This window comes from Solea solea, chromosome 1 (genome assembly GCF_958295425.1).
Source record: "Solea solea chromosome 1, fSolSol10.1, whole genome shotgun sequence".
NCBI lineage: Eukaryota > Metazoa > Chordata > Actinopteri > Pleuronectiformes > Soleidae > Solea > Solea solea.
Window position 1 is genome coordinate 10,068,775 of NC_081134.1, and position 142,286 is coordinate 10,211,060.

Sequence of the window (142,286 nt, forward strand, 5' to 3'; positions counted from 1 at the left end):
TCTAATGTTCTGTTTGCACCTAGTGGAGTCAGCCCATAGTGGCTGTTTAAAGTCATTCCTGGTTGGCTTCAGGAAGAAACATCAATGTTTTATTTATTTTATTTCATGATGAGATCAAATGTATGTACTTGTCAATGGTTCATTTGTAAGACACTCAGAGGTGGAAAGTAATGAATTACAGTTACTCGCGTTACTGTAATTGAGTAGATTTGTTTCTGTGCACTTGTACTTTTTAAAGTCATTTTTAGTAAAGTAAACTTTAAGCTACATTTTTACTTTTTTAGTATATGAGTATATTTTTAGACCAGTACTTGTACTGAAGTCAAATGTTGTTATCAAAATAGTGGTACTGTTACTTGAGTAGAATATTTCATTACTCTTTCTTTCCACCCCTGAAAACACTGCAAACAAAACCACGAAATCTAATAACAACAAACAACAAAATAGTGAATTAAATAAAATACTTTCTTGCCTTTGTTATTTGTTTATTTATTTGATTATTTTGTGGCGTAAAAAGAAAACAAAGGAGACCCTCTGGTCCAGTCAATCATTTGCTCAGCCACCTTAAGCTCGCTCCCGACGGCGCGCGCCCGCGAGTGATGTGAGAGGAGCTGTCGGCGGTGAGATCATGTGAGAGTCCACGCTTGGAGAAAGTAGGTTAGCAGGGTAGACTGAGAGGAAAGCAGGCGGAGAATCACAACGTCCACCGTGGGACTATTCTGTCAAACCAACAAAAAAAAGAAAAAGTTCAACCAAATCGACTCTGCGCCGATCGAGACACTGACGATGCGAGCCAAAGCGGGTTTCTACGTTCTTCATTTTTGCTCGGACTTGACCGAGCGATAAAGCAGAGCAGTTTTCCTTCTTTCTTTTTTCCTTTTTGCTCGCGCTTTAGGAGAAGTGTGTGTGTGTGTGTGTGTGGGTGTGTGTGTGTCTGCAGCCGGGACCAAGTTCATGTTGACAGATCCAGCGTGAGTGTGTGTGTGTGTGTGTGCGCGCGCGCTTCCCTCAGTCTCCGCGCTGTCACACACAGTCACAGCCACATGTAGTCGAGTCCTCATCGTCCCCAACCATCCAAGAAGACAACACCAAACATGAGAGGTAAGTGGACTTCGTGTGTTTGTTTATACTTGTTTGCAGCAGTGTGTGTGTTTTAATATATATATATATTGTGTTGTTGATTTTGAACGTCTTAAGCGGCCACATGTGCGCGCACACGGAGTTGAGTGCGCCTGTTTTCCTCCCAGTGCGCATTAATCCCTTCATGACTGGATTATCTGTGCACAGAGCCCGAGGCTGCAGCTGCAGCAGCAAAAGAAGCAGAAGCATGCTCGGCCACACTCTCCAGTTCAGCATGCACTGTTATGCAACTCCCCCCACCGCACACACACACACACTCTAAGCACTTTTTAGCTACATTTTCTTATTGAATTCACGTGCCACATCAATGAAAAGAATAATTAGTCTGATTAATTATAAGAGCTTGTTTAAGGAATGTTGTTTTAGTGGACCAAATGGGCTGTTTTTGCAGAAATATAAATGGATTTCCCACCTGAGAGAGAGTCCCTCTGTATATTTGAGCAGGAGATCCATGTTATGCAATAAGGAGAAGGAGGGGCATGAGTGGAGGTTGTTGTTTGCCAAAACTTGAATTATGTAATCGAGATGTTAGTCCAGTTTATCGAGTTTCTTGTTAAGTGGATTAAAAAAAAAAAGCAAATAGTTTAAATTAGGCACATTTCACTTTAGGGAATAATAAATAATCCGTCTTATTGGTGCATGATGATTTCACTGTATTGATTCTTCAGGTGAATCACTCCTGACGATGTGAATTAACTTTTTATTTGCAGTGATTGAAAAACAAGAATAAATAAATAAATAATAATGATAATTTAAAAAATATTAATAATAATAAGGGGGATGACTGTGCCAGCATGGTCAGCTGTGTAAGTGTACAGAGGGAGAGGGACTTGGCTGTTCCACTGACCTAGTAATGTCACCCGGCATTTACACAGCCCTGGCAGCAGAGGGAGGGGGAGCGGCTCTGGGAAGCGCCGTTGCCGCCAGACGTATACAGCGCCTTGTGTGGTTACAGGCTGAACTTGAACTTGGGTAGTTAACTTAGCAGCATGGCTAGGTGGCTTTCCATCAACTTGAGGTTTGAATGTGCATTAGAAAAGAAGGGGGTGAATGGAAAATGTTGAAATAACGACAGAGTCTAAGAATTGGTGACACCTAATGGCGAGACTGCAGAGGACTGCTGTAAAAACAAGGCGGTACAAGATGGCTGCCTTTGTGAAGCAAGGCCCTTGCCTAAAGTACATAAAGAAGGCTTCTTCTAAAGTGATTATACATGTATTCAAACTTCAAATACTTTAGGGCTATTATTATTAATAATAATAACAGTAATAACAATAATAACAATTTATTAACAATGTACAGCGCTGTGCAAATGTCTTGAATATTCTGAGATCACTGGCATTTGGATTTGTATGATGTGACTTCTTATATATTAGCAAGCTGTCAATAAGGCCGAACTGTATATCAGTTAAAAACACTTAAAAATCCTAAAAACATTAATTAATTAATCTCCAATGTTTAGCAAGGAAATGTCTAAAATCGCAATATTTAACAGAGGAATCTGGTGTATTTAGCGACAGCACTGCTGAAAGCCTGCAATCGTGAATCACTTCAATTTTAATGAAATTATTGTAATGATTCAGTTACACTGAAAACAACTGCTTTGCTTGTCACAGCATTTATTTTGTACCCAGACTGTGTAGAATCGAGCCGTGCCGAGCCAAGTAGTGCTAGAACTGTAAAGTGGAAAAGTGAGTGACAGGCTCATCTCACTGAGCACCTGTGTAGGGAATTTTCCACTCAGCTTCAACAGGTGTCAAATTCAACACCAGCCAACGAACTCCCCCCACCCCCACCACCACCACTCTCACTCACTTAGCTCTCAGCCCACTTCTTGGCATTTTTCAAAACAGACATTGTGTGTTAGCCTCAGAAGAAAGAGGCTTAGTTACCCTTTAAAACTGCATATATTGTCCCCGTATTTTCGCGTGTTCCAAAAAAGTGATGGAGAAATGATTATTCTGTATTATAGAATTTCTAAAATAACAAATCTAACGGTGTTTACCATGATATCATTTTCTTCAATATCATTGCAACTATGGTTCAATATATAGGGAAGTGTTTATACACTGTGCAAACACACAACACATTATTGCTATGAACTGTTTTGGCTTCTCTGTTTAACGTGTTGTTTGAATGTTCACAAAGAAGTTTAAAACCATAATGAACTGGTTTCCAGCTTTTACTCAGGGACAAAATGTTCAAAATCTTCAGTTATCTGACATTATATATTGACAATTATAATTACTATCTTTAGGCCATATACAGCAGTATATTGCATTTCTGCCAGTAAACCCACCTAAACTTTACTCACTTGAGCTTTAATAAAACAGCCACAAAACGTGACTTTGTACCCACGTTTTAATCAGTTTACACCTTCTTATCCTTCTTCTGTGGTGAAACACACTTTACATTATGCACCGCCTACTGCTCATTTAGGTATACTGCCTCAAAATTATCACACAACAGCAGTGGATGAAAACATAAAATTTGCATTTAGTTTTTACTTGTGCATTTGAATGAAAATCAGGCGACGGGCAAAGCAGGTTTGTTTACAGCCCGTGAAACCCAACACTCTTCTAACTCGTCATAAACAGGAATTAGATAGGATTGACCAGTCGGTAATGTGACCATCAGAATAGTTCAAATGTAGCCACACACAAAACTTATTTATTTGGTTAGTTTCAGAAAAGGAGATGAAGTTTTTTGGTGTGCGTGTGTGTGTTAATCTTTGCACTAAAAAGGCAAAGGAAGGAGTAAAGGGAAGGAGGGGGAAGCAGAGGGGCCTCTGGTGGCCTCTGTCAGGATGTCCAGAGGTAAACAAACTCCAGCCATTTCTTATTTCTTACTACTTAGCGCTGAAAATATACGTTATTTACAGAACATGCTTATGTTTATGTACATTTAAGATCTTCCTCCAAATTGTGTTGTTGCGTTGTTTTGACGTGTTGACAGACGTCTGTCTTGAGCTCCAGAGCATCCTCTGATCTTCTGCATAGAAGATTTCACTTTGTTTACTGTGCGTAAACATGGCAGAGGATCATGAGACTCATACATACATGGGCACACATGACAGGAGGCCTATGGAAATTCTTAGCTCTGTTCAGAACCCCCGTTGTGGGCCTCGCCTCGGCGTCCACTGCTATTTGCATATTTTAAAATAGAGCCAATAGATTTGAATACACTGGGATTAAAAGTGCCCGACTGTATATATGCACTTAGTGTCGAGTCTCAACACTGTTTCAAGTATGATCATCGTCAGAGAGTAACGTGAAAATAGTTGTGGTGCAAGGAGGTTTAAAATGTAATCAACATGGCCGGTTGCTGTTTAAAAAAATGTAAAAACTCAAATCATATGCAGGAAAAAAACATTCCTGTACTGAGAATAAGGTTGTTAACACTGTGGATTGTCTTGAAACAGCTCTGTGCTGTGCCGTATGCTCACACCTGTGAGGTGTGACACAACAGGTGCTTCAGCATTGCTAATATGTACAGAGATCGAGCACACAACGTCTCAAAACAACGTGTTTAAAGATGCTACCGAGCCCTCAGTCACGTACACGTCTTCGTGAATTGAGCAAAGACAAACAACCTGTAGTTGGTTAAAACTGTGTGTAAAATTGAAATGGGAGAAGTGATGTGTGCAGGATTTTTTGCACAAGTGTCTGCCAACAATTATTTTTCCCTCGTTGTCACACTACGGACACACTGACTGATGAACATACATAGAATTGAAGTGTTGATTTTTCCTCCTCCTCTCCCTGGCCTAGCCCTTCTGAATTAGGCTTTCAGAGATAAGATGGTTACACATTTAGCTGATAAACACACTGGGGCCCAGTATGTTTGTAGCTGAGCTCGTAAAACGTCGGTTCCTGGTTTACATATTAAAAAACTGTAGGCTTGGGTGTGCCACACGCTGCTGCTGTTGTTGTCCTCCTGCCACAACACCTTCCTTTGTTTGTTGTTTGTGTATTTACACTTCACAAACTGTATTTCCTGCTGACACGGCGAGTTAATGTGCCAGTGGCTGAGGAATGTTGAGTGCTGCCTGTAGTCTTTGTGTAAAAATATCGCAGAAATGTTTTGATTTTTGTCGAGTAACAGCTCTCTCTCTCTCTCTCTCTCTCTCTCTCTCTCTCTCTCTCTCTCTCTCTCTCTCTCTCTCTCGGGAGTTAAAGGTCACATGCCTCAGACTGGAGCCTAAGCACAGGCCAACAATGATATTTAGGGTTAAAAGTAAATGTTGCTTTAACATTTGTGTGGCTCCTGCTGTTGTTGAATTTCCTACACTTGGGTAATAAACGTTTTTGTAGATGAATCAACCTATGAATCAATTCAAATCAAAACCTTTTCTTTTTTTGAAAATACAAATACAGGAACTATGCTGGTTTCAGCTTCTCAGCTGTGCATACTTTTTTATAGTCCGGTTAATATTTAACTGAATATATAAGACAGTAATTATGTTCCCATACACCTCAATTTGATAGTTATATTGACTGTTTTCATTATTTGGAAAAAAAATGGATAAGATTGTTCAGTAACTGAAATCTTTTTTAATTGTGGCCTAATTTTCATCAATTGGGCTGCAATTATTTTCAGAAGCAATGAATCTGCTGATTCATTGTTTTATCTTTAAAATGTTAAAATGTTGATCTGTGTTTCCCAAACCTCAAATGTCTTCTTGTGTCCACAATCCTTTATCCAAAGATTATTCCATTTAAATGATCTTTTTGTTATATAGAGCAAAGAAACAAGCGATCTTGTTAGAAAACACTCAAACCAGTTAACAGATTATCAAAATAGTTGCCGATTCATTTAGTAATCACTTAATAATCGTTTAATTGTGGCTGTTCTACATTCAGTGTAATGTTCTGTGCTTATTAATTGTCTGTATGTGGATAATTGGCTCAAGGGCGTGATCATTTTTTCACTTATCTGGTTATCAACACTCTAATGACATTAATGGAACATTAGGGAGATGGATCTGGGTGCACGGTGTCTGGCTTGTGTATGGGATGTCTGCGGAGACTCAGCGAAGAGGAGTGAGGAAGCATGTTTATGTGGTTGTAGCAACTGGGGTGGGTGGCTGGGCATCTGTATAAATCTGGCTCGCAGCACCGGACAAGAATAGAAGGAGTTGAAGCAGAAGCTCAATGTCAAAGAGAGGAGTGGGGGTTGAATAGTTGAAAATGAAGTGTGCCGTTTGTCTTCTTTGAGTGGACTGTAGCCAGGTGAAGTCAGGGCTGTTACAGTCGACATGAAATATGGTTTTCCAACTATGAGATGGTTGAAACAATGATTGATCATCACACATCATCAGTTTATGCAGAAACTGATTAATGGAAAGTCTGCCTCTTGTAATGACTCAACTGGCAAGTGCAGTTTTTCCCGCTGTCATTATCCTGGCCGCTCTTTGTTAACTTTGACATTATGTAACATAGCCAATTTTCATACACCGGTTATGAGCCTTCAGGGAAATGTTTTTTAGGGGAAGTCTGAGTGAGCATTGTTCAGTTCCACCTTAAACTGGTCTGCGGAGAGCCGGGATTGCGCCTTCCTCCCTCCTCCCTCTCCCCCTGCAGTGGGAAAGTGTGTCAGTAGGACAGAATGTCCACATGAGCTGACAGGCTACAGCGCCCGAGTGACGAGCGACTCGGCCAATAACAAAGAGGCTAGAAGAGCGTTAACCAGTGGGAAAGAGCGAGTCTGAGCAGGGCGGGGTCTCGGTGTTGCTAGAGTGAGCTCTGAATGAGTGTTGTGAAGAATGCTCACAGACGAGAGTTATATAATCCAGTGATGTGGGAGGGAGGGGTGAAGGGGAACCTGAGAGGAAGGGGGGGGGGATATTTTTCCATTGCATGTCTGCAGCTGCCCAGATCAGTTGGAGTATTTAAGTAACAGTTTTAGGGAAGAGACAGTCGACCGTGCCATTAAAGGGGAAAAAGGAGGTGGAAAGTTGTGTTTTCCAAGTGTCTCGATCTGTAAGTGGTTTTCCGCACGCCATTCCAGCGGCACAGAGGAGCTGCAAATACAGATTTGAGAAATTAGCATAAAGATTACACAAACAGGCGAGAGGCATGTGTCTTACGATATCCCTGCTGCTGCTGCTGTTGTGTGTTTTTTCTTGGAGCAAGAAAGAAGGAGCCTTTTGTGTGTTTGTCATATGTGCAAACATCATGTGATTCTCTATCTGTTGTGTACTCTGTTCCCTGATGGGGCCCACTCGCAGGGTGCAGACAAACAGTCCAGAACAAGTTGACTTCTCCACGTCTTATTGTGACGCTGTTTGTCTGCCTCAATAGAAAAACAATTCAGGCATGTGGTGATCCGATAAGTTTCATAGTGTCAGTACACAAAAGTCAATACACACATCTAACAATCTGATGATGGAGGGTCTAATGATGATTATTAGACCCTTTAGTCTCAAACTATTTCGCCTTGAATGATTATGTGTAATCAAAACAGTGTGTTGTGCCAGAAAACACGGAACGGTTCAGAGATTATAACGCACTCTGAAAAATGAGGAAGGACAAAACAATTACTGGTAGATGGGAGCAAAAATATTAAAGAAGAAGAACAGGATTTTGTGAAAGATGTGAGCACTCCAGGAAATGAAGCGTGTTTGCAACAATAAAGACTGAACTGATGCTATAGATGCCTGTAACACTCAATACAATGCGAATTCAGATTTGAAATTCAAAGGCTCAGAGAGACAAAACTCTTATTGTCAACACATATTGTATCAGTTGATGACAGAAAATAGCCTCTTTTCGGCCTTTAGTGTACATGGAGATAGGGTTGTCTGACTGTGACGAGATAAAGGAACCTTTCAAGAACTGCAGGAGATACAAAGGACCAACTGTAAGGTTCACCAAGTGTAAAACTGGAGTATTATGCAGCATCAATGGCCAACAACAGAGAGATTGACAAAAACTGTGCCTGAACTGATTCACTGGAGGGGGGGAGCAAAATTAAGAAAATAAAAGGACGGTTATGATAAAGGGCTTGGGTGTGCCACATATATAAAGAAGGTTATAAATAACTTCTTTTACAACTCACACTGAATATCAAACAATATTTAACAGTATAGCTGACATTGCTGTGCATTGAAATAGATATGTTTGTTTACTTGTTACATGCATGTAACAGCATGTCAAATATGAATACATCACCAGAAAGAGGCCCCTGTAAATACCACAGACAAAAAAGTTCCCTACTTTAAACTCTTCTCTCAACCAGACTTATAAATATAACTCAATCAATCAGGGCTTTGTTTGTATTTGTTTGTTTTGCTGCTATGTTAAAACAATTTCCCCTTGGGGATGAATAAAGTATTTCTATTCTATCTATTCTATTCTATTCTATTCTATTTGATCAAGTTGTACAGAACAGTACATTTTAAATCTTGGATCTAATCAGTAAAATCCAACTAAATGTCATATAAGGGCTTATGTGAAAGTGTGAGATGTCTGAATGACCATGTCATGTTCGAATGACTGTGTGTAGTTGTATATTAATATGTTTTGGCAGCATTCCACGGAGTGACTTAGTTTTGTCAAGCAAGCCATATGTTGCCACTGCTTTACTTCACAAGGCAGATGCTGACTTGAATTTGAGAGGCACAAGCCAACAGTTTTCTGACCTCTTTCATCATCGCTCTTGTTTTTTTTGTTTTTTGTTTGTTTCTGCAGCTCAGATCGAGGTCATCCCCTGTAAGATCTGTGGGGACAAGTCCTCAGGAATCCACTATGGCGTCATCACCTGTGAAGGTTGCAAGGTGAGGAGGACGAAATGCAGACATTTAGGCTACATCCATATTGCTCCATTTTCAGTTAAAAATGCATAAAGTCTGTTCTGGCATTTAGAGGCCCAAAAACCAAAGTTAGGAAGCGGTGCCAGCTCTGTTGTAGTTATCAATGTCACACAGTTACTCACATTCACTTCCTGATTGTTCTTATCAATCACAAATCGATTATCAGCTGTGAATGAAAAGCTCTTTGAGCACACACTTTCAGTTTCATAGCACCTTGTTGGGCAAACAAAATAAACCCTTGCTTTAAAGCAATACTTCACCGATTTAGCTTTACCCCTATTACTAAAATAGGGGTAGTATTTTGGAAAAATTGTGCTTCCAAACCTCAGTTTCCCCTCATTCTTTTCTTTGTTACGTGCTCACCAGTGACACTTGGTCCTGTTAGCGTAGCTGTTAGCAAAGATGGCGGACACTGTTTACATTCTGGGAATGAGGACCTGTCCTCTTACGAGTGGGTCTAAAAAGTGCGGATTTAGTGTTGCAGTTTCACGCCACTGGTGGGCACGTAGCAAAAAGAAGAATGAAGATATTTCTCCACTCAGGGGAAACTGAGTTTGAGAAGCACAGTTTTTCAAAACTACTACTCCTATTCTAGTAATACAAAGCTAAATGCAAATCGGTGAAGTATTCCTTTAACTTTTTACCATTTTTGTTTCTGGTTGCAGATTGTTTTTTATCTGAAAACACATGTGAAAATATCATAGTATGGATGTAGCCTTAATCAACCTATTTCATTATAGATGTGCATTTACAATATTTGTGTGTGTGTGTGCTTTTGTATCCCAGGGTTTCTTTCGCCGCAGCCAGCAGAATAACGCCATGTACTCTTGTTCCCGCCAGAGGAACTGTCTAATCGACCGAACTAACCGCAACCGCTGCCAACACTGTCGTCTACAGAAGTGTCTGGCTTTGGGCATGAGCAGAGATGGTAAACGCACTAAGAACGCACTGAAATCACTTTACACTTCTCCTTTAACCGTGTCATTTACTTGTGTGACTTTAACTTAGATGAAATTCTTCAGAGAAACTCTGTGTGTGTACGTGATATTCCTTATGTCAATGTAATGTCCTCTGAAGTCATGGAAACCAGTGTGTGTGTGTGTGTGCAGGGATGTTCCACTTTAGCCGGTGCAATTGGGGACACCAAAACAAATTGTACATATATGTAGACTGAAGGGGTGAAGAGCTGTCATCATGCCAGGCCTGGAACATACAGTACAGAGACAAGAATATCTTAGAGTTCACTTCAGGGAAGAGCTATAGATATTAAGGTTTTTTTTAAGGTATGGCAACAGACAAATGCAATCCCCTAGAATGTTTAATTAAAACGTGTAAATAAAAACAAATGTCCGTTTTTTCACAGCTTCAGAATTTAATTCTATTGTTCTGATCATTTAGTGGTTTAATGGTTTAATGGATTAACGGGATAAAGGTTTCTTGTGTTGCCGAACTGCATTGTGGGTGCATTGCTTCGCTTTGCTTGTGTGGTGGGCAGTAGACGTTTAAAGCATTTAAAGCAGCAGCAGCACAAGTGTAGACCAGTCAAATCAAATTATGCATATATTCCACACAAGTGCAAGCCAACTACATACCACGCTACTACTCCACAGCTCAAACGGGGCTCTTGGACAAGGTCGTTCTCCCAGTTGCGGATGGTTTTTTTTTTTGTCAGTCAAAGTGCGCACCCAATAACAATGGACATAGCAGACTTACTGTAATCAAATGTATTTCCTCTGTACAGCTGTAAAGTTTGGTCGTATGTCCAAGAAGCAGCGTGACAGCCTCTATGCTGAAGTACAGAAGCACCAGAAGTCCCAGGAGTGTGTGGGCTCAGGAGGAGAAGGCTCTACAGCTCTGTCCTTACCCAGGGAGGATAGAGACAGTGCCGGTCGTGGGGAGGATGGTGAGGAGGGTCTGAGCAGGTCCTACAGCAGCGGGCGCTCCAGCTCGGCCCTCAGTGACCTCGATGACATTGCAGCACTACCTGACCTATTTGACCTGCCACTGACCCCCGAGGAGGCCAGCGAGTACTGCAGCCTGGAGCTGCTCGGCGGAGGAGCCAGCACTGGAAACACCTCCAACTCATCGTCCTCTTCTACCTCCTCGTCCTTGTCCAATCAGAATTCCCCGCAGCAGACTCTAATGGATGGGACGGACAGCAAAGGGATACAGCTCCTGCATACACACTCTCACACACACCCTCTGCTGGGACACACACATGTGCTGCTGGACCATCTGCCTGATGACTGCTCAATAACAGACCTTGGTGAGTGCTAACAAGGCATCATCATATCATTCTCTCTTAATCACCCCTTACGTAAACAGTGTCACAGACAATATTATAATGCCCTTAAGCAACTTAATCAGGCCACAATATGAGTATGGTCTCCTTTTTCACGTCCTACATTTAATGCAAACTTCACTCATCTTTAAAAATGATTCACATTAAAACTGACTTCAGAGACAATAAATCCTTTCATCATAAACTATTTCCTATGAGTGTTTAGTTTATTATAACAGCAATTTGCATGTATATATATATATATATATAGCCAATAGTGTAGGCTGGGCATTATGGATATGAATGCACTGGTGGTGCAACACTGAGATACTTTTTTACTTTAAATTTGGGGGGCAGATGAAGGAAGCGATGATGATGAAGTGGTATTTAAAGAGATAACAAAGCTAAGGCATTTTCAAAGATGGCATCTCTCGGGACCTCAAATGCATTGTATTTTATTTTACATATTAATCGATGCTGGCAACAACTGCCAAAAGGCTTTGGGGACTTTTTAGAGATGCAGTCAGTAAATATTTTGGCTGCTTGATATAATGCATCAAGGTAGTGGAGAAGATACTAAATCTAAAAAATAAGATGTCACAGCCATGTGGATGTTCAACTGTACAACAGCACTCCCACTCTTGTCAAATTGCTTTAATGTGTGTGTGTGTGTGTTCATTTCGTTCCAGAGCGCATCACTCAGAGTATTGTGAAGTCTCACCTGGAGACGTGTCAGCACAGTGCCGAAGACATGAAGAGATTCACCTGGGTACAATACACACCTGAGGAAATCCGTGCTTTTCAGAACAAGGTACATACAGTAACACACAGACTCTACCTGAAACCTAAAACAGAAGAACACATTAACTCAGTATCAACCTAAACTCGGCTGTCAGCATTGGCATTTCCAGGTCTTTTACTCTTGAAACTTGACAGAAACACAGTAAACAGTGTAGGGCGTTCATTTTCTTTGAAGGAAGTGACTTTGACATCAACTTTCTGTCCATTTTATTCTTTTTTTTTTTTTTTTTACAGCCTCAACTTCCTCTGTTGTTGGGGAAATGCGACGTACATTTTAGATCCACTGTCTGATGATCAGATAACACATTTATCTCTGCAAATTAGTAAAAAAAAAACAGTGGCCCTTTAAATAGAATATGTGTTTTCCAATTTTCCAACAGTAGTTTTATTTTTGTAACTGGAATAACAAATGTTATTGTTTTCTACTTAGTCAGTGAACTGATTATGTCCTCTTTTTTTTTTGGCTTATGTCACCGGTTCAGTCAGCTGAGTGGATGTGGCAGGACTGTGCCCACCACATCACCAACGCCATCCAGTATGTGGTGGAGTTTGCCAAACGCATTGCAGGCTTCATGGACCTGTGCCAGAATGATCAGATTATATTGCTGAAAGCAGGTCAGTGCACAGTCTAAAATACTCCAAACAATACTTGTTCCTTAATTAACACAGTTGTGTCCAACCTTCCAACTCACACATGGAATCAAAATTAGCCAGAATTGTCTACCTCTCTACATTTGTTTACTCTGTAACTTGTAACCTTTTTAAGTCCTGAATTTATTTTTAAATGGTTCAAAAATATATATATGCTGTGTGCCAATTTGGGTCAAAATGATTTATATTTTGTTGTGTGGAGTGTCTTGTCTCTGTCCCTGCTCATCTATACATCTCTCCATATCTTAACCTCTGTCTGTGGCTGACCTCTCAGGCTGCCTGGAAGTCCTGCTGATTCGTATGTGCCGAGCATTCAACGTCAACAACAGCACCATTTTCTTCAACGGGAAGTTCGCTGCACCTCAGCTCTTCAAAGCGCTCGGTGAGTATCAGGTGGTAATGTGACGATGTGATCTGTAAAGGATTTGGATAACTTTAAAATATCTATGTTTATTACACTTTATGTAAGATGGAAAATCATGCTCCCTGTAGGTCGCTGTAGATTGACCGTTAATCAAAATGTCATCTCTATTTGTGTAGGTTGTGATGACCTGGTCAGCGCAGTGTTTGACCTTGGAAAAGGACTCTGCCATCTACAGCTGTCTGATGAAGAGATGGCTTTGTTAAGCGCTGCTGTACTTCTATCACCTGGTGATTATTCTTCCATTTCCCTTTGTCACTCACAAACACTTTCATAAAACAGAAAGAGAGAACTAATTATCTCGCAGAATGATAGCAGAGCTGCTCTGTCCATGCCCACGACAGTCGCACTGACATTCAAGAGCAACTAGCTTGTCTATTTTTAACATAATTATTGAAAGGTAGGTGTCACATGTTTTCAGGTTATTATTGCATATTATTTAACTGATGGTTCTCTGTTACAAGGTTTAGAGTCGTACATTTAAAATCCTAAAGGTACTTAAGGAGAAAAAGATTTTGAAGGATTCATGATTTCTCTCCTGTAGAACGACACTGGCTGACAGAAGGGCAAAAGGTTCAGAAACTTCAGGAGAAAGTCTACCTGGCTCTGCAGCATAGTCTGCAAAAGAGTGGCGCTTCTGACGAGAAACTGGACAAGGTACAGAAAATCAATCACTAGGGCTTCATATCTTCATGTTCTAAACCTTTCATTAGAAAATAGGTCATTAAAGGATCAATGTGTAGAATTTTGGGGGCAGAAATGTGATAAGAACCCTTTCTCTTCAATGGAGGATTCATTTGGCTGCAAGATGCAAACTTCACCCCTAGATGCTGCTAAATTCAATACACTGATCCTTTAATTTGTTTAAGGGTAATTTAATTTTAAATTCATTTTCCAATGAATATTTGACAAAAGCTCCCTTTTACAAAAGTATACCACAAATCAAACCACAATACCTGTCAGGAAAAAGCACAATTAGGTATTCCCTCCATATTATTCAGCCCTAGCAGTCATAATTCTTCTTTAACACCATATAGTTTTGTAATAAACATGGAAATGTACCTTTTTATAATTGAATTGCCTCTTTCCCCACAGATGATGTCCAAGCTGCCAATGATGAGGTCAATCTGTAACCTCCACGTCGACAAACTGGAGTTTTTCCGTTTGGTCCACCCAGAGACCGCCTACAGTTTCCCGCCACTGTACCGGGAAGTTTTTGGCAGTGACATGTCTCTGCCGGACTCCACCAACAGTTAGACAGATAAACAAGACAAGAGAGATGGAGTTTATTAAGAGGTAGGGAAGCAAAAGGAGAGACAAAAAGAAGGATAGAGATGTTCAAGCTCAACAACCAGCACAGTTAAGAGACAATCCAGGACTTGTAACACTCCAATGATCCCAAAGTAGTCCTCCACGTTCCCAGCAGGCAAAGCACCTTACACTGCACATGCTCATAGTCCTCGCCATATTGTAGCATTAACAGCGCGCGGATGGGCACTGTAATAATAACACACGGCCCACTTTGCATGTAACAGCTCCCAAGCTCTTGCACTTGTTAAAGATCGGATCCACTGTGGATCACCCAAACAGTTATGAATGTACTTTATTAATAAGCACCAATGCACAAGCCAGAGCGCAACAAGAGTGAATGTATGTCCCTGCCACTCTGAGACACGCAGTGTAAGAACAAAGTCATATTCATGGCCAGGTCTCACTGTTAACACAGCTTTCAGTCCATACTTCACTCTATTAAAATATGTGAGTATGGTTCACATTTGTATCCACACACAATATCTGACCATCACTTAGGGACCAAGACCATGAGTCATAACAAGACACACGCGGACATACTATGACTCGTGGCTTAGGCTGAACTCCATCAGCTGCAAACCACTTTCACACACAGATAGACGGTGTTCGGTGCTGCCTTTTTGTAGGCTCTTGTATCGCAATGAGAAACCTCAGTCCCACACACCCCTTTCCTTGTAAATGCCACTTAGAGACAGGACAAGATTAAAATCTATCTTTAATTTATATACACATTTATAAACAACTATTTTAAATAAGAATGTAAATAGACGATTATATAAGTATATGGAGGTAGAACATGAGTTCAGTTCAATCAAGAGAGTGAAAGGTAGAGAGAGAAGAGTGGATAGTATGATGTAGAGGAGGAGAAAAAGACAGGGGTGGAAGGATAGCCAACTATAGCCAATCTTTTTCTTGACTATTTTTCCCTCTCATGACAAATACTCTCAGGTTTCTGTGGCAATGACTCTTGCCCCGACGACAGTTAGGTTGCAGTCATCACACGAGTGATGATGGGTGGACACTTGTTGCAGATGCGACACAGCAGGGGATGCAGGGTGCCCGGACAAGGGGGCAAAAAACAAAAAACATTGCCGATGTCTTGCATTTAAAGTGAGAGCTTTCAGTTTGCACTTTGGCTGCTTCCCCTGGACAAACGGGACACTAAGGAAAGACGAAAACAGTGCAAAAGATGACTTCATGAACTCTAGAATAAAAGAGGACACACAGAGTCTGCCCTTTCTAACCAGCAGTCAGAAGAACAGGTGTGATACCATTATCTTTCACTCATGATGTTGGTTGGTTTAAAGCCGGAACAACAATGGTCCATTATATGTATAATAAGCCCACCTTGCTGGTTGGAGCAACTGTATTATTTTGTACATTTGCTGTTCCTTTCTCCTTTAGTCCAAAACCCAGCACTTGACTGAATACCATGCACTTAAACTTTCCTCTTCTCACTGGACACGAGTCTATGGTCAGACAGAGCTACCAGCTGCCCCCTGAGTTGGGCCTCAATGCCAGTAAGACTCAACAGTTTTCAGTCTGTTTTTATTATTTTTGTTTTTGTTTTGATTCCTCATCTCTCACAAGGTGTCACCCAAAACATTTTTTTTTTTTATCATGTACATAAATGACACACTTTTTGTTATGCTTTGAGATAATGATATGGTTTGACTTGGGTAACTGTGAAGTTCTTGAGCAGAGTCTGAGGACATGCTGTTTGCCACTCAGGGAGCCAGCTGTAATCTCTTGACCCTTTTATTACCAGTGTCGTCTTTTAACCTTGTACTCCTCACACCTTTGCACCTAAGATGAGACCCGTAACCATGATCACTGTGGATGTAAGTTCTATTTTTGTGAATGTTACAAAGTGTCAAAGCCCTTTCGGTTTGTCCCGATATTGTAACATTACAGTTAAGAAACAAGAATTTATTAAAAAAAATTTAAAATGAATCAGTTAGAGTTCAAAAAGGATTTCATTATTGGGGCTAATGTTTATTTTGCTGTGATTTGAATTGATTTGTCTGCCGTTTATCCACCTCTTTCTTTACGTGTCTCCACCTTTGTCTTGTAAAGTCTGTGATCTATTTTCTTTTATTCAAGAAAGATTGGGAAATGTACAAACAAAAAATTAATAGTTTGTCTTCCTTCTCTCTGTTTGACAAAATGTGCAAGAGGTATATTACTAGTCCAAAAGTAACTTGAGTCACACAGCTCGATATACTATATTGTCCAATGGGATACCTTGTATGGTATGTGTGGTTTTAAGAATGTAATAAATTGTTTCTTTTTCTTTTGAAATGTTTGAGTCTTATTTACAGAAAACCTGTTGATGAATCCATATGTATTTATGAACTAATTAGCTCTCCAAAATCTTCTGATCATACTATATACCGTATTCCTTTACTGTCTACAGAAGTCTATTAATGTCAAAATTGATTGGCACTTTTTAATTATCAGATGATTTGGCAACACATGGCCAAGTGGAAGTGAATGTGGCTTGTAACTAAAGGGTTGCTGGTTCACATACCCAGAGAGGTCAAGGGATGGGGTGTCCCTGAGCAAGGAATCCAGCCACCATTGCTCCCCATTCGCAGATAATGTAAGTGCTGCTCACTCAATGTGTGGACATTGTAGCAGTTCTACAAAGTCACTTTGATAAATCAAAGTCTTTATCAAAGACTTTGATTTGATAAAGGTTAGGGTAAGGGGCTAAAGCAGTGGTTCTCACACCTTTTATATCAAGTACCACCTGAAAAAATATTGAACTCTTAAACTAACACCCTGATCACTAACGTTAAAATACTGTGGTGTAAATAGGCCAAGTAAAGTCAGCTACAGGAAGCAGATTTATTCCCAATAAGATCATTTTCTCTCTCATCATCATCCTCTTCCTCACATACTTCACACACTGGTGTAGAGTAAGATGGAGCAAGAGAAAAGGTGACACTAATTATTATTATTTCATTTATTGTTATTATTTGTTATTTGTTTCATTTTCTAAACACCCCAAACAGTATTTCTACAATCAGTACTTTTCCTCCAAGTACAATTAAAGAAAGCTTATGTACCACTGGTGGTACACAGTACCACAGTTTGAGAACCGATACCTTTTCTGACTTAAACATTGACTTTGACAGGAACAGTAGCCCTCATGGGGACCAAAACCTGGTCCCCAAGGCAGAACTTCATTTCTGAAGGACTGGTAAACTAAGATTGCATTCGTGGTTAGGTTAAGATAAGGGTTATTGTTAAGTTATGGTTAAGGTTAAGCATGTGTTTATGCTGCTGAATGAATCAATGCGGGGTCCTAAGAAGAATAGCTGTGCAAACCTGGGCGTGTTGACCCATTTTATTATTTACCAGGATGGAGCCTCCCACTTTGAGCTGGGGCCAGGAAATTGTGGTTGCCTAGCAAGTTTCATATTCACGGTGCAAAGTTTTCAGACGTGTTGCTGCTGTTTCCCCCCCGTAAACTACAAACTCTCTGCAGCTGTTTTAAACACGCACATCTCCACGTCGACGTACAGGAGGCAACTTTGACGGGGCAAGATGTCCGTCGCGGGGTTTAAGAAGCAGTTTTACAAAGCGAGCCAGGTAAACGCGCTACTTTTCTGACGTTAGCTAGACGGGATAGCCTAGAAGCTAGCTGTAGTTACATTGACTGCGCTAGCTTCGAGATAGCTGGAAGACGTTATGAACTTGGCTAACACTTGTTTTCTTGGTTAAACACTGCAATGTGCAAGTGTGTTCGTGAGAACACAAATAGTTATGGTGGTTATTATATCTAATAATTGTCAACAGCTTAGTTTACTGTTAACCCCTGACAAGTATACAGAGGACTGGTACAGTAGTACTTTCAGTTGTTAATAACTATGTATTCCGCTATAATTGATTGGATTTTGACGCATGTTGGGTACGTGTCGTTAGCTTTGTTGTCAGACTTGTCGAAGCCAATTTACAAGATTGACGTTTAAATCGGCTAATGTTACTAATGCTGCAGAAGTGTGTGTGTGTGTGGCTGGCGTTTGTTTTCGACTTGCTATGTTGTGAAGTCGGCGTTGATTTCATGCCCTCTTTCCAAAGTGGTGTCCTTGTGTGTTATCTATAGAGTTTTCAAAACACTAAAAACACAGTTGCTCGTGTGTTCTGGTGACATTACTGCTCCAACCTGGCAACTCTAATCTCTTAGTAACAACTGTGATTTCAAGTGTTTAACTCAGGTGACGTGATCACCACCTCGTCTAGTTGCTATTTAAACATCTCTTTTTCAATGGTCTGACCCACAAAAAACTATATATCTACAATGTCAATAAGACGCAGATAGTATCTCTTTTTGTAAAACTCTAGTAAAGATTTAATCTTATTTTCAATTTTGAAATAAGATTATATTTCCCTAAAAATGTTGTGTTGAAGTGAGTTTTCGCTCAGTGGGTGTGTGCCTGATTGTGGGTAATGGAATCCTGTCTATGTGAGTACTCTGCCCAAACCAGCTTCCAGTTCCCATGTAAACCTCAAGAAGGATATAGTGATACATTGACTGTAAAGCAGAAATAACAAATTTTTGTGTGAGTGCACTGATATCTGGCATTTAGTAGGATCTTAAATCTTAATTCCTTATCAGAAAACTGATTATGGATGTAATACTGGGCAAATCCCACCATGAATACTTAACTCTAGTACAATAAATGTATGATTCATATGCTAAACACTTTGCCTTTCTTTAGCCAACCTCTGACCTACAAGTGTTGCACACTCTCATTGATGCCATGAAATAAATAAGGCAAGGTGGAGGGTGGATAATAAGTTGTCTAAGTTCAGTTACTTAACAGGGTTCTTGTCATACAAAAATACTGAAATGTATTAAATTTTGAATGGTCATAAAAAAAGTAATTTATTATCCACACAGTGTACCTTTTTTTAAAACCAATTATGTCTTTAAAGACATATGTCTTGGTTTGACAAGGCAAGCACCTCAGGTCCCAGCAATGTTTTTACCAAATCCAATGCTTGTTTCAAATCTGCTTATGAATCTGTATCCATTTAACACACTGCGTGCATAGTTATGGCTTTCAAAAAAGTTTCCATATACATTATGCAACCTAGTCTCTCTGAGACAGGCAAGTCTGGTAGGTGTGCTGAACAAAAACATTTGTTTCCAGTTATGAAACCAGATGTGGTGAAAAGGGTGTTTTTGTTTCCCAAATCTACACAACATCATATTGTTGAGAGAGATTTGTTCATTCTAATTAAAATGCGGTTGGACTGAATTCTATTCAAATAAATCAGTGTTTCAATTTTGTTCTACAAACCAGATACTATATTGATCAACCCATCTTGTCTGAGTTTTATTTGTTATGTATTTCTGACAGCTGCACCAAGTTTAACCAAAAGAGAAAGCATGTATAGGAAGTACTTACAGAACTAGTCTCTGTATAGCCTGCCAGCCACATGCACAGGACTTTAGTCTGTTAAAGTACAGTATATATGTGCCATGTGTTAGTAACAATAAGAATTTGTGAGTGAGAGTAAGATTAGTAAAAGTATCCATGAATGTGGGTGTAGTGATGGAAACTGCTGTGTGTGCGCTGGTCTGATGGAAAAGGGAAAGCCGTAGGCTCTATTTACAGCCTTAATTCCATGGACATGAATACATGGGACATTTCTTGGGCTTATGTTCCTTATTCCTTGACAAATAAAATTATGGAAAATGTTTCAACCAGCTGGGAATTTCTAATGACAATGATCAGATTGATTTGCCAGTAAAACACTGCACTGCAAAAGTGTCCTTGTGCGAGCCTCTGTTCCAGAAATTCATCTCCGTAGATGACCTTATTCTGTGGAGACCAGAAATGATAGAGAACATAATGCATAATCTGGCAGGATTTAAATTGACCCTGTACTCTGTTTGCTTTGTCATCACAGTTGATGAGTGAGAAGGTCGGTGGTGCAGAGGGAACCAAACTGGATGAAGACTTCAAGGACCTCGAAAGGGTGAATTATTTGCAAATGATTTATACGTTGACTAGCAATATCTTGTGTTAATATCACTTGAAGAAACACAAATGAATAGCTCAACACATTTTAATAGTGTCAATAGCATACAACTAGGTGTACACACTTGGGAATCATTGTCTCTCCTCTACCTGTATCACCAGAAAGCTGATACCACCAGCAAAGCAATGGTGGAAGTCATGAATAAAACATCAGAGTACATCCAGCCCAACCCTGCAATGAGAGCTAAGCTTACCATGCTCACCGGTATGTCCAAAATGCGTGGCCAGGAGAATAATCTGGGCTACCCCCAGCCTGAGGGCCTCCTTGGAGATTGCATGATTAAATATGGACAGGATTTGGGCGGTAACACCAATTTTGGTAAGTGTGTGTGTCAATAACAAAAAGGGACACACTGTGGTATAAATTAATGTAATGGTGTATGTTTTTAAAGTATGGGCCAGTTAAAACATAATATGATGGGGCGATGGGTTTTTGTTTGGTACAAAAAGAGTACATATACTCATTGTTTTTCATGTTTTCTTTTTCTTTACATAAATAATAATTACTGTTAACATGCCTCACAATGCCCTACCATCTCTGAAGTCAGTGATATTGTGTGTGCGTACTGTAGGTGGTGCTCTAATAGAGGTAGGGGAGGGCATGAGGAGGATGTCTGAGGTCAAGAACTCTCTGGATATTGACGTGAAGCAGAACTTTATTGACCCACTGCAGTCTGTCGCTGAGAGGGACATCAAAGACATTCAGGTAAAATCAAAGATGTGGTATATGTGTGTTTTACAAACACTAGAAGTGAAAACTCTTTAATACTGTACACTTAAGTAAAGCTCATCCACCTCTCATTCTTTACTCTTCGGTTCCCCTCAGCATCACCTGAAGAAGCTTGAGAGCCGCCGTCTGGACTATGACTATAAAAAGAAGCGTCAAGGTAAAATCCCAGAGGAAGAGATCCGAGTGGCCCTGGAGAAATTCCATGAGTCTAAAGAAATGGCTGAGGGCTCCATGCATAACCTGCTGGAAACAGATGTGAGTAGCCTGTAGTCAAAACCCAATTAACCTCGCTTTGCAGATGTCCCACACTTTTATGATGCACTACAGTCTTAAAAAACCTTCTATGAGTTAGGTTTAAGAACTTATACAAACTTAAAGATTAACTAAAACATTCAAATGGTGATTTAACAATTGCATATAAGCTGACTTTGTAATAATACAAGGTAGAAAATACACTTACAACAGTATTATTCATGCATGTTGAACCTTGTACACCAGTGTTTGTAATAACTGTGATATTTAGTAAGAGTAAAGGAGTAATAAAACACACTCAGAAATGTTGATATTTACGACTGAACAGTGATTGTGGCGTGAGCAGAACCCCACAATAATCAATGAGGGTGAGCTGACCAGGAAACAGATGTTGCGTATTTGTTTTCGAACCATCACTTGTACAAGCCAAGTTGATTCTCAGTCATGACTTCAGCCACAGTTTTTTGCGTTTCTCAGCACAAAACATCGCGAGCACACAACAGCTATTAACTGACGACTCAGAGAGTCCGCCTCCATGTCTACTCTGTTTATATTCTGAAGTCACGTTAAATCACGTGAGTTTCTGTGGGGTCCTAAATCCTTGGAATCTCCTCTCTGAAAGTGTTTGATTAACCGCCAAGTTTGTGGTTCTGCGTGTTGACTGGATCGTGTAGTCTGTGCTTTCTCAGGATTAAAACATTGAAAACAAAGTTTGTTGTGTCTGTGGTCTCCCACATATTTTTTTTAAATCAAGTGAGATTTTAAAATCCTCCAGTGTGGGGCAGGCATTATGTTGCAAAGTTACTTGTGCAATAATAATATAATTGTGAATAATTTTATTTATAATATAAGTACCAAAGATGTCTTAACAACTCAGGAGTGGTAACACTTTTCATCCCTTCTTATTCCTTCTCCGACTCATTTCTTGGACCATTGTCTCGGGCCTCAGCTGCGCCACTATCTCGCTCACTGATATCACTTACGACAGAGGAGAATAGTTTGAGGACGTACACTGTGTCGGGTGACAAACCTTGTTTTTTCCACAGTGACTTGCAGTCTTGTGAGCCAGCTAAACCCGTTCTGTGAGGTGTTTGCATGTCTTAATGAGGTGTTTCAGAGCATCCCGCGTGATGTTATTTTTTTAAACAATAATGACACTGTAAGTAGGAAGTAGGAATGGCAAGTGGCAGAAATAGAAGTGGAATGTACTCAACCAGGTGATGTGAATTTACTAGTGATGTGAATCAAGACCTGTTCTGGGGTTTGGTCTCATGCTAAAATCATTTTTATGTCCATGTAGGTGGAGCAGGTGAGTCAGCTGTCCTCCTTTGTGGAGTCTCTGCTGCAGTACCACAGAGAAGCTGTGCAGGTCCTTGATGATCTTTCTGATGGACTGAAAAAAAGGTCAGCACAATGTCTATTTTTAAAAATGACATACCTTTTGATATGTTGAGGCTGTGTCCTTTGGCTCGTGACGTGGTATGATTCAGCCATTTAGTCATACATACCTATCTGATTACCAGCAGCAGTGACGGATGCTCAGCTTAAATCACTTATTTTTCTTTAAACATTGTGATTGTTTTATTGGGGGGAAATGTATATATATTGTAATATTTTTTTGGACTACTATTTAAGAAAAAAAAAATGTTTCTCTTAGCTTGATAAACGATAACAGACAAAAGTAGAAGTTGCCAGTTAGCTTCAAAAATATAGGAAGTTGTGTTAATCTGCAATCCAGGGCTTTAAAAATAAATGATTCAGTTTCATTTTTTAGTTGTAGATGTTATTTACCACTGTCCAATTCATGTTCCTCCAGTAAAGACAGTAAATATCAATTTCTAATTTTGAAATGACAAAATATTTAATGTTAACTTTGGTATTTCCCACAGGAAGCTGGATTGATATATCTTTGTTTGACCTTATAGGATCTATATTGCTGCATCTCTTTATTGAGAGCTCACAGAGGTAATGGTTTCTTTCTTTCTTTCTTTCTTTCTTTCTTTCGTATTCAGGGTGACTGAGGCTCAAAACTGTCCAAGACAAGAATACACACCCAAACCTAGACCACAATTTGACTTTGCGGAGTTGGATCAGTCCAATGGAGGATACTCACCTTCTGCAACCAGTCCTCCAGCTTATTCACCCGGTAAATTTACCTCTGAATATTTTGTCAGTGCAGTGTGCTTGTGTGTTTATGGCCTATACCCAAGTAGGAATATTGGCAAAGTCAATATGCTCAAGACTGATGTGTGTTTCCTTTGTGACGTTAACCAGCCCCTGCACATTATCAAGGTCCTTCTTTCCAAAGGAACTCCGTCAAGAGCAGGCCACGTGAGTGGATAGATGAAGCTGTCACTTACACAAAGAACCTACTCCGTTTCTCTGCTGTCACTCACTCTTGTTGTACATCTTTGCGGCAGAGAGCTGCATTTATGTCTGTGTCAACTTTTCACTAACATTGTTGAGAGGTGTTTGTTGAGTCCAGTGTGTCCTGTCTGTCAGGATCCCAGAGCGAGGTGGGGCTTGTCAGTGTGAGGAGTACTGTCATATCAAGGCTGCAGACACATACAAACCTTAAACCGGGCACCCTGGTGCTGAATTGTATGTATCTGACAACCTGACAACCTTTTCCTTGAAACTTCTGAACCTTGAGAAAAATCGCCACATGGCTTATTTTATTTTGTCAGCATATCCAGTTGATAAGATAAAATGCAAATTTGATCTTGAGCTTCAGAAGGATTCTCTTTACCTCTCTTAATGACTAACTTGTTTTATTAACTTACATTTTATGGTCTATTCCAGAGTCTTACTGGGAAACGCATTGGAAAATCACTGGTGTTCATGATCTCGTCTTTGAAGGAAAACTGCTCATTTCAAAGAATTTATTTTTTTGCTTTCTCCTTACACGTCTACACTGTTTTTCTTTTTGTAGCTGAGCCATGCTGTAAAGCCCTTTATGACTTTGAGCCGGAGAACGAGAGCGAGCTGGGCTTCCGCGAGGGTGACATCATCACACTAATCAGCAAAATCGATGAGAACTGGTTTGAGGGAACCATTCGTGGAAAATCAGGATTCTTCCCCAACAACTATGTGGAAGTAGTGGTGCCTCTACCCTACTGAATGCAGCAAGGCAAGAGGGAGACAACCGATCATGGAAAGGGGGGAATTATAGATTGTTGACTTTATTGAACCAAAAACATGTTTATTGAAATTTAAGGGCAAACATCTCAAGACAGGGGCCTAATATTTGTATCCAGGTTATTTGCCTTTTGTCCATTCTCATAAGTAAAATGGATTTGTAAGAATGGAAGTAGGTTCAACAAGAAAAATGAGAAGTGTCTAATGTCAGAGTGCATTTACCACATCCTGAGACTTTATATCCATTCTTTATGCACCTGTGCACTTTTTGTACATTACAATCCCATCACCAGGACTGAGGATGAAAGATTATGATAAAATGACATCTGCGATATTGTGTCCATTAGTATCCACAAACACTAAGAAGTGCAACTACTTTATTGCGATATTCCTGTTTTATTTTTACAATGTGATTATTTTTTTTTTCTATGTATTTCTCATATTGGTACTACACACATGCAGGTATATGCATGCCTTTTGTTTTTTTTACGCACTGTTGTCTACACTCCCATTTGTCACCTCAGTGCCTTGAGACTACAGTACTTTTGTTATGGGCTCAACATGGAGGATAGGCTGCTTTCTGTTGATGTCTGAAACTATCCTCCACTGCCATCTGGTGGTCACTTTGATTGGGAGGTCTGTGAGCATCAAAAAGTAAAGTATAGATTTTGATGGCAGTGAATGGAGATGAAAGTGATGGCCAAATGAAGAAATGATTTGTTTTTGGTGATTAACTGGACACTGATGGGGGAAACTGAGTGTCCATTATATGAAGGGAAAGAAAAAGCATGTCTAGATAAAACTGATAGACTGCTGTTTGTCACACAGTGGTTTTGAGTAGATTTTTCTTCTAAAGGACTGTAGGGGGCCCATGAATACACACATTTTTTTAAGTACATTCTAATCATTGCTGACTTAGTGAGTCAATGTGCCTCAGGTCTTTTTCAGTTTACACCACCTTCTTTTCTCCGCAAACCAAAGAGAAGTTGCACACAGTTTGCAGCTATTTTTTGACAGCAAGAGTACACGTTTATACACAATTAATGGTTCAGTGCATTATTTTCCCCTTTTATCTAATACGCAGAAACAGACATTTGTTTTCATCACAGGGGCAGCTTAGTAATGCTACGTGATTTTTTTTTTTTTTCCCCCACACCCTAAGTGATTTACATTACGCTGAAGCCATTGTTGTACATTCCTTAAGTCCCTCTGTTTTCTCAGGCTCTAGAGATGCTGCTGGCAGTGTCACTTGACAGTGTTTTGTGGACTCTCGATTCAACCGTTTGTCAATGAATTTGCAATCTGTGATGTACGTTCTCCCTCTGTGCTGGGGTAAGCTTGGCTTTGGTATTCTGATGTATACTTTAGTTTGTAGCATAGGAATTATGTATTGGATGTTTTTGTACCTGCCTCATTCCTCGGCTGCAACTGACAGATGCTCACTCCTAACTATTGTGTTGAGGTTTTACTAATAATTCGTTTGGTCTTGGTACAATGGCTGGTTTTCAGTCTCACTTAAGCCCATTACAAGCATGAATATGAACTGTGAGGGTTTGTGCTTTTCACTAAATTGCCAACTTTCTCCTCTTGTCATGATCCCCTTGTTAGACCACCCCCACCCCACTCATTTCTCCCATTTCTATTTAAACTGCTAGTGGAACAGACAGGCCTTTTTCACAAGGGAAGGGCACACAGTGCTGGATTATGCCCTTCCTCCCCCACTCCTCTTTATTCACCACCTGCCCTCATACCCCTGCCCCCTTTCTCATTATCTGCCCCATCCTAGTCCCATGGTGCCTCCGGACCTCAGTCTCCAGGTCCATCCCCGGTATAATCTCTTTATCATAGTTTGTGCCTCCTAATGTTATATTAGCATGTCTTCTGTGTTATTCATGTTTCATGTCGGGCCATAGTGTTTGGCTGTGCCTGTGGTTCAGGTGTGGGTTCTCATTTCTCATTATTCGTAATTAAAAGCCTGGAGTTGGAGAGGGGAAAGGAGGGTCAGGGGCTCAGGTTGAGCTATTATGCAGCTTGTGATGATTAATGTTGTGGACAAAAAAGAGCTAAGATCAATTTTTATGTCCTCTGACTTCCACAGTTTAAATAGTCGTCTGACGACTGCAGCTGACATTTATCACAGCCCTACTATCTGAGATGGTTCGATTCACAGCCGTACCCAGATGTGGCCCAACATTGAACCAATATATAATAAATTAAGTATTATTGGCCTTTATATGTGTTATGCACAATCTTAGTGGTATTGTCCGTTTAAAAAAATGTATCCACTTTGCATGTGTCTTCATTTACAGCTTCTGTGTGTCGGGCAGTGGATGCCTTTCGTAACTGTGACCATGGGGAGAATTAAAGTCAGATTATCCTGGATTATCTATAGGATGTATGTTCTACCTTTATATTAAATGTAATCTTACTTGTTTGTTTTACAAAGGGGAATGGATGCTGGTAAAAAAAAATAAAAAATGCATGTACAGTCATTTGGTTCTGTTGTCTGTACAAAAAAAACTACAGCCACTGAATTGGCCTTTTTTAATTTCAAATAATTAAATTATATTATTGATTGAAAATATCTAAGGCGTGTGACTGTAATTTGTTTTTACTTGCTTGCTGCCAACCTGCTTTTTCTTTAAATTCATCTGCCTGCACAGTATTGCTAATTTTTGTCCAATGAACACCCACAGTCTGAACATATATCGCCGAACCAGAACCACTCAATTGTTAATCTGCACCACCACCCGCCTGCATGACCCCCCCACCCCACACACACACACACACACACACACAGCAGGCTACACCACCAGCCAGCTGTTGAAATAGTGGCACAGCGCTGTATCTCATCGAGGAAGGCGTGTCACTCCCAGAATTACTCGGATCCCCTTTGTCCTCGGTGTCCAGCCAGCGACACTCATGGCGGCTGCACCCGTCAGACAGCGGTCCGGGCCGGGGGGACCCCGGGCGCAGCTTCCTCCCTGCTACTACGAGGGGTTCCTGGAGAAGAGAGGACCGAAAGAAAAGGTGTGTTGTGCCGGTGCAGATCCAGTGCCATGTTGTCTCAGTGCATGCTGTCTGTGTATATGGGTGTCTATGCGTTGGACACCGGCTGGTTCCCCCCTCATCCCCACTGAGCTGTCAACTTCCTTATTGTGACAGAATGGGCGAGGCTGCTGCTGCTGGGGATATTTTTCCACATAGCGGATCTCATGTTTGATTTTTGTGCTTTCAGTTCAGTTTCCTGTGGCTTAGAATCGAGCAGTTTCTGAACAAATCACGACGCGTGCGTCTAGGAAACCGGGTGTTGCTGTCAAAACGTTGCTTCAACTTGCATTTTGAATAATATCGCATGAATAATCAAAACAGCCTTTTTCTTAAAGGAGATATTTTTTATGGTTGCAGACACTGTGCCCACCCCATCTCCACTTACAAAAAAGAGGAAATAATCTTCTGCATTATGAATGTGTTCCATATTTGATTGTACTCCTTGCCCCCCAAAACGCATGGAAAACTGCCCAATTAGCCATAGTAAATATTAACTCTTCATAACTGCAGGAAGTCTAAGTTACCATTAACCATTTTTGTATGCAAGTACTGGGTGAGTGTTCCTATATTTGTCTATATATATTAGGGGTTGGAATCACAGGGTGCCTCATGGTAAGATATGCGATGCACGGTCCACAGTACCAATAATATCACGATACAACGATTCCGTGATAATCAATATATTGCAAGACAAGCATATAACCATATACTGTTTGTTGAGCACTTTTGAAGCGGGAGCTTACTACACCATACACAAATAAGGAAGAAGAAAAATTACATACAGTACATGCTAGGGAAGCAGAGGGGTGAGCTGAGGATCTGCAGTCTCATCATTCGATGTCACTAGTTCTTATACACTACAACACCTTAATGAGTCCAAATAGCCAGGCCTTGAATGAGAACTTCACCATCAGTTTTTTTGTTTTTGTTTTGTTTTTTACTTTGTGCTACTGTGATAAATGAGGTCATTCAGCTTGCTTAACTCTGCAAATACATTTTTATAGTGTTTTTAATGACTAAACCTTCAATGTTACTCTTAATTTCTTTTTCCTCTGACTCAACTGTATTTTACATATAGAAATGATATTATCAAAAGGGCTATGGTGGCCCCCACTGGGGCCCGGGGCCCCCCTGTTTGGGACCTGCTGAATTAGAAGCTGTGTCCTTTTGTTTAATTAACACAGTATGTTACACACAGTAGGACTGCTACAACATCATCAGTCGCAGTTCAATTCTGACCTCGTGAATTGTCCACATGTTATTCTCCAAATTGCCGGTCCAATGTAGCAAACGCACAGTGGCAATATTATTTGTTATAAAAAAGGGTGTGATTTCTCTTCCATGTAACATAATAATGTATGGGACACATGGGTAAGCCCCCTTCCCAATTAGGCTCATTGAAATGTAATATGAGCTTGCATGGCTCAGGTGCAGGATGTGTCGCTGATCCATGGTCGCAGATTGACCACAGCTGAGGCCCTCTCTATCTTTCTCATGGGACAGGAAATGGGAGAGCAATAAAAATGGAAATATCCATTACACAGATGTGGGAGAGAGCAATGGATTTATTGTCACTGCTTTCTTTCCCTTTTTTTCCCTCCCTATTTCCCTGTGTCAGGCGTCCCGGCGACTCTGGACCTGCCTGTGTGGGAATTCCTTGTATTTCTTCAATACTGCAAAGGACAGTCATGTAAGTGTGGACAAGTCGTATACATTTAGTTTACTGTGCATCACACTGTTCTGACACTAACATGTATGTGTGCGCATTATACAGTATGCGGAGAAGTTGGACCTCAGTGGATTTGTCTCCCTGAAGGACGATTGCAGCCGAGACAGAAACCTGGAGGCAGCCAGACTCATTCTGCGCATGAAGGATGGGGAAACTAAACTTACAGTAATTCTGTTTTATTATTTAGCTACAGATAATCTACCATACCCTTTGAAATCAGAGTTCATCTAACATTTACAAAGGGCCATTCTGACAGGTCACAGTAGGGAAATCACAGCTGTAAGTAATCAAATGAATGATGGCTGAGTTCCATTTAGCTTCCTCAGTTTCCGAATGCATGCTGATCCACTGTCATACTTTCCCGACTTGCATAAGCTGAACAAAGCCATTGTTAATGTGATCAGTAACCCCTGTGCTTTTTCTGCTAAAACTGTGAAAACGGCTGCTGTGAAAACGGCCCATTGTCCTTCAATGCTAAAATAAAATAGATTAAAATCACAATGAATAAAGAAAAAGAAGAAAAAATGCAGCAGCAGGTCCTTTTAGCCTCATATTAAGTGACCAATTTCAAATATGTTGTCAGTTTTTTTATTTATCTGTCTATTCATTTAGTCATTTTTTCTGCAATAATCAATAAAACAAACATTGTGCTATACCTTCCAACATGTGAGTGGATATAGAGACAATCCCAAAAAGATGGGTATGACCACCATTCATACTACATAGAATAGAATAGAATAGATTTATTGTCAGAAAAATTGCATAAAGAATGACCCTCCATTAAACCAGACACAGTATAAGGTGGTCAAAAATATAAAATCTTTCTAAACGGAACTAGTTTTAATCCTACAACTACTTAAAGGAGTGGTGTGTATAATGTGGCGACATCTATTGGTGAAGCTGCATGTTGCAGTTGAATATTCCAACATCACCTTTTCCCTCCAAGTGTGTTGGAGAACTTATGTAGCCTTCAGTGATTATGAAAACTCCAAAGATGTTTGGTTTTGTCCATTGTGGGTACATGGTGGTCTAAACAGGGGGCCTCCGAAGAGCTGACCCAGCTCCTGATATAAATATAAAAGGCTCATTCTACGGTAATGAAAAATCAAACTTCATACAATACTCTTCCAGAAAAGTATTATTTTAATTTCAATATCTGCCAAATGAAAATAATTCCACCTACATTTTACACACTGGACCTTTTAAAAGACTTTCTTCTCATCGTCTCATTAGCTTCGTGATCTGAAAAATTGTCATTGTGTTTTTTTTCCAGGCACCTAACTTAGAATCAAGGGAGCTGTGGAAAGGTTTCCTTTACTCTGTCATTGATGTAAGTATTCCTCTTTCATGCAACGTTTCACAGCATCTTTGTCTTGGTGTAGTTTAATAAGAAACTCCACCTCTTCCACCCCAATCCCAGCTCAACGTGCCGTCCTGTCTCACGTTGCTGCCGGGACAACTGCAGATGCTGAAGGAGGTGGTGGACAAAGAAAGATCCAGGCGGAGAATTCGCACTCCCACGCGCGCTCCTCCTTCACCGCTCTCCGTGCCTTTAGTAGGAGAGATCCCACCGTGAGTTCTCCTCAGTGTTCATAACAGGGAGTGTGGCTGTGTTACTGTGTGTGCAGACCTTTTCCTCTGTGTGTGTGTGTGTGTGTGTGTGTGTGCACGTGTGCAGGTGCTTTCGACCTGTGTCCCGAACAGAAGCTGAAGTTCTCCTTGAGAGACATCCAGACTGTGGCAACATGTTGCTCCGTCCAGGCAGAGATGGATGTTCACTAGCTGTTACCACACGCCAAGACCTGAATGGGTAAAACAGCTGCCCAACATCTGGACACCACAGCTGCAAATACACTACACCGTCTTCACTTTCTGTGTCTTTTTTTTTTTTTATTTATAGGTCAGTGTTCAGACATTACCGCGTGACGCAGAGGGACCAAGGCGGTTATGTCATTGATGTAGAAAATCCTGTAAGTCTGTTATAACTGATATTTTTTTACTTACTCATTGATTTATGTTACATCCAAGTGGCAGGTGTGATATGATTGAAGAAACAGTTTTTAATGTGGATTGTTACATGCAGAAAGGCCTTTAGTTTTTATTTCATTTTGACTTTTTGTTTTTAAAATGATTTCCTTTTACTTGGCTTTTAGAGCAGGTTTGCTAGTTTTTTTATTAGTTTTAGTTTTTTGTAATATGGAATATTTGCCAGGTGCAAGATTCAAAAAGGTCATAATAAGTATTGTGTCATAACTCCTTATATTATAAAAAAATAAATATACTTCATATGAACGCAAAAGGCGTATGTATGAAATTAATTTACAAAGATGAAAACTAAGCACATTTTCGTTTTAGTTGGCATATAACACAACAGGTTTCATCTTCCAGATTCCCTGTGCTACACTTCATGAAGTCATTGATGCCCTGGTAGAGAAGACAGCAGGGACTTTACAACCTTTCCTACTGGAGGAGCCGTATGAGGAGAACATCAGTAAGACACACATTTCATCGTCTAACCTTTTCACATTTAATCTAAGAGTCCAACCATACTTTGTTTTTTTTTATAATGCCATCAGCATACGTTTCTGCCAATGATGAAAATGGAGAAAGGATTCTCCACACTGCCCCGCTAAGCCCCCTCCCAAAGGCTCCTGCCCTGCCACCAAAACAAGGTTAGTCTCTTTGACATCAAACGCAAACAAACAGTCACAGACAGATAACTACAATAATCACTGCTTTTCATTCTGCTGCAGATCGTTGGTCCAGTAGTCCCCTGTCCAGGTCCCCCGCCCCGGACCGCCGTATTTTGACCTCACCAGTGCCAGCCTCACCCACAAACCCAATGAGACGGCTCATTCTCTCCCCTTCACCTCTTGCACACAGTGAGTAGATAATAGGAATGGGACTTTTTAGTGCACATTTTACATAAAGTGAAAAAAACAAGAACCCTTTATGAGATCATAATAACCCACTGGATCCTGGAATGACTGCAAAGACGCAGGCTCTTCCTTGTAGCGCGTAATAATAAGTCACCAGGTCTCATGTTAGCAAACTAGGCAGCATTTTCAGGTCGCTCCTGCATAATAATAAAATTTTCCCCATTCACAATTGTTAATTCACCACAAACACATTAAAGCGAGTGCTGTTTATCACACTGTGCTGAGCCCTAGTCGATGACATCTGCTGTTGCTTCAACTCATAGTGTATCTTGTGTCTGCCCACAGCGCTTAATGAGGAACTAAAAATGAAGCTGGAGAAGAGACGAGCCAGTCAGGAGTGACTTAAAAGCCACAACTTCTCTGCACGGCGTACTCAATCTTCAGTGCCAAACCCGTTCTCACCGCAGCTATGTACTCATCCTGTGCCTTCTAGGTGGAAGACGAGGGACTACAAATGCCACCACTTCCGGTTAGCGCTTTCTCCACGTGCGTACAACTGTTTACAAAACTGCCACCGAGCAAATAGTCGCACAACACAAGAACTCTGAGTCAACATGGCTGGCAGCTAAAACCTATCTGAGAAAAAAACACTGACACACACTGGACCTGAGCCTGTGTCTGTGTCTAAAGCTGAGGAAGTTACTGCTGCAGCCCAGACTATTTAATCCTCTGTGAAAAGTAAAATGAACCAGGCACAATCGGGTTTCAGCACAGAGATTCTCCTCCTTCACCTCATCACGTTAAGAAAAAAAACAAAACCGAACAAAAAAAAAACATCTCAAAACAGTTGAGCCTGCCAGCAAAATGAAACTTGCACAATCTGCCTGCTGCTCTGAGCATTCTGTGTGATAATGTTGTTGATTCACCAGTGAGACTTTAACTGTACTTTAAGTGTTTTCTTATTCTCTGCTACTGTGTACGTGCTACTGTATGGTGCTACGACTCAATGGTGCTCACACCTGTTTGGAGACTCTCCATTGTTCCCCTTCAAGAAAATCAATCGACTGTATGTGAGGGTGCCCTCTAGTGGAATGGAGCCTCACTATCAGCACACCAAACCAGACAAAGGCTTTTGGTTTTCTCACAGTATTAAACCCTACCTCTAAACATGCAGCTTCACTCACAATATGATTATTTATTATAAATCTGAGGGTCATTCAACAGCTCGTATTTCTATATGGGAAACATTTTTTTTCCCCCTCACATTTCTGTACTAAACAGATCAAGTGACTCACGTCTCCTTACAGTGAACTTGTACATGTATGTTTGTACAGTATGTGATGATGTGTCTTCTTTTCCACTATTCAAGAGTAGTGTTTGTTAGATTTTGAGGGCATTAAATTGTTTTTGCATGGAATTGCTCTTCCTCGTCGTAAATGTGTAAATGTGCCTTTTTCCTTGATTGAAAGAATGGCAAAAAGTACAACTTTCTTTTTCTCTGACAAGTGGTCGGAGAAAAGGCTGGACACTGAACAACTTTTAAGACAATCCCTACATGAAGACATGTGACTATTATGAAGTAAAAGGGTTATTTTCAGTTTACTATAAGACTGTATTTCCATACAGACCAGTTCTTAGGATTTATACTGAAATCATATGTATGCTGATCAAGTAAAAATGTTTGATTACCTTTAGTGGCATGGTTCTCAAAGTGTGGTACGTGCAATCACCAGTGGTACGCGAGCTTCCTTCTACTGTACATACACCAGTGAATCATCAGGGTATGTGATTGCAGTGGAGCTGAGGACTTTTGACCAGAATGTGGAGAAAATTAAAAAAATAACAAAAAAATTATAATAAATTGAATAATAATAGGGCTACACAGTGGTGGAGTGGTTAGCACTCTTGCCTTGCAGCGAGAAGACCCGGGTTCGACCCCCGGTTTGAACAAGGGCCTTTCTGCATGGAGTTTGCATGTTCTCCCCGTGTGTGTGCGTGGGTTCTCTCCGGGTTCTCCGGCTTCCTCCCACAGTCCAAAAACATGCACCAGTGTATAACTTTACTTTTTACTTCAAGAGCTCATTATTTTCTCAGGTGGTACTTGGTATAAAAAGTTTGAGAACATCGATGAAGTCCCCTGCTGTAGTAGCAAACTTTTTTTCGTGCAAAAAACATCAAAGATCCATGGTGCACTTTATCGAATAACATCAAAGGTCCACAATACCATTTATTTCCCTAAGGCCATCAGTTGACTCCTTTAATTGTTCCCATATTATACTGTAACATATAATTTTGCATAATCAATTAAACTAAATCGAAACTTAATTAACACAACACTGGCTCCTACACCTGCTATAATGATGTCAATACTGTACACTAGTATAACATGATGTCCACATATCAGATTTGGGATGATTATTGAAATATAAAACTTAAAACTTTTTTCGATTTTATCCGAGAGTGATTTTGACAGAATGAACTTTTTGTTTTGGTTGTATTGGCTGAGTTGCATCATGATCCTGCCCTAAGGACAAAACAGATGCAACGCTGGACTTATTGCATGAGGATGTTGCATAACCAAATATATCTGTTGGAGCTCCACCATATGAGAAATTAGTAGTAGTAGTAGTTTGTATTGTATTTTTTGTTGTTTTCTGTGAAGTGTGGGGTTTATTGTTCCCAAATAGCATTTATAGTACATTTGTATGGAACTTAAATGTTTTACATTTTACTAGAATGGTGTGATTTTTTGTTTATAACACTGTACATTTGATTGAGAACTCCAGTTCAATATATTTGACTATATTGTGCTTTCACTGTAGCTGTCATGAACGGGGAGTGTGAGTGGTCAGAATTAGATATCTGCAGCTAGTGTTGTCTACAGTTCACAGGAACAGCAAACAGACCAGTGATAAAACCAACGCCTTCCGCCGCCTCAGCGTCAGACTGAAGAAATTTAAAAAAAAAGGGTGAACCTGCGGGGGGAAACTAACCGACCAACCGGAGCAGCAGCAGCAGCTGCCATTCAGCTCCTTTCACCGCGGGCTCCGTACGCCTCAGTAATAGATCACTGCTGAGTCTTTGAGAGGACACAGAGACACAGAGGACAGACTGAGGAGGCGGTGGCGCTTTTCTCCCCCCTGTGCTGCACTTGCACACAACCTGACTCGCGGTGTTCCTGCGCACATCCGACCTGAAGGAAGTTAGTACCTAGTTTGCGCGACAGCCAGGCTTCACTTTTGCGCGTGTGTTGTGTTTTTCTCACACCACTCGAGAGATTTATTGTCACTACCAGGACTTTTGGACAAGTCTCAGTCAGACCTGTTTGTTAGTGTGTTTTGAAATTTCCTTTCAAACAGGTATTGGGACTTTCTTTTTTTTTAAATGGAGTTGCTCACAGTCTTGGGGCGTGTCAGTGCGCAGGTAAGTCAGTGATTAACCGTCGATTATTGACCTGCTGTTCGAGTTTACGCTCGAATTTACTACAACCACGAGAGACAATGGGGGGCATTTAGGCTTCAAATGATAAATGAACCACAACGCTCTTAACTTGTTAACCACAGCTTCACCAACGTGACTTTTCACGTACATGTTTTAAGACGGACTTTGTTGTTTGTGCGTGAAATTTGGCGCAGTAACGTAAAAGCCTGCGTACACTGTGTGTGTGTGTGTGTGTGTGTGCTTGTATTTGCTACCTCTTTAGGGCATTTTCGGTCATAAATATTGACCTTGCCAGGACCAGTAGTCCTCATAGAGACTAAAACCTGGTCCCCAAATGAAGCAGCACCAAAGTCCCGAGGAACTGGTTTAGCTGAATGGTTAATTGGTTAGGATAGAGTTAGGTATAAACTGGTTGTGGTTAAGGTCATGGTGGGATAATGCTTTGTTTAGGTTGTCCAGATAAAATGAGTTCAAGTCAATGCAGCCGTCTTAAAAAGAAACGCTGTGCAAACATGTGTGTGTTTGTTGAGTAAGTCTCGTCTTGGCCCCAGGGCCAAATATGTGGAACATGTTATCAAGACTACATTCTCTGACAAGCTGCAGCTCATCGGCGTTACACACCACACACCTTTGTTAGGAAAGAGGCACCCACAGTACACACCCACTGTGTAGGCTGTGGTGGAAGGAACTGCTGTTACTGCAAAGTTAAAAAAAATAAATAAATAAATAAAATGAACCTGCTTAAGAGAATAGTCTGATGTAAAAAGTGTTCTCTGATGACCTCAACCTGAATCAGATCATACAATATCAATAATCACGTTAACATTTTGAGATGAATTATGTACACTTCTGTTAATAAGATTGTAACATCCTGTGTCATAGTAGGACTATGCTCTGTGTTTGTGACATCAACTCCTGTAAACATGCTCTAAATCAGAGGTGACAAACTTAGTAAAACGTGGCCTTTGACCTTGTCTTCCTTTAAACACAGCAACACAGCGTGGTGACAGAATATAATACTATAGTAGGCTATGTTTGCCAGCAATATTTTTATAATAGTAATAATAAGACATTACAACAAAAATGTGTTACAAGTATATATTCTATATACTGAATAAATATAAAAAAGCCACTTCTTCCTTTTAATTACCAGGAAATCTCATCATGAATGTCCTTATTGTGACATCATGCTGTGATACCACTGTTTTCGCCCCTCTTGACCAGACTAGATGCTCATTGGCCCCCGGGTCATTTGAGTTTGACACCGCTGCTCTAAATAATGTCTTCAGAATGAGACTAATAGTTGGATTTATAAGTGTGGGTGTAATCAGTGGAAAGATGCAGTAAGTCTAGATGCTTCTGTCACAGTAGAAGGCGAGCGATACCTCAAACCACGTTGTGCAAAGCTGCTCTTGCAAAAAAACCCACATGGTGCTCAGTGCTCATCTGCTCTAGTTTTTTGGCAGTCTCTGTGCATCTCTTTGTGTGCTTATGTTTGGTGCTGCAGGAGAGCTAAGGTCGACATCCCTGCACCCTGCTGAATGCCTTTCATGGCCCTGCATTAAAGGGGACATATTATACCCTATTTCCCCCATTAAAATAGTTCCCTGGTGTCCTAATGAACATGTCAGTGACATGCTTTGGTAAAAATACCATAAGGATGAAGAATCATAGTAGTTCAATAACCCTGCTAAACCCGCCCCTTTCAGAACGCTCGGTTTTCGTGCAAGGTCCCTTTATATGCAAATGAGACACAGGCAAACACACACCCACTTCTTCCAGGGGGTTTCTGATTTGTCCTCTTTACAGCTCTATTCGTCTCCCCCTCCCTCCACTAGTTCTCTGACAATATCAACATGTCAGCGAGAGTGCCGTCACAGGAAGAGACGTCCTACATAAGGATCGAGCCGAACACTGTCCAACTGTAAATCAGTTAAAAACACTTAGGAACAGAAGATCAGCGGTGACACAGAGAGTGCAGCACCGCTGCACAGAGAGTGCAGCACCGCTGATCGCCAGCGGCGCGCTGAATAAACTGTATGTTGCTGTATCAGACCGGAGACTGTGCTCCGGAGACCTCACCACCGCTGACCAGCTCCGGTGCTCCGGCGAGCTGGCGATCAGCGGTGGCGATCACCGTGTAACGCGCCACCGCTGATCGCCAGCGGCGCGCTGAATAAACTGTATGTTGCTGTATCAGATCGTGTGTTCGTGTGTTCGCACCACTTCACATCAGACTGCAAACAGCGGTCGCCGCATTTAGTCAGGGGACGTATTTCACCGACGTACAAACACACACATTGTTAAGAAAAGATCACATAGAGCTCATAACTGACCATTCTGACACGTCCTAATTAAACATATTTGTTCAGTACGTCCTCCATGACCGGAGCACAGACTCAGTCTGATACAATCACATAAAGCAGCTGTTTATGCAGCTCGCCGCTGACGATCAGCGGTGCTGCACTCTCTGTGCAGCGGTGCTACACTCTCTGTTTCACCGATAGCCTAAACTGCCGCTGGCGATCGCTGATCGCCACCGCTGATCGCCAGCGGCGCGCTGAATAAACTGTATGTTGCTGTATCAGACCGGAGACCTCACCACCGCTGACCAGCTCCGGTGCTCCGGCGAGCTGGCGATCAGCGGTGGCGATCACCGTGTAACGCGCCACCGCTGATCGCCAGCGGCGCGCTGAATAAACTGTATGTTGCTGTATCAGACCGGAGACTGTGCTCCGGAGACCTCACCACCGCTGACCACCTCCGGTGCTCCGGCGAGCTGGCGATCACCGTGTAACGCGCCACCGCTGTATCAGACAGTCTCCGGTCTGATACAGCAACATACAGTTTATTCAGCGCGCCGCTGCCGATCAGCGATCGCCAGCGGCAGTTTAGGCTATCGGTGACACAGAGAGTGTAGCACCGCTGCACAGAGAGTGCAGCACCGCTGATCGTCAGCGGCGAGCTGCATAAACAGCTGCTTTATGTGATTGTATCAGACTGAGTCTGTGCTCCGGTCATGGAGGACGTACTGAACAAATATGTTTAATTAGGACGTGTCAGAATGGTCAGTTATGAGCTCTATGTGATCTTTTCTTAACAATTTGTGTGTTTGTACGTCGGTGAAATACGTCCCCTGACTAAATACGGCAACCGCTGGCCACAGTCTGATGTGAAGTGGTGCGAACACACGAACACACGATTGCTGACTTTATCCGGCACATTAGCTTCATATATAAAATCCTCTGTAAAACACTGTGCTCCACTGTGCAGCCACCAACAGCACACTTGTCCCGCCACGTTGACATAATACCGCTCTTCCTCCCTCGCCTGCACTCTGGCAGGGACAAGGTGGAGCTAAGGTGGAGCTTGCGAAGTAAACGTACTGGTGGGGCGGTAACATTCGCGGTGAAATGCGCATGCTGACGTCATAAGCGCAGGGAATTCAACATCGAGCGTTTTATCGCCTATACTTACACTAAGCGGAACCACGAAAACATGACTGAGTATTGTTTTTCCACACTTTGGCGACTGGTAGGGCCCCCAGAGTCCCAAATATCAGTATTAAAATGGTTAAAAAGTTGATTTTGCATAATATGTCCCCTTTAACATCACTATGGCACTGACAGAATTACTGCCTTGCTGACTTTGGCTCACTCTGCCCTTTCTGGCTGTTCCTTTTACTTTTTAAAAAAATATATTTTTTCTTGCTTTGTTTCTTTCACTTGTTTTTGGCATAACTTTAATTGTTCACCTTGGTTCTTGTGTGTTTTATCCTAACATTTGTGTTGCACATTTTTTTTAATTGACCGTGATAGCCGTCCAACCATGTCTCACTTACAGCTCTTCCCAGCTTTGTTCCTTTGGTGTATGCCATCCATCTCACCATGGACAGCCTGCTGAGCGGGGCCAATAAAGGAGCTGGGGCTCTTGAGCCCGACACAGACCTCACCACGTCATAGATGCCACTTGCTGTCTTTACCCCCGTTTGACTGACTGTTGGGGAAACAACAAAGTGTAAATTCCTCTTAGCTTGCACAAAGGAGCCATGCACCCACTGCTGCTCTCCCTCAGTGTCCTTTGGCTGCTACCTCTGGCCTTGACACTGGAAGAAGACTCGCCGCTGGACTGCGTCCCCCGCAAATTTATCCTCTATCATGGTGAGCACTTCTGTCTTGTGTAACCTCGATGTGTTGGCCCATATTGGCACATACACACACAGACAGTGGTTTGTATTTAAACAGACTCCTTGAGAAACAGGGTTGCATTATTGGTGGTTGCTAAGTAATGAATCAGTCATATTTTCTGTCTCTGCAGGGGTCAACGCTCACCTGTTTCATGAGGACGGAGTGTTCAACTACTCCACCATGTTGTTGAGAGAAGATCTGGATCTGCTAGTGCTGGGTGCCAGAGAGGCTGTGTATGCTCTTGACCTCAACGACATCTCCAAGAAACGTGCCTCAGTAAGAACAGCACTGTTGACATTTGAAGGCCAGCATTTGTCAACTTAAGAAATATCTTATCAGAGATTTCTTGGACAAGAGCTTCAGTTTTGTGCAAGACTCTCTGCCCTGAATGGAGTTTCCCAGGCAGTAGTTGCTCTCAGGTTTTAATGTGGTTCAAATTCTGTAAAAGAAACCTGGGGAACTTAGTTCAGGGCAACAAAGACCCTTAGCATCCCTAAATGACTCAAACCAACCTTGTGTTGAGCTCTAAAAAAGCAGCTCAATCAAAAAAAATGGAGACATTTGTACCTGCTTCTTTAACTGCTAGTGTTGCATCCACAACCTTCTACGATGGAAAGAAAGTGAAAATGTGGACGAGTGTGTAACCGCGATTGTTTTCCCGGTTTTAGGTGAAATGGAGAGTGACGGCAAAGCAGAAATCGGAGTGTCAAAACAAAGGGAAAGATCCTGAGGTGGGTCCCGTCAGCTGAGAGCAGCATTACACCTCTGGAAATGATTAGAAGAATAAGAAGGTGTGATTCTGTTTGAGCAGATGTAGTTCATTGTGTTTTTAAATGCATTTACAGCTGGAGTGCAAGAACTATATAAGGATATTGCATACGATGGAGGACAAGAGGATGTTTGTTTGCGGGACCAATGCTTTCGATCCAGAGTGTGATTACATGGTAAGACAAATCGAGAGCTCTAGTTTGTACTTAAAAAACGGGAGTGAATACCAATGATTCGAGGATTTAACAGTGTTTGTGTGTTAAGTCCTATTCAGACGGAAAGCTGATTCTGGAGGATAAAAGAGAGGATGGCAAAGGGAAGTGTCCGTTTGATCCTGTACAGAGATACGCCTCCGTCATGGATGGTGAGAAGTTGTTAAACATTTCTTTTTAAGATAACAATGTTGCTTTAATGGTCCAGTGTGTAACACAGAAGAGGTTTTATTGTCAGAAACAAATGTATTTTGAAGTAGAAGCTTACTTCTCAAACGAGGATCAACAACTCGGCCGCCATAGTTCACTGACATGTTTGGGAAAGGGAGGGTTGAGCAGTTTTTGGCGTCACGCTTACAGACGGGACATTTAATGTCGCAAAATATTGTTTTAATATCCATTTTCTGTCTCGTTTGACCAGATGATAACCTGTACTCGGCCACTTCCATGAACTTCCTGGGATCCGAACCTGTCCTGATGCGCAGCTCTCCCATCTCCATACGCACCGAGTTCAAGAGTTCCTGGCTTAATGGTAAAATGTGACAATATCTTTTTGTTTCTTTATTATCTCTGTACTGGGCTATTTCAGGAGTTAAAGTTGATGGGTTTGTCTTCTTTCGTCTTCTTTTTACACCAGAGCCCAGCTTCGTTTCCATGGCTCAGATGCCAGAGAGTGAGAACAATGAGGAGGGAGACGATGACAAGGTTTACCTGTTCTTCAGTGAGAAGGCTGTCGAGTGCGATTGCTACAACAAACTGGTGGTCTCCCGTGTGGCCCGTGTCTGCAAGGTTATAAAGAGCTTACCGTGCTTGGACTTTTTCACCACTTTCATGATACAACAGTAGCACAATAATAGTGCTTCCCACACACACGTATGGCACTTTTCCATGATACAGTTTTAGCACAGGTATGTTTGACTTTAGTAATTGTTCCCTGGTGCCATCAACCACTGCTATCACTAGTGTGTGACATCGACAACCTTGAGCCATGAGCGTGACGTCCGACACAGGAATCAAACCGAACAATGCCCAACTGTAAATCACTTAAAAAGACTTAAAACATCCTGAAACATGCGTTAATCTCCAACATTTAGCAAGGACATTTCTAAAATCTCAATATTTAACAGAGGAGTCGCTCCACAACCCCTTACGCCTGATGCACAAGCCAAGTAGAGTCGAGCCGTGCTGAGCCAAGTAGTGCTAGAACTGTATAGTGGCCATTAAGCGCCATTATTCTGTCCCCATCCTGTTTGTGTAATATTATGGTGTGTGTCTGCGCCCACAGGGGGATCTTGGAGGTCAGAGAACTTTGCAGAAGAAGTGGACATCCTTCCTGAAGGCTAGAATGGACTGTCCGGTGCTGGAGTCTCAGCTGCCATACATTATTCAGGACACTTACCTTTGGTGTGATCCCCAGCACTGGAGGAACTGTTTGTTCTACGCCATCTTTACGCCACAGTCGTACGTTTGAAGCAAACATGTTAATGTGTCTGTCTCACAGGGAGGAGGGTCGCCCCTTCCTCAAATGGTGTTTGGCACAAAACTTGGCCCACATTTTCTGAGTTATTGTGTGTGTGTGTTTCAGGGACACATCAGACCTGTCTGCTGTGTGTGTGTTCCGGGTGTCGGACATTAGCAGAGTGTTTGCAGAGGGGAAATACAAGACTCCAGTCCCTGTAGAAACCTCTTTTGTTAAGTGGGTGATGTATAGTGGAGACATCCCTGTCCCTCGGCCTGGAGCTGTGAGTCTGCACATGTTTGTTTGTGTGTGTGTGTTGGAAACAAATCAAAATCTCAAAAGGCAACTTTTTTTTACTAGTGGCCCAGCTGGAAGCTGATTCCTTTTGTACTTTGACACCATTGTCCCTCCTTTTTCTCTTTCCTTGACCTCTTCACTTGTCAGTGTATAAACAATGAGGCTCGTAAAGCGGGTATAACTCAGACTCTGGACCTCCCAGACCGGACTCTTCAATTTGTAAAAGATAGGCCCCTCATGGACCAGGTTATCCAGCCAATAGGAGAGAAGCCCCTGCTGGTGCGAAGGGGAGCTACGTTCACACGCATCATCGTGAACCAAATGCAGGCTGCAGATGGCGAGAAGTACCACGTGATGTTTATCGGCACAGGTGTGTTTTCAGAGTCACTTCCTGCTTTGTTGCTCTAGATAGTTTGACACGATGAGTGTTTAAAAATGCAGTAGTATTTAAATATGGCATGTTTCCTTGTTTTTACATGAAAAGAGAAAGGCACCTTGCTGAAAGCAGTGAACTATGATGGAGAGATGTTCATCATTGAGGAAATTGAACTTTTCCCGTCCCAAGAGCCAATCAAAATCCTCAAGTTTTCTAATGTCACGGTAAGTTGAAATCTTACCATAGTCAAATTAGTGGCCTGAAATATAATATTTATATCATACATCAGTAGACAAGTTAGTAACCGTGTCATCGCTCTGTGACTGTGTGTGGGATGGATCAAACATGCACAGCGTCAGCTGTATGCAGGGTCAGACTCTGGAGCAGCACAGATACCACTGGCCAGTTGTGAGAGGTCCTCTTCCTGTATGGACTGTGTTCTAGCAAGGGACCCATACTGTGGCTGGGATAAAAGTCTTGGGAAATGTGTTGCTCTTTCTGAGTCACAAAGGTATGCCGCTGTCCTCCCTGATTGCAACTCTGGCATCAGCTCTAGTCAAACTATATTTAATTTATTGCCTCTTCTGCTTTAGAGAGCTAATCCAAAGTGTGAAAGAAGGAAATGGCTCTCTTTGCTCAAATGCACGTGAGTTCAACACACTAATTTAAAGCCCTCTGGGTGATATTGGGCTATGCTGATACATTTTATTTGATGTTGTTTTTGTTTTCAGGTCCAATCAAACCAACAAATCAGTCCATCTGGCCAGGTGGGAACGTGAAGCTCAGCTGCCCTAAGCCTTCTAACTTGGCGAAAACCAGCTGGAAGCGGGACAACCTCCCTCTGACTCCTTCAGAGCGGCTTCAGCTGCTGGAGGATGGACTGCTCATCCTCAACGCTTCACTCAGCGATGCTGGTCGATACCGCTGTCTATCTGTGGAGCACTCGAAAACCGACAAGTACACAACTACTGTGGCCGAGTACCAGCTCACATTAGATCCAGCAGGCTCAGGCAATGGTGGTCACAGAGTGTTTCCTCAGGCTCAGAGGGACGGCCCCTCTGTGGCCGGACTGCAGGTCGTAGTCGCACTCCTTGTAATTTCTCTTCTTGTCCTTTTGGCTTGGAACTTTTACAAAGGGCACCTGCCTCTTCCGTGGAAATGTGGGAAGAAAAATAAACAATCCCAGGGGTCCTGTGAGGAGGAGGGTGTAAACTCTGCTGCACACTACCAAGGAGCACAGAAGCCTGCACTGGCAGAGGACAAGCTCCTGGTGTCTGGAACAGGCAGCAGCAGCAGAAACAATAACCACACCAGAGAGGGGGCAGCGTTTAGCGCTGCAGGAGACGAGAATGACCTGCCAGATGTTAACCAATCACTGAATTACATAGACGATGAGTCTGAAATTTGAAAATGACTGAGCAGTTCTATCAAATTAATTAATGACAGTGCAACAAAACAAGTGTTTCTGGCTTTGCCAGAAGGTTGGAGTGAACAACCTTTCCGTGTTGAAGTCTCGTTTTCAGTGGACACAAACTGAGACACCAAAAGATTCTTAAGGTTTTTGTACATGCTTTCATTTCTTTTATTTTAATAATGCATGTACATTTTCTGTTTTAGCTAATTATTCTCTAACTATCCTAAAGATTCCAATGTTTTGTGAAGATTGGTTTGCTTTCATAGGGAATGTACAATACCTTAAAATGAGCCAATTTGTTTTAACCACGAGTTGTAGAGGTTTTGTTTTATTGTATTAAACCTTTTTCTACCTGACCTTTTTGATTTTTACAGTGTTTCCAAAAACAGTCAGCTGCTTTTACCACAAGACATGACTTGCCAAGAATGTGGAGAACCGCTGTGGAAGTACTTCGCAGTCATGAATCATCTTTGTACTTCTGTGTGTTACTGCTTAGTTTTGTACATACAGTTTTGCTAATCACTTAAGTTTGCAGCAAAAAACAACAGTTAGAGTAAAAAGGAGGAAATCTTTAATAAGTAATTTTTAAGCCACATAACAATTATCTTTTTCAAATGGAACAAAATGATTTGTAACTTTAACAAATGACATGATACAACAATGCAGACTGACTGTACAGCCTACATAAAAACTGTATGGTTAAAACCCAGAGACTGGCCTTTTGGTCCCTTCTGGTAAGCTGCCCCTATCTCCTGTAACGGTATCTCTTGAAGTGGAACCACAGCTGGAAGATTCCATTGGCGAATTGACAGCGGAAGCCGTGTCTGTGTGAATACTCCCATTCCCTATTCACTATCTTAAAGGCGATGTCCTCATAAGGAGGGCCTGCATGGAACCTTAAGATTCCAAAGTCTTTGTTGTCGGGACTGGGCTCGAGGAAGTACTGTGGGGTGGAGCGTTTGTCAATTAGATCTGGGTAGAAGATATTGAACTTGTATCCTTGGACGATCTTGGGCGGAGGATTGTCGAAGTCATAATGCGTCTGGTTGTATTTGTTCCACTCAAAGCCTGTGTGCACCCGATTGAAGAAGCGGGGCTTCCTGGGGCGATATTTGTCCGCCCACAAGTACATCTTTCCTGTGACGGGGAACTCCACGCTGAACTGGGCCTCATCGTTGCCCATGCCCTCTTTGGCACGACGCACAAAGAAGTCCTCTGCGCTCTCGCTGGTGTCACCTAATAGAGAAGTAGAAGAAGCAACGAGTGAAACAATCGCACATTTCTGAATCACACGTTAAGTGCATTATACGCACATGTTTTTGCATGTGTGTTCATGGTCTCGTACCTGTAACCTGTAGTTGTTGGCGTGCCAGCTGCAGCCTGTGTGTGTCCTCCTCTGGTGTGATGGTGTGCGTGTCTAGCGGCAGCTCAGAAGACGTGAGCAGCGCAGGACTGTAGCGCCCCGAGTCATACTCGGCCTGACTCTGCTGGATCAGGTCCTCCTCAGTCAACACAGCCTCCACCACCTCGCCACTCTCCTCTCCATCCTTCCTGTCACCCTCGCCTTGGTTAGAGGATGTGGATGGGCCTGCCTCTTCTTCGGTTTCTCTGTTCTTACTTTTGGTGGAGGATGACTGCCCAGGTTCTGCTGCTCTCTCCCTGGTTCTCTCACTGTCATTACAAAAACATTAGTTTATTTCTAGTGTGAAGTCTATACAACCAGATCCATGTTCTCAAAACTGGATGTTTCAGTGACAGCTCATTTAGCTGAGTATTAAGTGAATACTCAGGTCAGAGTAACTGACCAAGCCAGAGATTTTCAACAGTTTGTGGATATATGCAGTGTATGTTTCTAGGTAACTTACTCCTCTTCCTTAATCTGCTGCTCCTCTTTGATGATGGGGAATAAAGGTTCACTTTCCACTCCTTGTTCCTGTTTTAGCTTGAATAGCTTCTGCCGCAGCACATCCTGGTGTCGCTCTCTCAACCTGAGACATAACATTGTTTCCAATTAGTCACAGTTTTCCCTCTACTGTGATACATGGGTAGATCAAAGTATGTATGCAAGACCTTTGGCAAATGTGTGGCTTGGTCAGTAGTCTTGTATCGTGTATACAAAAAGGAGCATTCCATTATGGTTATGGTATGCTCGGTAATAAAACCTGCTTAACCTCTTCCTACATTTCTTAGCAAAAAAATGACCATGTTTGGCATTAATGGGTTGAGCAGCTGTTGAGACATTTGAGTGACTCAAAAGACAAACAATTCTGAAGCAATAGTAGATGTTTCTGTATATGTACCTGGCTCTGGCCATGTAGACTTTGACTTGCTGCAGCAGACTCTCCCAGTAACCGATATCAAGATTGGATCCTCCAGCCTGAATAGTTGACTCAATTTTCAGGTGCAGCGCCTGCAACTGGCTGTACGTCTTACCTTTGAAGACTGTCTGAACATCAATGCTCACAGCTGTGTTAATGCCCTCACGGCGGTCACCTGAGATTTCAAAAAGATTGCATTGAACAAGAAAAGTGTGGTTGAGAACAGCTTCCTGTTGCATTCACTACCACTTTGGGAATAGATGCAGATGCAACTTCACACATAACAGCAAACAGGAACAAATAACATCTCAGTGTAATAAAAAAAAAACATTGTTTCATAATGATTCATACCTGGCCCTTTCCCTGAGGCCTCCAGTTTTCTCAGTTTGCCGATTTCATCTTCAGTGATGGTTGTCATGTCTCTCCAGAAATCCACGTTCTTGCCTTGCTCCAACTCCATATACACCTATCAGTATAAACGACAGTTACAGTGAACCATGTACTGAGTGACTTCCTTTTGTCATTAATAGAAGTAAATCAACAAAAAAATGCTTCCTGTTTTGGGGTCAGAACTTCTCTCAGCAGTTTACACTCAAAGCTATGTCGTCATTCAAGGTTGACATTAGGTTTGGACAGAGTATATTGTGACATATTTTACAACACAGTACCACAGAATTCACTCCCCATCTCTCAAAGCATGAAATAGATAGTTTGTTACATCCTATACTTTTTAGTGTGTTGGCCTCTCAGTGGTAGTGAGAAGAAAGAGACTATGTGACATGATTTTGATGACAGAAACATAGATTCTTTGTTGGCAATATTGTCTCACTTTTCCTAAAAGGGATAAAGTAAAGTACAAGACGCATGGAAATCATCTAAGACCATGGTCTTGAATAACGCACGGAAACAAACTCCATGAAACAGACTTATTCAAACAAGTAACTGATTACCAAACACAATATCAGTGTGATCACATTAACAAGGTGACATGAAACATTTTATGCTTATGCGAGTTAACATTTGCTTGGTAATGTATGACAGTTAAGAGACTGCGACATTACCACATCTTCCACATAACATTGCTTATGTACCACAATTTATACCAAGTTTACCCTTGAATGTAACATATGAACACACCTTAATGTCCTCCAGCAGGTCATCCATATCAGTGACTGTGAGCCCGTTGAGGAAGGTATAAGGTTCATGCATTTCTACAGCAAGATCGTCATCCTCTGCACTGATGTACTTTGCCAAAAGATCAATGGGCTTGGCACGACCATCACGTATACGAATTTTAGATCTAAACACGTGGCGAGAAAATGCATATCAATATTTACAAACTGTTGTTCCGGCCTGGAAACCAACTGAAATTGTGCAAACAAATCACATTGCTGTAAACAAACCGTAGTTTGGCCTGATGTAAATGGAAGTTGTCTTCCTGTTCAGCCCAGGTCTTGAAATGCTCTGCCTCCTTCTCTCTCTGCAGCATCTCCAGCTCTGTCTCTCTCATGGCTTTTTCTCTCTCCCGCTCCAAGCGAAGCTGTTTCACCTACATACAAAGTTATAATGATTAACCAATGAACAGATCCTCAAAACTCAAGAACATTATACTACTACAAGAAACTATCCTGCTCATACCTTCTGCAGCTCCCTGCGGTTTTCCTCCTGAATACATTTGTTCCTATCCTTAAGCTCTTTTTCTCCAAGATGGCCGATGCCCTTCTTATCCAATGCCTGAAAAAAATATATACACACATTTAGGCAATATTTGAGACAAGGTGTGACAAAAAAAAAAAGGCAATAACTGTTCTGTGACCGAAATAATCAGCTGCCCCAACTCACCTTTTGCCATTTAAATGTGCCTAATAAGTTGTTGTCACCAAAGGGATTGTCAGCATTAGTGTAGCCCATGTATTCCTCACTCCAGCCCATCTTTTCTCTCCTCTTCTTCTCCTTTGCCTCCTTCTTTGACAGTCGTCTAGCCCTCTTTTCCTCTGGTGTCTCCAGAGCTTTCAGCATTTCTTTTTGATTTTTCTTTTCCTCCTTTTCCTTGACTACGTGCCTCTCATGGTCAGACCCCGAACTATCAGATGACTCAGGGGAACTGGAGCGCTGCCTCCCTCGACTTCTTTCCCTCATCCTTTGTTCCCTATCTTCACTCCTCTTGCTTCGCTCTTTGCTTTTTTCGCTCTCTCTCCTTTCTCCTTCTCTGCTGCTGCATTCCTGTCTCTCTCTATCTTGGTCCCTCCTCTGTCTGTCTCTGGCTGGACTCCTTCTGGCTGGACTCCTTCTGGCTGGACTTCTTCGTCTTCTTCTTTCTCTGTCACTGCTTCCATCATGGGAGTGTGAGCTGGACTGGGACCTTCTTCTTGTCCTCTCTCCAGATGTTCTTCTCCGAGCCTCCAATTCCTTTCTCCCTCTCATCATTTTGGGATCATCTGAATCAGAACTAAGACAGAAAAGATGATTCCGTATGTTTGTTTGTTGATGAATAACCATGTTTTTTTTCTATTCACCAAAGGAACAATGGGCTACAAAAGAGAACATATAAGGTGCTGTTTGTTTATTACATTGAAAATAGCCGTCCGTAAACCTTTGAAAATATAAAACCAATACTCCGAAGACTTTGAAAGAGGTTAATCTCTATCTACTCAAGGATCGTCTTGTCTGTCTGCCCGTCTTTGTCCAGTGTCAAGTTCAGAGTCATCAAAGTCAAGAGTCAGCGTCATCAAAGGCACATTTTTGGTCGTTTATATCTGTCCCCCTGGAAACCATATAAAAAACACCCATAATTACCTGGATGATCGGCCCCGGTGTGTTCCCGGCCTCGTATCGCTCTCAGAGCCACTTCTGGAACCAAGACGGTCCCTGTGCTGATGTCGATGTCTGGCAGGAGAGCCATTGCTGGAGTCCCTGCTAGCGGAGCGTCCCCGACCACGGGCGGTTATTTTGTTGTCCACGGACCGACTGCGCCCTCTCCTTTTCTCCGGAGACCGAGACTTGCTCACTCTGGACATGTTTCGCCGGTCTCGGCTGCGGCTTCTGGGCCTGGAGCGGGACCGACGTCGTGATTTCGAATCCATCACGGAGAAGTTGGTCAGCGCGGGGTCTGAACTGTACTGTGTCGCGTAAATAAGACGTAGCAAAGGGAAGCTCTATGCAGTTTTCATTTAATCTCAATACAGCAGCGATTAAATAAAATACATATAATAAAATACATACGTAGAAGTAAAAATCTGCATTTACGTGTAACTCGATAAATTGCCTGTTTTCCACAATAACCACTCAGGCACTACAAAGACAACTACACAGGGGCTTTCTACGATGAAGCGCATATTCATGACACTAAAAAACATTCAAAAACACAAATAAATAGCTGTCAAGTTTAACTGTTATTCTGACAGCACTTAAACATTAAGAATTCATTTTATTTGAACGTAGCTGTCACGCACTATTAAAATAAATTAAGGTTTAAAATAGGTCAAAGCAGGTTTTCTGAAACACAAACAACATCGCGTTTTCGTGACGTCATGCAATTGGCTAATAGAGTTCTCTGAATTCGCGTTTAAACCAATATTTTAATGAAACATATGACCAACTTAACGAATGTGTCATTTTATAAATGAATTGTCTGCAGTCAACTCATTTCGTATGACCTGGTGTGGCTCATTGGTTGCCTTTGCAGAATAAATAATTGTTACAGTTTAAATTGGACTACAAATACCATACGACACAAGGCGTCATTGCCTCTTATGATGGAAGAGTGGACTCCTTTCAACAACAGTATTCTTTACTCAGTCATGTGAAAGGACGTTCTCAACTACATTTTCCACCAGACCAAACCGATAGTGTTTTTCTTTTCTACTCTGGCTCTAGTGGGGAGTTATAAACTGCGGTGAAGTGGGCTCCAGCTGATCGGTAAGGTGGAGCTTGTCAGCTAGCTCAAATTAGCCTACAGTTACCAGTAGATTTACGGCTTATGTCCGAGGTTGCCCTGCCAGGTAGATCAACTAAAGCTGGAGGCGCCGGTCAGCCACAATGATTTGGCAAGTGCACCCATTACTGAGCATTGACGTTGGTAAATAATTTATCCGGTTTGGGAACAAATCAACTCCTTTCAACGTCTTTGTTTGCGTGCGCGCAGCCTGGCTGGTTTGGCCTGTTTCATTGTCTGCGAAGATCGTAAACACACCAGTTGTTTTTCCCTGTCGGCACAGGTTGTTTTTGGCTAGTTAGGCTAACTTAGCCCTGTTCGTGTAAACACAACCCGTTAGCTGTCTACTTCAGATTATCCCCAAACAAAACTATCAAAAACGAGTATGGCGCAACACGACTCAACTCATGTAGCCAGTTCTCAAAAGGCACTTATGTTGGAGATGAAGAGCCTCCAAGAGGAGCCTGTCGAGGGTTTCAAAATAACACTGGTGGATGAGGCTGATTTGTACAACTGGGAAGTGGCCATTTTCGGACCCCCGAACACCCATTATGAAGGAGGGTATTTCAAGGTAAGAACCTTTTATTGCAGCTTGTCTTTGGTACAGCTGCCACTCCAACCAGACCACGTCACAACAGCTACATGATCTACAAGTAATAACACAATAAAAATACAAGAAAACGCCATTGGATCACAGAGGTTCAAACATGTTGTTAAATATGTATAATATACTGGTTGATTCTTCCAAAAAAAACACCGTTACCAGCTTAAGCATTTCCCCTTGTCCACGTCTACCTCAAGACATCGTATATGGGATCATATACGATAATACAGCACACTGTCATAAAAGGCACCCACAATAAATTAAATGTGGTGAATTTCCATTAACCAGATAATAGATCACGGAGAAAGATGTTAATATTCCACTTTAATTTACTTTAAAATCCTGTGAGTGATTGATTTTGATGTTCCACAAGTGAAGCCTGAATCAACTGTTTAAATTGCCTTGAAATGTCATCAGAAACGAAGGAAACATGACCACTAAAAACAGTGGTAGCACGTAGTGGTGCATAGTATGCTCCTCATAGATTAGTCATTTGATTCACGCATATTTGGATCCTACCCGGCAACCCCGGGAACAACACTCCAATATGTTTTATTTAGATTACAGTACCTGTTTTAAACTCTAGTTGCATATCTTACATATAGCCTAAGATTTTTGATATTCTCTACAAATGTTCACTACAAATAAGTGTCCTAATAAACATGTTTTGTAACTTTGCTCTCATTAGTTAATATGTTACAGAAAGCTTATGAATGCAAACCAAATTTTGGTAGACCATGAACAGAAAGCTCAGCTGAATTGTGGTTATTTTGGTTAGGAAAATTGACAGAGAAATGTCATAACATCTCATGCTTACATTGCACATAGTGATATGAAAGAGTTATGTCCCTTTTGTAAAATATTCAGGCTAGCTCCATAGCTATTCTGTAATTTAAGTACAGTGCTAAAAGTGCCACTAATACGAGACAATGTCGCCCATAAGATTCAAGTCTGTCATAAAAATACCAAAATTATAGACACACAGTGTACAGCCAAATTAAAAGGGATCTTTATGTTCTAGGCTCGGATTAAGTTCCCCATAGACTACCCATATTCTCCACCCACCTTCCGGTTCCTCACCAAGATGTGGCACCCCAACATCTATGAGGTAAAGTATCATAGCCTTGTTCAATTTTATATTGCATCTTACGTCCATTTCATACTTTCATGCTTTATTAATTAAATAGCTGCCCTACAGTTGGCGGATAATAAAAGAGAGTTTATTTATTCTGTTTTAGAATGGAGATGTGTGTATTTCTATACTGCACCCCCCAGTGGATGACCCACAGAGTGGAGAGCTGCCTTCAGAGAGATGGAATCCCACCCAGAATGTCCGGTTAGCACAACTACTCATTATCTCTCCCCTTATGTGTCTTTTTATCTGTGTTCCTTCCTGCTCTGAACTCTTCAGCCACGTGACTTGTTCCCTTATCACATGACATTTGTCTTCCCCGGAGACTCTTCAGAAATTCCCATAAACCCAACATTGAATCTATTTGTGGGAATTCAACACCACATGTGTAATGAGATCTTTCTTGGCAAGAGGCATTGTCCTTTTGTTGGCCCATTGTTCATTATTTCTAGGACTCTACAATCTACAGACATCACAGCTCAGTTTAAAGTATTAAATATTTAAATTCTTACCTTTTTAAAAATGATAACTGCAACTCCTACCTCATATATAAAAGCTTACCATGGCCTCAAAATTGCTTGATTTCCTCCTTTCACAAGGGTTAAATTTGATCTTTTAAGCCTGCCCCCATCCATGTTACCGTCCATGTTGTTTACCTGTAAATAATATGACGTTTTCAATTGCCAAAAAGTGATTACAAGTGTTGTTTCTGCCTCAAAAATGAGTTCACTCATGAAGGTTTATGTTGATAGATTATATATCACCCATGCCCTTTTACCAGCAATGCACTAAACAATTGATGTTATTAAAATGCATTTTTCGCTGGGAAAAATGTGAAGTCTCCCAAATTTGTGCCAGTTTTCCTGGCCCTTTTAAGATTGTAAATTTAATGCCTTTATGGACTCTTCATAATACTAAATAAAACATTTAAAATTGTGTCAGCTCAAAAATAATTCTGATGGTTATCTTTGTCTATTTTGAATAGTTACCTCATAACAATTCCATCCATCTTCTACCGCTTTATTCTCAACATGAGGGTCGCGGGGGGGCACTGGTGCCAATCCCAGCTGACATGGGTCCTAATAACAATTCATGTGCATTAAACATTTCCATCTTTAATACAAGGACATTTAAAATGGCCACATCTCTTATTTCTGAAAGATATTTTGTGACTGTATTTTAGGTCACCAAATTGTCACATGCCACTCATTTTTATTCTTTCCTCCAGGACCATTTTACTGAGTGTGATCTCGCTGCTAAATGAACCCAACACCTTCTCTCCTGCAAATGTGGACGCTTCTGTCATGTACCGTAAATGGAGGGACAGCAAGGGCAAGGACCGTGAATATGTGGAAATCATTAGGTAAAATGTCAAACAATATTATCTCAGTGCACCAGATCTAAAGAAGATTGTTCTTATTACTGTGTGTGTTCTTTATCCCTCCCTCAGGAAACAGGTTTTGGCCACCAAAGCAGAAGCAGAGCGCGATGGCGTGAAAGTTCCCACCACACTGGCTGAGTACTGTGTCCGCACACGTGTCCCAGCCCCTGACGAAGGCTCTGACCTCTTCTATGACTATTACTATGATGATGATGATGTGGAGGGTGGAGATGGCGACTGCTGCTACGATGAAGATGACTCAGGGAATGAGGAGTCGTGACATGCTTATTTTTGACAGTAATGCTGTCTAGCTGGCATATGCCATCCCCTTTTTTTCTGCCTGGGTTGCCAGATATTCAAGGTCTACAACCTTGAAAGATTTGAAGCTTCTCACTACAATGAAAATAGCTGTTTTTACCTAAACCTCTTAATTATTCTTGAGGTTTAAATCAATGCGTCATTGTGGAAGGGTCATACCTAGTAAGATTTGCACCAGCACAAAAGTTTATCCAGTTTTTATCACCACATAAAACCTTACTTTGAGAGAATTTAATTCCCCTGTATGGTACAAGATATTGTCGGTTTAATATCATTGTCCACAACAGCATCATTTACACTGGTGCAAACACTTCCAAACTTTTCTCAATCTCTCTCTTTGCATATGTTTATTTCCCTAATTGTAATTGGGTCTCACCAACCAGTACTTGGTCTAAGTGAATGACTAAGGAGGAGGACTAAATGCAGCCTGGTTGTGTTGAGCAATGTGCTGCAAAAACATGGAGTCTGACGTTTCAGTTTTCACAGTCTGTCTTGATTCAACAGGACGGGACATGAATTGACACAAGACTGTGTTTTCAAAGTTCCTGTGCATGCCAGAACATCTTTGAAAGCTTTGTGTCTCTTATTGATGGACAATTTGCCTACTTCATGATCTTATTTCAGCTTGATGACAAAAAGGCACCTGTGATGATGAAGAAAGTGTGTCCTCCAGACCATCTGACGAGCTGAATCAGTGGGTCTAAATCTTTGTGAACATTTTTGCTAACATACTGATATTTGCTGTGTTTCCTCTTGTTATTGTTGGATGTATTTCTTTATTATTTTGAGTGTGGGGTCATGTTATTTTAAGTAGCTCAGATGTAAGTCGTGTAGGGTGACCAAGTTTCTCAGCATCGGCTGGTGAGTGGGCAGAACTAATTACTGATCCAAGCTATATTCCTCCTCGTGTTTGCTCTCTGAGCAATCCAAAGGAGCCAAAGACCTAAACCAGTGTAAAAGAACACCCAAAGCATTTTATGGCTGTTTGTTGTACTCGTCTTTTTTTTTTGCTCTCTTGCAGGCTTTGTTATTTATTTAATTTTTTCTTTGGTTAGATCATATGCCTGCAGTCTCTGATTGAGAATTAGATTTGATTGTCAAAACAAAAAAGCCATCGTAGGGGAACGTGTTGGTCTAAAGGTGTTTAGGATTATTAGAGTGAAGAAGGCCACCATGTTTTATTTTCATTTCAGTTCTTTGTGTTAGTTGACCGTGAATAGGTTTAAGAGTGTTTGGGTGTCTGTGTGTATTCTCGCATAAGCAATTTTGATCATTTAGTTTACTTAAATTGGTACTTCATAATAAATTTCTCAGGACAATGAATTACTTATGGCAAAATTCAAACAGGTAAATACTTCCCTCTTCAGTGGTCTTCACTCTTGGTTTACAGTTTCAACAGGAACCATAACTGACATGCACATGTTGCTGTATTGGTGGTCACCATGTTGTTTTACTCACCTGCATTTATTTTTTATTTTCTGCTATTTAAAAAAAATAAATAAAAAAAGTGTATCGGAAAAAGGAAGGTCTAAGTTTAAGCTTTTAACTATTTGGAGAAACTACTGGGTATTTTCACTCTTGTGAATGTGAACAGATGAGCCACAAAAACTTGGCAACATGGATGTTATGTTTTTATATATTTTATATAGACTTCCCAAAGTTCAAATTACACATTTGAGCTTTGTTCTTTGGAACTGTGTATTCCATTTCATACTCCACTGAGATTTAGGATAGAAGAGATAATAGTCAAGGAATAAGCTCAGGCAGTGTGAAATAGCTCTGAGACATAAACTGCCCCAGAGACATGATGACGGTTTTTAATAGACTTTAATCTCTTTGTTGAACTTCAAACTGTGAAGGGCAGCATTGCACTCTTGGTGTACAGGCTGTTGGAAATTCTTGGAAGAAGAAGAATCAGTTGTCAAGTGGAAACACTAAAATACTGAAGAAAGTTCACTGTCAGTGTACGAAAGTTAAAATACCACCAGCTGAAAGAGTTAGGCAGCTCTGTATTTCCAAGGGCCTGTATAATAAGATTTAACATACTAAGTAGGTTTTAGACCATTAAATATTTGGATTCCTACATTTTAAGTGGCCTCACATTCACACTCGGTCACAGACAACATGAGAGTTATAAAAAGTGGGATAGTGTTTCATATGTAGAGCAATTTGTTAAGTGTTAGAATTAGTTTTTAACCACAAATGTATGGACTTTGTTGTCACTATTCGCTCATTCATTTCTGTAAATGAATTAAATAGAAGGCCCCACAAAACTTAAAAGCTTATTTTGATCTCAAAATGACTTCATTCACGAAGGCTACATTTTACCTGTTGAAATATCTGTGCTAAAGCTAAATGACAAAATTACATGTAATCTGTAGAATACAGCAATTGTACAAGAGGTTGTTCTATCCTAAAATTAGTTAGTCACACTCATTCTCACACTCAATTTGACAGATTAGCATTCCCATAAACATATTGAGATGCATGTAAAGGGTCAGTACATATTAAAATACTTATTATCTTTCATGGCAAAAAAGCGATTACACACATTTATTGAAAGTAACTTGATTTTAAATTGAAAAGGAGCTGTTGTATAGCTGATTTTTACTTTGTGATGGGCTCAAACATTCAACTATTTAGTTATTCATTCATTTATTTATTCATTATTTATTAAACTTCTCATTTACAACACTGTAAAGCATTTCAACATTTTGAGATAAACAAAGAATAACACAACAAAATAAATCAACAATAAAAAACTCATGACTCAAGACCTTAAGTCCTCTGTTTGTGAGGTCATTCTTTAAGCAAAACATCGTTAGGTCCAATTTCATGTTCTCTATTATTACACCATAAATAATGCCATTATATTTTATAGTAGTAAGAACCCTGTATTTCATTTTGAACCAATCCATAAAGTATTTCCAGAACAATTGTCTATGAGAGCATGAAACTAAGAGATTGTTTTTGTAATGTTGCAAATTACCTTGAAGCCAAATCTTTATCTTATAAATATGGTGGATCATTCATGATTTTAAAGTGGATTTCTTTAGTCTTGGGTGGAACTGGGTATTTATGGAATTTGGTTCTCAGTTTGGATATTTTGTTGTGGGTCAAGTAAGTCCATAATGTTTTTCTTATAAGATTGAGCAGGGTATAACTCATTTTGCTAGAGTGGATCTCATTAATTTATTTAAGCATTTTTTAATAATTAAAATTAATTCCATTTATACAAAGTGTGGGGATTGATAGTACAAAGAAGATTCCATGTTTGGTATGGCACCAATAAGATATTAAAATCTTTTGAGGTCGCACTCAAAGTTATATTTACGACCAAAAAAACATTGTAAGGTAATACATCCCCATTTGTATCTGACAAGTCCATACACCATGCAAGCAGCTCTATAGCATTTTCTTGAATGAATTGAGTCAAGGCGTCGCATGGTGATGACGTCAGTCAACACCCCGCTCATCTTAAATCATATGGTAACAGCTTTCTGAACAAAACAGGAACAATAAAAGCACCAACAGTAGTCATGTCTGTAAATTATGCCGCCGGGCTTTCGCCGTATGCAGACAAAGGCGTCTGCGGACTTCCTGAGGTAAGTAAAATACAGCTACCTACCGACTTAGCTCTAATTAGCTAACGTAGCTAGCAGGCTAGCCGAGAATGTCTTGTTTCCGTGCAGTGCACAGGATATAAAGTAAATATGGAGAACATATATCCATTCTGGAAACGATGTAAAGATACTCATCTACCCTATATATGTATGATTATACTCACAAGTCCGGGGAATGTTCACACATCGACGGTTTTCTTAAATATATACCATGTACGTTGTATGTTATTTATCCTATATACATAAATCACAAGCTTTGTGGATGATGCTCAAAGACCAGAAAAAGGCTGAAAAAGGAGAATGAAGTTGTAGAAGTGGTGAAATTTAGTAGTTAGTAGTTTAGTAGTAGTGGAACACTGAGTTATTTCCAGTCTAGCATCATGCTTTTGTCTCAGTGCCCCCTTAAAATATTTTCTTCTACTCCTGAATAAAAACATTCCTTCCTACCTGAATTGTATTATATTTGTATAGATTGTCTATTTGATACATTAAATAAATATAATGATTTAAGTTGCAGTGTATTTTATTTATTGTAATTGTTTGCAAAGATTATTTAAAAAAATTATCCACCATAATGTTAAATTCTTGACTAAACAAAACTAGCACAAGGAACAATCTACATGTATCATAGTTAAAGCTGTCAATATTTATTTATCTTTTGGAATATATATGTTGATACTGTATGGTGACAACAATACATTTTTGATGCATTGTGCAGTCCTTATAAGTTGTACATTTCTTTTGTGTAATTAGTTTTTGGGTTCTCCATGTTCTCCGTGTTCATGACCTGAAACACAATTATTATTGATGAATTCATTTATTCATTCATTCATTCATTCATTCATTCAATAAATAAATAACAGCAATAATAATAGCAGTACATACATACATACAAAACTAGTGACATGAGACATCACACAGAAACAATTTTACAATGTTTGGAATTGTTTTGTTATTTCCAGTCTTTATATCATTAAAAAAATAATGCTCTGATCTTAAGTTCAAGTGCAAGCTATGTGTGATCAAGTCACTGTCTCTACTTATTTGGGAATATCATTTTCATTCTTGCTGTATTTTGTGTGTGTGGCAGACATTTGATAATCCAGAGGAGCGAAAGCTGAAGGTGGAGACTCTCGCCCAGTTGATTAAAGAGTCTCAATACTTAGTTGTCCACTCTGGAGCAGGAATCAGCACCTCAGCAGGAATCCCTGACTTCAGGTGAGACATAATCAAATGCAAGTCACTGAGGGTTTGTTTTTCCCTCCCAAACAGCGACAGCTGATGTTTAAATCAGCTGGGTAGAAAACACTCAAACCTTCAATCAAATCAGAGGCTCGATTTTTAGGCTTCTTCGTTCATCCATTCATTCTTCTTTCAGCTTCTTCTGATTAGGGGTCTCCACAGTGAATGTACTCAAATTATTGGATTATTGGTTGTTGTTTCTTTCTTAGCAGGATGATAATCACGTCTCCTGGGGTGACTGCTAAACCAGTGCCTCAGAGTGCAGGCAGTCAACACAGAAATCTCATTTCCCCCCAAATGTGTTGCTGATTGTCAGAAAATGTACCAAAATGTATTCGCTTTTACAACCACTACTGTGACACCGATATTAGAACTTTAAGATAAGCAATAAATTGTGCTAATCCCCCAATCAGGTGCCATTATACACCACTCCATAAGAAGAGTGTACAATGAAATGACTTCATTAAAAGAGGTTGACGACAGAGAGGTTAGATGACCATTTAAATCATATGGCTCCTGTCCAACATTATTTACGATCTCAATCTATTTCCACTGCACCGTGGAAATACAAGTGTATAACAAAAGTGTACTGACCTTGTGCTGATACACTGTATGTTTCTTACTGCACCTCTGCCATATGTTAAAAAAAAGTTATTTGTGAAGTTTTAAGATTTTTTAAATAGCTGGATCAAAATGCACCCGTTGTTTTGTTCAAATTGAAAGTCTTATCTCGATTTTTGATTTTTGTGACAAACAAATTGGAAGAACTCCTCACTATTCTGTTACTCTAGTATTTCTAATGGTGTCAAAAACAAATGTATATCCTTTTGTTCAAGTCTGTAATTCACATTTCCCTAACTTTAAGAACATGTCCGGATAAACAGTATATCGGCATGACTCTTGCAGCAGATGTCCATGTCCCAAATAATGCAACATAAATATCTAGTTTCGTATGAATGTGAAATCTGACTACCTTTTGAGCAGAACAGATACCATGAAAAGGACAATTGTGTCTCTGACAGGTCAGAAGCAGGGACATTGAGATTATTGCAGTTATTCTGGAGACTGTTGTAAATGCTGAACCGGACAAAGTGTTTCTCCTGCTCAGCCCAGTAAGAGAGGAGGAAATTACACTAACTACATGGTACCATTTTATGTTTTTGTCAGCCTTAAAAATATGGATTACTACCATGTAAATAGCATCTATCTATAGTGGAAATATATGGAGATTTTCCTGTTTTGAAATTCAAATAGTTACTGTTTGCCTGGTGGTTAAATGAATAGTCAACTGGTTTATACTCTGACTATCTGAAAAATCATAGTTATCCAGTTTCTTCTTAGGATTTTTCTATTGGCGATCTAATTATAAAACACACTGTTACATGTAGGACTGTGACAACTCATTTTTCAATCCTTTAAATGGAACAAAATGGTAAAGTTAATATTGCATTAAGATCAAGCCGACACGGTTTTACCAAAACAGTATGCATAATGCATTGCAAACTGAACTACATAGCTCTGGGATTTTTATTTATGCTGCAGATTTTTACTTTGTAGCTCAGTTGGCTGCTAAATCAGTAACATGCGAGTTCACTGATTTCACTTGCAACCAGGCACCTATTGGACAATGAAAGCTGCTGGGATTGTCTTTTTTCGTCTAAACTGGAACACCATTTACAATCTGACATCATGTTCTATTGAAGTTATCGATTTTCACTAGGGGTCAAAATATGGATTTGGTGATATATCCTGGTCCGTCCTCATGCTACCTATTTACCTATATACCTATTTACAATATTTTATTTATATAAGTACACAGTCCTTGCCAGTTTCACTTGCCGGGTTACTGATACATTCATTAGTTTTTTAAACCACTTCACAGTTTATTTTATAAACATGGATGTAAACTGCACTTTGACTGTGTGGTGAATGCACTCTAATCTAGTCTTCCACTATTGCTTAGACATAATGACATGTTAGTTTTGTCTTAGTTTTCTTGTAGTACCACTGCTTGCCCAGATGGGGGTGCTACCTGTCTGTTATTTGCCAGGAACATCCCTCTTTAAACAATAAGTGAATTCGCAATGTGTATCTTTATGGAAAACAAAATTTGCTACTGACATCAGAGATTTGACATGAAAAATAGAAAACCTAAACTTAGCCTTGTGAATGACAGGAGTTTTCCTATGTGAATTCACATTTGCATGCCTGGAAATGTTGTACCTGACTAATATTTGATAGCTTTGCCTGTGAGGCAGGTAAAAGCGACCTTGGATGACAATATAATTAAAGCTAAGGATTTTCATCAAGCAACAAGTGCAATTTATATTCCCACTACTGCTACATACACACATACACACACACACACCGATACACATGATCCAGCTATGTCTAAGAAATTCAGCGGCTTGCCCCATTTACCAGCCTTACAGATCATCTGTGGCTTTCATGTCCTGCAGCATCTCTCATGGTGATAAGCATGTAATAAATGATGTAGGTGCCTCTCCATTAATGCTGGAATGTCTTTGAACTGGTATTGGCTCAGCAGGCGGTGAAATATACTGGCAATGAGACATGGGGCTATTTGAGTTCACACAGAAAGCAAGAGATGAGACTGTTGTGGCTGCATTTGGAGATACGGAAGATTATTTCCCTTGTTTGATGTGTAAAGATAAGTTGTGTGTCCTTGAAGTAATTTGCAAGTGTCAACACCAGTGGTGACAGGAGCACCGTGTTCATTTTTAATTCAGACACTTAACACTGATGGTTAATTAAAGAACCATTAGCAGACTGATGGTGCATGCAACAAAAGATTTAATTTCTATGTATAATTATTTTGTTTGATATAGTTTGTTGTATTTTCTTTGTAGATTTAAAAGCATGATAATCTTTGCAGTGTTCTGCTGCCCCAGTTATTGTTAGTAGGCTCAGACCTGCAGCATGTTGTCAATTTGGTTTACAAAGTTTGTAGAACTCCTCTTACTCAGCCATGAATACAAAATCACACATCCGGTCTTGAGTATTCACCAATATTTTCTGTTTCAGGGGTCCAAAGGGGGTGTGGACATTAGAAGAAAAGGGTGAGTCACCTCACTTCAACACCACATTTGAAGAGGCCCAGCCCAGCTTAACTCACTTGGCCCTCCTGGGCCTGCAGAGGGCCGGATACCTCAAGTATCTCATCAGCCAGAATGTGGATGGCCTGCATGTCCGATCAGGATTCCCCAGGTAATAGATTCAAATCAGGTTTGAAACTGATGAACTGAGTAGTAGGTGTCGCACCTGAATTTACAAATTGATGCGCTGATGATTACATTTTAATGAAACTTGCAGTTGAACAACATAAGTCAATTTATTTCATTCACAGAGCTTATTAGAGTCCATTTGCTCGCCATAAATTCCACAACGTCCAAATCTGTAACTTTCCTGCCGCATCAGCAGTCAAACATTCACATGTAGATGTGCCAAGTTGTAGCCACTGGCTGTTTTCTGTCTGTAGGCCCTAGGCAGGTTGATGTCATGTGAGTAACACATTAGTACACAACACGTTACACATAGTAATGTAAACCGTGATCTACAGCAAACCTTTAGTATGTACAGCCACAAATGGACACAAATTATATAACAATGTACATATAAACAATAATTAGGTAATCGCTCAGCTCAACGTGTTCAGAAGATGCGGTGAATTCCTCCTTAAAGAAAACAAAGTTTATTTGTTGTGTTTTATGAACACAAATAATAATTTGTATACTCTAACATAATAAATGATTTGTGTATTTTATTTAGATCCAGACTTTTTTTTGCTGGAGACCACTTCATAGCTTTTTATTCTCCACCACTGTCTAGGCAGCCCATTGGCAGCTCTCTGAAGAAAATCATTGAGACAGCAAACAAACTTATGAAGTAAACTGGTATATGCGCAAGTTCTGGGTGGAGCTATAGAGCACATAAATAAGAGTAGTTCAGAAAATTTATCAGAGCAGAAGTTTGAGAGAAGTACTGAGAAAAACTTGTGTTGATGAATCCTGACATTAACATTAACTTGAACAATGATCTAAGAGAATATTGTGTTTGTGATCTTTTTTCCCTTTGTGGACTTTTCCCCCTTCTTTCTCTATTAGGGATATGTTATCAGAGCTTCATGGGAACATGTTTGTGGAGGAGTGTGAGAAATGTGGCCGGTATGTTTGCACCCATATATGCATTAAACATCACCCACATTATTATTATTATTATTTTTTTTATTTCTCCCATAACTCTAATCTTTACAAGCTGCTGTTTTTAAACAGATTTTTATTTGGAGTAATTTAATGAGGTATAACACCATGAGGTTCAGTTACTTTTCAGTATATGCCAGCCTGTACTCCATCTTAGCTTTATTGCATCTGGTGGGAGTTTTGGTGCACAACGTTGGCATACCAACATCTTAGACCTTGTTCAGACCTGGTGTTGACATCCATCCTGAGGAATCTGTATCAATCATATTCAGATTGGTCTGATCTGTGAACACTAGCATTCTGAGTGCGCCCTTAAATCTAATCACAGAAACCACATTCAGAGGTGGTTTGGGGATTCAGGTGACTACATTCCTGAGAATGTATGAACGAAGTCCCTCCTCAGGACAGATTAGAGACCGCCTCATCAGCTGACATCATCTGATCCACAGCCGTTACACTTATGTCTGTATGTCAGTCTGTCTCACTTGCTCGCTCTCTCTGTCACTCACATTTAAACACAAACACACTGACATCAGACACATATGTACTGCCAGACTCCTTAAAGCACCATTTTGTTCTTTTAAACAGTCATGACATCAGTGTATATTTGCTGACACCATGTTGCATGGGGGTGGTAGTTGCTGGTGAATGTTTTCTATTTTTGAAATAAAGTTCATAAATCTATTGCAGAGGGCAGTGGAGTACTTACTGTATGAGGGGGGAGGTGTCTGGGGGCTGCAGGATATTGTTGAGTGTAGAGAACAGAGTCTGTGTGTTTCCTTCAGCAATGAGTTACTTATTAATTCAGATACTAAAAACACAGATGTTGATTTATGAAGCTGAACATCTGCAGCCAAGTATGGAATTAGATGTGTGTATTAGCAACTTTTTAAGAAGCAAACAACACTTTTTAAGAAGCAAATTAAATATCTATTTAATCATTCAATAATATTGTATTGTTTCAAAATACACTTGTTCTATGCACTGTGTTTGATTTGTTTGTGAGCGGGCCTTAGGAAGCCGACTGCCAATTAAATCAATATTTTATTGGCTTCTTAAAAAGTGTTGTTTGCTTCTTAAAAAGTTGCTTGAAAATATTGACACAAATCTAATTCCATAGAAAAGAAGGGCATGAAACTGTAGACTGTCCATATGTGGTAATTAAATCACAAAACATGTTTTGCCAAGTTCATTAAATCATCATTTCTATCACACTAATCCAAATTTGTGCTAAATAACAAATGCATGCCAGGCACCCCATACTAAATGAGGCTCTCATTCATCATTGACCAGCAGCACCACAGTCTGACTTATTCAAATGGAAATTCCAGCTGAGCTATACAGCCTTTCACAGAATGCTTATTATCTCAAATTGATTGCAGGACCGTGACAATGATTTCCTTTTTATGCGTCAAACCAAAGTTTTCTGGTGAAAATGTTTTTTTTCTCCCAGGCAGTATGTCAGAGAAAAAGTGATCGGTGTGATGGGCCTGAAGCCGACAGGACGTTACTGTGATGTGGTCCGCTCCAGAGGACTAAGAGCCTGCAGGTAACACGTGTGGTTTTGTGCATTTTCATTAATATAGTTTACTTTCATTTATTTTCATTTATTATATTATGTGAATCCTTTTGACAACAGAGGGAAACTAATTAGCACCATTCTGGACTGGGAGGATGCTCTGCCCGACAGAGACCTGAACAAAGCAGAGGAAGCCAGTCGGTGAGACAAACATTGCAGTTTGTGCCCTTTTATATTATATTATTGTTCCTTTTTGTTTTTCAGCAGCTGTTTTAGCACAAATTACACTGTATTTCTGTCTATCATGGCGTCCTCTGTTTCATGTTAAAAACCGCAGGCCATTGGTCAAACTGTGAATGTCCCCCTGATAACTGAAAACGGTAAAGCCTCTCATGTGTCAGTATTTCCTCTCTATCAGCCACAAAAAACATTTCCTATTTGTCTACAATTAATTAGCTTTCGTCTCATCCTGATGTGTGCTCTGTGCAAGCCGTCATACTATTTACTATTTAAATTACAGTGAGAAGAATTTGAGTCCTACTGATGGCAAAAGTCATGAAAGTATGATTTTCTAGCTTGATTTCTACTGTGATTCAGACGTAAGGTTTGGTCTATTTTTTTCTGTCAAACTGCAAAGGCAGTTGTTTTCGTTACTGATTTATCCTCCAATAATTTCCATGATTTCATGTTTCTTCTGCAAACACAACATGAAAACATTGAAAACTGTTACTATCACAGAGTGACCTTCCCTTGATACTTTCAAATGTCTTCCTGTTTTTAGAGTTGTTCCGATTCCGATACCGGTATCGGAAATGCCTCCGATACTGCCGAAAATGTGGGTATCGGTATCGGCGAGTACTGGAGTCCATGCACCGATCCGATACCACGTTATTTAATAGAGCTCCGTTAGCGCTGACGCGGTTCTTCTTCGCCGCTCTTGAAACAGTTGCGCTGTGCTGTTTTAGAGGCGTGAAGAAGAACTGATCACCCGACACCTGTAGACAAGGAGCTAACGTTAGCTCATCATGTCGGCGGTTTGGCAGTATTTACCAGTTAGCTCCGTTAGCGTTGTTAGCTGCGCTAGCTCCGTTAGCGCGTCTACAGTCAAACTGGAGCGGCCCGTTTATTAAACGAAAAGAGCAGCGCTACAACTAACCAGCGTACCTGTGTCCTGCGTATGTATGCCTCTGTTTTTAAAGTTTAGCGTTACTTCAGAGACTCATTTTAACAATCTGGAGTCGAGTAAAAATGATGTCACGCGCGTCCTTTTCCGGTCAGTCGTCATGGAAACATGAAGCTCTGCCAGTGCCGCGGTGTTTGGACCAGAGTGAAAACAAACGTACAAGCTGAAAAATGAAATAGCATCACTGGTAAAAATAAATGATGTCCATTTGCTGTATCCGTTCATCTTTTACAGAGGGTTTAACCTGAGCCAAGCCTTACCACCAATGATTTATTTATTTATATATATATGTATATGTATGTATGTTTATTTCGGTCATGTCAGTTAGATCACTCATCATCACACATCATCTTAGTGTAGTTTACACAATACACATAACCAAAAGGGAAAGCCGGAGAAGCAAAAGTTTATCTAGTCCCGTCCCCATTACCCACAGACTACATATTTTCATCATACAATACATAATTTTCTTTTTCTTATGACAATTTGACAAAAACATGTTTCAGCATCAGGTAGCACTCAGAGATGCAGTTTAGCTCTAGACAGTCAATCAGACTCCATGTATGTCACCTTCTGTTTGGTTACATTTGCTTCCACTGCCGTATCCACACGGTGTCTACAGATTTCTGTCTCTGACCTTTGTCATACTTTCCTCCTGGGTCATTCTGTATCGATTAATGGTCATCTCTACATACTTCTTTTTAAATACACTCCGTTTTGCTGATTTTTTCATCTCCTCATCCAGATTATTCCACTGTCTGACACCCGTGACTGATACGGTAAAGGATTTGGTGATGATAATCATATCACAGTCATGCAGGCGTAGTATGATATATATTTTTTTATAACACACTGGTATCGGTATCGGTACTCGGTATCGGCCGATACCCACAGCACAAGTATCGGAATCGGTATCGGGAGAGAAAAAATGGTATCGGAACATCTCCACCTGTTTTCCTCAATAAGCAAAAAGAAAAAAAAATATAATGAGTTTAAATTAAAACATTACGCATGACAGTTAAATTTTTTCAAACGTATTGCAGTTAGACATTTCATATAATTTTTTAAGTGAAGCTTCAGTTACATTTTTTATTATGTTTTAGATAAAAAAACAAGAAGAGATGCCATTAAAAACATTAACATATACACTCTAATGCAAGAACAAGAGCCTTTATATATTGCATTAAAATTAGGATTGAACGTAGAACAGTCAGATGTAGAACCATTCAATTGCAGCCTTTGCTAGTTACATTGTTTCATATTGCAATTTTGATTTGAGATTCAATAATTGTTCAGCCCTTGTCCTCGAGACTAACATGGGAAATTAATTAGAGAGAAGAGAGTCAAAACTGAACCGTGATAATTCTCCGGTCACCACCTCCTGCAGCCACTGTCGTCCTGATGAGTTGTTTTGTATTTGAGGAGATGAATATTAGACGATTATCAGATAAAGGAGAATGAATAACGGTTGAAGATTAATGTACGACTCGTCTCTCTGCTGTTGGCTCCCAGACAAGCAGACCTGGCACTGACCCTCGGCACGTCCTTGCAGATCAAACCCAGTGGGGACCTTCCACTCCTCACCAAGCGCAAAGGAGGGAAAGTAGTCATCGTCAACCTGCAGCCTACCAAGCACGTGAGTCTCGTACTTGCACCTCCACCACACACATATTTACTCTATGGAAGCCAAGATTGCCACTTAAATTACTGAACACAAATCAGAGGCTGGTAGAAACGGCAGTTATTATTTTAAAGAAGTCTATTTCCTGCTTTTTAGCAACTGTGTTGTAATTTTCTTACTTTCAGGACAAGCACGCACACCTGCGCATCAATGGTTATGTGGACGAGGTTATGAAACAGCTGATGGAGCTGCTGGGATTGGACATCCCAAAATGGGAAGGACCGACTGTCTGCGAAGGCTCCTCTGCCACATCTGAGGCTGATGTCAAACCACCACGTGCAGTGACTGCAAAGGGAAAGGTGAAAAAGGAACTCATTAAGGAGCAGAGGAAAAGAGAGGCATTGTCATCAATGGATGATGGGAGCATTAAGGAGGAGGTGGTTTCAGTGAAGCGAGAGAAAGCAGACTCTAGCAGTGATACATAAAGAGAAATAGCCTTAGGTGTTTTTCTTTTTCACAATAACACCTCAACACGAACCCATCCAGGAACAAAGTTTACAAGCAAGGGTGCTCAGTTTCATCACCTTTACAGAGGATGGAGACCCTTAACATCCTTCAGCCTCTGGAGCACACACTTGTATTGTATTGCTTTGGTTTTGTCAATCCTAGAGTAGTCACACTTGTGTTTACAGCTGTGATGGACACTTCTGAAGCTCACTCACTCCAGTGAAGTCTCACAACTTCACCTGCTCACTTTATAGAAAAGATGTTTGTTTTGCAGATCATTTTTTTTTATTTCTGGTTAAAACGTTTACCTAAAAAGAAAATTGGCCAATGCACAGCCGGCACTATGACTGTTTCTCTCAAGAGCGAGGATTTAATTTAGGTCAACGCAGTGGAATATGACATAAGACATTTATTCAACGGAGCCTTTTGTTTAAGCGTGTGAGGTTGCTGCACCTTATGAAGAGCTTAATTCATATCCATGTGCTGCTTTTGATTGGACTATAATCACACTGTACTGTACATTCCTTGGAACATGTTTTTTATCTCAGGAAACATCATTGTAGATACAGAAAGTCATTTTACCGTTTTGTTATATGTACATATTTTTTATTCCCATTAAAAATAAGTACCCCTGTGCTGTGGTGTCAATCAGCTGTTGCCTACTTGCATGTCACCACGTGGGATTGTTTGTGCCATAAAGCCTCCATACGCATAACCCCAACCATTTCTGAGGTCAAAATCTACTCAAAGGTTGTAAAAATATTCATTACACACGGCTGCACTGAGAATGAAAATAATGATATCTACATTATTTTTTACAATGTCTAGTGTCGAGGGAGAGAAGACTTTCCTCCTATTGTTACTCTCAATACAAATACCATAACATTAAATGAAATTAAAGTCGAAAAACATTTGTATTAAGTATTCCACCCTTTAGCTGCTGTGGTGACAATTTATCCTGAGTTTTAAATGTCTTTTGTTTGCCACAGTCGGTGTCGACTGGGAAATCTTTGACGCTTGTCTATGACCCGTTAAATCTACGCCTCCAAAAAATTAAAATCTTATTTATTACAATGAAGTTATATGGTGTACAGCTCCTTTAGCCAATAAATAAAATAAAACTAAAATGGACAGGGAATTAAGGAAATAGAGCACAAAAGCAGCAGCAAAATCAAGCAGAAAAAAAACGTGTTTCCACTCAGCCACACCTCCACCACCTCGACTTCTTATTTTAACGGCCTTCATGACCTGAAGAGGGCACAAAAAAAGGCAAGCAGCATTATAATCAAGAATTAACAAAATAAGAAATGTCTCCCACAACTGCAGTGACATTTAAATTAGGTCTGCAACAATCAATTAATCAATCAGCAGAACATTCACCAGGTGCTGTTATAATTATCAACCACAAGCCTTATCACATGTGAGAAATCGTTATATCTGTTAGACTGATATTAAACTATTGATCATTTTATAGAAAAGAAACACAGATCAAACCCAGTGGGGACCTTCCACTCCTCACCAAGCGCAAAATAAACACAGAAAATGAACAGATATTTTGGTGGGTATGTAATTCCCATTTGTTTTTCAAAGCTTCGATTCACATCTGTCTCATTCGGTTCAGAGTGTGTTCGGTCCAACAGATGAGCCATGAAGTCTTAGGCTCTTCAGAATAGTGAGAAGGCAGATAAATGAGGAAGAGCATCAAATGGTTTCTGTTCACTGACTCTAGGATTATAAATTGGAAACCTTGAACTCTGTCTACAGCTGCTCGTTCTTTTAACCTCGGTGCCAAGAACATTGGTTAGTCAGGCAGTCGACAACAGAGCACCACTGGCTGTGAAGCCAGAGAGAAGGGACAACAGTCAGCGTGGCACGACTTAAGTCTGTGCTGTGCTGCAGAACGGCTATAAGGAATGAGTCGCATGTCTGTGGAGAGAGAGACTGGAAGACTTTCTCCCTCTATGGTCTGATGACGATGATGCCAGAATCAAACTTCTCAGTTGTAATTCAAAATGCTGCGTCTAGAGGAAAGCAGGCACAGTTCATTAACTATTTAACAAACGCACCCTGCCGCAGAGCACTGTGGCACTTTCAAGTGAGAAATTGAGAACAATGAAGAGAGGCAAGAAGTCCAGACTAATCTAAGTGTCAAAAACCACTTGGACTGGGTTGAGTTAATGCTCATAAAAGACTGTCACACTAGAACAAACAAGGAAATAATTTACTGAATCACAGAGGGGTGAGTGTTTGGAAAAAACAAAACAAAAAACAGAATACTTAAAACCAGTTTGTAAATCTATAGCCACTTTTAGACTGTAATGTTCCTTAAAACTAGGATAAACTGGCCAAAAAGTAGACAAATCTGGCCTAAATTTAAGAAAGTTGTGCTTATCATAAGCAATGAAATGGTGTAATGTTAGAAGACAAAGTTAGGTCTTTTTTTTTTCTTAAACAGTGTTAATTTTCACATTAAACTTGCTTGTCAAAATTGTTTCCTTTTAGGCAGAAATATAAGAACAATTTCACACAATTTTTACTTTCTTTCTTCCTTAACAAGCAAGTGCACATATGTACCTAATACAGTAGCCAGTGAGTTTATTTTCAAATCAGTCAAATTCAATGAATTTCCATTAAAACGGTGAGAAAGTTCATTTGTGAGCTTTATTTTCAAACCTGAAACCATTATTATAATGATTATTGGTCAATCGTTATAATAAGCAACAGTCATGAAGTGTTTCATCACGTAAGATTACTTTTTAAGATAATCACTTACCACTCTTTGATCTTAAAAAGAGGAACATCAAATTGTCACGGTGCCTCCAAGACACATGCACTTTAATTGTAATTTGACTATGTCGTGCTGTGCAGCAGCACTAACAACTGAATCCAGATTCGTCACCACAGTTCTTTACAGAGATTAGTCTCTAGAGACACGTTCTTCCTGTTCGTGTACCCATTTTTATTACCCACGGTTCAGGACTCGATGCACCTTCAAACATGTAAACAGCACATTTACATTTGCTTTGTCTGCTTTCATGTAGCGCTTTTGCTAATCTTCACATTCATCCAGGACCTTTCTATCACACTCTTGGTTTTCATGTCTTTCTCACTGCGTTGAGCTAATTGGTGGAACCAGGGATCTAAATACCAGCCCTTAGATTAGCTAATATCCATCTTCTACCGCTTTATCCTCAGGTTACGGCCATGACAACATAACATCGCAAGTCCAGAGGCGACGATAGATCGGTGTAGAGAAAATGGAAGAACAAAGCTTTCCCTTCATTATTGGATACAAATGAAGTTTCCCCATTACGATAAGAACTAGACGGAGACCAATTAGTTTATCCTATATGAAGATTTTTACTTAAATGACTGTTTATTATGTGCAATGAAGTGCTTTTGTTTCAATTAAACTCTTGTGATTTCTAAAGAAAAACGGATAAGGATTGAGATTTGACTCCGAGCAACAGAAAATATCCAGTAAACTCAGTTTCAGGATTGTGAATGACCACAAGAAGCTGCTGACCTCTCAAGTGTAGTTCCCAGTGTGCATGTGGGTTCTGTACGGGTTCTCCCACAGTCCAAAAACAGGCACATTTGGAATTTGGTCACAGTTTTTACTTTACTCTAGTTTATACACACACACAAAAATAATTAATCTATGCACACAATTCTGAAAACTTGGAAACTTGTTCTGTAGATGAATGACATGCCTCCAAATCAATTCAATTCCGAGCACGGGTCCATTTGTCACTAATTCCCATTCTTACACATTTCTGAACACACGTTGCATCATGCATCACGTCTGTTCACCTATAGAACCACTGACCTTCAAATGGCAAACACCCTGATTACCAATAAGTCTCGCTCCGTTATAAGAACACATCAATCGTACATCTGTGTAAATGAGGCCTCCGATGACTGATATGAAATATTCTATTTTTGTATCTGTGCACTGGTTGACCTTGTAGTGTTTCATTATTGAGTTGAATTAATGAGGAAAAAAAAAAACATCCATCATTCATTTTTTACCGCTTTATCCTCCTCATGAGAGTCGCGGGGGCCGCTGGTGCCAATCCCAGCTGACATGGGGTGAAAGGACAAGGTCACCTGTCCATCACAGGGCCACATATAGAGACAAACAACCATCCACTCTCACACTCACACCTACGGTCAAGTTTAGAGTGTCCAATTCACCTAATCCCCAAATCTGCATGTGCTTGGACTGTGGGAGGAAACCGGTGAAGAAAACCCACGCACACACGGGGAGAAAACAAGTAAAACAGACCTTATTTCCACTCACTTCTGAATATGTAAAGTGTCCTCAGAAAGCCAAAGCATACATTACCACCAGTCAATGTTTTTGTTGATGATAAGCATGTAAGCGTATTATAGCAGCGTGTGTGTGGTTTTTTTTTGTGGTCAGTTTGAAAAATGAGAGAATGTGATTTTTCACATTTTTTTTTCATTTTGCTTTGCGTCTGTGGAGGTTCGACAAAACTGTTTAAAGGAACACTTCACCCATTTGCATTTAGCTTTGTATTACTAGAATAGGGGGAGCATTTTTGAAAAATTGTGCTTCCCAACCTCAGTTTCCTTTGAGTGGAGAAATATCTTCATTCTTCTTTTTGCTACGTGCCCACCAGTGACACCTCTTACGAGTGCACTTTTTAAAGCCTCTCGTAAGACGACGGGACCTCATTCCCAGAATATAAACAGTGTCCGCCATCTTTGCTAACAGTTACCCTAACAGGACCAGGTGTCACAGGTAGGCATGTAACAAAGAAAAGAATAAAGATATTTCTCGACTCAGGGGAAATTGAGGTTTGGAAGCACAATTTGACGACACAAAAAAAATACTACCCCTAGTCTAGTAATATAAAGCTAAATGCAAATTGGTGAAGTATTCCTTTAAATCTTTTCCGTTTCTGACTAGAGTTTAGAGAAATGTTGCCCCAGTCTTTAAACTAAATTTGGGACCAAATGGACCTTAGATGTGAATGTGAATAGTTGTTTGGGTCTGTATGTTGTTCCTTTGATGAACTGCCTATCTTTTGATTGCGTACTCCACTTCTAATGCCCAATATCAGCTGGGACTGGATGCAGCCCCTCTGCCATCCTTGTCGCATAATCATAAATAATGAATGAACATCGTGTTTGACTTTGTAAACAAGTGGCGTTAATTAGAAATTATTCATTATTAATTATTTGTATGCTTAAAGATGAAGATGGTCTTGTCTTTCAGTCACATCGTGCTCCCCTGAGACTTTTTTTAACCTGTCACCACCACGCAGCATAGTTTTTTCTGAACCCAAATGAAAGCCTCCTGGATGTGACTGGATGCCATTTGTTTGGTTGAGGGGGTTTTGTCTGTCGCTGCTCGGTCCAGTGTTCGGACCCTTGATAGGGAAAGAGCAGAAAATGGAAAAGCAGAAGAAAAGAATCTGAAATGATGATTACAGATGGCACCCTATGATAACACTGTGAACAACAAGCTGTAGCACAGTAATCTGTGCAGGAGAATTGGTTCTGAAATCTTTGACTTTTCTATTCACAGCCAGAAGGTGCAGTTTCCCTTGGTGACGCGCTCGCCTTCAAAACTATGGTTCTGATCAGAGAAGTACTGTAATTACTATTAGAGTGGCACACTGTGGAGGCAATTTGATGTTGTGCGTATGTGCACATCAGCCCTTATCTCTTGGCAGTTGAAGATGATTATCCCTGACTGTAAAGGTTGCTAAAGGGCACAGTTGTATGGCTGCTTTTGTGCCGCTGACTAATTCTTTTCCCTCATCTTCCTGGTTTTGGAGTCTGCCGTGACTGCAGCAGAGATTAACTTCCCGTGAGACGTCACCGGAGTCTTTTGTGCTCTTGTTTTATTTAATGTCACAGAACTCACATGTTTTTTTTTTCCACAAAACAATTTACAGAGACACAGCAAGACAGACAGAGAGACATGAAAATGGCCGACAGTTTCATGCTGGCATCAAACACTGCTTACATCGAGGAAAATGTCCTGGATTTGAACACAAGGCAATAACACGAATGATAAAAAAAATGACACACATCGCTCCTCAGGGCAATGTGACAATCGTGCTTTTATCATGACCAAATTACAGAAACTGTTTTTCTTCTTGAATTAATGTAACTCGGAGCTGATTGATCCCAGGTTTTGATGTTTTTCAAAAGGTGTGAAATAGGTGAGGAGGGACGACCTAATTATGGCACCAAAGAAAACAAGGAAAGGAGACTGTGCAGTACGACGGTATGAGCTGTAATTATCAAACTTAAAATACAGTGTTAGTGTTGACCTGTTTTGGGTTTGCCGCTAACGACAGTGAGTCTCCTATGCAGATTATTTCAGTTCCAACAACATTGTCCATCACAGGGCCACATAGAGAGAAACAACCATTCACTCAATTTAGTGACCACCTAATCCCCATATTGCTGTTTTTGGACTGTGGGAGGAAGCCAGAGAACCTGGAGAAAACACACACACACACACACACACACGGAGAACATGCAAACAGGCCCTTGTTCCAACTGGGGCTCAAACCTTCTTCTTGCTGCAAAGGCAAGAGTGCTGGCCACAAAAGCTCACTAATATATTTAATTGTTAATATAATATATAAATTACAATTGTTTAATGTTGTGGAAAAAAAACCTCCGACTATGGTCAACAGGTCACAATTAACTCAGTAATAGTAAGGATACACCTGTTAAACCATTTATAAACTTTAACTGCAGCTTCAGACTTGAGAACTGGGATCAGTCCTCTCATTAAACTCTCAGCAAGTAAGAAGCGAATATGCACGTGTCCCAAACCTCCCCAAACTGTTCCTTCTCATAGAGCAAATTACATGTTGATGTCTTTATGTATGATGACGAGACTGGACGGTGCTTCCTCCACTCGTCTGCCTCTCAGAGCCAGCGTGACAACATTTTGGATAGAGCGCGAAACTCTCAGCAGGAGCTCCTTCAGTCCAGCTCGGTACTCCTGTCGGATCAGGCAGTAGAGCACCGGGTTGAGGCAGCTGTTTGCATGAGCCAGACACACGGTCAGTGGGAAGGCATAGGCCTGGGCGTTGTAGAAGGCTTTACTGAAGGGCACCATGTCAAATTTGATCAACACCCCCCACAGAGTGAGAGCCTGGTTGGGCAGCCAGCAGATGAAGAAGGACAGAACTACAATGGTGACAGAGCGGGTGACTTTGGAGCGGCGGCGGTGGCGACCGCGCTCACACTCTGACCTCTCTCCGACGCTTCCACTGTCCACACTGCTGACAACACGTCGGCTCAGGATGAACCTCAGGAGGAGGAGGTAGCAGACGCTGATGACAATCAAGGGCACTACAAATCCTAAGAGGACTTTTTGAGTTTGATAGAGTCCAAGCAGGACTTGTGGATCCCAGTGGTCTGAGTCGGAGTCGGAGAACCGCACCAGGCACAGCTCGTCGTCAGCCGATACCTGTCAACAACATAAGAGCATGAGAGGCTGCTGATCTACAACAGAGAATATCTTCTGTAAGCAAATCAAATTGGGAATGAAAGATTAGTCTCAAAACCTGGACTGTGGTGGAGTAGAGAGTGTGAGGCAGCGTAGCCACAAGTGACACCACCCAAATGGCTAAACTGACCCACTTGGCTCGAGCAGTGGTGATCCTGGGGCTTTCCATCTTCAGGGAGGTCACCAGGGAGCGGTAGCGGGTCACACTCATGGCGGTGAGGAAGAAGACACTGGCGTACATGTTGAGCGTGGTGACCGAGCTCACGATCTTACACATGACCCAGCCGAAGGGCCAGCGGAAGTCCAGCACCGTGTCCACGGCCCAGAAAGGCAAGGTGAGGACGAACTGGAGGTCGGTCAGCGCCAGGCTCATCACAAAGCAGTCAATGGAAGAGTGGTGGCGACCACGTCGGCGGGAGTGGAGCAAGAAGAGCGCCAGGAAGTTACCCACGAGTCCCAGGACACACACCACGAGGTAAACCAGGGCTATGAGAACTCGCACCTGTCAGACAATAACGTCAAGCGTCAAACAGGTAACATAAAAAACAACAGTTTCACACTTAATGTCCTGCATGCATTAAGGCAGAAAGGATAATTTGTATTACATGTCATTTAGCGACTTACAAGGGAATTGAGTACCACCTGACAGGGGTGGAGTTGTTGTGACTACGAGGTCTTCTGCACACAGGGCACCAATCTTTACCACTGAGTTACCCCACATTAGTGTTGGAGTGAGTGTCACTGCTCCAGCCAAACTGTCTGTACGCACTTTTAACTACTTTCCTCATCAGACAACATTTCGTCAGAAGGGAATTTTTCCACTCCAACAACAACATAATCCAGAACATGAGAACTAGTGAAGGTAATGCAGGGTTTACAGTGTGTGGAGCTGAGAGGAGCAGCATGAATGTCATCAGTCCACTAATGAAATTCTTGCTGCTGTAGCAGCTGCCACCCTGAGCTAATAGATGCACCACATATTATGTAGTTATTAGTAAAGTATAAAAGAATAATTGTTTTATCATTGTAATAATTGATAGTATTGTTTTAGTTTTGTATTTTTAATTGTTTAATATAATGCATTTTTTTTTTACTATCAATTAAAAATAATCAAACAAGTGAATATTCATCCCTATTCATTTCAAAGTAGTCTTTGTATGAACCTACTGCCAGGTTTGCGCTGTCTCCGTGCAGGTCCACTGAGGATTCCTTGGAGAGGATGTGAAGCCAGCAGTTCAGAGAGAAGTTAAAGGTTGCCAGGTTGGAGGCTGCTCCCGTGGAGCTGACCAATTTGGAAATTTCGCGCTCATCCTCTTCTCCACACACACTCAGAGAGGTCGGGGGTCCGAAGGCGCTGCCGTTGCTCTGCATGATGCCGCGGAGGTGAAAATTGGGGCTGGGTGAGTTACTTTTTCTCAAGCAAGTTGTGCAGTTTTGCCTCCTCTTTCAGACCAGCTCTCCAGAGTGCGGGCGCACTGCAGCGGAGGACGCAAACATCCTCAGCGTCCTTGTTCTGCTGCATGGAAGTGTTTCAAGTCTCAGCGGGAGATCAGAGGCTCATCATTTATTCTGGTGGCTCCTAAAAAGTATTTCTGCCTGCGTTTGGTTATTTTTACAGTAGTGGGGAGAAAAAACATGGGTGTGATTAAAAATGATCAAATGAGAGGCAGCCGACTTCGGAGCGTTCAGCTTGAAGTCTGACTAGTTGATGCAACATCTCCCTCTCCTCCTCTTCCCTCCTCCTCTTTCTCACTCGGTGACGCTGTCAGCATCCACAGACTGGAAGCGTTTATACTCAGCGGACTCTTCCTCCACCGCACGGTGGCGCACGCGCGCGCCTTCGACATGCAACATGTTTTTTTTGTTTGTTGTTTTTTTTAAATCATTATCTTCCTGCAAAAATTGAAAGAGGACAACTCACTTTGTATGGCAGGGAAACTGAGAACTTCAGCTGATGTCTTCCCTCTCATGATGTTTAAAAAAAGGTGGATTCCATTTAGATGTTTCAATATGCACAACTAACGACAAAACCAAAAATACACAGAGCAAATAAACAAATAAGCTCTAAAATGACATCTGCTAAACGTTTATTACATAAATGATGAGCCCACAACTTCAAAGTATCACCATTTACATCACGCCAAACTAGTTTGAAACAACACAGACACAGCCACAGCAAGAGGCAACACTATCTCCCAGTGTTTGTCTCTCTCTACCTGTGTGTGTGTGTGTGTGTGTGTGTCTCTGTCTCTCTCACAGCTCCTAACAGCAATCATCATGTCTGATCTTTAATCGATCACCCTCCACTTCAAACCACGTCAGCTGTTTTTTCCTTTTTTTCCTCTTTCCATAAAAGTATGCCCCCCCAACAATTTTCATCACCAGCCACAGTATTTACAGTTGTGTGATTGTTTTTTTTTTGTTTGTTTTTGTTTTACCAGTTTTTATCCTGTACTTGAGCCACTGCAACACTCTAACTTCTCCCAAATGCGGCTCAGTGAAGGATCTTGATCTCAGTGTTTCTGCTTTCTTTTGATTTAAAGCCGCGTTGCATGCTTTGCACGTCTCACAATTCACTTGTATTGAATTGTATTTGCTTCTCTTGTATTCTTGTGTTCAAAATGTACCTATTTTTTAAAATTGTTTCCATGTTGTGTGACCCACTGATGAATTGTGCCAGTGCTGTCTTACAGAAAAACCCACACCAATTGTATTAAATAGATGTATCTCGAATAAGTAAATAGTAAAAACTTATTTGGCAGCTGTAGAACATTCTGATTCTGGTCTGTTTCTATTTTGTAAAGTTAAACTACAGTATGTTGCAGGCCACCTTTTCTGTATTGTGTTGTATTTATATGCTATAACCTACCATTTCATATATAGTGGGTTTTTTCTCTCTCTCTGTCTCTGTCATGTAGCAAACAAATCACACTCTCAGATACTGCGCCAATCATTACCTTTAAAATTCCCTAACCTGATGAGAAATGTGCAACCACACAGGATGGTATCTCCACAACCACGTTTCCGTAGCATTCAAAGTTGTTTGAATTTGCATCTAAAATGCACATCAGAAGAATCAGATTTCAAAAGGCCTTTGGCGTTTGTGAGAGCCAGAGAAGAGAGAGAGAGAGTGAATGCTTTTGATTTGCATTTCTTATAGGTAACGGTCAGGATTCACCTAACACCAGCTGTGGTGAGCTGAGCGGGGGATTGAATGCACAAAAAAGAAGATATTTTGTCATTTTCTTAAGCTTTAACAAGTCACAGTGAACTTGCTTGAGTAGTTAAAAACTAATCAGCCAATTTGCACAAAAGTGTTTGTGATTCACTGCAAAAATTCCTCCACTTTTCCTCATGGGACATTATATAATAATAATAAAAAACTCTTTCAAAATTCTGCTTTTTGGGTCTGAAGGCCAATTTAAAAAAAGTTTGCGATTAATGTTTTTCTCATTCACAATTCCCTTTCTGATTATGGAACTATCAATTAAAAAAAAAAGTATTTGTTAACTCTCTTTCATCTTCTTTTGATTCATTTTGAAAGCATGCAAGGAAAAGCACCCCAAAGCCACTACTGTGCGATCTGCTGGATCTTTCTAAAACCCCTAAAGATGTTTCATTTAATTTTCATCATTTCCATTTTATTTTTCAGTAAATAAAAACAAAGGGTGTGTGTATAGTATGTCGTCCAAAATCATCACATACTAACCTATGACTTTTTTGACTGATTTTGAATGACATACTAACCTATGACTTTCATGACTGATTTTGGACGACATACTATACTATGACTTTTTTGACTGATTTTGGACGACATACTAACCTATGACTTTTTTGACACATTTTGGACGACATACTAACCTATGACTTTTTTGACACATTTTGGACGACATACTAACCTATGACTTTCTTGACTGATTTTGGACGACATAATAACCTATGACTTTTTTGACACATTTTGGACGACATACTAACCTATGACTTTTTTGACTGATTTTGGACGACATACTAACCTATGACTTTTTTGACACATTTTGGACGACATACTAACCTATGACTTTTTTGACACATTTTGGACGACATACTAACCTATGACTTTTTTGATGGATTTTGGGCGACATACTAACCTATGACTTTTTTGACTGATTTTGGACCACATACTAACCTATGACTTATTGACTGATTTTGGACGACATACTAACCTATGACTTTTTTGACTGATTTTGGACGACATAATAACCACTGACTTTTTTGACACATTTTGGACGACATACTAACCTATGACTTTTTTGACTGATTTTGGACGACATACTAACCTATGACTTTTTTGACGGATTTTGGAGGACATTCTAACCTATGACTTTTTTGACACATTTTGGACGACATACTAACCTATGACTTTTTTGACTGATTTTGGACGACATACTAACCTATGACTTTTTTAACGGATTTTGGATGACATTCTAACCTATGACTTTTTTGACTTATTTTGGATGACATACTAACCTATGACTTTTTTGACTGATTTTGGACGACATACTAACCTATGACTTTTTTGACTGATTTTGGACGACATACTAACCTATGACTTTTTTGACGGATTTTGGATGACATTCTAACCTATGACTTTTTTGACACATTTTGGATGACATACTAACCTATGACTTTTTTGACACATTTTGGACGACATACTAACCTATGACTTTTTTGATGGATTTTGGGCGACATACTAACCTATGATTTTTTTGACTGATTTTGGACCACATACTAACCTATGACTTATTGACTGATTTTGGACGACATACTAACCTATGACTTTTTTGACTGATTTTGGACGACATAATAACCACTGACTTTTTTGACACATTTTGGACGACATACTAACCTATGACTTTTTTGACTGATTTTGGACGACATACTAACTTATGACTTTTTTGACGGATTTTGGAGGACATTCTAACCTATGACTTTTTTGACACATTTTGGACGACATACTAACCTATGACTTTTTTGACTGATTTTGGACGACATACTAACCTATGACTTTTTTGACGGATTTTGGATGACATACTAACCTATGACTTTTTTGACTGATTTTGGACGACATAATAACCAATGATTTTTTTGACACATTTTGGACGACATACTAACCTATGACTTTTTTGACTGATTTCGGATGACATACTAACCTATGACTTTTTTGACTGATTTTGGACGACATACTAACCTATGACTTTTTTGACGGATTTTGGATGACATTCTAATCTATGACTTTTTTGACACATTTTGGACGACATACTAACCTATGACTTTTTTGACACATTTTGGACGACATACTAACCTATGACTTTTTTGATGGATTTTGGGCGACATACTAACCTATGACTTTTTTGACTGATTTTGGACCACATACTAACCTATGACTTATTGACTGATTTTGGACGACATACTAACCTATGACTTTTTTGACTGATTTTGGACGACATAATAACCACTGATTCTTTTGACACATTTTGGACGACATACTAACCTATGACTTTTTTGACTGATTTTGGACGACATACTAACCTATGACTTTTTTGACGGATTTTGGATGACATTCTAACCTATGACTTTTTTGACACATTTTGGACGACATACTAACCTATGACTTTTTTGACACATTTTGGACGACATACTAACCTATGACTTTTTTGACTTATTTTGGATGACATACTAACCTATGACTTTTTTGACTGATTTTGGACGACATAATAACCAATGATTTTTTTGACACATTTTGGACGACATACTAACCTATGACTTTTTTGACTGATTTTGGACGACATACTAACCTATGACTTTTTTGACCGATTTTGGATGACATTCTAACCTATGACTTTTTTGACACATTTTGGACGACATACTAACCTATGACTTTTTTGACACATTTTGGACGACATACTAACCTATGACTTTTTTGATGGATATTGGGCGACATACTAACCTATGACTTTTTTGACTGATTTTGGACCACATACTAACCTATGACTTATTGACTGATTTTGGACGACATACTAACCTATGACTTTTTTGACTGATTTTGGACGACATAATAACCACTGATTCTTTTGACACATTTTGGACGACATACTAACCTATGACTTTTTTGACTGATTTTGGACGACATACTAACCTATGACTTTTTTGACGGATTTTGGATGACATTCTAACCTATGACTTTTTTGACACATTTTGGACGACATACTAACCTATGACTTTTTTGACACATTTTGGACGACATACTAACCTATGACTTTTTTGACTGATTTTGGACGACATACTAACCTATGACTTTTTTGACGGATTTTGGATGACATTCTAACCTATGACTTATTGACTGATTTTGGACGACATACTAACCTATGACTTTTTTGACTGATTTTGGACGACATACTAACCTATGACTTTTTTGACTGATTATGGACGACATACTAACCTATGACTTTTTTGACGGATTTTGGATGACATTCTAACCTATGACTTTTTTGACTTATTTTGGATGACATACTAAGCAATGACTTTTTTGACACATTTTGGACGACATACTTACCTATGACTTTTTTGACTGATTTTGGACGACATACTATACTATGTCTTTTTTTGACTGATTTTGGATGACAGACTAAACTATGACTTTTTTGACACATTTTGGACGACATACTAACCTATGACTTTTTTGACTGATTTTGGACGGCATACTAACCTATGACTTTTTTGACGGATTTTGGATGACATTCTAACCTATGACTTTTTTGACACATTTTGGACGACATACTAACCTATGACTTTTTTGACACATTTTGGACGACATACTAACCTATGACTTTTTTGACGGATTTTGGGCGACATACTAACCTATGACTTTTTTGACTGATTTTGGAACACATACTAACCTATGACTTATTGACTGATTTTGGACGACATACTAACCTATGACTTTTTTGACTGATTTCGGACGACATAATAACCAATGACTTTTTTGACACATTTTGGACAACATACTAACCTATGACTTTTTTGACTGATTTTGGACGACATACTAACCTATGACTTTTTTGACGGATTTTGGATGACATTCTAACCTATGACTTTTTTGACACATTTTGGACGACATACTAACCTATGACTTTTTTGACGGATTTTGGATGACATTCTAACCTATGACTTTTTTGACGGATTTTGGATGACATTCTAACCTATGACTTTTTTGACTTATTTTGGATGACATACTAAGCAATGACTTTTTTGACACATTTTGGACGACATACTAAACTATGACTTTTTTGACACATTTTGGACGACATACTAACCTATGACTTTTTTGACTGATTTTGGACGACATACTAACCTATGACTTTTTTGACGGATTTTGGATGACATTCTAACCTATGACTTTTTTGACACATTTTGGACGACATACTAACCTATGACTTTTTTGACACATTTTGGACGACATACTAACCTATGACTTTTTTGACTGATTTTGGACCACATACTAACCTATGACTTATTGACTGATTTTGGAAGACATACTAACCTATGACTTTTTTGACTGATTTTGGACGACATAATAACCAATGATTTTTTTGACACATTTTGGACGACATACTAACCTATGACTTTTTTGACACATTTTGGACGACATACTAACCTATGACTTTTTTGATGGATTTTGGGCGACATACTAACCTATGACTTTTTTGACTGATTTTGGACCACATACTAACCTATGACTTATTGACTGATTTTGGACGACATACTAACCTATGACTTTTTTGACTGATTTTGGACGACATAATAACCACTGACTTTTTTGACACATTTTGTACGACATACTAACCTATGACTTTTTTGACTTATTTTGGAAGACATACTAACCTATGACTTTTTTGACGGATTTTGGATGACATTCTAACCTATGACTTTTTTGACACATTTTGGACGACATACTAACCTATGACTTTTTTGACTGATTTTGGACGACATACTAACCTATGACTTTTTTGACGGATTTTGGATGACATTCTAACCTATGACTTTTTTGACTTATTTTGGATGACATACTAAGCAATGACTTTTTTGACACATTTTGGACGACACACTAACCTATGACTTTTTTGACTGATTTTGGATGGCATACTAAGCGATGACTAGTTGACACATTTTGGACGACATCCGTCCAAAATTACTTTTTAACACATTTTGGACGACATACTATACTATGACTTTTTTCACTGATTTTGGATGACTTACTATACTATGACTTTTTTCACTGATTTTGGATGACTTACTATACTATGACTTTTTTGGACGACATACTAACCTATGACTTTTTTGTTACATTTTGGACAACATACTAACCTATGACTTTTTTGTCACATTTTGGACGATATACTAACCTATGACTTTTTTGACACATTTTGGACTACATACTAACCTATGACTTTTTTGACACATTTTGGACGACATACTATACTATGACTTTTTGGTCACATTTTGGACGACATACTAACCTATGACTTTTTGGTCACATTTTGGACGACATACTAACCTATGACTTTTTTGACTTATTTTGGATGACATACTGTACTATGACTTTTTTGCCAAATTTTGGACGACATATTAACCTATGACTTTTTTGACTGATTTTGGACGACATACTAACCTATGACTTTTTTGCCACATTTTGGACGACATACCACTGTATGACTTTTTTGTTACATTTTGGACAACATACTATACTATGACTTTTTTGACTGATTTTGAATGACATACTAACCTATGACTTTTTTGACTGATTTTGGATGACATACTAACCTATGACTTTTTTGACACATTTTGGACGACATACTAACCTATGACTTTTTGGTCACATTTTGGACGACATACTAACCTATGACTTTTTTGACTTATTTTGGATGACATAATAAGCAATTACTTTTTTGACACATTTTGGACGACATACTAACCTACGACTTTTTGGACAAGTTTTGCACGACATACTATACTGTGACTTTTTGGTCACATTTTGGACGACACATTATGACTTTTTTGACTGATTTTGGACGACATATGACTTTTTTTGTCACATTTTGGACATTTCAAAACACTTTGCATGAGATGGGATTTGAACTCGCAACCTTTTGCTTATGAGTCCAGTTCCTTATCCATTAGGCCACTAGGCCTAACACATTTTACATAACATACCATAGTTAGACTTTTTGGTTACATTTTGGACGGCATACTATACTATGACTTTTTTGACTGATTTTGGACGACATACTAACCTATGACTTTTTGGTCACATTTTGGACGACATATTATATTATGACTTTTTGGTCACATTTTGGACGACATACTAACCTATGACTTTTTTGCCACATTTTGGACGACATACTAACCTATGACTTTTTTGTCACATTTTGGACGACATCCTATGACTATGACAACCTATGACTTTTTTGACTGATTTTGGAAGACATACTAACCTATGACTTTTTTGACTGATTTTGGATGACATACTAACCTATGACTTTTTTGACACATTTTGGACGACATACTAACCTATGACTTTTTTGACACATTTTGGACGACATATGACTTTTGACTATGACTTTTTTGACTGATTTTGGATGGCATACTAAGCGATGACTAGTTGACACATTTTGGACGACATACGTCCAAAATGACTTTTTAACACATTTTGGACGACATACTATACTATGACTTTTTTCACTGATTTTGGATGACTTACTATACTATGACTTTTCTGATAAATTTTGGACAACATACTATACAATGACTTTTTTGGACGACATACTAACCTATGACTTTTTTGTTACATTTTGGACGACATACTAACCTATGATTTTTTGTCACATTTTGGACGACATACTAACCTATGACTTTTTTGACTTATTTTGGATGACATACTAACCTATGACTTTTTTGACTGATTTTGGACGACATAATAACCAATGATTTTTTTGACACATTTTGGACGACATACTAACCTATGACTTTTTTGACTGATTTTGGACGACATACTAGCCTATGACTTTTTTGACCGATTTTGGATGACATTCTAACCTATGACTTTTTTGACACATTTTGGACGACATACTAACCTATGACTTTTTTGATGGATATTGGGCGACATACTAACCTATGACTTTTTTGACTGATTTTGGACCACATACTAACCTATGACTTATTGACTGATTTTGGACGACATACTAACCTATGACTTTTTTGACTGATTTTGGACGACATAATAACCACTGATTCTTTTGACACATTTTGGACGACATACTAACCTATGACTTTTTTGACTGATTTTGGACGACATACTAACCTATGACTTTTTTGACGGATTTTGGATGACATTCTAACCTATGACTTTTTTGACACATTTTGGACGACATACTAACCTATGACTTTTTTGACGGATTTTGGATGACATTCTAACCTATGACTTTTTTGACGGATTTTGGATGACATTCTAACCTATGACTTTTTTGACTTATTTTGGATGACATACTAAGCAATGACTTTTTTGACACATTTTGGACGACATACTAAACTATGACTTTTTTGACACATTTTGGACGACATACTAACCTATGACTTTTTTGACTGATTTTGGACGACATACTAACCTATGACTTTTTTGACGGATTTTGGATGACATTCTAACCTATGACTTTTTTGACACATTTTGGACGACATACTAACCTATGACTTTTTTGACACATTTTGGACGACATACTAACCTATGACTTTTTTGACTGATTTTGGACCACATACTAACCTATGACTTATTGACTGATTTTGGAAGACATACTAACCTATGACTTTTTTGACTGATTTTGGACGACATAATAACCAATGATTTTTTTGACACATTTTGGACGACATACTAACCTATGACTTTTTTGACACATTTTGGACGACATACTAACCTATGACTTTTTTGATGGATTTTGGGCGACATACTAACCTATGACTTTTTTGACTGATTTTGGACCACATACTAACCTATGACTTATTGACTGATTTTGGACGACATACTAACCTATGACTTTTTTGACTGATTTTGGACGACATAATAACCACTGACTTTTTTGACACATTTTGTACGACATACTAACCTATGACTTTTTTGACTTATTTTGGAAGACATACTAACCTATGACTTTTTTGACGGATTTTGGATGACATTCTAACCTATGACTTTTTTGACACATTTTGGACGACATACTAACCTATGACTTTTTTGACTGATTTTGGACGACATACTAACCTATGACTTTTTTGACGGATTTTGGATGACATTCTAACCTATGACTTTTTTGACTTATTTTGGATGACATACTAAGCAATGACTTTTTTGACACATTTTGGACGACACACTAACCTATGACTTTTTTGACTGATTTTGGATGGCATACTAAGCGATGACTAGTTGACACATTTTGGACGACATCCGTCCAAAATTACTTTTTAACACATTTTGGACGACATACTATACTATGACTTTTTTCACTGATTTTGGATGACTTACTATACTATGACTTTTTTCACTGATTTTGGATGACTTACTATACTATGACTTTTTTGGACGACATACTAACCTATGACTTTTTTGTTACATTTTGGACAACATACTAACCTATGACTTTTTTGTCACATTTTGGACGATATACTAACCTATGACTTTTTTGACACATTTTGGACTACATACTAACCTATGACTTTTTTGACACATTTTGGACGACATACTATACTATGACTTTTTGGTCACATTTTGGACGACATACTAACCTATGACTTTTTGGTCACATTTTGGACGACATACTAACCTATGACTTTTTTGACTTATTTTGGATGACATACTGTACTATGACTTTTTTGCCAAATTTTGGACGACATATTAACCTATGACTTTTTTGACTGATTTTGGACGACATACTAACCTATGACTTTTTTGCCACATTTTGGACGACATACCACTGTATGACTTTTTTGTTACATTTTGGACAACATACTATACTATGACTTTTTTGACTGATTTTGAATGACATACTAACCTATGACTTTTTTGACTGATTTTGGATGACATACTAACCTATGACTTTTTTGACACATTTTGGACGACATACTAACCTATGACTTTTTGGTCACATTTTGGACGACATACTAACCTATGACTTTTTTGACTTATTTTGGATGACATAATAAGCAATTACTTTTTTGACACATTTTGGACGACATACTAACCTACGACTTTTTGGACAAGTTTTGCACGACATACTATACTGTGACTTTTTGGTCACATTTTGGACGACACATTATGACTTTTTTGACTGATTTTGGACGACATATGACTTTTTTTGTCACATTTTGGACATTTCAAAACACTTTGCATGAGATGGGATTTGAACTCGCAACCTTTTGCTTATGAGTCCAGTTCCTTATCCATTAGGCCACTAGGCCTAACACATTTTACATAACATACCATAGTTAGACTTTTTGGTTACATTTTGGACGGCATACTATACTATGACTTTTTTGACTGATTTTGGACGACATACTAACCTATGACTTTTTGGTCACATTTTGGACGACATATTATATTATGACTTTTTGGTCACATTTTGGACGACATACTAACCTATGACTTTTTTGCCACATTTTGGACGACATACTAACCTATGACTTTTTTGTCACATTTTGGACGACATCCTATGACTATGACAACCTATGACTTTTTTGACTGATTTTGGAAGACATACTAACCTATGACTTTTTTGACTGATTTTGGATGACATACTAACCTATGACTTTTTTGACACATTTTGGACGACATACTAACCTATGACTTTTTTGACACATTTTGGACGACATATGACTTTTGACTATGACTTTTTTGACTGATTTTGGATGGCATACTAAGCGATGACTAGTTGACACATTTTGGACGACATACGTCCAAAATGACTTTTTAACACATTTTGGACGACATACTATACTATGACTTTTTTCACTGATTTTGGATGACTTACTATACTATGACTTTTCTGATAAATTTTGGACAACATACTATACAATGACTTTTTTGGACGACATACTAACCTATGACTTTTTTGTTACATTTTGGACGACATACTAACCTATGATTTTTTGTCACATTTTGGACGACATACTAACCTATGACTTTTTTGACTTATTTTGGATGACATACTAACCTATGACTTTTTTGACTGATTTTGGACGACATAATAACCAATGATTTTTTTGACACATTTTGGACGACATACTAACCTATGACTTTTTTGACTGATTTTGGACGACATACTAGCCTATGACTTTTTTGACCGATTTTGGATGACATTCTAACCTATGACTTTTTTGACACATTTTGGACGACATACTAACCTATGACTTTTTTGACACATTTTGGACGACATACTAACCTATGACTTTTTTGATGGATATTGGGCGACATACTAACCTATGACTTTTTTGACTGATTTTGGACCACATACTAACCTATGACTTATTGACTGATTTTGGACGACATACTAACCTATGACTTTTTTGACTGATTTTGGACGACATAATAACCACTGATTCTTTTGACACATTTTGGACGACATACTAACCTATGACTTTTTTGACTGATTTTGGACGACATACTAACCTATGACTTTTTTGACGGATTTTGGATGACATTCTAACCTATGACTTTTTTGACACATTTTGGACGACATACTAACCTATGACTTTTTTGACACATTTTGGACGACATACTAACCTATGACTTTTTTGACTGATTTTGGACGACATACTAACCTATGACTTTTTTGACGGATTTTGGATGACATTCTAACCTATGACTTATTGACTGATTTTGGACGACATACTAACCTATGACTTTTTTGACTGATTTTGGACGACATACTAACCTATGACTTTTTTGACTGATTATGGACGACATACTAACCTATGACTTTTTTGACGGATTTTGGATGACATTCTAACCTATGACTTTTTTGACTTATTTTGGATGACATACTAAGCAATGACTTTTTTGACACATTTTGGACGACATACTTACCTATGACTTTTTTGACTGATTTTGGACGACATACTATACTATGTCTTTTTTTGACTGATTTTGGATGACAGACTAAACTATGACTTTTTTGACACATTTTGGACGACATACTAACCTATGACTTTTTTGACTGATTTTGGACGGCATACTAACCTATGACTTTTTTGACGGATTTTGGATGACATTCTAACCTATGACTTTTTTGACACATTTTGGACGACATACTAACCTATGACTTTTTTGACACATTTTGGACGACATACTAACCTATGACTTTTTTGACGGATTTTGGGCGACATACTAACCTATGACTTTTTTGACTGATTTTGGAACACATACTAACCTATGACTTATTGACTGATTTTGGACGACATACTAACCTATGACTTTTTTGACTGATTTCGGACGACATAATAACCAATGACTTTTTTGACACATTTTGGACAACATACTAACCTATGACTTTTTTGACTGATTTTGGACGACATACTAACCTATGACTTTTTTGACGGATTTTGGATGACATTCTAACCTATGACTTTTTTGACACATTTTGGACGACATACTAACCTATGACTTTTTTGACGGATTTTGGATGACATTCTAACCTATGACTTTTTTGACGGATTTTGGATGACATTCTAACCTATGACTTTTTTGACTTATTTTGGATGACATACTAAGCAATGACTTTTTTGACACATTTTGGACGACATACTAAACTATGACTTTTTTGACACATTTTGGACGACATACTAACCTATGACTTTTTTGACTGATTTTGGACGACATACTAACCTATGACTTTTTTGACGGATTTTGGATGACATTCTAACCTATGACTTTTTTGACACATTTTGGACGACATACTAACCTATGACTTTTTTGACACATTTTGGACGACATACTAACCTATGACTTTTTTGACTGATTTTGGACCACATACTAACCTATGACTTATTGACTGATTTTGGAAGACATACTAACCTATGACTTTTTTGACTGATTTTGGACGACATAATAACCAATGATTTTTTTGACACATTTTGGACGACATACTAACCTATGACTTTTTTGACACATTTTGGACGACATACTAACCTATGACTTTTTTGATGGATTTTGGGCGACATACTAACCTATGACTTTTTTGACTGATTTTGGACCACATACTAACCTATGACTTATTGACTGATTTTGGACGACATACTAACCTATGACTTTTTTGACTGATTTTGGACGACATAATAACCACTGACTTTTTTGACACATTTTGTACGACATACTAACCTATGACTTTTTTGACTTATTTTGGAAGACATACTAACCTATGACTTTTTTGACGGATTTTGGATGACATTCTAACCTATGACTTTTTTGACACATTTTGGACGACATACTAACCTATGACTTTTTTGACTGATTTTGGACGACATACTAACCTATGACTTTTTTGACGGATTTTGGATGACATTCTAACCTATGACTTTTTTGACTTATTTTGGATGACATACTAAGCAATGACTTTTTTGACACATTTTGGACGACACACTAACCTATGACTTTTTTGACTGATTTTGGATGGCATACTAAGCGATGACTAGTTGACACATTTTGGACGACATCCGTCCAAAATTACTTTTTAACACATTTTGGACGACATACTATACTATGACTTTTTTCACTGATTTTGGATGACTTACTATACTATGACTTTTTTCACTGATTTTGGATGACTTACTATACTATGACTTTTTTGGACGACATACTAACCTATGACTTTTTTGTTACATTTTGGACAACATACTAACCTATGACTTTTTTGTCACATTTTGGACGATATACTAACCTATGACTTTTTTGACACATTTTGGACTACATACTAACCTATGACTTTTTTGACACATTTTGGACGACATACTATACTATGACTTTTTGGTCACATTTTGGACGACATACTAACCTATGACTTTTTGGTCACATTTTGGACGACATACTAACCTATGACTTTTTGGTCACATTTTGGACGACATACTAACCTATGACTTTTTTGACTTATTTTGGATGACATACTGTACTATGACTTTTTTGCCAAATTTTGGACGACATATTAACCTATGACTTTTTTGACTGATTTTGGACGACATACTAACCTATGACTTTTTTGCCACATTTTGGACGACATACCACTGTATGACTTTTTTGTTACATTTTGGACAACATACTATACTATGACTTTTTTGACTGATTTTGAATGACATACTAACCTATGACTTTTTTGACTGATTTTGGATGACATACTAACCTATGACTTTTTTGACACATTTTGGACGACATACTAACCTATGACTTTTTGGTCACATTTTGGACGACATACTAACCTATGACTTTTTTGACTTATTTTGGATGACATAATAAGCAATTACTTTTTTGACACATTTTGGACGACATACTAACCTACGACTTTTTGGACAAGTTTTGCACGACATACTATACTGTGACTTTTTGGTCACAATTTGGACGACACATTATGACTTTTTTGACTGATTTTGGACGACATATGACTTTTTTTGTCACATTTTGGACATTTCAAAACACTTTGCATGAGATGGGATTTGAACTCGCAACCTTTTGCTTATGAGTCCAGTTCCTTATCCATTAGGCCACTAGGCCTAACACATTTTACATAACATACCATAGTTAGACTTTTTGGTTACATTTTGGACGGCATACTATACTATGACTTTTTTGACTGATTTTGGACGACATACTAACCTATGACTTTTTGGTCACATTTTGGACGACATATTATATTATGACTTTTTGGTCACATTTTGGACGACATACTAACCTATGACTTTTTTGCCACATTTTGGACGACATACTAACCTATGACTTTTTTGTCACATTTTGGACGACATCCTATGACTATGACAACCTATGACTTTTTTGACTGATTTTGGAAGACATACTAACCTATGACTTTTTTGACTGATTTTGGATGACATACTAACCTATGACTTTTTTGACACATTTTGGACGACATACTAACCTATGACTTTTTTGACACATTTTGGACGACATATGACTTTTGACTATGACTTTTTTGACTGATTTTGGATGGCATACTAAGCGATGACTAGTTGACACATTTTGGACGACATACGTCCAAAATGACTTTTTAACACATTTTGGACGACATACTATACTATGACTTTTTTCACTGATTTTGGATGACTTACTATACTATGACTTTTCTGATAAATTTTGGACAACATACTATACAATGACTTTTTTGGACGACATACTAACCTATGACTTTTTTGTTACATTTTGGACGACATACTAACCTATGATTTTTTGTCACATTTTGGACGATATACTAACCTATGACTTTTTTGACACATTTTGGACGACATACTATACTATGACTTTTTGGTCACATTTTGGACGACATACTAACCTATGACTTTTTTGACTTATTTTGGATGACATGCTGTACTATGACTTTTTTGACTGATTTTGGACGACATACTAACCTATGACTTTTTTGACACATTTTGGACGACATACTATACTATGACTTTTTTGACTGATTTTGGAAGACATACTATACTATGACTTTTTAGAGTGATTTTGGATGACATACTATACTATGACTTTTTGGTCACATTTTGGACGACATACTAACCTATGACTTTTTTGCCACATTTTTGACGACATACTAACCTATGACTTTTTTGTCACATTTTGGACGACATCCTATGACTATGACAACCTATGACTTTTTTGACTGATTTTGGAAGACATACTAACCTATGACTTTTTTGACTGATTTTGGATGACATACTAACCTATGACTTTTTTGACACATTTTGGACGACATACTAACCTATGACTTTTTTGACACATTTTGGACGACATAGTAACCTATGACTTTTTTGACTGATTTTGGATGGCATACTAAGCGATGACTAGTTGACACATTTTGGACGACATACATCCAAAATGACTTTTTAACACATTTTGGACGACATACTATACTATGACTTTTTTCACTGATTTTGGATGACTTACTATACTATGACTTTTCTGATAAATTTTGGACAACATACTATACAATGACTTTTTTGGACGACATACTAACCTATGACTTTTTTGTTACATTTTGGACGACATACTTACCTATGATTTTTTGTCACATTTTGGACGATAAACTAACCTATGACTTTTTTGACACATTTTGGACGACATACTAGCCTATGACTTTTTTGACACATTTTGGACGACATACTAACCTATGACTTTTTTGTCACATTTTGGACGACATCCTATGACTATGACAACCTATGACTTTTTTGACTGATTTTGGAAGACATACTAACCTATGACTTTTTTGACTGATTTTGGATGACATACTAACCTATGACTTTTTTGACACATTTTGGACGACATACTAACCTATGACTTTTTTGACACATTTTGGACGACATAGTAACCTATGACTTTTTTGACTGATTTTGGATGGCATACTAAGCGATGACTAGTTGACACATTTTGGACGACATACGTCCAAAATGACTTTTTAACACATTTTGGACGACATACTATACTATGACTTTTTTCACTGATTTTGGATGACTTACTATACTATGACTTTTCTGATAAATTTTGGACAACATACTATACAATGACTTTTTTGACTGATTTTGAATGACATACTAACCTATGACTTTTTTGACACATTTTGGACGACAAACTAACCTATGACTTTTTTGCCACATTTTGGACGACATACCACTGTATGACTTTTTTTGTTATATTTTGGACGACATACTATACTATGACTTTTTTGACTGATTTTGAATGACATACTAACCTATGACTTTTTTGACACATTTTGGACATTTCAAAACGCTTTGCATGAGATTGGATTTGAACTCGCAACCTTTTGCTTATGAGTCCAGTTCCTTATCCATTAGGCCACTAGGCCGAACACATTTTGCATGACATACCATAGTTAGACTTTTTGGTTACATTTTGGACGACATACTATACTATGACTTTTTAGAGGGATTTTGGACGACATACTAACATATGACTTTTTGGTCACATTTTGGACGACATTCTAACCTATGACTTTTTTGACGACATACTAACCTATGACTTTTTTGACTGATTTTGGAAGACATACTATACTATGACTTTTTGGTCACATTTTGGACGACACATTATGACTTTTTTGACTGCTTTTGGACGACATACTATACTATGACTTTTTAGAGTGATTTTGGACGACATACTAACATATGACTTTTTTGCCACATTTTGGACGACATACTAACCTATGACTTTTTTTGTCACATTTTGGACATTTCAAAACATTTTGCATGAGATGGGATTTGAACTCGCAACCTTTTGCTTATGAGTCCAGTTCCTTATCCATTAGGCCACTAGGCCTAATGCATTTTGCATGACATACCATACTTAGACTTTTTGGTTACATTTTGGACGTCATACTTAGACTTTTTTGACTGATTTTGGACGACATACTATACTATGACTTTTTAGAGTGATTTTGGACGACATACTAACCTATGACTTTTTGGTCACATTTTGGACGACATATTAATTTATGACTTCTTTGACTGATTTTGGACGACATACTATACTATGACTTTTTAGAGTGATTTTGGAAGACATACTATACTATGACTTTTTAGAGTGATTTTGGACGACATACTAACCTATGACTTTTTGGTCACATTTTGGACGACATATTAATTTATGACTTCTTTGACTGATTTTGGACGACATACTAACTTATGACTTTTTTGACCGTTTTTGGACGACATACTATACTATGACTTTTTGGTCACATTTTGGACGACAGACTAACCTATGACTTTTTTGCCACATTTTGGGCGACATACTAACCTATGACTTTTTTAACTGATTTTGGACAACATACTAACCTATGACTTATTGACTGATTTTGGACGACATACTAACCTATGACTTTTTTGACTGATTTTGGATGACATTCTAACCTATGACTTTTTGGTCACATTTTGGACGACAGACTAACCTATGACTTTTTTGCCACATTTTGGGCGACATACTAACCTATGACTTTTTTGACACATTTTGGACGACATACTAACCTATGACTTTTTTGACTGATTTTGGACGACATACTAACCTATGACTTTTTTGACGGATTTTGGATGACATTCTAACCTATGACTTTTTTGACACATTTTGGACGACATACTAACCTATGACTTTTTTGACTGATTTTGGACGACATACTAACCTATGACTTTTTTGACGGATTTTGGATGACATTCTAACCTATGACTTTTTTGACACATTTTGGACGACATACTAACCTATGACTTTTTTGATGGATTTTGGACCACATACTAACCTATGACTTATTGACTGATTTTGGACGACATACTAACCTATGACTTTTTTGACGGATTTTGGATGACATTCTAACCTATGACTTTTTTGACACATTTTGGACGACATACTAACCTATGACTTTTTTGACTGATTTTGGACGACATACTAACCTATGACTTTTTTGACGGATTTTGGATGACATTCTAACCTATGACTTTTTTGACACATTTTGGACGACATACTAACCTATGACTTTTTTGATGGATTTTGGACCACATACTAACCTATGACTTATTGACTGATTTTGGACGACATACTAACCTATGACTTTTTTGACTGATTTTGGACGACATACTAACCTATGACTTTTTTGACTGATTTTGGACGACATACTAACCTATGACTTTTTTGACTGATTTTGGACGACATACTAACCTATGACTTTTTTGACGGATTTTGGATGACATTCTAACCTATGACTTTTTTGACACATTTTGGACGACATACTAACCTATGACTTTTTTGACTGATTTTGGACGACATACTAACCTATGACTTTTTTGACGGATTTTGGATGACATTCTAACCTATGACTTTTTTTACTTATTTTGGATGACATACTAAGCAATGACTTTTATGACACATTTTGGACGACATACTAACCTATGACTTTTTGGTCACATTTTGGACGACATACTAACCTATGACTTTTTTGACTGATTTTGGAAGACATACTTACCTATGACTTTTTTGACGACATAGTAACCTATGACTTTTTTGACTGATTTTGGACGACAGATTATGACTTTTTTGACTGATTTTGGACGACTTGGACGATTTTTTTTGTCACATTTTGGACATTTCAAAACACGTTGTATGAGATGGGATTTGAACTCGCAACCTTTTGCTTATGAGTCCAGTTCCTTATCCTTTAGGCCACTAGGCCTAACACACTTTGCATGACATACCATACTTAGACTTTCTGGTTACATTTTGGACGCCATACTATACTATGACTTTTTTGACTGATTTTGGACGACATACTATACTATGACTTTTTAGAGTGATTTTGGACGACATACTATACTATGACTTTTTTGACTGATTTTGGACGCCATACTATACTATGACTTTTTTGACTGATTTTGGAAGACATACTAACCTATGACTTTTTTGACTGATTTTGGATGACATACTAACCTATGACTTTTTTGACACATTTTGGACGACATACTAACCTATGACTTTTTTGACACATTTTGGACGACATACTAACCTATGACTTTTTTGACACATTTTGGACGACATACTAACCTATGACTTTTTTGACTGATTTTGGACGACATACTATAGTATGACATTTTGGTCACATTTTGGACGACATACTAACCTATGACTTTTTTGACTGATTTTGGACATACTTACCTATGACTTTTTTAACACATTTTGGACGACATACTAACCTATGACTTTTATGACTGATTTTGGACGACATACTATACTATGACTTTTTTGACTGATTTTGGATGACTTACTATACTATGACTTTTCTGATAAATTTTGGACAACATACTATCCAATGACTTTTTTGGACGACATACTAACCTATGACTTTTTTGTTACATTTTGGACGACATACTCTAATACTCTAAATGTGACCAAAAAGTCATAGTATAGTATGTCGTCCAAAATCAGTCAAAAAAGTCATTGTATAGTATGTTGTCCAAAATTTATCAGAAAAGTCATAGTATAGTAAGTCATCCAAAATCAGTCAAAAAAGTCATAGGTTAGTATGTCGTCCAAAATGTGTCAAAAAAGTCATGGTTAGTATGTCGTCCAAAATGTGTCAAAAAAGTCATGGTTAGTATGTCGTCCAAAATCAGTCAAAAAAGTCATAGGTTAGTATGTCGTTCAAAATGTGTTAAAAAAGTTATTTTGGACGTATGTCGTCCAAAATGTGTCAAAAAAGTCATAGGTTAGTATCTCGTCCAAAATGTGACCAAAAAGTCATAGGTTAGTATGTCGTCCAAAATGTGTCAAAAAAGTCATAGGTTAGTATGTCGTCCAAAATGTGTCAAAAAAGTCATTGGTTATTATGTCGTCCAAAATCAGTCAAGAAAGTCATAGGTTAGTATGTCGTCCAAAATCAGTCAAAAAAGTCATAGGTTAGTATGTCGTCCAAAATCAGTCAAAAAAGTCATAGGTTAGTATGTCGTCCAAAATGTGTCAAAAAAGTCATAGGTTAGAATGTCCTCCAAAATCCGTCAAAAAAGTCATAGGTTAGTATGTCGTCCAAAATCAGTCAAAAAAGTCATAGGTTAGTATGTCGTCCAAAATGTGTCAAAAAAGTCATAGGTGAGTATGTCGTCCAAAATCAGTCAAAAAAAGTCATAGGTTAGTATGTCGTCCAAAATCAGTCAAAAAAGTCATAGGTTAGTATCTCGTCCAAAATGTGACCAAAAATTCATAGTATAGTGTGTCGCCCAAAATGTGTCAAAAAAGTCATCGGTTAGTATGTCGTCCAAAATCAGTCAAGAAAGTCATAGGTTAGCATCTCGTGCAAAACGTGACAAAAAAGTCAGAGGTTAGTATGTCGTCCAAAATGTGTCAAAAAAGTCATAGGTTAGTATGTCGTCCAAAATGTGTCAAAAAAGTCATAGGTTAGTATCTCGTCCAAAATCAGTCAAGAAAGTCATAGTATAGTATGTCATCCAAAATGTGACCAAAAAGTGATAGTATAGTATGTTTTCCAAAATGTGTCAAAAAAGTCATAGGTTAGTATGTCGTCCAAAATCAGTCAAAAAAGGTCATAGGTTAGTATGTCGTCCAAAATCAGTCAAACAAGTCATCGGTTAGTATGTCGTCAAAAATGTGACAAAAAAAAGTCATTGTATAGTATGTCGTCAAAAGTCTGTCAAAAAAGTCGTACTATAGTATGCCGTCCAAAATGGGACACAAAAGTCAAAGGGTAGTATGTAGTCCAAAATGTGACCAAAAAGTCAAAGGGTAGTATGTAGTCCAAAATGTGACCAAAAGTCATAGTATGTCTTCCAAAATCAGTCAAAAAAGTCATAGGTTAGTATGTCGTCCAAAATCAGTCAAAAAAGTCATAGGTTAGTATGTCGTCCAAAATATGACACAAGAGTCACATTTCGTTATGGCTTCTAAAATTTGACAAAAAAGTAGTATTTCGGTATGTCGTCCAAAATTTGATAAAAAGGTCATAGGTTAGTATGTCGTCAAAAATGTGATAAAAAGTCATCCCACCGTATGTGGTCCAAAATTTGACCAAAATGTCATATTTTGGTATGTCATCCAAAATGTGAAAAAAAACTCATATTGTGGTATGTCGTCCAAAATTTGACAAAAAAATCGTATGTCATCCTGGGTTCACCAGGACCCTCCTTGGGTATAGACGCAGTGGACGCCTAGCCTGTTCAAAGGAAGAAGTTGACCAACACCTTCCGAACACCCTTAGTGACCCCACCAATGACCAAGATCTAGGACTGCACGATGCCATGAAGAGCCCATGGAGGCATTCGATCTCCAACAACAACACTCCTGAAAGAAGTTCAGGACGTGGTGAGGAAAGCACGGTCCACGTCAGCACCAGGACCAAGTGGCACTTCCTTCAAGGTGTACAAGCACAGCCTCAAGTTGCTACTCCATCTTTGGAAGACTTGCAATGCATATATTGATTTGCGGCCCAAAAGCTCTGTGGGAAGGCCAATACCGCTGGCATCATGACCAGGTGCTCAAAACCATTGCAGAGAGCATCTGTAGCGCTATCACCAACTGTCGACGGTCCAAAGGCTTGAAGCAAACCATCAGCTTCATCAGAGCTGGAGAGGAGCCAAAGAAAATATCTAAAGAAACATCAGGCCTTTGAGCAGAAGAGGGAGGAGTATCGGTACCTTGTCAGTGACTGCCACAGACAAGGATGTGGGTATGCTGCCAGGGCACGGGCTGAGGACTGATCAACCTCAGATGAGGGAGGGTGTCTGATGTTGGAAAGACCTGAAACATCCTATGATCTCAGGAAATATCACTGATGATGTGCCATGGCTTTATATCTGAAGATAACATGAGTCTGGTCATTATGCCACCTGTCCACCAGGTAATTTCATCCTCTAGTTCAGTAGTGCAAGTTATTTATTAAAGTATCTGCTTGTCAACTTTAAATATGTGTACATTCTTGCATTCTTTTTTGTAATGAGTGCCTTTTGGTTTTTCCCAGGCTGCCATGTCACGCCATTGTCTTTTTGTGTTCTTTGAGTTCAGTCTTCAGTGAGCCTGTTAACAGCCTGCAACCTCTGCCTCCAGTGACACTTTTTTTAGTTGTGTCTCTACTTTGGGGCCAACACTATGTTTTTTGCTTCAGGTTTGGTTGAAAGAATTACAATTTATAGATTTATCTACCTCTTCAGTTACTGAAAAGCTTGGACATACAGTACTCGACAAGGACTGTTAAATTAAATTGTGCAACTGTTTTGCAAATTGTGCAAAGTATGTGATTTTGAAAAGTGCTGAAAAGATAAAGATGGTTATTATTATAATAATAATAATAATAATAATAATATTGTAATATTATTATCCTCTAAATGAATAACAAGTACATTTGATGGACATGACCTCAGTGTCCTTAGCAACTGCCCTGTCTGCAAACTTTGTTTTGTATTCCAGTGAAGTGTTAACACAAAGAATATGTAATTACTATCTCGTGAGACTAGCCTGACCAGAGTTCACCTGCTTCAACAACAGAGTTTTAAAATAAATGTAACCTCATGCATTGACTTTGAAAGGCATCGCTGCATTTGCACCGTGCAAGAGGATACAGACAGAGATTGGGTATTCTTCAATCTTTACTTTGTGTTTTGAGATTCAGATATGATCAGAGATTTGTAGCCGAGACTCTGTGAAAGCGATGTTGTAAATAGATAAGCTGGTTAATGAAAACAGTGGATGTAAAGTGCTACACCAGCACCCTGAGACAAGAATGACTATGGACTACATGGTTTTAGCTGGCAGCTTTAATCATTATCCCTCAAATGCAATACATAGCAGCTGTTTCATGCAATCGTTTTTTGTTTTTTTTTCTACAAGAAATAGACATGTCACAACAGTAACACAATAATGACATTCTCCATAGTTAAAAAATAAATCTGCAATGAATAAAAAAATAAATGTTTTTGCCATGAGAGTGAGAAGCCATCAGGCAGTTTTTGCTTGGGATGAAAATGTTTGCAAAACAAAATATGCTTCAATAAGTGAAGAGTTATAACTGAAAGAGTTATTCTTGTTTTTCCAACATATTCATTAAAGCAGATAACCGAACACAGCAGCAGCATTGTATACATTTGTTCTATTTTGCCGATCACACTGTACCTACATCTTGCACTACTGTATAGTAAGTCCACAATGAAATAAACTATCCACCAGGTACCTGAAGCTTCACTCATCCAAAGAAAGAAAGAAAGAATTTCATCTCTGTGGATGACTCACTCACTGCCCTCCACTAACCTTTCGGTGAGTGAGTGAATGGCAAACACATTATGACACGTCACCCAGTCTGTGCAGTGAGAATCTGCTATAAAAGCAACAATATTTGCTTATTTGAATGCTGCCTCTGCGACCGAGCTTGCACTTCTTTACTACTGTCTTTATTCCCGTGGATTCTGTGTAATTCAGTGATCATCCCGGTGCCTGAAATCCTGGTGGCTAGACTGTATGTTGACCATGTGGACATCTGTCCAGGTCCAGAGCTTCTCTGTCAAACTGCAGAAGGCCTCGTAGCCTCTGGAGACAGACAGGAAAGGAGAAGCAGGAGGAGGGACATTCTGCACTTCATCCATCAACTGTAGGGAGCGGGATGGCACTGAGGAATTAAGGCATGTTGGAGAGGCATTAGTATGTGTTTCTATGTTTGTCAGTATGTGTCAAACAGCAAGGGTGAGTGTATGCATACGCCCAGACCTTTGGCCTCCATGTACTCTCTCCGGCCAAGTTGGCTGTAAGGCTCGGGCTGAAGATTTGAGGATATAAGTAGAGATAATGAGAGGAGCAAAACCTGGACATGAATACAGACAGCAGGACAAAACCAGGCCACACACACAGACACATTGAAAAGACAGAACATACAAGGTTGAGAAGAACACAGGGTTGAGAAGAAAATTAGTTTTTAGGTTTAACCTACATCCTGCAACAAAGGATAAGCACATGCAGGTGCCACTCACACATTTGACTTAACAGCTTTAAAGTCCACTGTGCAACAATAGTTAGGGTTTATTGGCAGCGATTGCATGTGTGTAAGTGTATAATGGATTTTAAATAAGTGTTTGGTTATTTGAGCCTTAGAATAAGCCTTTTACATATATAGTGACTATTCTGGCCTGTCTTTTAGTCCACCAGTGACAATAGAACCATACCCCACTACTTTAGGCAAGGACAGCAATCTTGCTCCATCCTGTTTCTATAGCAGCCAGAACAGACAAACCAGCCAGAGAGTGTCATTCACATTTGTGTTTTCAAGCAAAAGCAAGCAAAGAAGAACAACATCCTTTCTTGTGTGCAAAGTGAAAAAGGGCCATATGTTGGATATGGCCCTTTTTCACTATGGTCGGAGGTTGGATTTCCACTACAAAAATAGTACCTACTCAATGTGGGCAGAGTCATCACTGCATGACTGAAACGACGGTGACTTCGTTTTACATGCGACACACACAAACGAGTATTAAAAAAAAGTACCTGGTACCTGGTGCTAGTGGAAACGCAACTTAACCGTGCTGAGCCGAGGTGAAGCGAGTCGAGCCATTGGAAACACGCCAATAGTTCTAATAGTTCCCTGACACAAATTGGCTAGGGAGGAGTGAGTGGATGATGCCACTGGTTGTTATTAACGATAATAGCACAGAGAGTTGTCTTTTAATTTGAGGGTTGAATCATGATGGCCAAGACACTAAACCCCACTGCTCCTGACAGCTGTGACAGAAAGTGTGCTGCACATAGGTGTGATGTATGAAAGTGTCTGTGAATGGGTGTGAATGGGAAAAACAGTAGTGTAAAGGAGTTACATTATTACCTATTTACCTTTTACTGTGGCTTGATAAATAAATGAAACAGAGGAAAAAGCCAAATTCCTGAGGAAATCAACTTAAGTATAAATAAACTCAAAAAAATGACTCAACACAAGCCTCACAGCCTTACTGCAACAGTCTCTTTCCTCACACAATGCCCAGGTGACTTCTTATGCCCCTCATAGCCCCCACAGAACTCAAACATCTCAGTCCTAAAACAGAAACATGTCAAATATCACTAAGTAATTGTTACATTACAAAATAAAAATAACATGATCTGCTGAGGAAATGTCATTAAAATCACAAAACACATCTAATCAGCCTGACACGAAAACAGTGGCTTCACTGAGCCTGATTGCTCTAGGGAGTACGGGCAGGTGAAAAGGTAGGAGAGCACATTTTCACACTGCAGTCTCACTATTAGATGTCATTAATTCTTACACAGTGGACCTTGGCTGGTGTGTTACTATATCTGTAAAGAGAGCTGAGCATCAGCTCCATATTATATTGCATATATTATACATGTATTATTTAAGAGTTTTTTCTGAGATTACATTTTGTTGTGTTATCTATATCTCACCAGGATGCAGGTCCCTTTGTGCTTTGTCTTGCTGGAACTACTCGAAAGGCGAGCATGTAGCTGGTTTAGCTGCTCCAACAGAGCACTGCAATACAAATACAGACAGCAAGATGAAAGAGACTGTCAAAAAAAGGGGGGAGGGGGGCATCATTGTTCACTGGCAACAAAAAGAAGAGCAGCATGCGGCACAAAAGTAAGCGTATGCAGCTTCTTCCCATGTTTTGTTTCAGTTCGCTGCAGCACTCTGCCAACCAGCGTCAGGACTAAAGCAGCCTAATGAGATGGCAGGATGAGAAGGAAGCGAAGGTAGATAACACTGTGACATGCTTTAAATGTGGATCTTTTCATATTCTGGCAATTCAATGATAGCAGGGAGTTTCTTTAATCAGGTTGTCAGCATCTTTAAAGTGAAGGCCCCTGGACAAAATCATTATAGATCATTGAAACACTGACAGGTGTTAACACAACACACAGCAAAGGCACAACAAGAGACACATAATGAGACTTTGACTCATAGCGATGTAGCTCCATGACAAGGAGATCAACAGTGAAACAAATGAAACGGCAAACAGAAAGATAAAATGAATGAATATTCCAGACAGCATATTTTGTTGGGATTATTTCATCAGTTTGAAAGGAAATACTAGGAGATGTTGACAAAATAAACTGATACAAGTTTGTGTGACAATTTTTAAAGCACTCTTGGGCTTCAGAGCTGAATAAACCCCTCCCTTGACTGTATGCAGTTATATCTCAGCCACCACAAGCATGCAGGGCTTTGATGTGTGCAGCAGGCTGCAGAAAGTGAGATTCTCAGCATTAAATGGCTTCAATAATGGTCTTTTTTTTTAAGTCCTTCATAAGCTTAAGACAAGAGCAGAAGAACTGCCAGAAAAATGCTAGACTCTTTGTCTGCTGTAATGAAAACTCCAATAATTTGCCTTCAATCTTCACACAACACCTTTTCATTTTGTCATGTTCAAAGTAAAACAGGGTTAGAAAATACTAACATACATATGGACAAAGGTATTTGGCCTCCTGTGTTAAGTTTTGAATGCAGGTGTTTTTTTTAACTGATTTTAACACTTCAGCATACCATGACATTTTGGAGAATACTATGCCTCTAACTTTGTGGCAACAATTTTATTCTGCACCCTAGAGCACAAAGCAAGGACTATAAAGACATGGTTTGACAAGTTTGGTGTGGAAGAACTTGACTATCCTGCACAGAGCCTTGACCTTAACCCCATCGAGCACCTTTGGGATAAACTGGAACAGAGATTGTGAGCCAAGCCTTCCCGTCCAACATCAGTGCCTGAACTCATACATGCTCTACAGAATGAATGGGTGCCGCAAATTCCCATAGAAACACTTCAAAATCATGGCGAAAGTCTTCTGAGAAGAGTGGAAGCTGTTATAGCTGCAAAAGGGGGACCAACTCCCGGATATTCCACATTTAATGTTAAAAAATGACAGTCATTTTAAACTGCATCCAAATAATTGTATCCATATAGTCAACTTGAAACATTAAACTGCTGAAAACATCTGCTTGCAGGCTCGTTTGAGGACTCACCTGTTGGTGTCCTCCAAATGCTGGACCTTTCGCTGCAGCTCCAGGTTGTGAGCGCTGCATGCAGACATCCTACAGAAACAAGAGGGCAACAACATTACATTACATTGCATTACATGCCATTTAGCAGCTTTTATCCAAAGCGACTTACAATAAGTGCATTTCAACATTTGGGTACAAACAAGAGCTAGAAGTAAGTGCGTGCTTCAAGTGAAAGAGGGAGCATGATATAGTCAAGGAAAGAATGATATGAAATAATAAGTTTCATTGTCTTCCCTACATTTCTCTTTTTATCCGTATCCCTCTGCTTTATAAGTATAAGTGTTATCTTATACCCATTCTCTCATGCGATGACTAACTACCCCCTCCATCTATCTCATGTGCTGTCTCTATTGTTTCATGAGGTCAGTGTGAGTCACATTCCACGATGACCCTCAAGTGCACATGGCTGACTCATAGCCTGCTGATACACTCTGTGTGCAGGTGATTCTGCTGTGGGAAAATAGGGTTTGTCCATTATTAAGTAAAAGTATGGCCTTGATTTAAGTTTAGTCACTCAATTATAACTTCTTTAACAAAAGATGTAAACACTGTGTTCTCAGGTTTGAAAACGATAACACAGTTCCATGATTCCAAGTGGCAACCAGTTGTGCTGTCACCAAGCTGAACTTTTTGAAGCCCCCAGAATTGTGATGTCAACATTTTGCAACCAAAACTTCAGCGGGGGGTGGGGCGTGGCATCACCTGCTTGTGGTCTATTTTCCTTTAAATTAGAACTAAATGTACAAAATTGGCATAACAGTCAATCACACAACTGTCCCTATGGGTTTCTTGACAGGCTCAAACTTGGCAGGTGACTTAGAAAGGGCGCCAGTGTGTGCAGTGCTGACTTTGACGTTGTTTGGATAAGAAATGCAAGAGATATTGGAAGAAAAGCGATGGCTATGAGAGCTGCCTCTGCCTCCTTTAACACGACACAGAACACAGTCCCCGATGACTCTTATTCTGAAATGAATGACTGATAAGAAATGGCGGTGGTGATCTGTCAGGATCGAGCAATCCTGTAAATAACCAGCGGTTCCTCTGAGCTATGAATTGTAGAGAGAGGACCAAACACAATTGTGGCGGGGTAATTGGGGCCAGTCTGCCATGTCTTTCCTCATCTGGGTCAAACTACAAGCTCTACCATGTCACATTTTTTCTGTGGACGTGCAATGGATGGAGGAGCCAGTGTGGGGGTGGCAGGCAGGATTAATAAATCTGGCAACAAAGGCTGCATGGCTTTGTAGTATGGGGCTCATTCTTCACAGCCTGGAGGTAGCTGAGGAGAGGAGGAAGAGGATATAAACTGAACCTCCTGTGCTACTCTGAGATGCAGCATCTGTCATCTGCAGCTTATTCTATCAGCATATCATATCCCTACAAGTTTTTAAGTCAGCATGCCTCTTTGATCCAAACATCCTGAATTATAAAGATACAATTTTGTACAGACACTCATGGTTCCCAGGAGATCATGACATAGTTTATCTTGTTGCTTTTCCTCCTGCTCATACCTTGTGTTTGACAAGTATGGTTTTGCATGAAATGTCTCCACAACTAATGCATAACTTGCTGTGGAATACTTTGCTGTCATGTTGACAGGTTGCTCACTGCCAGGCGTGAAGACTCGTACTCTGTAAGTTGCACAGTTTCATAGGCTGCATCTAAAACTAAAGCATGGACGGAATAAGTAAGAAATGTAAGAACTAAAATTCTGTGCGTTAAGAGAACGACAACAGTCACACCCCTGTAGCAACACCACCAGGTCAAAAATGTAATCACTTGAAAAATGAACAGTCTGTTCTCATAAAAAAAGAACGGACTGCTAATCAGGAAATATGATGACTGAATTATGTAAGCATTTAGTTTAAAGCATATGTGTGTCAGCCTGTGTTACCAAATGTGTGCATGCTGTGGCAAATGTGAGTGTGTGTGTGTGTTGAGACCTACACAGTCGTGAGTGTACAAGCATATAACCTGTTATACTCTTGTTATGCTTTGATTTACACGCTTAATACGTCGACGAGATACTATAAATGTGTTAATTGTCATGCTGGAGCACATCTGTTCCTGTTGACTGTTCTTTGCAGCTTTTGCTGCAGTTCCAATGTGGAGCTGTCCACTTAAATGTGGATCCTTCCCATGCCTGAAAGAAAATGAAGAATGCTAGAGAATCAATAATGGGATGGGCCACGGTACTTTCAGTTTGGCAACAACAGCAGGATCTGTCTGTTACTGCTGTGATGAGTTCCTCAGCTATCAAGTATCTTTGTATCCAGCTCTGGGAAGCCTCAGAAAGTTTGACATTCAATCTTGTTTCTCAGCTTGAGTTGGTCAGCCATAACCACAGCAACAACCTCAGCTTAGCTCTGGCTTTTTTAATTCCAAACAAACCACTGCTCCCACTGTCAGTTTCCTGTCAAGCTTTTTAAAGGTAAGACCCAGTAAACAGCAAAGGAAAAACGAAAAGAACCAGTGTTTCAGACATTGTAAATAGTCAAAGTACAGTTAAAGTGAATTATGCGTATAACAAAAAAAGTGCTCTTCACAGTACAACAAATTGCTACACAATTTTCTCCAGCCAAAGTGTGCAGAGATAATGTCATGTTGAGTGAGTGCAGCTGCCTTATACCTTCCCTCCAGACTATCTACATATTCCCTCCTCTTCTTACGACTCTCCTGAGCTGAGCGCTTGTTTCGGATTTTCCGCCGGATCTTCTTCAAAACCTTCTCTTCAAACTTCTCAGGGAGATGAAACATGTGGGAGGATAGGGAAAAAGAAAGAATATGAGAGAAAAGGACGACTCGGGGAGTAGATGATGGTAGCAGCAGCAACAGCAGCAGCAGCAGCAGCAGAGTTTGTGTGCCTGGGGATTCATATTTAGAATTGATGCATCTGCCCTACATATATCTAAGTATGTACCTTGGACAGGGGCAGTTTGCTGGGTAAGTTCACCCCCTCTTTAGCCAGGAGAGTCTTCTCATCCTCATTAAGTTCAAGCTCTGGCAGGGAATGCTGGGGGATTTGTTGTGCCTGTGAACCAAGTGGACAGAATATTTAAGTTAGAGTCCCTCTTTGGGCAGCTCACCTAAAAATAACACTGAAGCAAATGAGTGGCTCTGGAGTTCAGTGCCACCATACTAATAAAAACACAAGAAACCCTCTCTAGAACCATTTGATTAGTCCATTCTGGGCCACTGTATAAAGAAACTGGTCCATGGCAGACTCTGTGGAAGGTGACCTGGTCCCCATGTTATATAAAGGGATTAATTTAAGGTAATAAAAACACAGCAGTTCTTACTTTTGGGGGTGAAAAAAAATGTTATTAAGAACATAATTACAAATACTATACTGTTGACAGATCACCCTTAAAAGTCCAGTGTGTAAGAATTGCGAGATTGCAACAGGCAGTAGATTCCTCACCCAAAGGGTGTCAGGGAAATTGTATTTGTTCATATAAATATTCAGTGCCGTACCAAACGATTCTGTCCTTACTTTCTGTCCCAGGTTTGATAAGAGCAGGTCCTTCACTGTGAGCGTCTGATTGGACAGCAGGGGGCAGCTTCGGTTGAGGTCAACTGCAATTGCATGCTCCTGGAGGTCACTGGACTCCCAACCTTCAGATTGAATGAGTAAAACAGCAGGAGACGTTTCACAAAATTGCCCCCATGCGCCATTTGAATGCTTAGGTTGCTAGACCTCTGTGCCTGGTGCACCCTGCTGTTTTGTACAGTCCACACTAGAAAATATAACGTCACACTTTTCTACGTTTGAGGTCTTTGTGTTATTTCAGATGTGGTTTTGTTGTAGTATGGGGTCAGTAGTATGTGTTGTGAAAGGCAGCAAGACAGCATCCGCGTGTGATGCGTGACAACTCTGCAACCTTGTATTCTTCACAAATGCTTTAAAAATTGACCCCTTGAACCTCAGTCAACAATTTTAATTCTTTCTGCTACACAAAGAAAAAGATTCTTCTTACATCAAAGTCTCTGTGCAGTGCGTGACTGCCCAGGTGTCCTGGCTCAGTGACTTACAGGTTAAATTGGTTAGTTTGTGCTCCCTGCTGATTCCATTCATTACTAATTTTGTGGCTATAAGCGATATTTAACATATATAACATGCCAGCTGTAGTCTTACATTGATTTATGGAAACATCAGTTGTTTTTCCATTTTTGAGCAGCTGATTGCGCAGACGTGGAGGCTGAGAGAACGTTGGCGTGTCAAAGGTTTGGAAAGCGTTGCAGTAGGATGGGTGAGGGCTCTCTGTGGGATCTGTCAGAGGGTCCTCATTGATGCTACTGTCAGTTGTGCAGGTCGACCACAGGGGGGACGCCGGGGCTGAGGAGGAGTCACTGTCACCCAGCAGGGTGTCGAGAAAGTCATCAGCAGAAGCTCCCTCAGGGTTTGGGGTCTGGGGTGGAGGAGGATGCGTGATCACATGACCGTCTTAGTGCTGACTTAATCAGAAAATCGTACTCTCATACACAAGCACGGAAAAGAACATTCAGTTCACTTTCCTGAGAATATTTGCTTCTTCACGGTTGCAGTCACACAGGAGAGCACAAGGACACAGGAAAAACACCTGTAGCTCTTAGTGACACTTAATAATAGTGGTAATAGTATAATAATACATTGGGACGTAATATTATGATACAATCTTATTTCCTGTGCAATTTCCAGCTTTCTTATAGCAACAGTCAAGGTGCGATAACACAGAGATAACGTCGCAGAGATACCATGTTATTTCCAGACTAATATTCAGGAAATGAGAATTACTGTGGGCTACCATAATAACTTTCCTTTAAAATGTTGTGAATCTAAATCAGTAATTTGCATAAAAGTTGCATTTCATTCTCCTTATGTCCCACACGTATTTTGCGGTAAATCAGTAAATACCAAGCTATTACTTGTTATTTAAGATAAAAATAAGATTGTATTACAATAATATAAATCATTTTTTGACGACTTTTACCATATTGTTAATGTAGCACAATGTAAAAAACTTTCTATTTAACTCAATGGCCCGGGTAGAAAATACAGATCACACTCAGCAGTCACACATTCATCATGAGATTTACTTACCTTATGAATTGTGATAGTCCACGATTGGTTGCTGTGGTAACCGCTGGTTTCATACGTGTTTCTAAGCAGAAGGTCGATAAAATCCAGCCCACCGTGTACCTGAAATAAACAGCTATACACTGAGTCTCAAGAAGAAAGGATGCGGTTGACAATAATACACCAACAATCTTCAGGTGTAGGTGTAGTACAAAAACCCAACAATTGTACATCTTACCTTGTCTGTTGACATAATTCCACTATTAAAGCAGCAGCAGATGAAACGTTGGTGAACCTTTTCCAACAGGAATCAAATCACAACACACTCTGAGATCCAGATACTGTCTGTGGGTTTGTGTCCAGGAGGAAAGGCTCGAGTGGGATTCAAGATTCAAGGGACAAAGGTGAAATGCAACATGATACAACTGCATGACATCAACCCAGGTTGCAGACAGCTGAGAGAGCCAGGCATCATAAAAAAGAGGAATCATGGATAGATTAATAATCCAAAGTTGATATCAGTGAGTCAACACTGATTTGCTGTGTGGTTTCACATTCACTTGTTGGACAGAAGTGATTTACAACTCAAAAGTTGCTCTTACAGACTGTTGCTCAGCACAACTATAACTTCATGGTTATTACAATAAACAAACAGCATTTCAGTAAAAAGAAAAGAAGATTTCCGTTGTGACATACATAGATATTTTTAGCCAGACTGCAGCGTGATTTAAAAGGTGCCAGCGCTGACAGACTGAAACATGTCAGCTTTTGGATGGATTGCGGTGACATTTTGTGACATAGACGCACTCGTGTCCCCTTGGGCTTGAATAGTAATAGCTTTGGTGATCCCTGAAAGGGGAACTTTGTCATTTTTTTTCCCCACACATCAATTCCCGCAGCATTGCAAAAATCACAGCCAACTAATGGCTCAAGGCTATATTGCTATTCACACGACAGACCTCACAGTGTCTGTTGGAATAGCAAAGTGTTGGGCTTGTAACTTTTAATTTAGAATCAGAATTTCATTCTGCTCTAAATCTAATCTGTGACTGACCCTGCAGATTAGGGTCATTTTGACTGTGATAAATATCTCAGTCTTAAAAACTGTTTGAAAACAGTTTCCACTTTTCTTGGTCACAGAGAGCCTTGTTTTAACAGCACATCAGCAATAAAAAGGTTGGTAATAAGTGCAGTTTCACACCTATTAATGAGTTTCTAACGCTCCTTCACTTTCTATTTTACTTAGTTTGACGTGATTGTTTCAGCTTTTTCTCCAGTTTCTTTGTGACTGTTAATGAGGCACTTGTTCGTCTTCAGTTTCCATCTATTAATAAGTGAGAACAACATTTGTTTTTGCTTTTCTACAGCAGAGCAGGCTTCACAGTGTCTTATCTTTATTGCCATGAGTTTCGTGCTCTTTCAAAGTATACGCACACACACGATAAAGCAGAGATATTACATAATGTGTTCAGGGAGCAGTAACACAAACAGAACATGCACAACTTTTATCACAATGGGGAAGAAGAGATTCTTTTAAAATGCAGAGCTATTATAAGTGCCTTCGTTTGAGATAAGCAGAATCAACAGGCTGGCTTTTAGTTTACAGAGTAAATAAAAAAAAAACTTGCGGTCCATCCTTATGCCTTGACTTCAACCTTTCTCTGAGGAGAGACACTCACTCTCTCTCTCTCCGCTGACTTCACCGAGGCTAATATTCAGCATAAACTATGAAGACGAGGGGTCAGACGTGTCACGTCATGTTAATAAATCAAGCCCACTGCTAAGGTTTTGAACTTTGATTTCAACACTGTGGAGACATTAATTTTACAGCTCATGAAGGCTTTTCAGAGAGTCCTACAGAATAAATATACACCTCAGCTTCTGGCTAGAAGAATTATCCCGCTCACTCAGGAACTCACTTGTTTGCCTTCCTATATCCATGGGGTCAGAGTTTTAGTGTGTTGCCTTGGGCTGGAGAAACTAAAATCCAGCTCCCGCAGAATATTTCAATGTTGAAGTGCAGCCTGGTCTCCATTTCTGACTTATTTTAAGACTACTAATCTGTGAACCTGACTCTAGTCTTGTGAACCTGACTTAGACCTGTCTTTCTTTTTGTTGTTTTCACTGACTCGTGGTCTCCCGTCTTTCCTCACCCTGTACTCACAGTTCATTCTATATGTACTTATGTATGTGATGTGAATTCCTTTCCTTACTAAGACTCCTCGTGGCACTTGCAATCATGAAGGGGCCCTCACGTCCCCACACAAGTTGGGGAGTGCAGCAGTTCCCTGACCTCACTGTCTACCTCACTCGACAGTCTTCACTTTTATTTGTTAATACCCTCAAAAATTACTGCAAATAATAATAACAACATATACGTGTTCAGGGTCGCGTATGCACGTATGTTTCGAGGAAATCGGTCGAAATTCGCCAAACTTCCACCGCAAGTTACAGTTCACTTCCAGATGACCTACTTCCTGTGTGCAGGTAATAGCTTGCAGACATGTTCAGGGCGGGCCCCTTGGTCTCACATATAAAGTTTTGAGCAGATCGGTCGACGTGCAGCCAAGGTACAGTTACTGTTTTGTGGCGCAATGGCAGCCATATTCAAAATGGCCGACTTCCTGTTGCGTCAAGGTTGTGTCCGCCAATGTGTTTGGGATCTTCTACCGCTTTATCCTCCACATGAGGGTCACGATCTCAGCCAGTTCGCCAGTCCATCACAGGACCACATATAGAGACAACAACAACCACTCACTCTCACATTCACACCTATGGTCAATTTAGAGTGTCCAATTGACCTAAATACCGATATTGCATGTTTTTGGACTGTGGGAGGAAGCAGGAGAACCAGGACTGGACTCAACAACAACAACACATGTCATCCTGTGTGAGTTATGATCCCACTTATTCCCTCTGGACACGATGGCCCCTGTGCAACCCTTCTGACTGCTATCCGTGCCTCTTAAGTGTATTTGTCGCATCAAAATCAACTTATTTATGACAGAGAGTCCAGTACTATCAGTGCTGTAATATGCCTAATTGCATGGCAGCAGAGCTGTGCTATCTTTATTGTTGTTCTCTGTCCTGATTAGACAGATTCAAGGTACATGCATATGTTATCTAATCAGGACATTTAAAAAAAAACAACAAATATCTGTGGATACAGAGAATATGCTGCAGTGCAGGTAATTGCCGTGTAAACACGTGATGTCATGTTCTAAACCCATATTATGGTGTCCATATGAATGCTTGTTACACCCAGTCATGGGGAAAGGCTTCATAATACTGAAAGTGAGTCACCACATTTCATGAAATGTAGTATGAAATCCCAGTCAAGCAGCTGAGGTCAACTCCACTTACTTTTATTATACATTATATAAAGTATGTGCAAGTGCAGCTCAAGTCATTTTTCTTTTCAAGGATGTATGAAATTGGAAAAGTGTGAGCTGACAACACTCGGCTAAGCTGTTCTGGGAAAATAATAGACCTGGTGAGGAAAAGAAGTAGGCTTCTCTGATTCTCTTTTCTTTATAGTCAAACAGGCGAGAAGCAGGGAGTATGCTCCAAGCACACGCTGTGCTATCATTCCACCATGAAGAGCACGCTGGATGGCTCTTATCAGGAGGTCGGTGATATCGTTGAGATGCACAAAATGAACCGACACCTGCAGCTGGTGGGAAATTTCCAGTCGTGTCACACATGTAAGAGAAATGAAAGCAATTTCAGGCTGTGTGGAATCGAGTGTGCTGCTCACGTGTCCACTGATAAAATCCTAAATTTAGCTTCAGAGCAGGAAGCTCTCCTTTTATAGTTATTTCATATTTTAATATTAGTTTCATTTTGTTTAGATTGTGATTTAAAAGTTTAAAACTCATATGTTTTTTATTCCTATTTCACGCAACGGAATTTAACGACTACTTTTATCTCTCTACAACTCTACACAATACACAGTTTATACAATGTTCTTTATGCTCTCAATACAACACAACAATATTTCTGGCTTTAAACACTGCCATTCCCATTACTGTGGTTCTTCATCCTTACATTTATTTAAAAATGTTTTGTATATTCTTTTTAACTGATTTATGTCTTTACTTATATACATAATATACTGTATTTTTAACATCATAAATGTAGCAAAATGTTTTTGTCCCCATCTCAAATGCCAGAGACCATACATGATTTTGGCAATTTTAAGGAAATATTGACTGTATCTGTAACTCCTATGCATGATGGGGTAAGTTTAATTCAGCATGTTATCCTGTTTTAATTTAATGTAGAAAACAATAGATGAATGTTTAGGTCTTTTTCTATCAATTTTCATTTATTCATTACTATTTATAGTATAGAATATATGCCTGTACTCTGCTTATGTCTATATGTTGCGATGTTTAGGGTTAAATGCTGGCATCTATGTTGTAGGCAGTCACTCATTGTTTTCAAGTCTAATTTTGGATACCATGGTATTTCTGACAAACAGTACATAGCAAGTACTGTTTATATAAATGTGACCCTGTTCATGTTTAAAACCCTTATATCAAATCTATACTGATGTTGGTGTTAAATTTAGAAGCCAACCACGTCCTGATGTGGAGGCAGACACACACGTTTGTTTTTGACTTGATGCAGCAGAGCAACAGTGAACATCCCACGGATGCTTTACATAAAATATAATAAAGATGTTGTGCCATAAATCAGGCACTATTTTTGACATGAAAGTAATCTTGTCTCATCTTCCTGAGTGACTGCAGACACTTGGAAACAGGCTGAATATTTTGTTTTAGTAGGTCAGCTCTGCCGCTGAAAATGCGACAACTGCTGTCGCAATGAAATGAAGAAATATATAAGCGTCAGTTGACGTGGTCGCAGAAATGATTGATTGTTGGTTTTTGTATTTGTTTTTCTCATGGGTTTAGTTTATGTCGAGTTTTGCAGATAGAAAATAGAATCCCACTTTTTAATCAGGCATAAAAAAAATGGGTTTACACAGTGCAATGAATAGTTTTTCGTTTGAATCAATAGTCAGTGCTTTATAGATAAGTTATCAGTGGTTATTAATTGCAAACCAGTGGTATAAAATTCTCTTATTGATTATATCTTTTGGAAAAAGAGGACAATTTAACAATGGAGCACCTTGAACACCATAATTAACATGTTTCTTCTGCAGTCTGATATTCCCCATCTTTAATAAACCATGATGCCAGGTTCTCCTCTGACCTCTGCTCTCATGAGGGCCCATTATGTGCATGTGTGAAACTGAATTTTTCAGTTTGGAGCAGAATTATTTCCTCTGGGCAGTGAGTGTGTGGAAAAATGAGTCACCTGGGGTAATAAAAAAAATATCCGTGTGCATGCATGTTCCTATAAACACGTTTAACTCTGCTTTTCCTCGTTCAGCTCTTATCTCACTGTCCCAACGTGACCTCCTGGAGATGCTTTGTCCTGCTCTGCCCTCAGCTGTTGGAAAACTGCAACAGCATGCTGAAGTGTGGAGACAGAGAATGTGCAACGAGTAAAGGTCCATGAACACGAGCACAGATGTGGACAAGCTAACTGTTGTCTTCTCTTTCTCTCATATGACTGTACAAAAGTCTCAGTTGTTTTTATGTCTATTGACATTTGGATTGGAATTATGTGATGGAAATTCGGTCTTATATATATAAGCTCATTCAACAACATGTGTCTTCACAGCAGATATTTCTCGACATGAAAGAGTGGGACAAACATTATTTAAGGCTCCACTCCACTTTGATGAGAGCCAGGGTCGCGCTATAGTTCAAGTCCAAGGGCAGGTCACACTTTAACCTGTAGAAGAAAAATGTAATTTTAAAAGATGTCAAATGTCTTCTGTACTTTATGAGTTTGTTCCAACAAAGTGATGGATAAATAATTATACTGTGTGGTCATTATAGCACTGCTAAAACAACATGTTCAATATTTAATCTCAGGAGGTGACATTGCTATAGCAACCACATACTCAGCTGATCAGCCACACAGAGCTGATCCCCCCCTCCCATCCCTCTGTCATCCCTCCTGTTCTTATTTATCATTTTGATGTTTCATAAGGGGTCATTTAATTTAACTTGTCTTACTTTTCATGTATTATAAAAAAAATATACAATTACTTTTTTTTATTACTTAATTTAATTATTTTAAATAAATTAATCTCTTAATCTGGCATGGAGCAACTGTGCAACCACACATTTTCCTCCAGGATCAACATAGTATTCTAATTATTCTCAATCTTCTCCACAGTTCGAAGTCTCATGTTTGAAGCCTGACAAAAATGCGATTGACAGACGGACACTGCAGTCCCTTCATCATCTGTGATGTCACTTTGTACATCAAAGCTAATTAAAAAATGACTTTGATGTAGTTCACAGACAGAGTGTGACAGTTCAAAGTCATCAAAGGACCCTTTGTCTTTGCTAAGCAAAGTTTGAAGCCTGTCAAGTTGGAAGTTAACTGTGGGACAGAAAGATATACAGACCTTCCTCGAAGAAAGCGGTACGGACATATTTTGTTTTACTTTTATGCGTCTCGACTGTCTATCCTGCTTGTTTTGGAATGGTAATAATTAATGTTTCAGGCTACCTTTTCAGTAACAGTGTGTAGTTTTGTTTTTCTTACATCAGTGAACAAATGAAAAACCTCTAGATGTTAAATTAATTCATTAAAAGTATACATAGTTTTGTTAATGATGTTTTCTATTGTAAATGAAGAGCAGAAAAAAAAGAGCAATTTATGAGCAGTTTATACTTTGCTAAAAAGTTATTGCCAAGTTGTTGATATCATAAGAGCTTTTTTGGCTTTTGCACATTTCGATATTCAACTGGTCAACGTAAACAATATAATACCATATTTTGTGTTTTATTGTGAAATTACTCTACTCTAAAACAACATTTTAAAAGTGCGATTTATACAGTCAAATGCAATATTTATACAGTCTGTAGTTGACACAAAGTAATTTCTGCTCTGGGCTCTGATATCTGAGTGCTGTGAGAGATGTAGTTCATCTGCTCCACCACAAGGGGGAAATCTCCAAAATAGGAGCAGGTGGATCAGGCCGTTCGTCTTTGTATAGCGGGGCTTCGGTCTACAAGCGAGGTCCAGTAGATCTGGTAAGAATAGTATAAAACTGCGAACAAGTGCGTGCTATTTCAGGATTAAACATGTGGGGGAAAAATGGCCGTTTCGCCACATTGAGCATGTTATTGTGTATTTGTTATCTATATAAATCAGCCCTGACGCTGTCTGATAGCAGCTAAATCTAACTCACCGGTCCGTTACTGCAAACGTGGCGCTGTTTAGCCTCGCTGTATACTTTCTGTGCCGAACTCTTTAACAACTGTTAGATGAGATGTGGAGCAACTGCGGTGCTTCGTTTCACTTTATTAGCTTAGTCAAAAAGAAGTTATGTATTTGTAGGCAATGTCACTTGTTTGGGTGTGTCGCGCAAAGCCACATCGGTCTCCAAGTTGGAGAAAATTAACACCGAGGGGAAAACAAGACGATGTCAATAATCACTAATGAGACATTTTAAGAGTTTGAATCGACGTTATCTTTTCCTCCCGCAGAAACACACCCAGCAGTGACTTTTCCGCACAGCAGAGTGCAGTGTGCGCACAGAAATCTGACCAGACCAGGCTGTGGCGTCGGAGCTCGCCCGCTACAGCAGCCTTTTTTCTGCATCATCTCGCGGCGGCAGCAGCAGCAGCAGCAGAGGGACCTCCTGTCCTCAGACAGCTGGAGGCAGCGTGAACAATAACCCATCATCACACACTCAAAGACCAACAACCCGCCGACAAAATGGTGAGTCGACATCGGGCGTTCACGCGCTCTTTTATTGTGTTACGTGCTCGTGTGTTAAAACACAAGAACGTGCCGGGATTTGCCCTTCGTGGGCTGTCATGACGCGTTTCATGTGTGTTTTCTGTGAGAATGTGTGAGTGATTTGAACGCTGAGACTTGGTGTGAAGTTGGCATCGCAATTACGCAGCGGTGGCGGCTGGCAGAGCAGGCCCGAGGCCTTAGTCGTGGGCCCCGCTCTTCTACACTGTGACGTTCATCGCAAACGGAACCGTACATGTCACAGTGCCGCTGCCGTGGCTCGCATGTCATGTGCCGAACACACCGTGAGACGAAGAGCGCCGCGTCCCGACCGGTGTCATGCCCGCGACCGGTGTCATGCCCGTGTTATGACTGTTATAGATTCACATAAGGAAATGACACAATGCTTTATTATGTATTCGTAGGCCTTCGCCCACAGAGAGCTGCAGTGTTTCATAAGTGACTCACGATGGTGGATCTTTTTTTTAATAGCTTTGAATTATTTATTACTGTGATCAACCGTGACTTTGACCATCAGTGAAAGCCACTGTCTATCTGTTTTTGTCATTATTGTGTCAGATAAATACTTTATTTAGGCAAGAGTCACCTGATCAATGTGTGGCAGTTGATCTTGTCTTAGGCACAATAGCAAGTCATTGCATAATAGCTCCATTGAACTCCACCTAAACTAAATGACTCTAGTCAGGGTGAGGCACGCATATTTGGGATTCTTAATGTTAAGATGGTTTTGATCTCAAACTTCTGTTTATATAGAGACAGATTGATGGATCATATATACTGTAACAACATATAGTGCATGTAATATGTATACATTTTTGTACGTATTCATATGTGTATAAACATAATTCCAGTGCCTTGAGATTGTTAAGTGGCACGACTTGGCCCATTCAGTGGTGACTCAGTAATTCCTGTTGCTGTTGCCTGATCAGAATACAGGTAGGAGAGTGGTCATGCGGTTCCCACTCTCCCTGTTAGGCTGATGGATTCAGTTTTCAAACATGTCTTTCTTTTCATATCTTGCAATAAAAATATTCTTGGAGCGGCTGCAAAACTCTAGTAGTGGACATGAATAAATATATTTGTGATGAATATGATTACATAAGTGTCCCCAATCCTTATGCACAACTCTGCCTACCTTGCCAGGTGAACTTTACTGTGGATCAGATCCGTACCATCATGGACAAGAAGTCCAACATCAGGAACATGTCCGTGATTGCCCACGTGGATCATGGGAAGTCCACACTGACTGACTCCCTGGTGTCCAAGGCAGGGATCATTGCTTCGTCCCGTGCTGGGGAGACTCGTTTCACAGACACGCGCAAGGACGAGCAGGAGCGCTGCATCACCATCAAATCAACGTACGTGATTCAGCAGAAACACAGTATAGGAACAACTCTGTCTATGTGCAGACAATAAAAAAAGGTTCTGATGACTTAGGATAACAACCGTAAGGTTGGGATGAACACATAAGTAGTGATAAGCACATCAATTAACATACCTTTCACCTGCCCCCCCCCCTTTTGTAACACAGGGCCATCTCCATGTTCTACGAGCTTGAGGATAATGACATGGCATTTATCAAGCAGTGCAAAGATGGAAACGGCTTCCTCATCAACCTGATTGATTCGCCGGGTCATGTTGACTTCTCCTCTGAGGTCACTGCTGCCCTCAGGGTAACTGACGGAGCGCTGGTGGTGGTTGACTGTGTCTCAGGTAATTACATAGTAGCTCATATTGTCGCCTCGCCATCTTACACACACATAGTCTTGTGTTTTCAACGAGGCCCATTTTTAAATTTTAAATATTTCTCTGCCAGGTGTGTGTGTGCAGACTGAGACTGTGCTGCGGCAGGCCATCGCCGAGCGCATCAAACCAGTTCTAATGATGAACAAGATGGACCGTGCGCTGCTTGAGCTGCAGCTGCAGATGGATGAGCTCTATCAGACCTTCCAGCGCATTGTGGAGAACGTCAACGTCATCATCTCCACCTATGGAGAGGATGAGAGCGGACCCATGGGAAGCATCATGGTATGGCATTTGGACTGCAGGCACACATGTAAGTGCCAAAATGGTTGATACCACTCTTGATTTGTAGTTACTAAGACTTTTCCCTCCCACAGATTGACCCCGTCATCGGCACAGTTGGGTTTGGCTCTGGCCTCCACGGCTGGGCATTTACCCTGAAGCAGTTTGCTGAGATGTATGTGGCCAAGTTTGCTAAAGGTGATGCTCAGGTGACACCAGAAGACAGGTGTAAGAAAGTGGAGGACATGATGAAGAAACTGTGGGGAGACAGGTAAACACGAGGCTGCAGATCAGTGCGCTCACAACTGCAATCGCTCTTTCACCTGTTTCAAAAAGCTCATCATATTCTGCAGCTATACGTTGCTCTGTTAATGACTCAAACATGTCAACTTGATATTTGAAAATATGTCAATTTCTGCTTTCAGATATTTTGATCCAAAAACTGGGAAATTCACAAAGTCCTCCACCGGACCTGATGGTCAGAAGTATCCTCGCACCTTTTGCCAACTTGTTTTGGACCCAATCTTTAAGGTACCTGAAATGAAAAAGTTTATTTTACTTGATGAATGGCATGAACTGTGGATGTTTTATAATGTTACACACTGGCTCTTTTTCTTAGCTTGATGTTTTTCTATTGTCATCCCTTCGCCACCTACTGGCTAAGATATGAAGTACAGTGTCTGTTTCTATCACTTTAATATCTGTTATGTCCTCTCTAACATATCAGATTAACATGTAGACCCCTTTCATTGCAGTTGGATAAATAATTATCTTGTCCAAAAATATAAAATGGACGACTGGAGTTGGATATAATGTGGGAGACCGGCCAAAGCTGACCCTAAATACAGTGAATAGACTGCAACAAATTTTACGAGCATTATTTAATTTCTCACTTCTAGCAGTGAAAAGGAAATATAATTTCATTGGGAACTTTAAGGTTTAGTAAACCTTTCCTTTCTTTTTCACTGCTCTGATATAACCCTAACCCTTCTACAAAAGATTAAGCATCGAACACATTTTTGAGTCACAATGTTTAACATTAACATTTTCTAAATGTTTTTCTCATGCCGTAATAGTTTCAAACACCCTCTCGATCCTCTTCAGGTGTTTGATGCCATCATGAACTTTAAAAAGGACGAGACAGCCAAACTTATTGAGAAGCTGGACATCAAACTTGACACGGAGGACAAGGAGAAGGAAGGGAAGCCTCTGCTGAAAGCCGTGATGCGTCGCTGGCTGCCTGCTGGAGAAGCCCTGCTCCAGATGATCACCATCCACCTGCCCTCCCCTGTCACTGCACAGAAATACCGCTGTGAGCTGCTCTATGAAGGGCCTGGAGACGACGAGGCTGCCATGGGTCGGTACAACGTTTCTCACAGCACCATGTATCACCATGTAGACTACATCTCCCCCCAGTGATGAGTACTTTGTTTTGTCTTTACCAGACTTAAAGCTTACCATATTCTCCCTGCTCAGGTATTAAGAACTGTGATTCCAAGGCTCCGCTGATGATGTACATTTCCAAGATGGTCCCAACCACTGACAAAGGTCGTTTCTACGCCTTTGGCCGTGTGTTCTCTGGATGTGTGTCCACTGGCCAAAAAGTGCGCATCATGGGGCCAAACTTTTCCCCCGGAAAGAAGGAGGATCTGTACATCAAACCCATCCAGAGGTGAGCATGGTTTGTTTTATAATAATACTGTAAATACACCAAGCATTCGGTGGTCTCTTTCCCTTGTGTTGGCAGTGTTTTATTCATACATCCCTCATGTCTTCCTTCCAGGACCATTCTGATGATGGGCCGGTATGTGGAGCCTATTGAAGATGTCCCCTGTGGCAACATTGTGGGTCTTGTTGGCGTGGACCAGTACCTTGTGAAGACAGGGACCATTACCACCTTTGAACAAGTACCGTATTTCTTTTATCCTCCCCTGTATGACAGCACATTTACTATGTGTATGTATACTGTAGTCATTTATTACTGTTGCCACTCTGCCTGCAGGCCCACAACATGAGGGTGATGAAGTTCAGTGTGAGCCCTGTGGTCAGGGTCGCCGTAGAGGCCAAGAACCCTGCTGACCTGCCCAAGCTGGTGGAGGGTCTGAAGCGTCTGGCCAAGTCTGACCCCATGGTGCAGTGCATCATTGAGGAGTCAGGGGAGCACATCATCGCTGGAGCTGGAGAGCTGCATCTGGAGATCTGCCTGAAAGACCTCGAGGAGGACCACGCCTGCATTCCTCTGAAGGTACTGTGGACAAAGAAGCAAAATTTAAAAATGAATTAAAAAGGATTTAGTCGACATGGGACAAACCAGATCCATCAAGCTTCTTCACTTGTCAAAACTACTTATCCCGTGACAATAAACATATTTTTTGAGACTGTAATGACATTCTAGCACACGGATTTTGGATAGCCCATTTCCTTTGTGTCGTAAATCAATCAAAAGATTAACCAAGTAAAAGCACACTTATTGGGGATCAATATAAATGTGGACAGTGGTGTTTTCTGTCAACATTAAACTGTGGAATCATTTTTCTTATTGACAAGATTAAAACACAAAGTTGTCTTTTTTTGTCCATTTTTCCTCAAAACATCAAAATAAGAACCAACATTGGAAGCTGTGGCTAGAAATTAATTTATATTATCCTTTTTTGGTTCTATAATCTCTTCTCCTCTCATGTCTTCCCAGAAATCGGACCCAGTCGTGTCTTACAGAGAGACGGTGTCAGAAGAGTCGGACCAGATGTGTTTGTCCAAGTCCCCAAACAAGCACAATCGACTCTTCATGAAGTCCCGTCCTTTATCCGACGGTCTGGCAGAAGATATCGAGAAGGGAGACGTCACCGCTCGACAGGAGCTGAGGGCTCGCGCTCGTTACCTCACTGAAAAGTTTGAGTGGGAGGTGACAGAAGCCAGGAAAATCTGGTGCTTCGGTCCCGATGGAACAGGGCCCAACCTGCTGGTAGACGTGTCGAAGGGCGTTCAGTATCTCAACGAGATCAAGGACAGCGTGGTGGCCGGTTTCCAGTGGGCAACTAAAGAGGTGGACTGCAGTTTGTTATTATGATTTAATATAGTTGTCATATTACATACGTTCGGATTTCGCTTTAACAGATTTAACCCTGCAGGGGGCTCTGTGTGAGGAGAACATGCGTGCAGTTCGTTTTGACATTCATGATGTCACGCTGCACACTGACGCCATCCACCGCGGTGGAGGACAAATCATTCCCACAGCTCGTAGGGTCCTGTATGCTTGCCAGCTCACTGCTCAGCCACGTCTCATGGAGCCAGTTTACCTGGTGGAGATTCAGGTACGTGTGCACAGGGTTTCTGCAACAGCAAAGAGAGAGGCCTCAAGGACAAGTCAATACACACGTTTCCAAAAGTTACACACTACAGTTTTAACATCCATGTCTACATAGTGCAGACATAGTTTTTTTTTTTACTGTTTCAGAATGCCTTACAAGTCACTTTTGCTTCACCATGTTTACACTCCTGTACCTGTGGTCTGTACAGTGCCCAGAGCAGGTGGTTGGTGGGATCTATGGTGTGCTGAACAGGAAACGAGGTCACGTGTTTGAGGAATCACAAGTGATGGGGACTCCCATGTTTGTGGTGAAAGCTTACCTGCCTGTCAATGAGTCCTTTGGTGAGTAGCTGTGCTAATTCCCTGTATGATCTTGCTCGTATTTCTATTGTTGCATGATACATATTGAATAAATACTCTCAGCGTAGCTGAAGGTTTAAAGAAGCCAAATCTCAGACTTTTATAGACACTTTTCAAGACCTCTTTTAGACTTTACGTTCACATAATGTTAGTAGACAGTATATAATAATTGACGATTATGTGAACATGGTCCCAGTTTCTCTGTAACTCACATTCTCGTCTGACAAAAGAACACAATTTATCCGTCTTTCATTCTCCAGGGTTCACCGCTGACCTGCGCAGCAACACTGGAGGCCAAGCCTTCCCTCAGTGTGTGTTTGACCACTGGCAGATTCTCCAGGGAGACCCCAGTGATCCATCCTCTAAACCCTTTCAAGTTGTTGGTGATATTAGGAAACGCAAAGGTCTGAAAGAAGGCATTTCTCCCCTTGAAAACTACCTGGACAAACTTTAAATACTGAACCTGGATTTGAAAAAAGAAACCAAACAAAAACCAAATCAATCTCTAAACCCTACCCAGTGGGCACTTTACAATCTTTGAACAGGCTTAAAATTACACTGCACAAAGTGTTTTGACTTTTGAGTCTGGAGCAGAAATAAAGCTCCAGTTTTCATTTTTTGCTAGTGGAAGCAGTGACGCTTCTTTCATTTCACAGCTAAAGAACACCAAGTGCCTAGGGCAAGGGTTTTGGGGAACAATTGGATCAAAGCAGTTGTATTATTGATTCCCCTTTTCTTTTATTCCTCTACATCCTCTCATCTGCCAGGGTGTCTCTACAGTGCACTGTGATACTGCTGCAATAACGTATACTTAAATGGGTCAATGGGGAAATTAATGAAAACATGACATGTCAAACTTGCTGGATTTGGAACTTTGTTCAGTGGATGTTCATCACAAAATAAATTCATTCCACTCGCCATGAAAATGACTCTTGAGTTTCTGTTATTCCAGTAGTCATCTTGTAGAAATTGAAGGAGTGAGATGTCAGATACGGCCAGATTATTCTCCTGTTAGGACTAGGGGCCAACTTTGATGTCAAGCCTCCATCATGATGGTGCCTTCAGACACTTGACAGTCTATCACAGGGCTAACACAAGTCATGCTATCAGTGAAATTTATCAATTCTCCAAATAAGTTAAAGCAATTTTTAGCCATGAACTCCACATGATTAAATAAATATTCACCAGAGTTTGAGCAGCAGCATGATCCAGTTGATGGGGCAAGCATCCAGTTAGCAGGACACTTGTCTGTTCACTCAGTTTCTGCTTGTGGTGTCCTTATATGAACTTACAGGGACTTTAACTGGAGGTTTAACCAGCCGACATTTGCAGTCACACATCCTGTCCCTACGTACAACCTCTGAAGAATCTAAGGTGTTCAGTACATTTCTGAAAGCAACTGCTGTGAAAAAGTATTTGCCCGCTTCCTGATTTATTTTTTCCTTTTTTTTTTGCATGTTTGTTACAATTACATGTCTCAGATTATCAAACACATTTTATTATTAGACAAAGATAACCCAGGTATCTATTAAGGGAATAAAAACTATCCAAACCTACATGGCCCTATGTGAAAAGGTAATTGCCCCCCTTGTAAAATGATGAAGTAACTGTGGTTAATCACATGTTTTGGAAAGCTGAGTGCAGTGCAGTGAGGGCCATTATTCACAAATGGAGATAACATAGAACAGTGGGGAACCTTCCCAGGAGTGGCCGGCCTACAAGAATTACCCCAAGAGCACAGCGACGACTCATCCAAGAGGTCACAAAAGAACCCAGAACAACATCTAAAGAACTGCAGGCATCACTTAAGGACAGTTAAGGTCAGTGTTCATGACTCAACCATAAGAAAGAGACTGGGCAAAAATGGCACGCGTGGCAGAGTTCCAAGGCCAAAACAACTGCTGACCATAAAGAACATAAAGGCTTGTCTCACTTTTGCCAAAAAAAACATCTGGATGATCCCTGAATTTTTTTTGGGACAATATTCTGTGGACTGATATAACAAAAGTTGAACTTTTTGGAAGGTGTGCGCCCGTTACATCTGGCATAAAATAACACAGCATTTCACAAAAATAACATCATTGGGTTCTGCAGCAGGACAATGATCCAAAACACACCAGCCAATCCACCCTCTGAACGGCTTAAACAAACAAAATATAGGTTTTGGGGTGGCCTCATCAATGTCCAGACGTGAATCCAATTGAGATGCTGTGGCATGACGTTAAAAAGGCAGTTCACACGCGGGAACCCTCCAATATGGCTGAATTCAAACAATTTTGCAAATAAAAGTGGGCCAAAATTCATCCACAGCGATGTGAAAGACTCATTACCAGTTATCACGCATGCTTAATTGCAGTTATTGCTGTTAACGGTGGCACAACCAGTTATTTAGGTTTAGGGGGCAATTACTTTTTCCACATAGGGCCATGTAGGTTTGGATAGATTTTTGTTCCTTAATAGATACAATCATCACTTAAAAACTGCATTTTGTTTTTACCTGGGTTATCTTTGTCTAATATTTAAACTTTAAAAGTTTGATAATCGGAAACATGCAAGTATGATAAACAGGCAAAAACATAAGAAATGAGGAAGGGGGCAAATACTTTTTCACAGCACTGTATATCTTTGGATTAAGGAAGCCGGCAGACTAAAACCCTTCTGGTCAAATAGGGCTTTTGAACCAGGGAGCTACATACCAAGGACCACACTGCTATGTGGCCCTCGATTTGAAATGACTAATCTTGATTTGTCAGGAAAATAATATCGTCCCTACCAGCATCTCAAATGTGAATATTTGCTTATTTCTTGGGCTGTCCTATTAGTTTGCTCCCTAGCAACCCCTAATAAGTGAATTTTCATGCATTGGACAAAAATCAACCAAAAATCTTTTTTGTTTCCATTTCCAGTCTTTATGTTAATGTTGTAGAAAAGACTGAACGTACCATCCTCATTTATGGTTAACAGATTGGGCGTTTAAAAAACAAGCTCAGTAGTTTTCCTCACTCTTTAATCAATAGTTATTTCAAGTTACATATATAGTTAATAAATGCCACTTTAATATACAACCCTTAAACGTTTGCCCACACTTTTTAAAACAAAGCTAAATAGAAACTTATGAAGAGTAAGTGTGCATCCATAGAACAACCAAATTAACAGATGCCAAGTGCAAGGTATCCCCGTTATACGCAACTACCAAGCAAGGACACAACATATCACAGATTGTGCTGTATGTAAAACCCCAAGATTTGCTCATAATAATCATATTGTTAAGATTAATAGACGCCTGGTTCAAATTTGCCAAGCGGTGTGAAGCCTATGAGGTCTGTCAGTCTACAGAAGTCATGTGGAATTGCATGAAATGCTGGTCTCTACTAGACAATAAAGATCGATCATGGCAAATATGATAAACTGTACATTAATACAGTTACGACTCTCCTCCGAACTAATCCCGTGGAGTACAGAAAGGGGAATCGTACAGCTTTTATTAGAATTAAGTGTCAAGTTTTATGCCGTCCAGCCACAGCTGTGACAAGGATACTGTGTTTGAACCGAGAGGCTTCTCCCTCCCTCTCACCTTTCATTGTGGAGGTACAGTCATGTCTGTTTTTTTGAGACTTGCATCACTACAACACAAAGGGATAAAAGGGAGTCACCAAGAAAGAAAGACGGCATCTCAAATGACAAACTATGCCCCATGTAGTGGCCTACATCGCTTCACGGCTATTCGTCTTCCCATGTAGTGCACTATATGGAGGGAACAGTATGATGTCTGACAAATAAGTCCCCAGTACAGATGCTGAGACGTGGCCCTGCGCTGGTGTCAGGCTGTCACATTTGATGGAGGATTGTTGCGGTGTCAGAGGTGACTATGTGTAGAAGATGACCTCAGGAATCTGTCCGTCCTCTACAGAAGTGCCGTTGTTGTTGCCTGCTGCGTAGCAGAAGGTGAAACAGGTCTTTGTGCCGGTGGTTGACGACTCGTGTGTTACCTTTCGCATTCCCTTCGTCCCATAATGAGAATCTGGACCCTGCATGTCGGACAAAGGGAAAGCTGAGCTTAATGGTAATATAGTTTAACAGCATAGTAGAAGTTTCTTAATCCTGTTTAATATGTAATATTCACTCTATTTACGACAATTACCAGACCTTGAGTGTAGCACAGGCAGTGTAGCTGACGTTGGGTAGTATCTCCACAGGTTCTTTAAACATGACTCTGAAGGTGTTAGCTGAGCCATCACAGCTGAAGCCTGTATCATTCTGGCCCAACACTGTGTTGCTGTCTGTATGAATTATCTGCATGAGGTGAAGGCAAGCATAAACATCCAAAACATCAAGACAGAGAGCGAGGGAGAAACAAATGTACAGATTCTACCCATTAGATACAATTCTGCTTCATAAAGGCTAAGCCTCTTGCACTGAGGAAAGGGAATTGTTGCATATGTGGAGACACATGCTGTGGAAAAACTACCTAATACAAAAATATTTTGGTGCTATGTCACTAAACTCTTTAACCACCCTTTTTATTTGATTTGATTTTGACTGCCGACTGAACGGGCAGCTTTAAGCATCCATACCTGTATGTTGACCTGGTAATCTGTGGGCCCGTGTATGGAGCCGTAGAGGCCGAACCCAACCACAAATATCCTTCTGTTTACCGAGAACCTGGGAGGAAACAGGGAGTAGGAATATTTTCAGAAAGCAAAATACAACAATCATTTACTCTAAAATTACTGAAAGAAAAGAAGATTTCAATTTGAAATGCCTGAAAAGTGCTCAATCATAAGCATATGAGAAAAGAAGAGTTTTTAACCTGGACTCAAAAATATTCATTTGGTGCTGATTTCAGTTCCACTGGTAGCTTGTTGTTGACATATTTGGTTTGAACTCTGGGCTTGACTAACTCCATATGACTGCTGAAGATCAGATCTGAGACTATCGGCACATCAAAGTTAAGGACTCTGGCTTTGGTTTGTAGAGACTGTGACTCCAGGTATTTACTAACAACAGTCCTCTCTTTATTGCCAAAAACAATAACACTAACCACAATAGTCTTGACAGACTGGAATCTAGTAAATAATCATTTATCAATTTAAGGGCATTTCACTAAATTTGAATTCGATTTTTGACAGAAAAGCCAGACTCTTCCCTCACCGTATGCGATCGCTTGTTCCACTGTAGCCCCAGCGGCTCTCCACCTGTCCAAAACGTGTAATGCTGCATTCCTTCCCACGGAGGCAGCAGCGAGGTCGGTCGATGAACTCTACACGGGGCTTTGGGTTTACTGTGAAGTGGAGGAAGAGACTTACCACCTCTCTGTCTGTAAGAATATTAGACTGGGCTGGACCTTTAGACACAATGAAATAACAAAAAAAGACAAAAATCAGAGTTTGGGGTGTGCATTTGGGAAAGAGTGTGACAGCATAACAAACTGAGGTAAAGAAACGCTGTCATTTACCTGCAGCAAATTCCTCAATGGTCATGAGAGGGAAGCGAATGAGTGTCAGGGCTTTGCCCAGGACTTTGCGTTTGTTCTCAGGTGTGGGCTGTAACTGCTGCCTGTGAGTTTCAGCCTCTGCCCAACGCACCGAAGCTCCAAACAAACGCACCTCCCTTACCCCTAGAGTATCCCTCTCCAACACTGCTACCAATGTATCTAAAGGAGGGAGAGATTAAAAAGCAAAAGGCAATTTTACACATGGAAACAAACAGTCTTCAAAGGAATGACAATACTCAGGATGGGAGAGGAGAAATTACCCAGGTCTATGTCTGTAAAGCCTTCAGCAGCAAGAGCGTCTCCAGTGTTCTTATCAATATTTTCTAGACAAAGGCTGGCAAGCTGAGGCTCATCAAACAACCTCGCCTGAAAAAAGAACATGTCACAGTTTGAGAAATGCATTTGTACATGAGAAGATGGTCTAGTTACACATTCACAAAACTGACAACAGCAAATAAAAAAGTTAATGATTTAATAAAATCCATATGGAACGATATCCTCCATGAGCTTCAAATATGCAAGTGAAAAATGCATCTGCTAAACCAGAAAAGAAATATGACTATCTTCTGTGATGTGTGGTGTTTATCACACAAAAATATCTATTTTCCCCTCTGCAACAGTGCAGAGGGGAAGTTCACACCTGATGTGATGTGTGCAGTTCACACCTGATGTGAACTGCAGTATAAGGAACTGTGGCATTGTGCACATGGATGAAAACATTTTTGACACATGTGAATGACTTATGATTTGTGTCTAAAACAATGATGTCAAAGAAACCATTTGCTTCTACTAAGCCAATAACAGGATGACATTCAGTGTGCAAGGGAGGAGACCTGTGTTAGCAGCATGAAAGCGTTGTCTGCTCTGAGGTTTTTCTTGAGGAACTCCACACAGTGAGCCTCCAGGGCTGGCACTGCATACTTCTTAGCTGTATAGAGTGTGGTCATCACAGTCTCAGGCCCAATCTGGACTTCATCAGAGTAGAGAAACCTGGAGGAGTGCCACAATGTGTCATCAAGGTAATAATTTAAAAGCATAACTTTTTCTGAGACTAAATGCTAAATTTGACTATTTACATGCAATAAATATGCCACTTATATATTAATAACAACTCGAAACCTCCACCAAGCCAAGGCCACACAGGTTTACCAGTGGCACAGCACTCCCCCATCTTACAACTTAAACAATTGTTTAAATGTCCAAATCACCAAATTACAATTTTTACTACATCCTCAGAAAATCTAATTAAAACTTGTCTTCTTTTTTATAACGTTGCTCTGAGACAGACAAGTACACATAATCAAATCAAAATAAAGACTAGACATGACATGACAGGACTAGGGCTGCAGCTAACAACTGTTGTTCTCATTATCAATTAACATCATTTTCTATTAATAGATTAGTTGTTTGGTCCATGAAATGGTGAAAAACTTTAAGCTGTGTCTCCCACACCACAAAGTTACAATGTTTACAAAATATCTTGTTTTGTCCACTGACCAAAATATTATTTGTTCATAGTTTCATTGTTATTCTAGAAGAGCAAATCAACACGATAATAACTAAGTGTAGGAGGTTGAAATATGAGATAACAAACGATCAAACAGTTAGTAATTCTTCAAGTCATCGTTTCTTTGTTGCATCGCTTGACATGCAAACCCTCCCTTAAAATGTCTAATCATGTCGCTCCTTACTTTAGCAGAGCTAGAAAAGCAGCTGGTTCCACATCAGGGAGCTCGATTTCCGTTGAGGTCGTCGCCATCCCACCGTTAAACATCGCATCGAACACTGCGCTACCCACAGCCAGTACAAACCTGACAATGAACAGACTGAGTCAGCAGCAGCAGCAGCAACATGCGCTCATATTGTCAGTGTTGTTCACGCCGCAGACACACGTCTTACCTGTGCGCAGGTATCCTCTGAACACCCATCCCTTTCCCCACTAAGAAATGAACGTCACTGAGCACCTCGTTGTTGAACAAGAAAGCGAACCTCTCCTTGACGGTGCTCTTCGTAGCCTGCCAGTTGTACACGGGCTCTCGGTACACCAACACTGACGCAGCAGCCGGGGTGGCGGTGGGCGCTGTCGACAGAGCCGCGTTTGACGCTGCGGTGGCTGCCATGTTGGACGCCGGGGTAGCCATGGCTCCTGTTGCCGCAGCACCTGTCGCAGCGGACTGCTGCAGAGAGTTCTGCGCAGTCGGCGGCGGTCCGGTCGAAACACCGTTGCTGTCTCCGCCGCCAGGCCCAATCTGCGGGTTGGGACGCCTCGCTACTCCTGGCGCTCCCCCAGCCGCACTGACCGCTCCGCCGTTGGAGGCTGGCATGGAGAAAACGCTGTTGCTCGGCTGGCTGTTTCCCAAAGGACCCGGACCGGAGAAATTAAGGCAAGGAGGCCTGCCACTGTTGTCTCCCGCAGCCATCTTGAAGCTAGCGTCTGCGTAAACAACACACTTCTTCGTTTTGTATATCTGGTAGTCTCAACGGGCATGCCTTGTCTTTTCTGCCCCCTGGCGTTTAATATTGGTAATACACGACACCATCGACGTTTACGGAAGGGCAGTTTTTCTCACACCACTTTATGATTTATTAATTATAAGTAAATCATATAAATATTTATTTACTACAAATAAATCATCAAATTTTTGAGCAATTGTTGATCAAATTAATTGATAGTTCCTTTCAAAATTCCGTCCACATATAGACAGTTTAAAACCACATTATAGGCATAACAGGCATTTGAGTTCAGGCTTTGTGTTTAGTGCTTCATCATACTTCTGACATAGTCACACAGACCTCTGCTACCCCTGAAATTACACAATTAAACACAACTGCACAAGTGGCTGCTTGGACCCCCCCTGCTCACCAGGAAGAAGAACATTTTAGTGGTTTTATTTTGTAGTTGAAAAATTGCTCATTTAGTGCACATTTGCAAATCTGTTCTAAATAAAGTAATTAAACTGGTTTCCTTGTTTAATTCGAGGTCAGTAAAACAACATTTAGTGTTTTTACAACTACAAGTCACAATAAAATTACGAATAGTCAAAATTACATCACAGTTGTTTGTAATTCCAGATAATCAAGCTTCAAAGGCTTACCATAGCTCTGTTTTTGTTTTTTATACAAGCCTATCGAAGCACAAGATGGGGGCCTATGTAGAGCAAGACCCATTGCCTTAAGTACTTATAAAATACTTATACTATTACTTTGCTATGAAAACCAAACCCTTTTTTTTATTTTAAAGCATTTACACACGCATAACATACTAATGTGTTGTATATTAAATGTATATCAATAAATCCCTCCTTTAAAAGAACGAAAACGCTCTGTAACGCTGAGAAATATGAATGAAATTCCTCGTCGTCTTATTGTTCATTGAGGACATTACACTGGTATTACATCCTTCCTCACTCCACTCCCTGCTGCTACTCATCAAGCGTGACGTCAGCGCGGCGCGGCAGAGCTGTCCTCGCGCGCGGAGGGTCCCGCCTGCTGCTTAAACAAGATGGCTGTACGCGCAGGAGGAGCAGTAGCAGCAGCAGCACCGGAGGAGGAGGATAACTGAGGCTATGCAGAGGAGGAAGGACAGGGGGAGACGAGGGTTTGTTTCACTCCTGTGCGCCTGGTCCTGCAGTCAGAGTAGCGGCTTCACAGAGGAACGGACGCCGTGACACGATGCTGCTTTGTGACCGTTACCTGTCAGGGTGACGGCTGCTTCACTTGCGTGTCTTTATTGTTATTAGCTTTTCTTCTAAACTCAGCACCAAACAGACTGAGCAAACAAATCACGGAGCACTCGGCAGCAGAGGACAACCGGGGACGCTCACTACATCACGCCGCTGACAGAGATGTCCCTGCTGTGCGTGGGAGGTAAGAAATACCGGAACCTCCATTTACAAACGCTCCCGTGTTTGGAGTGAGTGAAGCCGCAGCATCTGTGTGTGTGTGTGCGGGCTGACAGCCCGTGTGGACCGAGCAGCAGCAGCGGGTTTATGCTGAATAGTCATTAAATCACAGGGATGGTGAGCGAATACTGTTACTGCTGCTGAATCGATCACATATTAGTTCCATCTACTGTTACTGTGTGTTTTCATAAATGCGTTTTATCTTGACAGCGAGCATAAAGGTGATATAAATCCACAGGTTCGTGACTGAGGGATAGTGCGCGCGCGACAGACGTTAACATGCTGGTGATGGAGGTTCATTTAATGTATGTGAGGATGAAAACCTCTTATTCCTGTTCCTGTGTGTGTATGTGTGCTCGTTTTAGTTGCCTCTACAGGACATTTTGTGTTATAAACACTGACAGGTCCAGTAGTCATCCTGGGGACCAAAGCCGGATCCTAATGATGCAGAACATCCTTTGGTTTGGAAGTCAGGGTTAAGATGTGAATTGTGTGAGTTGGCTGGTTATGAGTAAGGCTTTGGTCCAAACGATTGAAATCAATGCAGTGTCCTCACAAGAATAGCTGCAGCTGCTGTGTGTCGTTCTTGCGTGGGTCGTCAAAAAGAGGAGGACGAGGAAAAGCCCCTGCCGCTGCCGCACCGCTCGCCGCACCGCTCACCGCATCCGATCTGCCGCTTTGCTGTAGTCGTGAGGGAATACTCGCAGCCGAATGGAGGTGCGCGTCACTCCTCGACGTTTTCCCTGAAGCGATGCGTCACCTCCGCCCACCAGACTCCCAGAAAGCACCTGATGATGCTGACTCTGTTGGCTCTCCGTGCCATGAATAAGCATCTGCTATGACCGACACACAACTCCTCCAACTTCACACCCTATCTGCTGTGGCAAACCGTTTTATCATGGAATAGCTAGTCTGGATTTGTGTGCCAAATATCTGTAAATCAGTTTTCAGTCCCTCAAAATGAACATTTCAGATAAACATAATGACAGTCTTCAAATCCAGAACTTCATACAGGACAAATAATGTCACTTTTTTATGTTAATGTGTATGGGGTTTCATTACAGATATTTTGAATTCACTTGTAGGCATAATTCGAGTTGTGACAATATCCTGACTATTAACTCATTGGCTGCCAGCCATTTTCAGGGCAATGGTCGAATTGACGTCTACAGCAGTCAATGGCAGCCAATTATTCCAGTTCAAGATTCATTCATTCATTCATCTTCTTCCGCTTTATCCTCCACATGATGAGGATCCTCCACATGTTGCTGGTGCCAATCCCAGCTGACATAGGGCGAAAGGCGGGGTTCACCCTGGACAGGTCGCAACTTCATCACAGGCCCACACAGAGACAAACAAACATCCACTCTAGGATTTTTCAAATAATATTTGCACATTACCTTTTCTGTCTGATCAACTAATATATCAAACTGTAATCAAGATGCATCATGAGCATATGTTTGTAAATTATCGTGTAAAGGTGTTTTTGGGTTTCCATGAGCTTGAGAACAAAAGGACAGTTACCTTTCATACAGTATGAGTCGAGTCCCGTCAGGCCCACCCACTGACGGTCCCTGATCTGAGTCAGTCCCAGTGTTCTTCATTCATAAACACTGGGTGCAACACTCAGTGTCATAGCCTACGAGACTTGGCAGAGAGCCCCCTTTCTGTTCCTGTTACATCATTCATACGTAACTGACCAGAGCTATTTCTGGCCTCCACAGTACTTTGTGCTTCTTGAATAGGCAGCATTTCTTCAGCGCATCTGCAGAACCAGCAGAATTCAGACACAGATTAACTCTGAAAAACTTAGCCCCCTTTCCTGCAAATACTTTCCAGTCCACTTTTCTCCCTGTCTTAATTTGGAAAATAAATCACAAAGTGTACTACTGTCTCTGTCAGCACTTGCAAGGAGTGCTGCTGCAGACCTGCCTGTACTGTGTATATGATCCTTCAGAGTTGGGCTCTGTCCATCTGAATCATGTCAGTTGTGGTTTTGACATTGGGTGGCTGAACTCAGCTCACCCACTCCTTACTTATCATTCATTGACTGTTCAACCTGAAGGCTTTGCTTGATTCCTTGTCTGCCTTCTTGCCAATCTGCTTACTTCCCACAAGGCCGTGTGCTGTGTCAGACAAACTTCCTGAATGAAGCACCTACTCCAAAAGAGAAAAGGCTTTGCACAAAATTTACTAGTAGGTTTTATAGATACACATACTCTGATTAAAGAATTAAAAAAACAGCTGATGTTTTTATGCTCCTAAGTCATTTAATCAGGTGGTAATAGATGGTTATTTAGACTGGACCTCTTTTGAAATGAGGGTATTCCTATTACCTACATGTCAGCCAATCTATACAGTGCTTCACAGGCTTATTGTTTATGGGTTGCAGGCACTTGTATGTGTGTGTGTTGGGGTCTTCTTAACTGCTTCAATACATCCAGTTGTGATAAAATGTCTCTGAGGATGTGTGGACGTTTTTCATCGTAACTCTCACAGTCAGAGGTTTATGACTGTGTGCTATTATTAAACGTTAGCGTCCCACTGTTGAATATACTATTTCCTTTTTATTGATCCTTCTCATGTAGCGACATATTTCCAGAACTGTTGTTGAGTGTTGACACTAAAGCTCGGCAAAGGAACAGGCTCTGATTTGGTCTGCCTGAATAATTATACCATGGCTTGGTTTCATTTTGGTCTATCAATTAGTTTTTATCTCCTGTTTGTTTGTTTTTTTACATAAACTGCAACTCACTGGATATTCTTTTTTTTTCTATTTCTCCTTAAATCCTACATGGTTGTGCATGTACATCCCAGTAGATCAGCAGTTTCTGCAGCCTGTCTGGGTCCAACAACCGTGCTTCAAAGTCACTTAAATCACTTTCATTTCCAGTCTGATGCTCAGTTTGAATGGCTTGAGATGGTGGTCTTGACCATGTCTACATGCTTAAATACGTTTTGTTACTGCCATGTGATTGGCTAATTAGATATTTGTGTTAACAAGCAGTTGAAGAGTTGTACCTAATGAAGTGGCAGGTGATGTTTGATGTGAGTGAGTCACTGCAGTTAAGTGAAAGCAATGTGAAACAGAAACAAAACAAAATAAAAAGTGCCATACTGACTCAGAGCAATTTTACTTTTTTTTTTTACTTTTCATTTTGTGCTAGTTACCATGGCGACCGGGGCCAGTGCGTAGAACACTGTGAGATAAGTCATGAATTGATGTTCACATCACACATTTCTGAGGAGGTGATAAAGGTAAAGGTTTGCTTACATAGTGTGTTGAGCTTCTATTTGCATTTTATTGATAAAAACTTGTGTGCATGATGATATATAAACCTAGTCAATGTGGTGTGCAGATCTTCTGGTGTGTGTGTGCACTATTTGTTACCTCTTTAGGACCTTTTCTGGCATAGACACTGACACTTGTCAGGACCAACAGTCCTAATGAGGCAGAACGTCATGGTTAACTTTAGAGCTAAGATTTAAATTGTGGTTAAGGTGAGGGTTAGGCATTAACAAATGCTTGTAGTTATTCTCAAAGATCATTTATTTTAATCCACATATCTGAATGCATTTTATTATACTGTAAAATACAAAATAAATAACTACCCGCTCCCACCATACTACTACAGTATACCAGCACTCCAATTCTAATTTCTGTGAATTCAAATACTAAGATACACTGGTTTTCTGCAGGTGTTTCCAGCACTGTGGGTTGGGTTTGCTTTGTGTTCTAGGCCTTGTGGCCAAAAAAGGTAGAGCTCGTAGTTTAAATATGCATAGTTGCAATTTTGTTATGAATATGTTACATTTTTATGCAGGGACAGGAAAAAGTGTATTAAATAAAAAAAGATTTAAATATTGTTATAGTAAATAGATTTTTATAGCATGTTAAATATATACAGTGTGTTTTGATTTATCTTGAATGATATCTTGTTGCCTGTTGTTTGTGTAACAGCCAAAGCAGAGGGCTGGGGAGTGTTCCGAAATAAAAACAGATGGCAGAAAGTGTGTGTGTGACTATGTCTCTCTCTGTGTTTCCACAGTGAAGAAAGCCAAACTGGATGGACCCCAAGGTAAGACTTGGCCTCCTGGCAACAGAAATAGGCAGATCACTCAGGAGGAGAGCCTCACTGTCATAAATCTTTAGGAGACCAAGGACACGTTATGTGATTCAGTCATACAATGCATGTAAATGCAGGCATGGGAAGTTAGATAATGCACAGTATACCATTATACCTGCTGGACGGACCCAGTGATCTTTATTGTTTTTTTGAATGCAGGGATGTTTCATCTCAACTTATCCAGTCCTTCTCTCTTTCCTTGGCAGATAAGTTCAACACTTATGTGACTCTGAAGGTGCAAAATGTGAAGAGCACAACCATTGCTGTCAGGGGCAACTTGCCCAGCTGGGAGCAAGACTTCATGTTGTGAGTCCTTCATTATCCTCTAATAATGCTCTCTTTTTTCTCCACTGCTTGTGTGCATTTGTGTTTTTTCCTCTCTTGTTTTCCATCAACCTTTCTTCCTTCCCTGTTTTTCACTCCTCCATCCCAAGTGCCCTTTATCCCTGCGTTCCACATAACTCTTCCTCCCTGCATCCGCAACTCTGTATCATGTGCTTTTTCACCTTCTCACACTGCTTCACACTTCTGCCCCTCTCTTCCTAATCCTTATTCCCAACTTTGGCTACCTCCCAGCTCCTCTTTTCTCTTTCTTCTGTCACTTCCTCTAAACAGAGCCTCTTGATCTTTATTTGCTCAGCCCCACCTTCTCCTCTTCCCCCCTCCTCCTCTCTATATTTCAACTTCACTTTTCACCTCATATTCTCCCTTCCCTCTCCTCATATCTTTGCTCTCTAGGCCTCTCAAGCAAGATTTGTTTTAGCTTTATTTTAGAATGAATATTGGAATCATTAGATCATTTAACAAGTAGCCGACATGCAGAGTGATACAGTGTGGTATTAACAACGAAGCCCTGTGCATCTGTGTGAGGCTTGGAGGCGTTGAAACATTGTTCTGGGATTGCATCAGTAAAGTAGTGTTATGTAATGTTTGGGCTGTAGAGAGAGCCTCATCCCCTCCTTCAGGATGCCTTTGACTGACTGTGCCCCCTCCGTCACAGCCATGAATCAAACAGGCACTCTTTAAAAGGAGTCACCACTGAGATGGGATTTCCAGTCCTCCTTTTTCTTAATTAAAGTTCCCACTTTCTCGCTCCAGGCATGCGATACAATCACCGGCTCCACTGCCATCATCACACTTCTCCCTCCCCTCATTTATTTTCTCTATGCTTCCTGCTCTCTTTTTTATGCTTAATGCCAGTTTTTTTTTTAGAATTACACCCACAGAGATGTGTTTTATATTTCTGACAGTGAAGCCCACAAGTACTTACTGCACATCTCATCTGTGTGTTTAGTATTTATGTTAAAATTGAGTGGAACAGGGGGTGGATGGCGTACTCAGAGTTGTTACATAAATAAAAAAAAGCAGTGTAGCACTGTAATATGTATAAATACTTTACAGTCTGTCAGTACACTAGGTAATATAAGCAAACTAAAATAAAGTCAAAGTTATTATCATCCAAAAAATCAGTCCCATTAATATAAATTATTGTTTTTATTTTATTTTTTTCGTTAAAAGATAATTTCATGTATTTTGGTTTAGGGACCTACAGCAATGTACCAACTAGCAACCCTAACCCTAACCCAGCTCTCAGTATGTATTTGAGTTTAAGTACAATACTGTCCTTTGAAATCTAAAATAGAGGCAAATGGAAATAGTCAAGCCAATACACACACTGTACCTCATGCAGGAGTACTTGATCAAAAACATTGTTCTTAGTTTTCTATATTTCTTTCTCTTTGCAGTGAGATCAACCGCCTTGACCTGGGTCTGACGGTCGAGGTGTGGAACAAAGGGTTAATTTGGGACACCATGGTTGGCACTGTGTGGATTCCCCTCCAGAACATCCGGCAGTCAAACGAGGTTTGCCACTCATCACAACCACTTGAGAAATGCTGTAGTGGAACACTCTGTTCTCAGACACACTTCAGGGATTTGTAGCAGTGATGTTGGTCAGACTTTATTGTTATTTTTGTATCATCTGTGCATCTTTCCGTTCCCAGGAGGGTCCAGGGGAGTGGCTCACACTCGACTCTCAGGTCATTATGTCTGATAATGAGATCTGTGGCACCAAAGATCCCACTCTGCACCTGGTGCTGCTTGACACACGCTTTGAACTGCCTCTTGGTGAGAAGAAATCAATAGTCACGTCAAATTCACAAATCAACCTTAGGTGGACAGAATCAGAATATATTGGGCGTTATCAAGCCTTGAGGAAAGCGGAGAAAGTCTTGAATAAATTGTGTATATGTATACAGTTAATAGTGATGTATGAACACCAGCAATCTGTGACTGATTAATTATCCTGATCCACTTTTCAGTATTTGCACAGATGTCAGAGAGAAAAATGTTTGTGTCCTTTCTTAGTGATCATCAAGCTGTCCTCCTCTCAGCATTGATTAGGTGTGATTTCCACACTGTTTCCTCTAATCAATATTGTATTGCAAGTCTAGGGGCTAAGTGTTCTGGGTCAAATAAAATGTGCAGTTGGGTTGAATCACAGAGGACAAAACAATATTGAGGTATAGTGTTTGTGGTATAACTATTTTAAGATTTCTTTTTCTTTGTTTCCTGAGTTTATGTGTTTTGTCGTTCTCAGATATCCCAGAGGATGAAGCACGGTACTGGGCCAAAAAACTGGAGCAGCTCAACGCTATGAGGGACCAAGATGTAAGCTGTATGATTTAATATCGCAACATATAGCCACATTTTAGGAACATGCCCAGTGAAGTGGATTATAAACAGTATGTTACTCGTTACAAGATCAAATGTTACTTTTGAAACGGCAGTCATGATTAATATAATAACCATTTACATAGTTTTTAAGTCTTTCTCCTTTTCTCTGTCACAATTTTCTCAGTCACCATCATGTGCACTTGTAATTTTTCCAGTATTCATACCAGGAAGAACAGGAACGCCCTCTCCGTGCGCCAGGCACCCAGTGCTGTAAGTAACTGATCGATGTTTGCTCAAACTAGTCATTTGTTTGTGCTGAACAAGAGAATTATGTGTTTAGCTGTTGAAATGTAATAAGATTGCTTTAGGTCAGCCTGTGCATTATGTGTGTAACCACACATGGGTTGTTTTGCGTTAGACGGGAAGAAGGTCTGGATCATTACACAGTAAGGGATCAATAGCGATATCGGATGTCCGGAGGAGTGCTGCTCCAGGATGCTTAGTGTGTTTTGACTCCTGGCCCGGTCTGCTGAGCTCGCTGAGCCAGCAGTCTTGGGCAGGTGGAGCCCACTCCACTCCCTCTGTGCTCTCTTTCCATACACCTGCTCCAACTGGGAACTTTGAAGCATCTATAATGTGAACGCATGCTTATGTTTTGACATCAGTTCAGTTCAGTATTGACACTTCTTCTTGTTCGATCACAGGTAATTGGAACCTATGGGGAGACCAACAAAGTAAGAGCACATGCAGTACATTATGTGCATACAGTGAGTACATAAATGTTTTGTGAGTCCTACATGTTGAGATAGAGAGTTTAGCTACTTATTTATAGTAAACATGGGGGGGCTTCCCCCACTCTGTGTCCCCACTACACTGTTATACAAACTGTACAATTTCACACACTTAATGCTATTAAATGGCTTAGTTAAACTATGTCTTAATAGTTCTATATTGCAAAAGCTATGCTCAGTGGCATTGTGTCAGAGGGCTGACCTTTTGCAGTATCCCACAACACCTTCAATCAGAAGGGAGAATTCCACAAAGAGGTGGTCCTCTCTTCTCCAGGTCTCTGGCTTAAAATAAAAGGGGAACGTTGATGGCAGCCAACAGGACATTAGTGAGCCAAAAAAAAGGTGTGCCCCAAGGGTATCCAGTCATGCAGTGGGGTTTTATTTTGGAAAGGTTATTTCTGCCACTGCTGTGAAAAACTGCAAGGTTGGTGGATAGTCGTTGGGGGGAACTGATCCTTTAATATGTCTTTGTTTTAGTTTAATCTAGCACTTGGCCATAGAGAGTCATTATAATGAAAATAAGTTGTTGTCCAAATACACACACACACACATACACATTTTGTAATACAAGAATACATTCATACATTAGATATAAAAAGCCTCCCATGTGGTGTCCCCCTCTCTCTCTCTATCTGTCTTCATCCTTGTCTGTCTGTCTCTTTCTCACTCTTGCTGTGATTAACAGATGGTCTTATATAAGTGCCTCACCCACTCCACTGCAGCAGTTCATCTCATCTCTGTTCACTTAAAAGAAAAAAGGAAAGGAAAGAGCAGTGGAGCGGCTGATAGATGGTGAGCCGGTGAAGTGAGTGGGACAGAAGGATGCAGAGAGAGAGAGAGAGATTGAGACATGTGGAGACGCGGGTGAATTAGGAAACAAAGTTCATTGTCTATAATTAGTGTTTACACGCCCAGACAGATGGAGATGAAGGTGTACGCACTGCAACAGTAGCCCTCCCTCAGAGTGTGAGAGATGATGGCTGATAATAATGAATGATTAATAGATGGTGGTTTGGCTTTTGACTGATTCAGTAGTGTTTACGTCTTTCATCACTTCCCTCTGGGATTTTAAGACCAGATCTATGACCACCACAGAAAAATAAAGCACCTCCTTCATGAGCAGAAGGGATTTATGTTCAGTTGTGGTGGTGGGAATGTGAAGGAGCTCATCACATGCTTTATGTATGGATGCACTCTGGATGACCTATATGGTTCTGATTGTGGTAAGCAGCCACCTCATCTGTATTACCTGTAATTAGAGTTCAAGCACAAGTGTGTAGAAAACTATTGAAACTGTAAGAGTTCTCTTCTTCCTCTTATTATTCCTCCAAATGAATCCCG

General features: G+C 40.0%; 12 protein-coding genes across 16 annotated transcripts in view; 8 read left to right on the plus strand and 4 right to left on the minus strand.

Moving 5' to 3' along the window:
* The first annotated feature begins 595 nt into the window (after positions 1 to 595).
* Positions 596 to 16,719, plus strand: LOC131466119 (nuclear receptor ROR-beta-like). The gene is made up of 10 exons (XM_058639279.1): positions 596 to 1,101; positions 8,832 to 8,917; positions 9,740 to 9,881; positions 10,695 to 11,219; positions 11,924 to 12,045; positions 12,518 to 12,650; positions 12,961 to 13,068; positions 13,227 to 13,337; positions 13,652 to 13,764; positions 14,203 to 16,719. Exons 1-10 carry the CDS (start codon positions 1,095 to 1,097, stop codon positions 14,362 to 14,364), a joined length of 1,509 nt encoding a protein of 502 aa, XP_058495262.1. The 5' UTR covers positions 596 to 1,094; the 3' UTR covers positions 14,365 to 16,719.
* A 1,104-nt stretch (positions 16,720 to 17,823) lies between these two features.
* Positions 17,824 to 27,086, plus strand: LOC131466879 (endophilin-A2-like). Of its 2 annotated transcripts, XM_058640454.1 has the most exons (9): positions 17,824 to 18,015; positions 20,344 to 20,412; positions 20,577 to 20,793; positions 21,047 to 21,180; positions 21,301 to 21,459; positions 22,757 to 22,860; positions 23,469 to 23,602; positions 23,731 to 23,787; positions 24,389 to 27,086. In XM_058640454.1, exons 1-9 carry the CDS (start codon positions 17,971 to 17,973, stop codon positions 24,574 to 24,576), a joined length of 1,107 nt encoding a protein of 368 aa, XP_058496437.1. In that variant the 5' UTR covers positions 17,824 to 17,970; the 3' UTR covers positions 24,577 to 27,086. The 2 variants fall into 2 exon arrangements, with proteins under 2 accessions (XP_058496437.1, XP_058496447.1); XM_058640464.1 differs by lacking the exon at positions 23,731 to 23,787 and having other exon boundaries at positions 17,826 to 18,015.
* A 294-nt stretch (positions 27,087 to 27,380) lies between these two features.
* Positions 27,381 to 33,516, plus strand: stap2a (signal transducing adaptor family member 2a). The gene is made up of 11 exons (XM_058648388.1): positions 27,381 to 27,624; positions 29,264 to 29,335; positions 29,420 to 29,539; positions 30,648 to 30,704; positions 30,795 to 30,946; positions 31,053 to 31,184; positions 31,275 to 31,344; positions 31,763 to 31,865; positions 31,951 to 32,046; positions 32,128 to 32,256; positions 32,599 to 33,516. Exons 1-11 carry the CDS (start codon positions 27,517 to 27,519, stop codon positions 32,652 to 32,654), a joined length of 1,095 nt encoding a protein of 364 aa, XP_058504371.1. The 5' UTR covers positions 27,381 to 27,516; the 3' UTR covers positions 32,655 to 33,516.
* Positions 33,517 to 35,237: 1,721 nt separating this feature from the next.
* On the plus strand, positions 35,238 to 44,763 carry LOC131443693 (semaphorin-4E-like). The gene is made up of 15 exons (XM_058613590.1): positions 35,238 to 35,676; positions 39,538 to 39,854; positions 40,012 to 40,157; positions 40,550 to 40,612; positions 40,727 to 40,825; positions 40,914 to 41,013; positions 41,283 to 41,393; positions 41,499 to 41,650; positions 42,147 to 42,322; positions 42,447 to 42,603; positions 42,765 to 42,987; positions 43,102 to 43,217; positions 43,347 to 43,504; positions 43,587 to 43,639; positions 43,725 to 44,763. The coding sequence occupies exons 2-15, from the start codon at positions 39,743 to 39,745 to the stop codon at positions 44,399 to 44,401; spliced, it is 2,343 nt and encodes a 780-aa protein (XP_058469573.1). The 5' UTR covers positions 35,238 to 35,676; positions 39,538 to 39,742; the 3' UTR covers positions 44,402 to 44,763.
* Positions 44,764 to 44,961: 198 nt separating this feature from the next.
* On the minus strand, positions 44,962 to 49,855 carry cactin. The gene is made up of 10 exons (XM_058613458.1): positions 49,522 to 49,855; positions 48,568 to 49,174; positions 48,364 to 48,459; positions 48,129 to 48,274; positions 47,863 to 48,025; positions 47,077 to 47,191; positions 46,708 to 46,900; positions 46,273 to 46,395; positions 45,753 to 46,078; positions 44,962 to 45,643 (listed from the first exon to the last, which is right to left on the minus strand). Exons 1-10 carry the CDS (start codon positions 49,806 to 49,808, stop codon positions 45,153 to 45,155), a joined length of 2,547 nt encoding a protein of 848 aa, XP_058469441.1. The 5' UTR covers positions 49,809 to 49,855; the 3' UTR covers positions 44,962 to 45,152.
* Positions 49,856 to 50,089: 234 nt separating this feature from the next.
* cdc34b (cell division cycle 34 homolog (S. cerevisiae) b) lies at positions 50,090 to 55,619 on the plus strand. Its single transcript, XM_058613723.1, has 5 exons — positions 50,090 to 51,230; positions 52,285 to 52,371; positions 52,502 to 52,599; positions 53,624 to 53,758; positions 53,846 to 55,619. Exons 1-5 carry the CDS (start codon positions 51,045 to 51,047, stop codon positions 54,054 to 54,056), a joined length of 717 nt encoding a protein of 238 aa, XP_058469706.1. The 5' UTR covers positions 50,090 to 51,044; the 3' UTR covers positions 54,057 to 55,619.
* Positions 55,620 to 57,526: 1,907 nt separating this feature from the next.
* Positions 57,527 to 68,657, plus strand: sirt6 (sirtuin 6). Its single transcript, XM_058649497.1, has 8 exons — positions 57,527 to 57,699; positions 58,808 to 58,935; positions 62,005 to 62,187; positions 63,084 to 63,143; positions 64,633 to 64,728; positions 64,819 to 64,899; positions 67,394 to 67,517; positions 67,688 to 68,657. Exons 1-8 carry the CDS (start codon positions 57,634 to 57,636, stop codon positions 67,985 to 67,987), a joined length of 1,038 nt encoding a protein of 345 aa, XP_058505480.1. The 5' UTR covers positions 57,527 to 57,633; the 3' UTR covers positions 67,988 to 68,657.
* A 5,250-nt stretch (positions 68,658 to 73,907) lies between these two features.
* LOC131472375 (relaxin-3 receptor 1-like) lies at positions 73,908 to 77,344 on the minus strand. The gene is made up of 3 exons (XM_058649484.1): positions 76,684 to 77,344; positions 75,575 to 76,018; positions 73,908 to 75,477 (listed from the first exon to the last, which is right to left on the minus strand). The coding sequence occupies exons 1-3, from the start codon at positions 76,885 to 76,887 to the stop codon at positions 74,866 to 74,868; spliced, it is 1,260 nt and encodes a 419-aa protein (XP_058505467.1). The 5' UTR covers positions 76,888 to 77,344; the 3' UTR covers positions 73,908 to 74,865.
* Positions 77,345 to 101,117: 23,773 nt separating this feature from the next.
* Positions 101,118 to 110,884, minus strand: LOC131445301 (cyclic AMP-responsive element-binding protein 3-like protein 3-B). 2 transcript variants are annotated; one of them, XM_058616406.1, is made up of 10 exons: positions 110,648 to 110,884; positions 110,434 to 110,532; positions 109,489 to 109,762; positions 108,847 to 108,968; positions 108,274 to 108,384; positions 107,983 to 108,089; positions 105,315 to 105,383; positions 103,742 to 103,826; positions 102,062 to 102,110; positions 101,118 to 101,963 (listed from the first exon to the last, which is right to left on the minus strand). In XM_058616406.1, exons 1-10 carry the CDS (start codon positions 110,660 to 110,662, stop codon positions 101,773 to 101,775), a joined length of 1,122 nt encoding a protein of 373 aa, XP_058472389.1. In that variant the 5' UTR covers positions 110,663 to 110,884; the 3' UTR covers positions 101,118 to 101,772. The 2 variants fall into 2 exon arrangements, with proteins under 2 accessions (XP_058472389.1, XP_058472298.1); XM_058616315.1 differs by having other exon boundaries at positions 102,062 to 102,155; positions 110,648 to 110,882.
* A 5,900-nt stretch (positions 110,885 to 116,784) lies between these two features.
* Positions 116,785 to 124,881, plus strand: eef2b (eukaryotic translation elongation factor 2b). Of its 3 annotated transcripts, none has more exons than XM_058644591.1 (15): positions 116,785 to 116,919; positions 117,990 to 118,224; positions 119,407 to 119,621; positions 119,795 to 119,976; positions 120,080 to 120,291; positions 120,384 to 120,559; positions 120,714 to 120,819; positions 121,393 to 121,645; positions 121,765 to 121,960; positions 122,072 to 122,195; positions 122,291 to 122,533; positions 122,978 to 123,331; positions 123,417 to 123,599; positions 123,805 to 123,937; positions 124,216 to 124,881. In XM_058644591.1, exons 2-15 carry the CDS (start codon positions 118,222 to 118,224, stop codon positions 124,407 to 124,409), a joined length of 2,574 nt encoding a protein of 857 aa, XP_058500574.1. In that variant the 5' UTR covers positions 116,785 to 116,919; positions 117,990 to 118,221; the 3' UTR covers positions 124,410 to 124,881. The 3 variants fall into 3 exon arrangements, with proteins under 3 accessions (XP_058500574.1, XP_058500583.1, XP_058500564.1); XM_058644600.1 differs by having other exon boundaries at positions 116,906 to 116,982; XM_058644581.1 differs by lacking the exon at positions 116,785 to 116,919 and adding an exon at positions 117,388 to 117,533.
* Positions 124,882 to 126,945: 2,064 nt separating this feature from the next.
* LOC131455733 (BTB/POZ domain-containing protein 2) lies at positions 126,946 to 131,908 on the minus strand. The gene is made up of 9 exons (XM_058623501.1): positions 131,349 to 131,908; positions 131,141 to 131,260; positions 130,283 to 130,439; positions 129,710 to 129,815; positions 129,411 to 129,608; positions 129,107 to 129,299; positions 128,530 to 128,617; positions 128,102 to 128,248; positions 126,946 to 127,983 (listed from the first exon to the last, which is right to left on the minus strand). The coding sequence occupies exons 1-9, from the start codon at positions 131,867 to 131,869 to the stop codon at positions 127,822 to 127,824; spliced, it is 1,692 nt and encodes a 563-aa protein (XP_058479484.1). The 5' UTR covers positions 131,870 to 131,908; the 3' UTR covers positions 126,946 to 127,821.
* Positions 131,909 to 132,907: 999 nt separating this feature from the next.
* LOC131455742 (protein unc-13 homolog A-like) overlaps positions 132,908 to 142,286 on the plus strand; it is a 30,535-nt gene continuing 21,156 nt past the window's right edge. The window contains exons 1-8 of the mRNA XM_058623512.1: positions 132,908 to 133,316; positions 137,401 to 137,430; positions 137,685 to 137,784; positions 139,224 to 139,341; positions 139,482 to 139,605; positions 140,078 to 140,148; positions 140,370 to 140,424; positions 140,859 to 140,888. Of these exons, the coding sequence (XP_058479495.1) occupies positions 133,295 to 133,316; positions 137,401 to 137,430; positions 137,685 to 137,784; positions 139,224 to 139,341; positions 139,482 to 139,605; positions 140,078 to 140,148; positions 140,370 to 140,424; positions 140,859 to 140,888 (550 nt within the window). The 5' untranslated portion in view covers positions 132,908 to 133,294. The remainder of the gene's footprint in view (positions 133,317 to 137,400; positions 137,431 to 137,684; positions 137,785 to 139,223; positions 139,342 to 139,481; positions 139,606 to 140,077; positions 140,149 to 140,369; positions 140,425 to 140,858; positions 140,889 to 142,286) is intronic.

What these genes read in the sequence shown, in the direction of transcription:
- stap2a (XM_058648388.1), top strand. Translation starts at nt 27,517, where the DNA reads ATGGCGGCTGCACCCGTCAGACAGCGGTCCGGGCCGGGGGGACCCCGG. An exon ending in AGAGAGGACCGAAAGAAAAG is followed by an intron (nt 27,625 to 29,263) that starts GTGTGTTGTGCC and finishes TCCCTGTGTCAG; the next exon opens with GCGTCCCGGCGACTCTGGAC. An exon ending in GCCGTATGAGGAGAACATCA is followed by an intron (nt 31,866 to 31,950) that starts GTAAGACACACA and finishes TAATGCCATCAG; the next exon opens with CATACGTTTCTGCCAATGAT.
- LOC131466879 (XM_058640454.1), top strand. Translation starts at nt 17,971, where the DNA reads ATGTCCGTCGCGGGGTTTAAGAAGCAGTTTTACAAAGCGAGCCAG. An exon ending in GGGACATCAAAGACATTCAG is followed by an intron (nt 21,181 to 21,300) that starts GTAAAATCAAAG and finishes GGTTCCCCTCAG; the next exon opens with CATCACCTGAAGAAGCTTGA. An exon ending in CTCCGTCAAGAGCAGGCCAC is followed by an intron (nt 23,788 to 24,388) that starts GTGAGTGGATAG and finishes TTCTTTTTGTAG; the next exon opens with CTGAGCCATGCTGTAAAGCC.
- LOC131455733 (XM_058623501.1), bottom strand. Translation starts at nt 131,869, where the DNA reads ATGGCTGCGGGAGACAACAGTGGCAGGCCTCCTTGCCTTAATTTCTCC. An exon ending in CAGAGGATACCTGCGCACAG is followed by an intron (nt 131,261 to 131,348) that starts GTAAGACGTGTG and finishes GTTCATTGTCAG; the next exon opens with GTTTGTACTGGCTGTGGGTA. An exon ending in CTGCCTGTGCTACACTCAAG is followed by an intron (nt 127,984 to 128,101) that starts GTCTGGTAATTG and finishes TCCGACATGCAG; the next exon opens with GGTCCAGATTCTCATTATGG.
- eef2b (XM_058644591.1), top strand. An exon ending in CCATTACCACCTTTGAACAA is followed by an intron (nt 122,196 to 122,290) that starts GTACCGTATTTC and finishes CTCTGCCTGCAG; the next exon opens with GCCCACAACATGAGGGTGAT. An exon ending in GCCTGTCAATGAGTCCTTTG is followed by an intron (nt 123,938 to 124,215) that starts GTGAGTAGCTGT and finishes TTCATTCTCCAG; the next exon opens with GGTTCACCGCTGACCTGCGC.
- LOC131466119 (XM_058639279.1), top strand. An exon ending in TTTGGGCATGAGCAGAGATG is followed by an intron (nt 9,882 to 10,694) that starts GTAAACGCACTA and finishes TCCTCTGTACAG; the next exon opens with CTGTAAAGTTTGGTCGTATG. An exon ending in CTGCTCAATAACAGACCTTG is followed by an intron (nt 11,220 to 11,923) that starts GTGAGTGCTAAC and finishes ATTTCGTTCCAG; the next exon opens with AGCGCATCACTCAGAGTATT.
- LOC131472375 (XM_058649484.1), bottom strand. Translation starts at nt 76,887, where the DNA reads ATGCAGAGCAACGGCAGCGCCTTCGGACCCCCGACCTCTCTGAGTGTG. An exon ending in GAGACAGCGCAAACCTGGCA is followed by an intron (nt 76,019 to 76,683) that starts GTAGGTTCATAC and finishes ATTGTCTGACAG; the next exon opens with GTGCGAGTTCTCATAGCCCT. An exon ending in TCTACTCCACCACAGTCCAG is followed by an intron (nt 75,478 to 75,574) that starts GTTTTGAGACTA and finishes TGTTGTTGACAG; the next exon opens with GTATCGGCTGACGACGAGCT.
- cdc34b (XM_058613723.1), top strand. Translation starts at nt 51,045, where the DNA reads ATGGCGCAACACGACTCAACTCATGTAGCCAGTTCTCAAAAGGCACTT. An exon ending in ATGAAGGAGGGTATTTCAAG is followed by an intron (nt 51,231 to 52,284) that starts GTAAGAACCTTT and finishes TTTATGTTCTAG; the next exon opens with GCTCGGATTAAGTTCCCCAT. An exon ending in AATCCCACCCAGAATGTCCG is followed by an intron (nt 52,600 to 53,623) that starts GTTAGCACAACT and finishes TCTTTCCTCCAG; the next exon opens with GACCATTTTACTGAGTGTGA.
- LOC131443693 (XM_058613590.1), top strand. Translation starts at nt 39,743, where the DNA reads ATGCACCCACTGCTGCTCTCCCTCAGTGTCCTTTGGCTGCTACCTCTG. An exon ending in ATACGCCTCCGTCATGGATG is followed by an intron (nt 41,014 to 41,282) that starts GTGAGAAGTTGT and finishes TCGTTTGACCAG; the next exon opens with ATGATAACCTGTACTCGGCC. An exon ending in CTCTCTTTGCTCAAATGCAC is followed by an intron (nt 43,640 to 43,724) that starts GTGAGTTCAACA and finishes TTTTGTTTTCAG; the next exon opens with GTCCAATCAAACCAACAAAT.
- sirt6 (XM_058649497.1), top strand. Translation starts at nt 57,634, where the DNA reads ATGTCTGTAAATTATGCCGCCGGGCTTTCGCCGTATGCAGACAAAGGC. An exon ending in GAGTGTGAGAAATGTGGCCG is followed by an intron (nt 63,144 to 64,632) that starts GTATGTTTGCAC and finishes TTTTTCTCCCAG; the next exon opens with GCAGTATGTCAGAGAAAAAG. An exon ending in ACCTGCAGCCTACCAAGCAC is followed by an intron (nt 67,518 to 67,687) that starts GTGAGTCTCGTA and finishes TCTTACTTTCAG; the next exon opens with GACAAGCACGCACACCTGCG.
- cactin (XM_058613458.1), bottom strand. Translation starts at nt 49,808, where the DNA reads ATGGATTCGAAATCACGACGTCGGTCCCGCTCCAGGCCCAGAAGCCGC. An exon ending in GCACATTTAAATGGCAAAAG is followed by an intron (nt 48,460 to 48,567) that starts GTGAGTTGGGGC and finishes TATTTTTTTCAG; the next exon opens with GCATTGGATAAGAAGGGCAT. An exon ending in TTACATCAGGCCAAACTACG is followed by an intron (nt 48,026 to 48,128) that starts GTTTGTTTACAG and finishes CCACGTGTTTAG; the next exon opens with ATCTAAAATTCGTATACGTG.
- LOC131445301 (XM_058616315.1), bottom strand. An exon ending in GGACTATCACAATTCATAAG is followed by an intron (nt 109,763 to 110,433) that starts GTAAGTAAATCT and finishes CCTCCACCCCAG; the next exon opens with ACCCCAAACCCTGAGGGAGC. An exon ending in AGAGTACATGGAGGCCAAAG is followed by an intron (nt 101,964 to 102,061) that starts GTCTGGGCGTAT and finishes TTAATTCCTCAG; the next exon opens with TGCCATCCCGCTCCCTACAG.